This window comes from Colletotrichum fioriniae (assembly GCF_027942845.1).
Source record: "Colletotrichum fioriniae strain IMI 355084 chromosome Unknown scaffold_9, whole genome shotgun sequence".
Taxonomy (NCBI): domain Eukaryota; kingdom Fungi; phylum Ascomycota; class Sordariomycetes; order Glomerellales; family Glomerellaceae; genus Colletotrichum; species Colletotrichum fioriniae.
In genome coordinates, this window is record NW_027076845.1 from 591,711 (window position 1) to 705,712 (window position 114,002).

Below are 114,002 nucleotides of genomic sequence, written 5' to 3' on the forward strand. Positions count from 1 at the left end.
ATCTTCCTCCAGCTACTCAGCCTGGGCGAGCCACTTATCGGATATCCACCATCAATTCACCAAGCTCGTAGACTACATTGCGATGTGACGATCACCATGAGGTTTCTCCAGCAGATCGTGGAGGTGCAAATCCCATGACCACGGCCATATCCATCTCTCAGCCCCCCGGTCACGCGTCTCGCTCGCCAGCGATTTTCATCACCCGGTGAGCAGGGCAAGGCAAGCCGGTAAGGACCGGCACGGCTACGCCACCGTCCACGGCACCTCGTCTGTTCCCAACTACCAGGGACCTGCCCCGGGCAATCCGCGATGGGATAGGAAAAGGAATGTAGAGGAATTTCGACGTCTCCAATTCTTCATCTCGCTCCAGCTACTAGCTATTCTTCGTACGAAGACCATTACTAGTTACTTAGTACCAACAAACCCTTGCTACATTCCAACTCGTTTCTGCGCCGGGTTCTCATGGGCAGTCGTCGACTTTCTCCAGCTTCCAATGGTTACGCCGTGCATTCTTGAAGCCTGGCAGAACCAACACTCGGTCCGTCGATACAATCCAATGTCTCTCTCGAGTCCAGCCATGGCAAGACATTGGCCCATTGGCGAGTTCCTCCCACCCTACAAAGTGCGAACGGATGCTAAGGCGGCCTGCTCCGTAATAGTGCTGGAATAGATGCAGGCCACCCGTCAACCTTTTCCAAGGACGAGCCTCGTTTGTCTTTGCCTCATTTCTTCTTATTCCCTTCCCTCTCGTCTTGCTTCCCGAGTGGGCAAGTTGGGTTTCATTCCTGTTCCTTTTCCTGCTTCCAGCTACCAGTTGAACCATTCTGCCGTCGCACTCTTGTCATTCCTATTCGCCCGTCGTCTTGTCTCCCGAATCCCCACGTCCCAGCAATATGGTCCTCAAGTCCGAGTCCTTCCCGCCCACGCACTCCCCAATTCACGTTTTAGCGCTTAGTTGCTTTATACCTCTTGCCCCCATCACACTGGTGTCCCAGCTCCTGTATGGGAAACAAAGCCGAGGTGCCCACTGAGAAGAAGAAGCTGCAAATACATCAACTTAGCAGGGGATACTTGCCCTTGCATTGATGCTTTGCATATCCGTACTGTACAGACTACAGACTACGCAGTACAGACTGGAAGTCATTGGCGAGGGAGACTCTTGACCGGAAGCACTCCCGGCACTTTGCACACTACGGAGTAGAGAACCTCACATTCACATGGCGTCTGCAGTAGGGGAAAAGCCATGCAAAACTGGCCCGCAGTGTGTGTAGCGTCTCATTGTGATCAGGAAGGGCACGCCCACCTAGCAGAGACGGAACGGGACCCTCTCAAAGAACCGGAACCCAAACCACACACAGACAGAGGAAAGAGAGAGACAGAGGGAGAGGGAGACAGCGAGAAAAGGCTCAAAAAAAGCTCGAGGCTCACGGCTCGTGGCTCAAGTTACTGCTTTTTCCCTGGACACGCTGCACAAAGTAGTCCAGGGTGATCCCTGTCTAGTTCAGTTGCACACATGGGCGCTAGACTTGAAATGATCAAGCCGTGACGGCCTGCTTCTCACAAGGTGGGAGGAGGTACCTGAGCTTGTGCCAAGTGACCGCGGCGGTATGGAGACGTGACCTGGCGGTGTATCTATCTGCTGGCAACCCCGTACTTTTTCAAAGGAGTCATTCGGAATATATCAGAGGTGAAAAAGAGGCAGTGTGCGAGATGGAAATGCGTTGAACGTTGGAGTTCAACGGGGAGGCCCAACACGACGGGTAGGCCGCAAGACCAGAACCAGGACCAAGGAATGGACGTTGGTATTAGGCTCATCCACACCGATCCATCTCAATATGAGGAAAGCGTTGCAGCGAAACGGGACGAAATACATGCGTGCCGGGAGGAGAGGATAACAAGGGCGCGGAGGCACGGATGCACGGGGCCACGAGCACCCTGCGAGTCCCAGATTTCAGTCAAGCTATGCACGAAGTACCTATCCTTACCACCTTAGTGCCCACTCACCACTGCCACATCCACTCACTGCTGTCTGTTGCTGTCTATCGAGGATATGTCACAGTACGAATTAACATATTCGTACAGATACAGACAACCCAACTGACCAGTTCCATGACTGACATAATGAAGCAGGCGGATTGGCGCCACCCGGGTTTGCGACGCCGCCAGCCTCAACAGGAACCCATCCGCCTAACATATTGTTCTCCAGTCTACGGAGCATGTACGGATAAGATACCGAGTCTTCCTCCGACAGCTGGGCAGATTACAGCCATCGCCAACCAACCCTGGACAACATGTCTCCCGCAGCTTCGAGCCGGGGTCTAGATGGGCTTTATTCCGGCCACAGTAACGGGGCCTAGGTATCACGGTTCCAACCTGGTCTTGCAAGTTAGTAGTAAGTATTAACCTGCAGTAGGTATTGAGAAATATGCCGGTTGGCATGATCGGACACCAGGGTCGTCGACGGGAGCCGTTTCGATCTGCCATGTTTGCATGTCGCAGACTCGCAGTTCGCCCTATCACCCTACACTACGGATCGTTCACCGAGTAAGTTGATCTCAGGGTGTAGCAAGTTGATCCGCCTTATCGCCCCTCGCGTCACACATTACTCACTTGCAACAAGGGCAGCCAGATCCCCTATACCATCTCCGTCTTCCTCTCTCTCGTATTTGTGACAAAGGTGACTTGAACACCATGATCGATCGGGGATTCGGCCAGGCTCTGGGAGACCGTGTTGGTCCATGTTGGGTTTCCTCGACGACGGCCCGTACCCTCATTCCTCCTCCATCCGGGGGGGACTCTGGGGTTGGCGCAGGCCGTGCATCTCACTCATCTGAGAGTGTCCCCCAAGGAATTTGAGGAGTGACAACCACACTCACCTCAGAGCAGGCCCCGGATGAAGAGGCTTGACATGGTCAGCGTTTGGTTTTTGGAAGGGGGAAAGTTAAAGGACCCTCAAAGGACAACCATCTGAACTGAGGACCGGCCATTGGATTGGGCCGTTGCGCGCGACGCTTTGCTACGAAACCTTGTGCCAAAAAAAAGGTGCTTCACTCCCTCAGTGCGGCGCGATGAGCACAAGCAAAAGTGTCACACAAAAGTATGAGAGATTGCCTCTCACCACACTGATCAGCGAGTAGTCGCGCAGTATAAGCCCTCGCATTCAGAAATTGTAACATGAATATAAAGTAATCTGCTGCTAGGCTTGGTCGGCTTTGTTTGGTCTTTGGGGACCTTGGATGACTAACTAGCAGTCGGGTATTAGTTGGATCAGAGTCCGTCAGAGGCTCTGAAGACTGAAGCAAGTGGATGTATCTTCATCCCAGTACGAAATACACCGACCGTAAGGTAGAGACGGGATAAGGTAAGGTAAGGTAAGGTGACAAGGGGGCGAAAGAAAGTGTAAAGGCTGCCCGTGGACATCAAGTCAGGGGACCTGTGAATTAATTAGGTTCTTCTAAACCAGCTCCAACCTAAAAATCAAGAGGGGGAAAAAAAACAAGGTGTTGGTTTGGCAGTTTGTGTCCCTGGAGACATCAAACGGACGAGACGATCTGCGATGTGTCTCTCCTTTTCTCCTTTGTGTTTTTTTTTTCTGCCAGTTGTAATCTACCCGCTTTCTAGGTAAGGTTAACTTTTGGCCCCGTCGTGGCGTCGTGGAGAAAATCAAGGTGAGGCTAATTGCTAATTATGAAGGAGGAAAAGAAAAATGAGAATAAGAGAGAGAAAGAGACTTTGTCCGTGGAAGTGGTCAATTTCATTTTTGCCAAGAATCATTTCCAGATACTTTGAACGAGATATATAGACAGCCTCTCTTTAATTGATTACTCTCTGGATTGGGTATTTCCTTCAACCGTGGCGAACCAAGGACACGAAGTTGAGAAATGGTGAGCTTGGTACTACACAGTAAGGTGTAGGTACCTTAGTAGTTGCGGTCTTCTAGGTATCTGCGCATCATCGTACCTCAAGGATTCGTATGTACCTTTTGGTGTTCAAGGTAAGGTACCTTCCTTACCTTGGCCTCGCCTTGCCAGTGCTTGCCTCAGCAGACGGGAATGCCAGCTGGTCGTTGCAGAGGATCTCCAGCTAAATAAAATAAAAAATCCCCAACCCAGACCAGCGGCAGGAAAGGCCCAGGAAAAGTCCCCCCTCCACTCACTCCTCTTTCCCTTCCAATTCATTCGTTTACCCACACCCTCCCCTCTCCCTCCGCCCCTCTCATTGTCCAAGGTAGGTACCTAGGTACCTCAGATCACGCCCCCCTCCCTCCACCCTTCTCTTTCTCGGTCAGGCCCAATCACGATGTGTCTGGATCCCATTCGGTACTTGCCTAACCTTGCCGGTGACTGATACTTGGCGTTATGTTGCTTCTGAATGGATGGGGTGGAATCGTGGGTAAGAAGTCGCGACCGACCTGCCTGAGAGAAGAAGTGTGAAGGTGATCCGCCCAACCCAACTGCCTTTCGTCGAATCGTGCCTGCCACTCCTGAGTCTTGCTTGAGGTGTGCGATCGTGCCGTGCCTGCCTTGTCCTCCAAATGCTCACTCCTCGCCGCCTTCCAATTCTGATTACATCACTCTGGGCTGCGATTTGTGGGCAGTAACGGGCGAGCAACGGCGACAAGTCATGGTTACACAGAGCACGCTGCCACTTTCTCTCGCGCAATCAACGACTGAGGTGGTCTCTCTTTTGTGTGTTTGAGGGGGACGGTTCTGCTTCTTTGCTCTCTTCTTTCCTTTCCTTTTCTGCTCCTTTGGATCGCTTGTCTCCCGGTAGGCGTGGACCACGCTGCCGCCAAGATATCAGTCGTGATACCAGGCTCGGGTCGATGCTCAACCTTGGCTCTCTTTCCCCATCAGACCAGCATCATCACGAGAACAAATTAAGCAGCCTATCCACCTACAACCTGTTATCTCGTTTCTCGGTCGTTTTGACCAAGACGGGAAAAAAAATCGAAATTCTTCTCTCTATTCGAGCTTCCGACTGTCAGACCGTTGAGTAGAAAAAGACCGTGACTGGCTGGACCGCGCGCAATAAGGTTACGTCCCCAGACTCGTCTCGTTCCAGCCGCGTCAAGCTTCACATACTATGGGTGTAGCTCAATCCTCGACTCAACCACCACCACCACCATCAGCTTTCTTTCTGTCTTCCGGATCCGATTCTGGCCCTCGCCCATGACTAAGAAACGGATTCCAACTCGTCACCCTACTCGCAACCACAGCCTCCTGCCTTCGACTGCATAGATAGTGGGCGAGGCCGTTGGCTGGACTGATGGTCTGGCTACGACCAGTACACTCTCACTATCAAGACCGCCACAAGGCTCCCATCCTCACCAATGCACAGTACCAAAAGACTCTATCTAGCCAAGTTTCGGCTACGCAGCTCGAATTATCCGCCGTCGCGGCAGGCGAGATGTCAGCATCACAACTGCAGGGCGGGAAAGGGAACGACAGTCAACGGACCAGCTCCCGGAAGGGGGCCTCTTCTTCTGCCAAACAATCGTCCGGCCATGTCAGAAAAGCAAAGCGTCTCCCGCTGCGCTTGGCTCCTTTTGCGGCCCCTCGACTCCAGACCATCCCCGTCCCTCCCACCTGGGCCATGCCACACTGCTTCTTTTCCAATGTCTCTGCAGCAGCACCCGGTGTAGACGTGTCGCAGACGTGCCGCACCTTGTACCAGCTGGCGGCGCTGCACGCCCAAAACGCACTGCACCGATTGACAGATGCTGCAAGAACCGAAAAGGATAGACAGGCAGACAGACAGCACAAGCAGACAGCTTTCAGGCACCGCGTAGGGACACAGATGCAGATGCAGACACAGACACATCCAGAGAAGGCTTCATCAGATTATGCCAGGTGCCCCACTGTCCGCCGCGTACCTTGGCCGCCAAAATAGCACATCCGTTTCAAGTGTGGACGGCCCAGCATACAACAGACGGGGGGGAGCCTTGACCTGGATCTGTCGGGCCAATCTTTGTTCAACGTGTCTCTGTTTTCGCACCTACTTCTCGCCTCGCCCTTGTTGCTACTCGATTTGATGAGCGAGCCAGACGAGAGTCCTCTTACTTACCGCTTCTTCGTGGGCCACTCAAAACCTCCGGCAGCTTTGAAAGGCCACCGCTCTGTCATCAAAAAGACGACAAGCCATCGCCAGCACCATCACGCTTGTCATTCAATACATGTACGGCCAAGAGCTGTGGCAGAAGGGCAGATTGTCCTCCTGGCTCCCCATGCCGCCAGCCGTCCAACGCCTTCGTCAAGTGGCCGCTCGCCCTACTACCTGATGGCGTGGGTGCTCGAACTAGCGACACTCCCGGGGGGGCCGCCAGATGGAAGAGGCGCAGGCTACTTTGTACTGGCGTGCGCGTGGCTGACATCCAGTCTTGGTCAAGTCGATCGCCTCACTAGCACATCACCCGTCCATTGGCGCTGCATCTTCGGGGTCTTCTCAGCCCAGCAGGGGTCGGCAACACCATCAGCCAGATCCTTGATCCGGTAAACAGCTCCAATGGTTCGAGGCAGCTGGCGTGCGTACCAAAGCTGCGCTGAATCTGGGGGTGTTTTTTTTCCGTTTTTTTTTCCCCTTTCGTGTTCTACGCTTCGATCAGGGCAGTCTTCGAATAGTTCTCATCCTCAGCTGGCACAGTCTGGAGAGATACGAGAGTTATTTCTCGCCCGGTCCAGCTCGGAGGATTGACCGTTGTTCTGAACTTTTGCTGTCGGCGTTCGTGCAGACGTTGAATCGTTGCTTCCTGTTATTGGCCCGTGTCTGCAACGATCACCACCAGGATTCCAAACGGCAGTACAGAGTACTATCCATACTATGGATTGAATCCTGTCGCATCAACCACTTCCTCTGGAACTTCGGCAGAAGATATACTCCTCACAGGTGAAGAATTCTTTCAGATTCATAAGGAACAAAAATTAAGTCGGCAAGGGAACGTGTGCGCGGCCAACCGTCTGTTTCTGGTTCCAAGCCTTACGCCTTGGGCCACCCACCCCGCTTCCCCAGCCAAAGTGGCTGACAGACAGGGTCACGAATATGGAGACACGAGGCAGCACTGTTGTAAGAGCTGCCAAAGAACAGGTAGTAATACATAAAAAACTGCACAGCGAAAGCAGCGAGCTAGCAGCCGACTACACAACGCCGTATCAGCTCGAAATATCCTACCACGCCTGGTTGTCAAGAGAGAGAAAGGCGCACAGTCGAGGCCGTCGTGTTCTATTCAGGACGCTGCGCAGGGATCGCCGCCGGGCTTGATGTTGCCAATCACTCCAGGGCAGAGTATGCAACACACAGAGTTGGCTACGACACCTACATTGCGATGAACGTTAGGTTGTGAGACAATATCCCTCCCTCCATCGATGGAAGGCCATCTAGGAAGAGGCAGACGAAACGAGTTCGAACAAGGTCAACGCAGCACGGTTGTAAAGCAATTACCCTACGTGACTATCAACCTTCTGCCCGCCATTGTGCCTCCACGCGGGAATCCCTGGCGTAGAGCGGCTCGCTCAATCACCTCCGCTTTCTATCCCAGAATACCTTGTTCCCCCTTCTGGTCATGATGGTCTAGATGGCACCGTTGCTATTGTACGCTCGGGGTCGTGGGATTGCCACCGTGCTCTCCTCTACATTTGCATGTGTGTTCCCTCTAGCGACAGGGCCTTTGACATAAGAGACACGTTGGAAAGGACGAAAGCAGAGACTTGGTATGGGCTTAGAGTTTGCATTTTCGTTCCCGCTTGAACGGCACGGGCGAGGGTCATGCAGCCAACGAACTCGAGCACAAACCTATTGCTTCTGTCGCCGCCTCCGATCTTTTCTCTCTTCAAGGTCGAAACGATGCTCTAACTCGGGACCTTGAGGGCAATGTGAAGCGTCCTGTCCCGGTATTGGTACACAGTATGCCTAAGCAGGATTTGGTATGCCAACAGCCCACTTGCCTTGGACGATCTGCGGGTCCCCTCCAAAGTTTCGAATTGCCAGTGCGGGAACTAGCTACGCACAGAAACCAGTTGATATGACGATCAAGAGCACTCATCAACAAGAACGAAACAAAAAAAATAAACAACCAGTCAACACCGATCGACCTCTATGGCCAACATGAGAGGGCTGCTGGTCTCCATCGGAGGACGTGATGCTGTGAGTTTGGACTTTGCCATACCGGGCAGAGAGGCTCGATTGGCAAGGGAATGGCGTCACCAAAGACACCACCCATATCTGACGACACACACCCCCGGCTAAGATCGATGGACATTGGGGTCAATTGTGGCTAGTTGCCATCACATCACCTCATTCAGGCAAGCATACGCATCGCGCACTACATTTGACAGTGGTCGAAAGAGCCGCGAGTCTCTACTCGCGTGCTTACATGGCGACAGCTCGCAAGTTGCAACTGCTAGAAACCATAGACATAGGAAACAGTGTCCAACAAACGGCAGCTCTTTTGATACAGTCGAAGATGTCTGATCGTCGCACTCAAATCGACGACCCGGGAAGGGCAAGGGGGCCAGACCCCCCGCCCTTGTGGTGGGTCGGCACCATGCTCGAGTCCCGGAGCCAGCTCCCCCCTCTCATTGTGTGTGGGTATCCTATGCCATGAGCCTCCATCAAGCATCGCAACAAGAAGCTGGCGCTTGCGTGTGTCAAATATGCCACAACCAAAGCACCGTTAGCAAAAGAATAGCAGGAGAAACCTGTCAGTTTTCCTTCTATCAAGATGGAGCTTTTCACTCGTGTGCTGCACAGGGGACATCGAGGAAGAGAGCATTCATGCCCCTGAGGATCTCACTGAAAGGTGACGGAAGCGTATGCGTGTCGCCGGGACAAGTGTCCACAGCGCGACAAGGCCAACCCCTGGTCAAAGGGACCGACCCAAAGAACGGACAATGATTGGCTTTCAAACTCGGTAGGCGGCACCTACTGGGGCTAGGTGTGTCTCTTCGTCTCATTTGGGGCCCGTCTCTCTTCTCCCTCTCAATCGCCAGTCCTTTTTTCTGCCCAGTAAAGACAGTGGGCTTGAGATTACCACCGGGCCTTGGAGCAAGCCGTTCTTTGGCTCATTCGGGTCGCAGTCCAGCCCGTGGCGAAAAAGAACCACTTGACTGCAAACTGCAAACGGTTGCCAGCTGATAATCGAATGTATATACTGGAGGAGACCGGGTGTGAGGGTCGGATGGGATGTCAGGTCAGCGCATCTTGCATTGGGCGATGCTGCGATATAGGTGTCTCCCATGCCTTTGCGACTGATCCGGATGTTGGGTCAGGCGAAGGGATTGACTGCGACGTGTTTTTCTTCAGGTTCCGATGCTCCTTCCAGAAGGCGTGAAGAATACAGATAAGCGGTAAACATTACCGCGGTACAGATTGAGGCCCTGAGCGCGGCTCTCTCCTCTGCACCAGATTCGCGACATCGACAGGCGTGCCAAAGTGCGATAACCACGGAGTAGTTTGACCGGGTGTTTTGTTCAGCCTCCTTCAAACTCGGAAGGCACAATGTATGGCTGGCTGACGGCCGCTTTTCTGACAAAGGATGGCACTTTTGAGAAAGAAAGAAAAAAAACACGATGGGTATTTCCAGAACCCATACTCCGTTTTCTGTACACCGTACACAGAAGGCCGCCCAGTCTCCAGACAGAGTTGTCTGATGGCCACACATCGTTCGCTGACTGACCACCTGCTCGATACTCTGCCTGATCCAAAGGGACCTGGCATCTGCTCCGTGCAAAAGAAAAGGGCAGCTTGTCAAACCCGGGTCCGCGTTGGTCATGGAGTACCCCTGCTCGTTAGTTTTGACCTTGACAGGGGTCTGGGGCGGGCTGCGGGCAGCAGAGCGCGGTGATGGTCGACCGTCGACGTTACTGCAGGACTTTCGGACCTTTGGACTATGGTAAGGACAGACTGATAGACCAGCCGACTGCAGGTCTCGTGGCTGTGATTTACTCTACGGATAGACTAGGTACACTTGTTCTCTGGACCTTGGATGGGGATCGAAAGCGTCCGCATAACTCTACATGAAGAGGGTACTTACACCAACTTCGCCATACCAACAGAGCTGTCTGGCAGGCAGCAAAGGCTCAGGGGGCCAAGAAGCTGCCTCCGTATTCTCGTTGGCAGCCAAAGAGGCTAGAGATCTTTTTCTTTATTTTGGCGAGATGAGGATTGAACAACCCTGGGAGCCCGCACTCTACAACACATACTGCAATGTGTATCCATACGGATACTAGAGCAGCTCTCATATGGACCTAGTACGCCTGGCTTAGGAATGGAGAGGTGGGGATGAGCACAGACAAGGGCCTGCAGGGCATCCCAAAAGGGGACCACGCCAATGAGCTTGGCTCTCCCGACCGGTACGGAGCTCAGAGTGGCCCAAGTCTTTTTTGCTGATGAGAGCTGTGTGGCAGCGTTGGGAAATGGGAGGAAGTGGAGGGAGGACCGGTGACAAGTTTCACCATGTGCTATGAGCCATCTGGTGTCTAGACGCCTGGCACTGGCAGCCCTCTCTACCTTCCTCTCGTTGCTGGCCGGCTGGCTGTGCTTCTTCTTGAGTGACTGTTTGGCTCTATCGAGACCTCTTTGCTTTTTGTTTGGAGAAACAGCAGCACCACCACCACCAGGAGGCACTGAGACAGATGGAGAGAGCGTGTGAGAGATGGACGGGAAGTATAATGGCTTGTTTGATGGATGTCAACTGTGGGTGTCCCATCATCCCGTCCATGGTCCTGCAAGGCGCTGCTGGAACAGTCCGTCAGTCTGGCAGTCTGGCTGGCTGTGGCTTGAATTCAAGGAAATCCCTGGGATCTGCAGAGCCGGGGGGGTAAGGAGGGAGGGGGGTCCAATTCCGTATCTGTCGTGCTGCAACGCCAGGTATCGACATGGTGCATGGGTTTTACAGTCATCGACTTTGCCGCCACTTTGCACGGGTTCGGGTGCCTTGCCTGACCTTGCCTTGTCCTTCTTCTTCTTCTTTCCCCTTGACCCTGGACTTCGGTGCTTTTTTTTTTCCTTTCCCTCCTCTCCCGTCCTTTCTCTTTCTTTTTTCTGCTTCTTGTTGCTGTATACGGAGTAGCGTGCCTAGGCAGAGGCTCCTGCTGTTCTCCCACTTTCCCCCCTCTATTGCTCACTGCCAGGCCAGGGGCAAGGACCGTGGCCTACAGTGTTGCTATAGCCAGCCTGTGTTTACTAGTGAGGAGGAGACTGACGGGGATCCCCATTGTGGGCAGCGGCCCATTAGGGATTTTTTTTTTTTTCTTTGGTCAACAGTAGGCGGGATAGTGCAGTCTGTCTCCCAGCCGAGCCGAGGTTGGTAACACATTTCGGATGTTGCGATGGAAAGTGTTTATGCTCAAGAATTATGCTTGTGTGTGTGCGTGTGTGTCCGTATGTGTGTAGTGTGTAGGATAGAAAGAAGACGAGGGTGAGAGACCGAGAGCAAGAGAGGGCGCGCGTCAAGTCACACACAGATACCAACATCGACGCACTACGCTCTCCATCGACGACGCATCGATTAATTCGAATGAAATACTTCCCTACACCAACTTACTATCACGGGAGGGTTTTTTTCCTTTTGGTGGCGTATGCAATCATCAAGGAGGTGAAGGTTGCTGACATGACCCGACACGACCGACCCTTTGGCTCTGCCTTGCCTCTCTACCTTAGCCCGGCCGCGCCAGTACATTAGGTAGACTCACCTTGCCTTACATACACTACAGAGTAAGGTACAGACTCACGGGATGGACGGGTAGTACGTTGGTTGGTGCATGTATAGATACATCACGGCAGCGTTAGTTGCAGCCTGTTGGAGATTGCGAGTACGTATCGTTGCTATCACCGGCCTGTGACCGGATCATTCCAAGCAAAATCTTTGGGGGGCTACCACCAACACCACCACCACGCCCACCACCCACCGATCCCCCATCAACTGGACCTAACGCTCAGAAGCCGGTGGTGCACACGCTCCACACTCTACATGCCTACCCAGCTACCTAACGCACCTGGGCTGGGTCCCCCCCCATTCCTTTTCGGCAGGTGAAGCAGAATAATCCCAGCTTTCGGCGCCGGATCAACGTCGGGTTACCTTTTGACGACATGCGACCTGATAGAAGCCCGCCGCCCCCCTCGTGACCTTTCCTGACGACTGAACGATTCCGCGAGACAGAAAGACTGAGAGAGAGAAGTAACGTCTGTGGCATTGTTCTAGTTGCAATTGGACGAACCTCCTAGCTTTTCTTATCTAGCAAACCCTAAATGCTATCGGCCACGACCTTCTTGTGCCGAGCAACTGCCAGATCAATCAGGAACCCCGCCATCGCAGCCGTCACCGTCACCGTCCTTCGACGACCCCTCCAGACCCGAGCTCGATTCTCGACATCTACCAGCACAATGGCTCCTTCCGCTGCCGCTCTCGACTTTGTCGACTTTGTCAACGAATCTCCTACTCGTAAGCACCCATAGACACGTTGTTTGCGACGTAGACGATTTCTTTGTTTTCTACCTCACCCCAGCAGCAGCAGCAGCAGCCAGCTAACTGTGCCCCTCGCCCGCAGCCTACCACGCCTGCGCGACCGCCGCCACCCGCCTCGAAAAGGCCGGCTTCACAAAGATCAAGGAGCGCGACTCGTGGAACTCGGCGCTGCGCCCGGGAGGGAAATACTACCTCACCCGCAATGGCTCGTCCATCGTCGCCTTCGCCATCGGCAAGAAGTGGAAGCCGGGCAACCCCGTCGCCATGATTGGCGCCCACACCGACTCCCCGACCCTGCGCATCAAGCCCGTCTCCAAGAAGAGCAACGTCGGCTTCATGCAGGTCGGCGTCGAGACCTACGGCGGCGGCATCTGGCACAGCTGGTTCGACCGCGACCTCAGCATCGCCGGACGAGTCCTCGTAAAGGACGCCGAGGGCAACTTTGTCCAGAAGCTGATCAAGGTCGACAAGCCGCTGCTGCGCATCCCGACGCTCGCCATCCACCTCGATCGGAGCTCCACCTTTGACCCCAACAAGGAGAACGAGTTGTTTCCCATTGCCGGACTGGCCACGGCGGAGCTGAACAAGGGGAGCGCCAAGCCCGAGACTGCTGCTGCTGAGGGCGACGAAGCCGAGGAGGATTTCAAGCCGCTCAAGGCCATGACGGAGCGTCATCACCCTCATATTCTCGACGTTATTGCCTCCCACGCCGAGGTCGAGCCCGAGGCCGTCATCGACTTCGAGCTCGTCCTCTACGACGTGCAAAAGTCCTGCCTCGGCGGCCTCAACGACGAGTTCATCTTCTCGGCCCGCCTCGACAACCTCAACATGACGTATTGCTCCATCGAGGGCCTCATCGCCTCGGTCCGCACCGCCGATGTTCTCGAAAACGACTCCACCATCCGCCTCGTAACCTGCTTCGACCACGAGGAGATCGGCTCTACCTCGGCCCACGGCGCCAACTCGAACCTCCTCCCCGCGGTCCTGCGCCGCCTCGCCTCCCTCCCGGGCAGCCGCGACACGGCCTCTGACGGGTCCTACGTAGCCGTGTCCTCCCACGACGGCGGGGACTACGAGTCGACGGCCTACGAGCAGACGCTCTCGCGCTCCTTCCTCGTGTCGGCTGACATGGCGCACTCGGTGCACCCCAACTACGCGGGCAAGTACGAGTCCTCGCACCAGCCGGCCATGAACGGCGGCACGGTGATCAAGGTCAATGCCAACCAGCGCTACGCGACCAACTCGCCCGGCATCGTGCTGCTGCAGGAGTGCGCGCGCCTTGCGGGAGTCCCGCTGCAGCTGTTTGTCGTGCGCAACGACTCGCCTTGCGGAAGCACCATCGGTCCTATGCTCAGCGCCAAGCTCGGCGTGAGGACGCTGGATCTGGGCAACCCGCAGTTGAGTATGCACTCTATCCGCGAGACGGGCGGTAGCGCGGACGTGGAGCACGCTATTAAGCTGTTTGAGAGCTTTTATGAGCGGTTTGGGGAGTTGGAGGAGAAGATTCTTGTCGATTGAGCAGCTCGTCAGGGGATGGCAATTGAGGTCTTTTCGGTCATTGATTGACTGGACTTTGACGAGATGGGTGTAGTTTGTAGTCGGTTTGTAGTTGTAGTAGCGAATTGCCCCGGAGTTGTTTGGGTGATTGGAAGGAAATATAAATGTTAATTGAGTAAAGATGACCCCCATCTCACCGGTGCTAGGGACTGTGTTCATTTTCAGAGATTTGAATGTAATAATCTGAGAGATAAATTTGGTTGAGTCTGGCATGTTGCTTTTGGGATGGGTGATTGAGATGAAAAGAGGAAAGAGGTAGCTGGCTGGGTGGCTTGTGGTTCCTTCCATCTTATCTACAGATGGGTTCTCAGATGGGACCCTGACTGTTCTCCTAGCTTTTGACGAGCAGCCTTTATTTATTTTTCTCGTCGACAATCTTCTCCGTGTGGTCTTTCAAGCGTCCTCCTCTCCAAAATCACGACCGACCTTACCCGCCAGACTGAATGCTAGTACACACGTACACATATATATCTGCGGCTGATCCATACCTCGAATACCTCTGATATCTCAACTTCAACCTCCCGCCTGAACCTCAATCCTACCTCATTATCAAACTTCGACTTCAACCTAACGTCGCCTCGAGCTCAGCATACGCTCAACATATGCTCACCCAAACTGTGACTACATCGAATCCGAGCCATCGACTCGAGGTCCTGATTTGAGTTCCAGAACACCAGAGCATCGTCTTTCTTGAAACAAATTTGGAAGGCGTGCCCGTGATTCGAGATTTTACCTACGGCAGCGTTGAAGCTCTCATGATACATTTGGAGTTCTCATGAAAGGTTCGTTGGTTTTTTCCCCGTCTTCCCCTTTCCAGCCCTTCATTCATCTTCAATTTCGTCTTTACCTTCCGAATTTTGAGATCAGGGCATATTTTCCGTTGGCGACTACACTGGAAGATTGTCTTCTTCGCGCTCTGAAGACTTCATTCGCCTCGCCGGTTCATCGGTATCCAACCACCCCGAACCCCTTCGACGCCGGATTTACCGGTCTCAAATATTGCCTCCATTTGGGAATCTGGATTGGTGATTTCCCGTCGCCCTTCTCAAGGCCAACTTCAGGTCTCGGCGTCTTCCTTCTATACACTCTCGCATTCCCCTGAAACTCCCTCTTCACACCTCCCATCAGTTGGTCGAACCTTCCCTCGCTCCAAAATCAATCAAATATCCTTCACAGAGGACTACAAATATCTTCCTCCGCCTCCTGATCCCTTTCCTCCTCACTCTCACCATCACCACTATTTCCTTCCACTACCTGGTACGATATCCCATACACTTCACAGAGGACTACAAATATCTTCCTCTGCCTTCAATCCTCTTTCTCCAATCCTTTCACAAACCACGCCATTCCCTTCCGCTATCTGCTATCAAAACCGTGCCCTTTACTTACCTAGACCATCGCCAAGTCAACCTAGACTGCGAGTTTACTTTCAAGACGCTGACCTCACTCCTATCTCAGACCTTCCGGCTACAAATCAAGCATCTTCTCAGGGAAGAGCGTCTGAATCGATTCCTCCGACCGACACTTCTCTTTCAGTGAGTATCAAACTGGCTCCTATTTTTGAGACTTCTGCCACACCTGCCCTTCAATAGCACCACTCTACGGAATTCGAGATCCTGGCAGGACTGTCCCTCACAATACTGAACTGCTTAATGCGATCGACCAGTTCATAGTTGACTTTGATAGGTCTAGAAGAACAAGCAAAGCTCGAGCGACTCTCCAGTCTGGTGAGTTTCTGCCCCGTACTCGCACTTTCCCCCGTTCCCTCCCTGAGGTTCCACCTTCACCTTCACCTTCACCTTCACCTTCCATATTTCAAGCGCACTCCAAATTCAATCCCGCTTCCCTTCACGTTTACCAACATTTCGTTGATACGGCATCTTTTCTTCTCGGCAAAGACTCCCAGCTCCTTACACATCAGTTTTGCTAAGCATTGCAATCACAGCCGCCAAGAATATCTCTCCTCTCCAACACTTGGCTGACAGAGTCTTAATACGCAGTTCCAGCTTACCCTAAAACACACCTCGCTCACGAGAGCTTGAACAAACCACATTCCAACAGAGCCTGGAACGGCAGCTTCCGAAAGAATATCTCGATCTCGCCTTCCATCGACCGAAGTAGAAACGGAAGAAATATCAGTACCTTTCTTGGCCTACAAACTCTTCTTGTGCACTCGCCTAAAGTCAAGGGACAGCTACGATACTTTCCAAATCGCCATCGTCCTCTCGAAGATGGTCGCCTGCTCCTCCTAATTTGGCACATTCACTCCTACAGTTGACGACCCTTTCAACGGTCCTTTTTGGCTATTCAGAACCGATCTGACGAACCTCACGACACAGCACTCCGCTACCTATCAAAGACGGACATTCGACCTCTGACCTAGACAAAGACGATCGCCTATATACCGTCTCGCCTATAATACCATTCAACGAAGACCCCCATTGAAAAAAATCAGGTATAATCACTCAGTCGCCCTTGTGCTTTGAAGACAATCACTAACAAGCTATGTGAACCAGTCATCGCAGTCAAGATGTGCCAGAAGGTCTTCTATACCTATGCGTGCCAGCACGTTGAGTGCGTCACCTATGACTGCACCAAGAGTCGTGGATCCACAAGATCTGGCTGCATGAAGCGCGAACCATCTGAGCATACCAGTCTCAAGGATCAAATCTGCCACGACTGCAATGAAATAATCAGAAGCATAAGGCAGAATCGCCATGACAATCGCCACGACAGCAGAGGCCGATCGAGACACTGGGAGCACCGAATTCGCCATTACGAGCACCTCATGGACCGTGCTCAAACAATCTTGGATCAGCAGCAGGCTTCCCAGGCTGAACTGAGGCAACAGTCGCAGCAGCCACAGAACCGTCCGGACCAGCAGTCAATCTCACCCAGTGGCAAGACCATTCGCCCTCTGGAATCGAACAAGTTGTCCAACATAAGACGCGACGAAAGCTTTGGCCTTGCCCCCAACACGCTGTACCAGCTCCATGTGGCCCAGGACGCCTGGCTTGCGATTCAGCGCAATCGAGATGACCTTTGAGAGAGGCTTGAGATCTCGACAGGGTGGACGTTACTCTTTACTTTTTTGGAGGGGGCAGAATGGTGCCGCCAGCGCGTTGTGCCAGCAAGGATCATTTGCGCTTTCATTTGGAGATGAGAGAGGCACACCTTGCTCAGCGCACCAAGTGATTTCGAGAGAAGCTACCAGCGAATGCTTCCATTCATAGACCTATAGATAGAATCACCGACTTTTTGGCGGTCACAGCAACACAAGAACACGATGGTTGTTGTTTAATTCTGCTTGAACAAGATGTCCTCAATGTGAAGGTAGACTGAAAGCTGCAGCAACAAAAGACAGCAAAAAGACACGACTGTGACAACAAAGTCGATGAAATGAAGTTGTCCATCTTGGCAGCTCCGAGGAGCTGGTTCTGGAGAAAATATGGGTAGAAATGATCAACGCAGCCAATTAAGAAGAAGCGCAGGGGTCTTTGGATCGGCCAACGAACCTCCCCCGTGCTTCCCCCAGCTGACGGGAGCTGTGAGGTGACAGCTTTAGGTTGCCTGCTCCGTGCTCCAGCTGAGCTTACTTGCACTAAAACACACGTGGGGAGGTTCCATACCAGAATCAGAGCTGAGGCAAACTGACGTTGGCCCCCCCTAAACTAACTCGGCAAGGCCATCTGGCCAACTCTTTTTTTTTCCGCATTCGTTCCGGCGTCATCATTCTCCAACTTCACGGCTTCTCCTCCAGCCTACGTTGCGCAACTGAACTCCAGTCAGCCATGGTTCTTTGACGATTGATACGTGTAATCAGCAAAATCAAATCCTCTTCCCTCACACCTCGGACCCATTCTCCAGTCAATTTGCAGGGAACGTCTCCCCCACCAAGACCGCCATCAGATTCGCCAGCCATGGCTTCCCCCTTCGAGACCGCGAAGCTCACCCTCGACTACCTCCCTTACGCTTGCGAATTCGACCCTCAAGATGCGAATCGGCTTCTCATCGGCGGAGGAGGTGGTGCCAACCGCAGTGGTGTCGCCAACAAGATTGTCTGTCAACCCCCCATCGCTTCTCCCCCCTCCCCAACACTCATCTGCCTTTTCGTGCGACTGACCTTTTGCGCCGCAGACAGTAATCGACACCTCGGCCAAAGAGGAACTGCAAATCAGCGGCGAAGCCGACCTCAGCCGCAATGAGGACAGCGTCATGACACTCGCCGCCGGCCCCAAGAAGGGCAGGACGAGCTACCTCTACGCCGGCATCAACTCGAGCCCCGAAGAGGTCGAAAAGGGCAAGAACGAGCACTTCCGCGCCTTTGGCATCGAGCAGAGCAAAGCGCGCGTCTCGGCCGGGGCCAACGCTCCTAGTGTGAGCCTGGCTGAGCTGTCGCGCACCTCCATCTTTGCCCATAACGAGGTCGACAAGGATGCGTACCAGCGCGTCCTCCGGCTGTCTGCGCCGTATGGCGAGAAGCAGCTCGGTGTCGTGGCGACGGGGTTGGCTAAGCAGTCGCAGATTGCGATTTTTGAGATTGCAGCTGGGAATGCTACCAAGCCCAAGATCCTCGGACAGCTGGATGTCTCCAAGGAGCCCGTGGATGTGGACGTCATTCAGACTGGAGAGGACTCGTACCAGGTCGCGTACTGCGACGAGCGCGAGTTGTTCATCATCAACGTCGTCAAGTCTGAGATTGACGGTCCTCACCACGCCTACGAAATCAAGGAGGACGGTTCCGGTACCTGGCCCAACTTCCGGTCAATCCGGTACTTGTCGAAAGACTTTGTCTTGGCGGGCACCAACATTCCCAAACGTGCTGGTGCAATCCTGTTGGGAATCCGACTGCCGCTCAAGGAGGACGAACCTGGACGCTTGGCGGCGACGGTTAAGCTGCCGAAGGCCGTGAACCAAATCACGACCATTGCCGCGCGGAACTTCACTCCTCCCTCGGCTCCTGGTGCCAAGATTGGCAATGCGCAGTTCCTCGTCGCTGCGGTTGGTCAGGATCGGTCAATATCGCTCTTCACGCTCGAGCATAAGGCGCACTCGAGCATTGACTTGCTTGTCGACTTTGATCTGCTTACGACGTTGAAGGAAGTGCACCCTCTGCAGATCACAAACGTCGCCCTCTCCCACTACGTCCCGCCCAAGACTACCGCCCGCCCTCAGTACATCAAGCTGGCGAGTATCTCGATGAAGAACACCGTCATCGTGCACTCCATCCTTTTGAAGAAGTTCACCGACAGGGACGCTCCCATCCGCAAGGGTGGTCCGCCTCGCCCCCAGCGCTATGCGGTCGCTCTGCAACCCCGCAAGTGGTCCAAGACCTGGCTCGCAGCGACTACGGTTCTCGTCCTCATGTTCGCTATCCTCTTCCAACTCGGTCTCGAAACTATGGGTGCAGTCCAACCTCGCATTCTCCCCGGCGGTGGCTCCGTCGCAAATATGCCCAACGAGTTCCTCACGTCTCTCGTCGGCGACGTCCACGCTCTGCAGGGAGATCCCATCGTCATCCGCGAGGACGTTGTCAGCCCCACGCATATCGAAGAAGACCCTGTCCCCCGGTTTCAGGCCGCCGTGCACGACGAAGAGGTGTACGGTCCCGCCGTGAGCTGGGAGGACCTGGCGCCGCAGCAGAAGAAGCTCTGGAAGGAGAAGCTCTCCAAGGCGGGTCACTGGACGCAGAATATGGGCGAGAGCGTGTTCAAGGGTATCTTGTTTGGGGAGATTGCGGGGGCTGTGGGACGCGCTGTGGGAGGTCAATAAAGGGGTGGTGCCACCCGGGCGTATTTTCTGATTGGGACGAAGGGGGCAATGAGATATATTATAAGACGTGCTTACGGAAATGTCGTTGATAGAACTTGTCCGGGAGGGCATGTACGATTTAATCACGAATTTGTACGATTTATTGGAGAATGATCTTTTAGATGAGAATGTTATTGTGTGACGGTTGATGATTGTTCTTTCAAGGTGCGAGTTGACATGACGGTGGCCTATCTTGTGTCCCTATTCAAGTGTCTTGGTCCCATGACCGTTCGTGGTCTACGATGCCTACCCAATGTTTGGGAGGTCTTGTGGATGACTCTACGGCTAGACATGTGTACGATGGTCTCTCTTGAAGACCGCACAGCTCCATCGTGTCTATGCACGGGTCTGGCTGCTTGTTGAGAGTAGTACTCTCTTAGACGCCAAAGCTGTACCACGCTTCCCTGGGCGTAGGATGAAAAGGAATGAGTCTCCTAACCGTGTTGCGCCACGAGACGGAAGCTCATATTGGGAGTTTGCATTTCATATCAGAGGATGGGAGTTTATTACACAAAGGTCTTTTTTTATACGATTAACATGTGCTGATGGTAGCGCTTTTGCAAACCCAACCTCCTTCACTTGCGTCGACAGAAGGTGATCTCTTGATAACCTTACGAATGGATGGGGTGGGTATGCAAACTACGAAGAGTTCGGCGTAGTGTTTTTAGTTCCCCTTTCAAGCTAACGAGAGAAAAGTATGGGGAGCCGGTTGACATTTACTCTCTCTTTGAGTTTAGTTGCCTAAACTGCCTCGTTTTGTTGGAGTCCCCCACTCCCTGACACCTGGATATAAATAGACGTCTCTGTATGAGAATAAATCATCTCGATGGGCAATCATAGGTGAGAGGAATGGGTGCTCGGCATCGTACCGCTTTCGAATGAAATCGCCAGGTTTTTACGTCAACGAACAGAGATTTCTAGCGGATTTTTTCAGGATGTCATCGAAGCTGCCGGTTTCCATTCAATCCTACATAAACTACGCCCCCGTTTTCTCCTAGTCTTTTGTGCGATTGTATTCCTGGCTGTATACTCCGGGGGGGGGGGGGGAAGGTCAAGCGAGTTCTAAGGTGGAAGGAGTAGTTGAGAGTAGGTCTCTTTTCCTTGGATGGTTACTGCAAAGAAACTAGGCCTCCGGGCCAGTGACGTGGGCATGTGCCTGAGTGCCCCCGTAATGGTATATTCAACCATGGCGAATCATCAGATCTGGCAGGCTGGCTTCTGCTACCACCTCTGGGGAAAGATTTTAACCAATTTACAGGGTGATGTCTTTTAAATACCTATTTCTATTTGGGAAACCCGGCTTACTTCAGACTTTGGTTTCATTAGCAGCACGAACCGAGACCAACGCGAAGTGATGTGCTGCCCAGCCCAGAACAGCTTGTGATATCGAAATTGGTGAAACGATGGGAAGAACACGAGGTAGGAGGCGGGGAGGAGAAATTTCAAAATGAAGGAGACTAAGTTATAGTGGTAGGAAAGAAAGTCGGTCACGGTAAAGAGCGCCGAGCTATTCAGACTGTCTATCTCGATTGACGAACCGAACACGAAATCTGAGCATGACAATAAGAGTCAAGACTTTGTTGGAGTAGCCCCGCTCATAGTCATTCTTTAGCACTCAACCCCCCTGATTGATCATTTGTAAGCTGCCAACAGACCAGTCTATCCTGAGAATAAGGCGCTGGATTCATGCCAGAAAGATGGGGGAATCAAGCCTTCAAACTTGGTTCAGTTTAGAAATACACCCATCATCAATTGTTGAAGAAATATTAGGTGATAAAGTAGTGCAGGTAATACAAGGCAGGACGAGACTGTTTGAAAAGGCAGTACAGCAGCACGTATCAATCAACCTGATTATTGTTGTTATCCTCTCGAGCTCGCTATACTCGACTTTTGACCAGCGAGGCGAGTGTGTAAATAGTATGTTTTCGGATATCCTTGTTGTGACTGTATAATTGGATGCTCTCATACTCGAGTCACTTCATCAAAGCCCGCTGTGTTATACAAGTCGCAGCCTGCCATGATCTGACAGGGAGTGGAAGGCAAACAAGAAGAGTATCTCATCTAGATGGCCAGTGTACTCACCATGGCCTGCGAGGACATAGTCGCCACCTTTTTTCGATTACTTGATACGCGTAAACCAGGGGAGTTTTATTTTATGGGACTGTAGTAGTGTGTGAATGAATAGTTGCCCACAAGCCTTGGGCGTCCTTCATCATCTTCTTGGCATGTTAGCCGTCGCAGCAACCACAGGTCGCTCGTCTAAAGTAATGTAAACTCCCTCGCATCCATACAATAGCTATTCAAAGAGGGCGAAAGAACTAGCAATTCAGTTTTTTATCTCAGTCATAGACCGAGGCAATCGTTGGACCTTGATATCAAGAAGCACACTGTTCACCATCCCCCCCTCCCGGCGTCGGGAGTTAGTATAAGGTGGGTTAGCAATAGCCAGGCGAGGGCAAGAGACAACGCAGGAATTCTCGGGCCGCCGTCGTAGAGCTCTCAAGTCGGGGTCACCCCGGCCACACCGGATTCCAGGGAACGGGAGGTCCCAGTCGGCAGCCGGCGGACCAAGCCGGGCGGGGGAGCAGTGGAGAACCTCGGCAGGTACCGTAGAAGAGAAAAAGGTGGGACTGTGTGTGGACAACCCTTTCCCGAGAACGAGAGGGGGAAGTGCGGAAAAAGGCGACAACGGGAACGGGGGGGCTGATTGATATGAAGTCATCCATCCAGCCATCAAGCCTGCGGACGAGGTGGCCGCCGGTACAACGCCCGGCCGGTTGTTAGATGACGTGACACGGCGGGTGCGGGGTAAATCTGGCCACCAGCAAAAGACTCTCCAGTCTTGCCCGATCGTACCTGGTTCAAGTGGTTCAAGGGTGGGGGTTTCTTTTTTTTCTTTTCCCTTTCTCTGCCGTCTTTCCTGTAGGCTGTCAGGTCAGGTTCCCCCCGCCGCGGTTCCGGGGCTTGCCGGCATTGGGTCGCCTTGCAGGTCATCCAGTTGGTGGACCCCGGGTGCCGAGACTGACTGCGATTTTCGGAGAAAATGCAAGTCGTAAGCTAAGGCAGCCCCGTAGCTTATCGGGGGTTGGAGGAGGAGGGAAGCGCCTGATGCCGTGACTGTATACCTTACTGTACTAGAGAGCTTTGGAGGTGCGGGTTGGGTGTCAAAGGTGTGCCCACCTAGTATCCTTCTTCCCCCTTCCCTCTCCTTGCCTTCACACTTCCCCTCCATTATCCCGAAAAGCAAAAAAAAATCATGTACAAGAATTGGGTAAAAGAAGGAAAAAAAGGGACGGGCCAGAAACAGGCAGTTTTGAACCAGTACATGGCGGGGGACGTGCCCCAGTCAGGATGATGTACCTCTACATCGGACCCCTCGAGAGCAAAAAGGAAGAAGCTGGGAGAACACCAAGAGTCAGTCTACTTGGGCGACCGGGTCCGTGGTTCTCGTCCGAGCAAAGAGGCATAGTGGGAGGATTGGGGAGAGAGAGAAGAAGCAAAAAGAAGATGGAAAACAGCAAGGGAAAGCATCAGCTCGAATTCCTCAACACACCCTCCCCGCTCTTCCTTCACTCCCCTTTCCCCTCTCCTCTCTGTTCTGTACCTACGGTGCCTTGATAACTGGCTGGCCCGCAACTATCCCAGGCCTGAGAGGAGGATACAGAGAGTAAGGCCATGGCTAGTAGGATAATGGTCTACCGGTGGTCCAACACGACCCTCCCCACCAAGAGGCAAGCTAAAACTTGACGCAATCACTTTGCGTTGACGGCCCGACGAGGGCTGCAACGTCGAATCCCGCATCGCGCCGGGTCGGTTCATGCAGCTGCTATGTTCTGCCGCCGCCGCCGCCGCCGCCGCCGCCCAGGGGGTATGTATGTCTGTATTGCTGGACACATCGTATTCTGGGTCCAACCCGGGCTCTGTCTCGTTCATCGCTCTCGTCACTGATGTCTCGCAGGGCCACCTCGGTCTCGCAGATCCCTCATCTTTGCGCAAGCGGCATCGTGAACAACCTCTCCCAATCGCATCTTGCCAAAGTGGCCAGCTGCTTGCCGGCCGCTTCACCCCTCGTTCCCTGGATGTGTGTGAAGGAACGAACTGCCGGTTAATGCTATTTCGTCTGTCCGCCAACTAAGGAAAACTGGTGACAAGGCCAAGGAAAGTAACTAAAAGCAAATACCTGGGGATAGAAGTGTAGGTAGACCGCAGAGAGGGAGATACAAGGCACCAAAACTTAATTAATTGCAAATCATTAACATGAACAGAGTCGCGGCGTCGGCGGCTGACGGCGGGCTTAGCTTTCTCCCTAAAGTCCGTCCGTTCGTCTGGCTTTTCCATTTGCAAGTTGCGAGGGCATGTTAAGGTACGAAGGTACGATACGAACGAGGCGTGTGTGTGCAGCACGGCACGGTGCAACAACACTTGGACGAGGCCAAGGGAAGCAAGTCAAGCCCAAAAAGCTAGGACCGCCTCGATGATGGGCAGAAAAAAGCTTCCAGAACTGCCGTCCAAGTGATGATGGAAGACGGAACCGTGTGGAAGGGAATGGGAAGGAGGACAAGGCACAGAAAGTTTGACCTGAGAGACGGAGACGAGGGGAGGGGATCGTGGGCATATAAAACAGAGTTGGCAGGAAACGAACACATGCGTGACATGGGAAACATGTTGAAGAAAAAAGGATAGATGAAAATGTCAACGTCGCCGGGGACGCAAGACGATGCAGGGGAGATGCTCGGGGATGTAAACTTTGTACAGCCTGTCGTCGGGGAAGATGCGTCTGCTCGTCCACTCTGTCTTTTCTCAGCTCAAGCTGTGATGCCCCATTTAGGTTCCATTGTGTGCGCTCGGAGGAGTGGAGGGAGGGGGCCACTAGCACTTTGATGGCGTTTTTGCCCAGAAAAAGAGAAGGCACCAAGATGCAGCTGCAGCTGAAAAGCCTCTGCCTGAGAGAGAGGCTGAGATACCACAGACGTACATGGCCTCTCCGATTCAGCAAGACACTTGTGCATCGAGGGGGTCTCGATGTGGCAGACCAAACCATCTTGGGAGACCGACGCCGTGCGCTGTGGTTAGCGGGATGCAAGGTGCACGAAAACCCGAGAGAAGCATGCATCTCGCGCATCATTCATCACTCACATACGCAGCTTTCTGCGGCTGGGGGAGGGGGGGGGGCTGTCCGGTATACGTGTCGAGTTGTCGTGATGCCGTGATTCGAGGTGTGTGTAACCGTATGTAAGTAAGTAAATGTGTGATAGATGCAGCGTCAGCACCGGCATCAGCATCAGCTTCAGAAAAACATCAGCATCATCGACATACACACACACACACACCCGAAAGGACGAGTGCCTGCCTTACCTAAAATGCCAGAGTACTACTGTACCGTACCTGCCTGACCTTACGTACATGACGGGGACGCAAGGCAGGTGTCGTTGTCAAACGTGGCTGCCGTGTAGCCCAAGTACGGCAAGAACGGGGACGTGACCCACGGGAAGTGGGGGCCAAAAACCCCCCCAAAGCTGGGAAGGCAGTCAGTCACGTACCTTACCTCACGCACCTCAGCGCCAATGGAAAGTGGAAACGAGGCCCCAATGAAGAAGTCGTTCTTGCCTTGCCCTTCCATTGCTGTGCCGCTGCCCGCGCCCGCGTCCGCCCGCCGTTTCCCCGTAACCCGTTTCCCGTTTCCCGTCTCCCGTCTTCGCAACCACCAACCATCCACCTCACTTCACCCCCCTCCCTCCTTCCTCCACTTACTCCCATAAGCGCCCTTCCTTTCCGTCCGTTTGTTCAGACCCTGAACCGTGTCCGAGCTACCTTACGACCACCACCACCACTACCGCCGTCAGCCCGAGAGCCCGGCTGGCTCACCTCGCCTCGGTACGTACCTCGGCCTCGGTGAGCTCATTGCCTGATTGGGCAAGAAGCTCTTTTGCCTTTTCGTCTACCCGTCCACCGTCCACGCCGTCTGTTATTTTCCTTTTTTCTGTACCACTTTTTCTTCAAGCGCACCAACGGGGGGAAAAGCAGACAGCTTTGATCGATATAGTATACCAGTAGTATCATTGACAAGTTCACTCAACGGCCCCAGCGTCGATCAATCTTGTTGAAAGGAAGAAAAGAAATTCCTAGATGAGGGAGGGGAGAGGAGGAGGAGGAGAGGGGTGTGAGGGGTTTAGTTCAAGAATACAGCCTTAAGTCCAAAAGCTGGGTCTTGGCTGAACCAAGAAAAGCATCTTCTCTCTTGTAATATTCTTCTCAAATGCGCCCCTATGAACGGGAATATTTGTCGGCTAGCGCGATAAATCCCACGAGAAGGGGGGGCCTTTCTGCGTTGGCGCGGACCGAATATGTCTACACTCTCCTTTCGCTGCCGCTCCGAGGGGAAAAAAAAGGGAGGGGGGAGTTTGGTTTGGGGGTTTGCGTGACGTGGCGAGACGACGCTGCCATCGAATCGCTTCTTTGAGACTTCTGTTTTTCCCTAAAGCACCTGTCTATCTATCCATCAGTCTAGGTACCAAGGCGCGCGTGAGACATTGCTGTCCTGTCAAGAACGACGCTGGCACATCGAAAAAAAAAGTGACGACGACGACAGCGGCGCGGGTTTGTAGCCACGGGCGTGGGCCCCTTACCCATCCACCCACCCTCCTTCCCAGTCTTAACAAATCGCGCGCCGTTCATGTGGGATGGATGGATGATGGGATCTGACCTACCGGGTCGATCATAAGCAAGGAGACATACCTACGTGGGGAGAGGTGGCAGAGAAAAGTGCAGAGAAAAAAGTCCATGTTCGAAATGTATTGGATTGGGATGACTCGCATCTGTGGCATAAGCTGACTTTTCTTCCGCCCGGGCACCCGGGGCTGCCAACCCATCCCCTCGTCCTCTCGATCGCCTTTTTGTAGCCTTTTTCGCAAATCATCCAGTAAAAACTACTTGGGATCCTTTCTTCTTTTTCCCCTTGTCCCCCTGATGGTCAAGCTACACACCTTTTCTACTCGCCTCACTTCAAGTTCCCTTTGCGACCACCCCCACCCCCTTACTGCCACCTTCCCTATCCCCCACGCCCATGAGTTTCTTCTCGTCATCGGTGTTCTTACTAAATCGACTTTGTTTATCAGATTCGCAGTGGGGTTTTGTTCTGAATCTTGCGCCAAGCAAGGAAATGATAACACACAATCGATCGTCTATTGTTTGAAAAATCTAGAGATACCAAAAGTCCGGCGTAAAGAGATCTCATAATCATGTACGAGACCGGCCTTCGTCTCAAACACACCGACGCTATCACTGACTGGTCCGGCGTCTACTACATGAATAACAAAGGCAAAAAAAAACAAAAAAAAAACACACACAGTCGGCTGTAACGGTAAACAGCTGATGCTCTATCAAATATCCGCTCTGAAACCCCATCTTGATGAACAAGTCCCAGTCCCTCCGTCCCATTCACGCCATAAAATTTCAAGGCAAAAAACAACAAAAGTGCAAAAAAAACATAAAAACCCAACGCTGTGGAAAAGTTGATTTTGGTCGGACCAAACCTCCCTCGATAGAGGCAAAGGTGGCTTCCTTTCTGTTGTAATGGTGACTTTGACTCTTCTCGTTGACACACAACCCTTCCCTCCTCTCTTCCTTCTTTCTCCTTGATCCCCATGCAGCCAACTCCCATGTTTACAGCCCATAACAAATGTTCTGCGTCGGTCGCCCAACTATGCGATTCTCTGAGAGATAAACCCAAAAAAATAAAATAAACCCAAATCAAACAGTCCCCTTTTGGAAACCCGCCATCTCCTCCCTCCTATTATAATCTGTATCCGTAGTATAGAGCGAACGAGTTCGAACAGTGAAACGAAGTGGGTATAAACTGGGTAGCGAGTGTCGATGTAGAGAAATGCGGTCGGTCGATGAAATTCCAAAAGGCCTAAAAAGAGATAAACACTTTTTCTGTCGTACGCTGTTATAATTCTGTTGTTCTCAGCTCTACCGCGGGCCACCCTCGTGGACATGATGGTGATGCCCGTGGTGACCGGGTGGTGGCGGTCCAGCTGATCTGCTCGCGAATCCCGTCTCGTGAGGAACACGCGTGTAGCTGGGATACAAGGGACCACCGGCAGATACGCCCGGCCCCGATTCCTGGCCAGGATAGGGGCCCTCCATGCCCCGAAGAGGTGGTAGTCGCTCTCCGCCCGGCGCCGTAGACGGGGGTCTCTGCTGCATCATGCCATACGCTGGAGCCTGCATGGGCGGCAGATTTCCAGCTTGAGGGATCGGAGTGCCATACGAAGGCATCGAGAACTCTGGAGGCGGGGCCGAGTCGGTCCTACGCCTACGCGTCGGTCGTTCCACTGAAGACGCCTCGCTCGATGCGTAGCCCTGAGACTGATGAGGCAGCATCGGAGCTTGCGCCATGGGGCTGGTCTCCGCCATAGATCCTCCGCTTCTCGACGACGTTGGGCTCGGAGGTCCATTCGCCATGTCGCTGAGAGGCGTTCGAAGAACCACATCGCGAAGACGGTTGCGCTCGTCCCGGTAAAAAGTCCCTCTCCCGAGTCAACTCCCGCACTCTCGCCTCCAGGTCACGTCCACGCTGCTCCAACTTTTGCAGACTGGCAGTCTGTTCCTGGTCTCTCTCCTTCTTCCTTTGTCTGAAGCGTGCCGAAGCCCCGGCATTCCGTTGGCGCTTCTCATCTGCCTGCTTCGACGCCTGATGTACGTCCACAGGTATGAGAATGCCTCCCTCGTCTCCCGGTAGCCTGACTACCATGCCACCCTCCGCCTTCGTCACATCTGACCGCAGACTTTGGTATAAGGACGTTCCAGCTCCAGGTGTGGACCAAACAGGGACGCCTGGTGACTGTGGCGGGGGATAGTTCTGGCCAGGAGGGAGCATTGGTTGACCATGGAACTCCGTTGGTCTACCATGAGGATCTCGTGCCATAGGGGGCAGTTGAGGCCGGTCGGGGTTGCCAGGTTGCATGTGCCCAACCATGGGCTGGGACATGGAACGCGGCGGCGTTGTGAGCGGACCCATTCCTGCCGAAGGAGGGCCTAGGGAAGGTGGTCCAGAGAAGGGCAGACCGGTTGCTGAACGAAGGGTTTCCTGGGGACCCTCCTCGCCAGGATAAGGGCGCTTCAGTCGCGGCGCATTGGGCGGCAAAAAGGGAGTTTGTTGTGGCTCAGGACCTCGCATACTCGTCTGGCTCACGCTGGCTGCGCGTACTTCTCGAGGACTGAGAATCTGCCTCGGAGCACCCATGGGAGGGAAGGGAAACCCGCTCTTGGGCGAATGTTCCGATGGTGTGTGGCCCAACGGCGTTGTTGTCGGGTGGCCAGCTGGAGTACCGGGCTGAGAACTAGGATGTCCCCGACCTTGGAATGCATATTGGCGATCACTAGACGTGGTATATTGCCCCGGAGGCATGCCATACGGCGAGGTCTGACTGTCAGTTGGCCGAGGCTGTGATGACTCGCCAGTGGAGCTTTCCTGTTGCGCTTCGGACGGGTTGATCAACCCTCGGATGCCCAAGGACCGTGGCGCATGGGAGTGTCTCTCGCCGGCTGCGGAAGGGGTTCTGACAACATCTTGGAACGCTTGACTATCTCGAGATAGAGGACTCTGCTGGGAAGTAAAGGGAGCTCGAGGTGGTGATTGCGTCGTAGAGTGAGGTGCAGGTCCCCTCTGTGACATCGAGACCTTTTCCCCCTTCACTCTCCCGGCCGTTTTGGCCCGAACATTGACCGTTCTGGCCAGTACTCGAAGCCGAGGAGTAGTCCGAATCCGGCCCGGGAGAAGGTTGCTTGGTAGTTTGTGTGTTGTCTTGTCCAAGATACCGGGCAGTCGTATTCAGGCAATCTGTCTGTGCGTTTTCGCCCTCCTTAGCCTCGCGGCTACGTTGGGGTTGATGATGTCCAGAGAATCGGACAACCGCTGAGATCGCCAGGTTGTCGGCTTTGGTGGGACTAACTGGGTCGAAGCCAACAGTCCCAAGGTCTAGATATCACGAATAGGTCAGGAGGTAAGAAAGACTTGTTCAACGGCTACAATGGAAGCCGTCCAGTCAAGTCAATCTTCTGATCAGAGAGCTGGCTAAAGCCCGATGTGGTAGATGCAAGCCTGTCGAGATTGGCGTCGGTGGTCGTAATAATGACCTCTCTATGTGATGGTAGGCTGCTTTGCTTTTATCGACTGTAAGAAAGAGCTCTCCAGATGAGATGCAAGTTTCGGTGTGCAAAGTACTTGGGTGACCGTAAAAGGCCGTGGAGGAGGTTGGAAAGCTGGCTGAAGGTTGGCAGTGCCGATGGTCAGGATTAAATGTGTTGATGGCGTGGGATGAGTGCAGGCTGAACGGGGGCCACTCATGACTCTGGATTCGATCCCGGGCAATGAGTGGCCGAGGAGAACCTCAGGCACTAGGTGATGGCTGGATCGACTCACTGTGAGTAGCCAACGCGTCCTTCTTCCTTGCTACAGCTAGGTCTCTTTCTTGCTGGTCTTTTCAGGAACTCAGGAGTGATCCAACAATTTGACGTGTTCTAAGTCTGTCTGCTTGATAGAAGAGAATCGTTGCAGGACGTGAATCAAGTGAGAGTTGTTGCTAGGCTGGATATTCGAAGCAGCGTAGTGCGGTGAGCCGTGTTCCTCGTGTGAACTGAGTGTTATTTTGATAACCGGGCAGGGTGGGTTGGTGACCAAGGTCGTATTCGATTTAGATGAGCAAGTGTGATCGAAAGGAGTGGTTAGGAGTCTCTTGCAAAGCTGCTATGGTTCCAATGTAACCGCCAGTCATTACACGACAGAGACTATTAGGCAAGGTCGGGAGGAGCCAGGTCTATTTGATTTTTTTTCGAATTGCCCTAGCGTAGTTCTCTTATGGCGGCATAGCCTTCTTATCGACCGAGCCCTGTCAACTTACCGGGGAACCAACGAGCTTAACGTGCATGGGGGTGTACACGGTGGTGGAGGAGAAGGAGGAGAAGAGGAGGATGAACGGCGACATGGATTTGGATACAAGTTGAAGCTGTTGGGTTGTGGACAGCAAATGTGCTGGCCGGGGTACATGGCATGGGATCAAGGGAAACACCAGGGGGGTAGACCCATTCTCGGCGCCATAGGGTGCTCAGACATTGACAGGGCTTAGTCGACCGGTTGCTCTCGTTCGGGTCGAGAGGTAAGTAACGGTACAAGTCCCCTGCTGACATGACGGTACCGACTCTCTCTCTCTCTGTCTCTCTCTCTCTCTTCCTCTCCCTCTGTCTTGCTTGCGTGCCTTGCCTTTGGCTGGGACCTGGACCTAGGGAAGTTTGCCTCTTGTTTTTGCTTCTTGTGACATGCCATGCAGAATTACTTTTTCCAGGAGGGTTAGCCATGCTTAACGCACGGGGCCAAAATGTTCTCGACTGAAGAGCCATTCCGGAACGGCAGCGAGAAACTGGGATGGTGCTTGCTTGTGCTGCCTCGGTCTTCCTAGCAATGACGGGCAGCAGTTAGTGATGCTTCGCAGCTAGCTAGCTTAAGCTAGCTGTCCGTACAAATTCACAATGCTCAGCTCAGGCGGCGTCAACTTTCAAGTACGCGAAGAATGGCTGCTCGGCCGAGACGTACTGGGCAGCTTGTCATGAACCCAAGGGGCCGCGAGATGACGATGCGCTGCGCAACCGTTATTGTGTCGAGGGCAGCTCCGTGACCTGCAAGGATGGTGGCACGTCTGGCACTCCACGATGCTCATTGCGTATCTGGCTCTCTCCCTCTCGCACAGATGTATTCGCATCCGAGGGTGTGTGCAGCTAAGGCACTGGGGTTTGTTGTCAGCAGCAGTCAGATATGTCTGAAAGGAGAAGAGGAATGCTCTTACGCCCCAGGAACGGCTTCCGCTGCATGATGCAAGAATCGGGGAGCTTCCCCTCTCATCACCGCCCTTCTGACCGACTTTGGCAGGCTGAGGGAGAAACGCGGGATGTTGGACCTTTCTCTCATCTCGACCAGTGGAGCGTGGGAGGGAGAAAAAAATACAAATCGGCCGGGATTTCGGGGGTCCCTGCGCGGGTCTCCGGGGGGAAGGGAGAGGAGCGAGAGAAGTCGAACGGGGGAGTGAAGACGACGTCCTTGGACCAGGCTCATGGAAGCTACTTAGACGCTAGGTAACTAGCCGGCTAGCGTGGTTCGTCAAGCATGGCAAGGCACGGAGGAGAGGTAGACGGTAGCGTGCGGTGTCCCGTATCTGTTCAGAGAATAGTGTGGTGGTAGTGTCCAACGTCCAAGTCCATAGATCCCCGTCGAAGACTTTTCGTCCCAAAGTGCCCGCCTGTCCGGTACGAGTAGGATCCAGCGCGGCGTGTTTGGTGCTGAGCAGATCGCCATTTTTGCTGCACATCCACTCGGCTCGGCGTCAGTCTCTTGGGTAACACTCTATACCTATATAATCCGTACAGAGCGGAGCACAGAGCATCCAGGTGATGTATAGTCTCCGTAGGCATTGGAGCACCTGGTCGCATCCAGATCTTGTAAGGTCCCGGACGGTCCGTCGGTTCTGGTTTGCTTCAGTGTGTGCCTAGATGCGCAGCTTATAGCCCCCCGGGATCCAGGTAGTCAGCGAAATCCGCACTCGGTGTGTGGCGGTTTAGCCTTTAGGAAAGTCGATTTACAAGCCTATGGGCTAATATCGAATCGGCAAGCCGGATAGTGAAGAATGGGGGCCAGCTGGGCTAGCGCAACGGCGGGCCATATGGATGTCTATGATTGGAATCCATCTGATCAACGGTGACGTTTGGAATGCCCGTCTGGGGCGGAAATAAAGCTGCACTGATTCGCATGAGTGGCCAAGAAAGGAAGACACGGAAACTTTGAGCCACAACTCTGCGCCATTGTCTCGTGCAGCAAGGGTTCTGGCATCTGTACACCTAACGAGAAGGAGAGCACTCTCGAGCGCGTGATTGTAATACGGAGAGGAAACAGCTGGGCTTGGGGTTCGAGATGAGATACCCAACCCAGATGTTTGTTTGTGTGGGTGTATGTGTGTGCGTGTTCGAGGTGAAGTAGAGGCTGGTCAGTCGATGACTCGTAGTGCAGCACTGCAGGTTCTCCCACCGGCGGGATCCGATGGAACGCATGTCGGTGACGGATACGCGATACTCTAATGTTCCGTTGCTTCACGGCGGTGTCCAGGGTGTATGAAGGTTGGGCTGAAGCGGAAAGAGAGAGAGGTGATCGATACGGAGTACGTATGTACGGTCCATGGCAACCCACGACGATGTCGAGTTATCCAGACGTGACTAAGGCCGCAACTCATTTTGACAGTACGTATACGGAATACTGAGTATTAATTACTGCCGTGACTTGGGTTGGACGACATTACACCGTAAACCACAAGGGGAAAGGACGACGAAACCAGAGCTAGGCAAGATTCAAGAAGAAACAATAGCGGAGCTGGACCAGGAGATGGGTAGCAGCCGGTACGGCAGATGCGGAATGATGTAAGTCGCGGCCCTCTTCTTTTGGGCGTACCGGTACATGCAGCGTGGTTCCCGACCAAGTTCCTCAGCCTAGCGCACCCTGAGGCTTGCGCACCCATCGGCATGTTTCTGCGAGTTGCAGGGGAGACACGAACGGTGCCAGGCACTTGGAGTGCACACTCCATGGGCATGGTGCTCAATTTACTCTAGGCTCTGGTAATCTACACAGTAGTGTGCCAGTAGCTACTCTCAAGTCTGGACGGCTACGGTTCATCGTGACCCAACTCACCTGAATGTCCTGAACAGAAGTGGGCTGCTTTAGACCTCGTCGTCGAGACATGTCTCCCTCCCCCGGACATGTCTCTACCTTATCCGTACAGATACGTCAAAGCATTAGCACACGGTAGCGTAGCGCCCACCGGCAGCACGATGCTACTTCCGAGGCGAGATCCGGCTTGCTGCCGATGGCGACAACCCTCCGGCGCTTTAGAGTTCGGTAGGCAGCGTATCGTTCGGAATCTGGGGCAAGCCGCAACGCGGGAAAGGGGAGGCTGGAGCTTGGAAGAGAAGGGGGTAGAGGGACGAATGGCTTCGACGGTGTGTATCTGGAACCTGCGCGCCAGCCAGACTCTCAGCAGAGTCTAATTGCCAGAAACTCAACTTGTGTATCGTACGGATACTGTATACGCCACCTACTCCCCTTCCATCCCTCCAAGCGAAAAGAAGACTGGATTGACCTCGCTCTCGATTGGATGTCATGCGTTCTTGGACCCTGACCTTCCGACGGCTTGGGCAGACAGGCGACAAACTCCGCTCCTGGGCCGAGCTTTAGGAGGGGAGGGGACGACTCAGGTGGTGTCGACGAGTGTTTGTGTCTTTTCTTGCGCAAGATGGATAATGAGGAGCATGCTAGCCGTGGGTAAGGAAGTCTATTTGATGACGGAATTTCCTTGCGAGGGACCACCAGGCAAACATGCAAGCATCACGACGTAGGGCAAGCTGGGATGAAGGTGGTAATTGGATTTGGGGGCGGAAGGTAAAGGAACGGACGACATTCATCGCTTCATTGTGCAAAGCACGAATCGAATCGAACCAGCCTGGGTGATAGTAATGAGTTAATTGAGACTCAAGACTGAGCCGATGCCTGAGCATGAGCCTGGCTGTTGACTCTTGACAGTCAGTCCAATTCCGCAGCGTTCCTTCATCGTCGATGACAACCAAAATTGGCTTTTCATCTTTTCATTTTGTTTTTTTTCTTTCTCTGCTTCTCTCCCTGTCGTTCTCTGTCTAGTTCCCCTCTCCCCCGCTCATTAATCACATCACTCTCATCTCTTTTTCACCCCGCCCGCTTGTGTTGCAACTACGCAGTAGCTTCCACGTCTCGACTCCTCTCATGTCTTCTCGAAAAGTATTCACACCCACTCTGAGTTTCTCCGAGTATCTGAGCCCTAGACAAAAGAAGCTGTGAGTCTATCGTTGAATGTCTCAAGCTTCACTCATATTGTCTCAAAAAGGCATCCGATGCTTAACTACTCAACTGGCTGCTACCTATTGCCCTACGGTTACTATGAGTCCAACTATCTGAGACGATTCTGAGTTGTTCAACACCACCTTTGATAACCCTTCATTGCAAGACGGCCCAAACCAGTCCAGTCATGCACTGCGTGATGTGACGCGATGCACAGCACAGCACAATAAAGCAAGCAAGCAAACCACATAGCACTTGCACTTGAACCATCTGGATATTGGGCACCCATGGCGTATCCATATTCCTCCTTCTCCCCTGTTCCCTGACACATCACGCCTGCACAACCACAACCATCCTCATCCTGGGGCTTTCCTGGTCCGCGCTTGCTGAAGGTATCCTCAACGGAACCACCCCCTCGCCGTCGTTCTTGTCTGCCTTCCCTCTCCACCGCTGGAGTAGGTTTTCCTGGGTCCTGGGCAGCTGGGCTGGCATGCCTACCGCTTATCCCTGCCCTCCTAGCCCATGCCATCCCAGCTGCACCTTGGACACGTTTTGGCTCCTCATTTTCTCTCGCGGAAGACGGAACCTAGCCCTGGCTTGCTCTAACGTCACCGTCACCGTCTTTTCGAGAAGACGACAAGGACTCGTCAAAGTCGATCTCGTCTCATTCATTCCTCCCGCAGACAGCGGACGAACACAACTCCCAGACGCTATGGATACTTTTTCTCTCCGGTCCACTGCGGCGATCTTGATCCGGAAGGCCCTTCTGTCTCACGCTCTTCGAATTCCGACCTGTCATATTCACATTCTAAGCCGGCTCTACGATTCAAGCACTATGGAAACATACGTCTACGGAGTGCGGTGTATGTCTGTCTATGCAATACACAATGTGTTGAGGAGACCATGACCGCTTTCTTTCTCATGCACCGACAACTCTTCCATGACAGCACAGCAATGCAGTTGGCGCTTGAACGGATACAAACACGCTTCTGCCTCTGCTTCGTTCTCACTTATCCAACTTGTCGTTCACTGCTGCCCGACACGCCCGCAGCGTCTTATTCCCGCCATGTCTCATTGGAACATTGCGCGGACTGCAAGAAGGTGACCAATGGTCCGGCCCCAAGGTTAGTAGTACCTACAGAGTTTCATAGTCACTGGACTTTTGTCTGGATTCTGGAGCTTCTCAAAACAGGGACCTGAGTCGCACATCTCGTGTATCTGCCCCTCTTGAGGTGAATCCCGCAAGCTCCAACAACCTCCCCAACTGACGATTGCATGCTAGCCCTACAGATACAGGCAAATCCATTCCACGGTCGTTCAAGGCGGTCAGTTGACGTGCAAAGTTTAACCCCCATAACATGCAAGCTAGCAGACCGATGGTCTGTTTAGATCCACACTAGGACGCATGCTGCATCCGCTTCGTGGAAACATATTGCGCGCATCACATCGAGTGTCGGGTGGGTTGGATGGATGAACTTCCTGGCACTCCTGGCAGGTTGACCATGGCCAAGGATGCGATGCTCACCACCTTCTCCTGATCCCGCCCGCTGCATCTTAGGATCCTCGTCCAGGCCATGCCGTGCCATGTCATGCAAGCCCTGCCTCCCGGCCTCCTGGAACACCATTCACGCGCGGCCACGGTCGCTGCTTCTGGATCGATGCCGGACAAAAAGCCTCGTTGGGACATGGCAGCGAACACACGCCGCAAGAGCGGGTCACCAGAAGAGATGGCCACATCTTGCGTGCATCTCAGCCCACCATGGACGGGATGCTTCCATTGGTAACGTATCACTGGCGACCTCATCATGGCCAAACAAATCTGCATCGAGTCCGAAGGGGGGGGGAGGGCGCTGATCCAACTTCAGCAGCTGGCTTATTCCGTTGTTCAATGTTGGAGGATGGACGAGACATGCCTAGTTCCAAAGAGGCTACAATCATCGCCTTTGTTACTTTTGGTCCTATCTCTCCCTCGCATTCTTTCTCAGCATTCCATTGTGCATTCATTGTCAAACCTGCCTCCATTGTTTCGTTTGCTTCTTCGCTGCAAAAAGCTTCCCCACACCACTATCGATTTCGATGTAATATTCCCTGCAAGCAACCCTACGAACTGAAATAACCAACCATCCTTGACGGCAAGGCTCCCCCCTCGCATGCTCCCACGCTCCCAAGATGGCCCCAGTGAGCCGACACCGACTATGACCGGCCACCGGGCACAGGCTTCTGCTTCTGCTCCAGCTGCCCGTCACACGGTCACTTGCGGCGGCATGGGAAGCGGAGGGACTATGTAGGTAAGAGGATCCTGGATGGGGGAATTGAGATTCACTGGGAAGACCCTCCATCTCACCCTCCATTTGTTCTCTCTCCACACTCAATGGTCTCCCACCCACGCCTTTTCATGGTGTCTCATTTCTTCTTCGTATTATCGTTTAATTTTCTCTCTGGGGAGGAGCTCATTCTTCACATCGGCTTTTCTTTTTTGGTTTCTTTTGCGAGGCCCACTATCAGGCCTTCTCTTCTGGCAGCCAAGCCAAATGAGCCTCGAGTATTGAGTTCATAGATGGCTAGAAGACAACGAGAGGCTCCAATAGCTTTCGCAGCTGGGCGGTGAAGGTTATTGGTTGTCGTGCAGGCGTTGGTCGGCGCAAGTCAGTCATGATATCACGCCCGCGGTTGCCAACCCTACCAACGCGACAGATGATATCAGATCCTTGGCCCCCAGCGACGCACAGCACCACCCGCGGGACGTGTCGTTGTACGGATACATGCACCATGACCACCTGCATGAGCTGTATGCAAGGCCCCAGAAGGAAGTGCCATCTGCGGCCCAATATGCGGCCCCTGACACCTCTGTCTATCGCCTACGGTAAGGTGTTCAGGGACAGGCCGAGTACAGAGGTACCTTGGTCTCGTTCCAGATGAGACGACACGACACACACACTGAGCTACGAATACCTGACCTACCGCCTACGAATACTTCAGAGGCTTAGACACCAGGATAGACTAGCAGGCCAACGTAGCTGATGAACAAGAGTCCAGCCAGCCCGCGAGAAGAGTACCATGCTGCTTGGTGCGAATCATCGCAAGGAGGGCGGTTGCCTCCCGCCGCCAGCAAACTCACTAACCCGCCTCACCAAATGAGTCTTTCCAAACGAGTGGATAGCCGCAATTATACCACTGTCTTAGCCTTTCCGGGATATTTCGCGCTTCCGCGAAAAACAACGATGCTGTGCTGGTACGCAATCCGGCATGTTCTTTCGGCTCTGCCCTGTCTAATCCCAGCTTCTGGAATCTGGCACGCGATGCACCCCTACCAGTCTACCAGTAACCTAGTCGTGGAACACGGGCGTGTGCGCGCGCGAGATCATCTCGCCAGACGAAATCACGCTCGCGAGGGACCTGGCTTATGCAGACTGAGTGTATGGAGTACATATACTTGGTTTGGGTTACAGAAGTTGCAGCACACGTCTGATGAACGAGGGTTATTGCGACAACGAGACCAGCGCAAACCTGTTCCCGGTCTTACCGCGAGCTACGCGCGCGTATCTTACCGCGAAGCTCCCCGAGCTTTCCGTGACGAGAATGAGTATCGAATGTCCAGAGCCAACCACGACCTGTGTGATGCGTCACACCAGACTTACATCGGTGATTTGGCGACAGCGGCTTCTGTGACTGGAATGAGATCATGGATGAGAGGCAGTGCAGTACATTGCAATATGGAGACTGCGCAGGCGCATATCAGGGCTAAAGAGGAACCATACCCTGTCTCGCCGCAAGATTGGCTTCACACCCCGTTGCGAGGCTCAAATTTGATCAACTTCTGCAATGTCATGTCTCGAGACCGCGGACATGGATATCCCTTCAAAGAGCTTCCAGCCCGCAAAGTGCCAGAGCCAAGGGAAGCAACGTCGAGTCTGGAATAGTGTGCCTCCTTGATTCGAGACGAACGGGCAACGCTCATCTCATCGGACCTTGTTCGCGACATTCACAGGGAGTATGAACTCGAGCGGATGTAACGTCGAACTGGGGACATGGTCATGCTACTTGGAGGCATTCCCCTGGTTTTCAAGCTTTCATTTACACTCGTCGCTTCCGGAGCCGACGCGAAACAAGCACCGTGCTGGGTAAGTAGGTTGCGGCATAATTGCAGACTCTGGGCAAAAAAGAGGGGACAGAGTCTATTGTTATGCCCTTGATAAGATGGCATCACACAGGACGCCTTGACGGATACTACTAATGTACATCACCGATCAAAAGCTCCGTTATTCGGAGTGGATGCGAGGACGGCGATGTGTTTGACGGTTAGCAAATCGATCCAATTGGTACCAAGACAGCTGCCCCCAGCAAACCTCCAAAGTTTATCAGGGCCCGTCTGTTCCAACCAACCCCTTTGAAATAGCTAAGACAGAAGAGTTTGGCGGTCTTTGACGGCGCTACGTTTCGTTCCGTGTTAGTCTTCACAAAGTTTCGACCAATTCGGGGTCCTGGGCTAAAAGAGCCTAAGACTCAGAGAGGGGGCTCCGGCGAATGTGGGAGACGCAATAATATCAATCACGCGCCCAAATTTTAACATTGCGTCGTGGGAAGTTGCGAGATGAACCCCCACCGAAGGGCCGAAGCTCACGGTTGATAATGATGAGACAAGTGAGACATCTGCAGCGACGACAGGAATGGGGAGCATCGTTAACTGCGATGATCAACTGCCGTCAACGCCTGAACCCAGCCGGGCCAGAGCGCATGTAAGGTGGTATATATTGCTTCGGTTGCTGGGCAGATATTACACTGGCATGCTGTTGATAGCCGAAAGCTGCATTCCGCCACCATTCAGAGCTTCCAAGCGGCATGTAAGTGTGTCGCTGGATGCTTCAGAACACGAACAAGTTCGGTGCTCTACAAGACTAACTCCAGAGCCTGGTAGCTCCCCGTCGCTTTGCCAGGTTTAACCCCTTCGTCCAAGCCACCAAGAAGCATGTACGATGGTAGGATTTCGTTCGACATCGACAGGTCACATCTAATAACACACAGCGCGCGTTCAAAAAAAGAGAGGATTGAATGCCTGTTCCCTGCCCGTCTTCACTGTCCGGCCCGTCCCTAGCAATTTGGTTTTCCAAACTAGTCAGCAGCAGCGCACACCCAATAGAACCGAACCGTCCACTCGCGCGAATTGGCGCGGTATCGTTAGTGCTGTGACGGCTCTCTTCTTCTTCTTCTTTTTCTTTGGCTCCCTGGCAGGGCCGCAGACGCACGCACGAAAGAAGGAAGAAGAGATTTGAAAGGTGATACTTTTGGGGTGCGCCGGCGATCGTTGTGGATGTGCTGCCCGGGCCAAAGACGATCGATGCCGTCTCAAATCTCGCCAACTGGCAAATGAGTTGAGGGGACAGCTAGGTACACACGCATCCAATCCTCTATCTCCTCAGTCATTCTTCATTCACCCCCTTAGCAAGCAAGGGGGGGGGGCCAAAAAAGAGAGAAAGAGAATGCTACCCTGACGAAGAAAGTTAGGTATGTGATGGCACAAGGCAGGGCGGGTAGGCACGGCGAAGTAAGGTAAGGTAAGGTAGGGGAGGGGGGGAAGCGGAAGCGGAAAGCGGATAATACGTGATGTGAGGATGGCATGCGTCTTGCAGCTGCAACTAATAAACGGTTGCTTCACACGGGCCGCGGTTCATGCGCCCAACTCTTTCTCTCTCTCAGTCTCAACCGACTTCGACCTCTTCGCGCGCCGTACTCCGTAACCCACCCCCTGGCCCGGCTGGCTGGCTTTGCTGGACAGACCAGACCAACCTCGGAAACGGAAGTCGTCGATAGGTAACGCGAGAGAGAAAGAGAGAGGCACAGACGCGCGTGATGATCAACGACACCGGCTTTTTGACCAGCGGGTGACCCTTCTGCCCGCTTCGTGCAGGTTGCTGCTCGTTATGCAGCAAGCCGTTTGGGGGTGAGAAAAGAGGCAAGGTGCTTGCTTGGGTTTGTTGAAGCCTGCTTGGGGGGGCTGGCTGGCTGGCTGGCTTGGCTGTATGAGTGATGCGCGCCTAATAAGAGCTTCGCCATTTCATTAACATTGGCAACTCCAACGCCAACGTCACTGTCACTGGTGTAGCTTGCGACGACAGGGCGACGGAGCTATTAACCGATACGACTCTGGAGGCATCCGTGACGAGGAACACCCTTCCTCCCACGTTGCTCATCACTCACGGAGCCAGGGCGCCAATCAACCTCACTCCAAGGTCAGGCGATTGTATGGATAAATAGAGTATCTCGACGACAAGACACGCGCAGTTACTGTTTCCGTATGGCTACATATACATGTCATCGATGGTTCTTGGTTACTCCCGCCTGAACCCGCATCTGCACCCGAACGAACAGCTGCACGATTCATGGGAGCGCGAGATCCCTCCCCGTGAACCGTGAACGAGCCCTCGTTACAACCCACCCCTCGTTCGGGAAATTTGCAAGAAAAAGAGACGCTGCTAACCCCCGGGTTGTGGGCGATCATTGATGTCTGATCACCCCCTAAAAAAGCCCTTGATGATGGAACATTTCAATCGGGGGGGCCGCGCTGCATAGCATACTTACCTACATGAACGGATACCCCATGGATAATGGAAACTTGCTGGCCTGGACTGGCCCATGAACTCCTCACCTCAAGGCTCAAGTGCCCTCGCACCTCCAGGGTGCGGTACCACTGTATTCTTACGGAAAACCTGGACGATATCCTAATATTCCCCTCTCAGTTCTTCGTATTATTCAAATATTTCCCGGAGCGGGCGGCCCATCTTTTTTGTTTCCTTCTCTCGCGTTGGTAAACTTCCATTTGTTCCTTCAATCTTCCATGAGCGTGGCGGGTTCGCTTGACAGACGTGACAGATACAAGCTGCTTTGACCTCCTCTGGAGGGGTTCGCAACGGAGCCAAGATGAAGTTAGAGGCTCGTAGCCAAGCCCGAGGAGTTAAAGAAGAAGGGGAAACCATTACGCGCAGGTTTGTTTCGGCACGTGAAGTGAACGGCTTGTTTGCAAACATTTCTTGGGACCAACGTTCGGATGGAAAGAAGAAAACCCCCCCCCCAAAACCGCGAGAGACATTCACTCTACTCGCACAAGTGACGAAACCGCGTTTGGGGGCGCGACCAGACAGGCGGCCCTCGGCTCACTTACTCACCCACAGGCGCACAGTTCACTCACTCAACTTTCGGTCGCGACGGGCCAGGGCCACCCACGGGCGCGCGGAGGATCTGGCACATCTCACTCACCACAAGTTTGTTTCCGCGGCACCGCCGTCCCGGAACATGCATCCAATGCTTCCCCGGGCCCCCGGAACTGGGTGTTGGCGAGGCCTGTAAGCAAACATTTCGTCTTTAATCAACAGCAATCCTTAGCCTTGCTAATCTAACACCGGTCATAACTCTGTTGGTGCAGGGGTTTCTTTTTGCTAATGAATTTCTTTGCCATGGCGCGACTGTTGGTTTTATCATGAAGTTGCCCTGCGTACGAAGTCACAAAACTACGAAAGACGTGACACAAAGTTCCAAGCCAACGAGATCGTCCTCGGCGGGCGACGATCATCCATCCGCAAGCGAATAATCTACAGATACAGGGTTGACAAGCGTCGCTCGCTCCTTGGCTATTTTTTGTTTGTTTGTTTTCTGCCCACTTGGCAATGATGAGTTGCATCAGGAGATTTTCTGCTGAGATCTGCCGGTCAAATTTTCTTTGGAGTTTTATTGAAACATTTCTTACCCTTGTCCGTTTTTTTTTTGCATCTTATTTCTTTTGGCTTCTTTTCTCTCTTTCCGGAAATTTCCTAGGTTACTTTAGGCTTCCATTTGCTTCAACACGGGAGATTCCGTCTCCCATTTTCAGTTTATTGTTGGAGGCCTCGAGATGGGCAAACCTTTCGACCTGGGGTGATTATCCTTTCTTCAGTTCAAGTGGGTGCGTGTGTTGCGTGTGTGTATTTGTGTACGTTGACGGATCTTGTGTTCCTTCTGCAAAACACAAAAAATCGTGGGACTGAGGCTAGGCGGCCCGTCTTCCGCGTATTCACTCGACTATTCGGGAAATGCGAACGCGGTGGCTCCGTGGTTCTTCTTGGGAGTGAGCCAGATGCTTCATCCCGGCGGAAAAGGCCAGATAACAAAATTCCAAGTGGAATGGCCGGATATATCACCAGCGCGATGTCATGATTAAAAGCTGGCTCTTTGCAGAGTTGCTAATGGAGTGACTCCGCTGATGCTGCCGTGACGTCTGCATCTCCTACCTCTCAAGAAAAAGACGCTTTCTTCTCATCCGGGCGGAGCGTCTGCGGAGTGACGAACCGAACCGAGAAAAGACCGTGGTGCTGTCGGGTTTCCTTCGGGTAATTGTTGAGCGAAACGACTCATTTTCGCAGACAGCATTCCCGGGTTTACTATCTGTACAAGGATATAGCTTAAACCTCCTCATCGCGAAATCCCTCACGCTTGAGTCTCCAGTACTATCAAGTATAGGACAGAGTGATAATCTGACCAAAACCCAAAGTCTCTCTACATCGAGTTTTGCGGGGGACACTACGCAAAAGTTCACTCTGTACAACCAAATAGAAAATGGCGCCTCTTCAGACATGGACGGTCGACAAGCCGTACCTCAACATCCACTGCGGCCTAGGCGAAGGACCATACTACGAAAAGGCGACCAACGTCCTCCGCTTCGTCGACATCAAGAAGAAGAGGGTCCACTTTGTCAACCTCGACCAAGGGCCCGAGTCCCTGCGGACGCTGCAGCTCGACGTGCCCGTCGGCGTGACGGCCGACGTCGAGGGGGTCGACCCGGCCGACAAGATCCTGGTCGGCCTCAAGTACGGCATCGCCGTGCTCGACGTCCGGTCGGGCGCGTACGAGTACGTCGCCAAGCTGCACGACCGGCACAATGAGAGGTTGCGGTCCAACGACGGCGCCGTCGACCCGAACGGACGGTTTTGGCTTGGTACCATGACGGATTTCGGACTGGGTGATTTTCAGGTTGAAGGTATGTTACGGATATTCTCTCATTCGGCGGGGTTCGTTTCTCTCTCTCAGTCATCCATGACATGGCATGAACCCTTGTCACTCAAAACTCACGACACCGCATCTCTCACTCACCTCACAGCCCCCCCCCGTCGTCATGACAACACAAACCTCTTCACCGCAAGCGCACTCCCGGAGAACCAACATGCACCAGGGGAAAAAAAAAACCCCCCTTGTAGAAGGAACATGAGCTCACTCATCGGGGTCACCGACCCCCTTCCCCCTTAGGCGCACTGCACCGCTTCGACGGAAAGTCGGGCAACGAGCAAGTCCTCCAGGACATCCTGATCCCCAACTCGGTGGGATGGTCCCCGGACAACAAGACAATGTACTTTACGCACTCCACCGACCGCAAAGTCTACGCGTGGGACTACGCCCCCGCCCCCGCCGCCGCTGCCGACGACGGCGCGCTCTCCAACAAGCGCGTCTTCTACACCCACGACGGCAAGGGCGAGCCCGACGGCTTCCGTGTCGACACGGAGGGCAACCTGTGGCACGCCGTCTACGGCGAGGGTCGCGTGCTCAAGATCTCGCCCCAGGGCCAGCTCCTTGGCGAGGTGCGCGTGCCGACGCTGGCGACGAGCTGCGTGCAGTTCGTCGGGACCGAGCTCTTCATCACGACGGCGCAGCTTGGCGAGGACGAGGGGACGGAGGAGCAGAGGGAGCTTGGGGGGCGCGTTGTTCCGCGTCGATGTTGGCGCCAGGGGTCTGGAGCCGTTTGAGTTTAAGCTCTGATGGGGGGTGGTTTGTTCCCCGGGCCGGGGGAAAGGGATGGATCCGGGCTTCGGATTGAGGGTTCAACATGGGTTCTTGGTAAAGTAGCGCGTATCTTGGTTGTGGTCGTGGTCTTGTTTCACGGGTCCATGGCCGCGATCTTCACAGATGGGGTCTGATGAGCATGGGGGCATGTGTCACGTAGCTGCATCAAATACGGAGCGCGGCCTTCACGATATCCTCACGATGGAACACGAGCTACGATACTTGAGGGGGGCTGGATGAATGGATGGCCGGGGCTTCTGAGTCCGTACTCCAAAGGAAACTAGGTAGGCAAGAGGGTGATAGTGGGATGCGTTGATGACGACAATGAAGCATACGACACCGCTCTTTCTCTCCCGGCCTCCCTCTCTTTGTCGCCGTGCTTACCGCGTCTCGCTATCGATTGCTAAAGAACCATACTACCTTGCTATCGTGACATTTCAATGGCCAGGTTTCTCACGGACGTGGACGACGATAGCTTCATTGGGACTGGAAGCAGAATGCGTTGTTCGGTGACACCGGGTCCGAGGCCTCATCACCCTGTCCAACCTGCGCTTCTTGCGCTTCACGATAATATCTTTTGGCGGTTTGCCTGGGAACGAGCCCTTTGACTCACGTTTGTTGCCAATCGACTTGGTGATATGCACTCCGTATTGTATATAGAACTGCAGCATGCAGCAGGTTCGCCTCACTTTTACACCGTTCAGGTCCATCCATATACGGAGGGTGGGAAGAAGCAGGGGAGATGCAACGGGCTTTTTTTTCTTCTTTTTCTTTTTGCTTTTGGGCACCAATGCTTCTCGCAAAGTCTCAGCTCCTTGCTGCGTTTGCACTGCATGCCTTACTGGTCATACCCCATTGCATTCCATCGTGGGACGTATGACAGCAGAGAGGGAAGAGGTGCAGCTAGTGACGTCCGACATCGCTAGTGTATATGCATAAAGGCAAAGGCCATGTATGTAGCCCGCGGAGGGGGAACAAGGCCCAGCCGAACCCAACGAACCTGACGGTCCTGTGTACGCCCACCACACCCACACCTGTCGTCTGTCGTCGCCTATCTGCTGCATCTGCAACATCGACGTGGCAGGCTGGTCGCGGGTCATGTACACATACATACAAGACTCGTGCGGACCAGGTACCGCCGCCTGGCCGGGTGTTTCCCCCTCTCTTACGCTCTCGCTTTCTCGTAGTCCCGGTTTTCTGAGATCGGAGAATTAAAGTGGCTCCTCAAAGGAACGAACGACCGGGGGGGCTACCGCATCGTGCAGTAGATCGGAGCCCGAGCCGCCATGTCATCCCATTCCCATGCTAGGCTGCCAGGGAAAGGGAAAAATCGAATTGCGGGATTGTATCTCTTGGGTTTAACCTGGGCCTAGTCTAGCCCTTTCAGCCGGCCCCCAGAACCCCTGGTCTCCCGGCGATGAGCCCCGGATCCATGGTTTGCCGCCGCCGCCGCCGTCGTCGCCGTGCCGTGCCACCGCTGGTTTTCCCAGCCCGCTACTTGAGTGCATACATGCGTACCGGGAATAGATCCTTGGGAAAGCCGTTCTGCAACTCCGTCTTGACAAGGCGCAGGCCCGCTTGCTGAAAGAGGGCGCGGAACTTGTCATCCACCCTGTTTTGCGTTTGCCATGCGTCAGTGTCCCGTGTATGTATGTATATGTATATGTATTATGCAGGTGTCTTGCATGCGCCGCAGACTATCCAGTTACGTGGGCCATTGAGAGTAAACTGATGACCGCTACGAAAGGCAAAGTTTCTAACAGCATGACGGTTGGTGGTGGCGGCAGAGGCTGGCGACAATGGACCAGGACAGGAAGTCGGGGAGGACGATGATAGGTTTGAAAGTAAACTCACCTCGTCACACTGCTGTCAACATCGTCAAATAGATCGACACCGCTAGTGCTCAAGTTTTCCTTGACGACGATGAGACCGTCATTGGGGGCAACAACGGCCTTACAACGGCGCATGTAGTCTACAAGCTGGTCGTCGGTGAGATGGCCGAGACACCACTGGTTCCAAATGAGGTCGTAGGCGATGCCATCAAGCGGCTTCCACTCCTCAAGACCAATGTTGAAGACGGATCCCACGCCCGACTTCTCCTGCAGAGCGGCGGTGAACTTCGCAATGGGTTCGACGATGTCAACTTGTTCAGCTACATCGAGGAGGAACCCCTCTGTGATGCGGCCGATGCTGGGGGTTGGGGGTTAGCAAGGGTCTGCATGACACTGGGACTTGAACCGGGGAGACAGGGATGTTGCAGCAAGTATCCGTACACCACGGTGAGAGGTTCCGACATGAGATGCAAAAAGTAAGACAAGGGTTGAAGAAACGGGTCAGGAGAGGCAAATCATTAGCTCGGCCCGCTCGTGCAGTGTTGCGGTTGCGGTGGGTAAGGGTAGGTAGAGAGTGAAAGTGAGACAGATTATGGAGTAAACTCAGCATGAGTAACTGCAGAAGGAGGCAAAGAAAGAGAAAGAAAAAAAAAAAGGGTTGGGAGGCGGTGAGGTGAGATAGCGGTGAGAAACGCCAGGGGGCGTGTACGGATATGAAGTTTGCGAGGTCGAGTCTGAAAATCAAACGCAAGCCATGTCCAATGTACGGGTACACCGGACGGAAGAGAAGAAAGTCGTAAAGAAAAACTCACCCGGCCCCGCCTTCCAGAGCGCGGCTCACCGTCCGCAGACCGCTCTTCGAGCCAATGCCCAGTTTGGCGAGAAAGTTGCGCGAGCCCTGCAGGTCGACCTTGCTGATGTAGGGGAAGCCGCCCAGCATACCGTTCACGTCGGCATCGATGCCCTGCCAGTAGGAACGGCCATCGGCGGCGCTGATCTTGGCGTCTGGCGGCGGTGTGGCTGTCTGTTCTGCTGTTCCTGTTCCTGCTGATGCTGAAGCTGCGGCAGCTTCTTCGTCACCGGCCATTGTGACGCAACGCGGGCAGCGACACGCAACCTCACTTGCTCGTCGTTAGCAGGTGTGTGTGGTAGGTGATGTGTGTGGCTCGTTGGCAGACAGCGTGGTAGTGAAGAAAATGATCGGAGGTTGCTTGGCTGTGTCACATTGTTGAAGAATATGTGCACTGCATCACAGTAGCAATGGTTGACGTGGATGCGAAGATGGAGATGACTCGGGTTTGTGCATTTTTACTGGATTAGAAAGAATGACGTGTGTCTAGATGCATATGGATGGATGCTATTCCATTAATGAGCATATATCACTTAAGCATGGTAAAGAAAGCTCATACCACCTACCTTATGTGAGCTAAGCTGAGATAAGATAAGAGGATACCGATAAGCCGATTAGATTGACACGCCGGCATGGAAGCCTGGGCAGGAAGATAAGGAACCTAGAAAGTCGTCATCAATCACGCGAAAAGAAGCTCTCCAATCTAAGGTTAACCTCACAACTCTATCACGACGGACTGCACCGGGCCCTTCGTTGCCCACTGCGCACAATTAGGTTGCCATGAGAATGCTTGCTGGAATATCTGCACTAGAAGAGTTTCTTTTGCCTTTTGATTTTTATATCCATCTGAACCTCCAGCCAACCTAAGTTAATCTCAGCTCCTGCAGCTGTCAGCCTCTCCCGGAACCCTACGGAGCACCGGCGGAGGAAGCGGAGCATAATCGCACCTCAATATCACGACACGCCAAAATGACGACCCCGTCTGATGGCCCGTTGTTTGCCAAGTCAGCCAGTGCTGTCTGGAGAACTCATTTTCCTTTCAAATTCCGTCTGCATTGTGGCATCGCCTGCGCCCGAACACACACCTTTATGTGAACGACACTTTGCAGGACCGTTCGGCCGTTATGCGCATCAATTTCCAGGCAGCGGGACGTTGGAGCATTCAAAAGGGACGAATTCGAATACATATTCCGGACGGCCTCTGTCTTCTCAATTTCTGGAACCAGTCAGCTGACTGTTCTTTTCCATTCGGAAATATTTGCGACGAAGCGGGAACTGTTTTGCCTGTTAGCCGGCCACCAACAATAAAAGTCGCCGTACTCAGCCACACCAGTCCATGCCGTCCTCGTTCTAAATTGCCTCATGGACGTTGTCAAACTGACTGGCTTCATCAACGGACGAGGTGGTTTTCCTGAAATGGACTCTCGAGTGAAAATAGTTCGTCGTCCCGGTGGGATCGATGGGGTTTCCTGTTGGGATTCGGCTGCGACGATGCTCACCTCGTCTTCCAGAGTCCCCACGACTCCGGCAAAACTTGTCTCTGAAGCGAGCGGCTCATGTCTAAAACTTCCAAAATCGGAACCCGAGGGGCCGCGATGTGGCCTGTGTCTCGAGTTGCAAACGATTATTTCCAAATACCTACCAACTGATCTGCGATGGAACCAGGAATCCGGGGATGCCAAGAGTTGTAACCAATATGCAACCGATATCAGGCGCGAGAAAGATTATGGAACAGAAGATCTGCAGATTCCTTGGAGGATATCGTTTCTTCAACCTCCAGGGCCTTACCCTGAACGCCTCGGCCATGGCCGGTGCCTTTGTCGACCTCTTGACCTGTCGACATTGACATCATGTGATACTCCAAGAAAACACAGCCCAGTCGAGGTTTTGCGTGGTGAGGTCCAGGCTTTTTTTTTTTTTTTTTTTTTTTTTTTGAGGCAAGGGGCCTTTCTGGGCTGAACGCAAAGCCCAGCCGTAACCAGGCACGCCAGGTTTCTCCTACACACTACCACGCTTCTGATACTAGCCCGGGGCCCGAACGTCCAAGATTGGGTCCCCTTTTCTTCCCCGCGGGGGCGGAACCTGCGGATCGCGTGAGGCAGCGAGCCCACGCGACGTTCGATTACCTGTCTAGATCACTGGTTCGGTATTTCGGCAGCCTTGTGGCTGCATCTGCTACTTGAAAGCTGTACGGCTCTTCGGCTTCTAAGCGCCGTGTCAAAAAGCTTGACTGACAACGGTCACCGACGACGGCATACTGCACCCGCGCCGCGTAAGTCTACTCCCTCGCATCGCAGGTTTCCTTGAATTTTTTCTCGGTGAACACGATATCCGGAGCTGAATCAGAGTTCAAGGACAAGGGGCTGTCAGATTTACAGTTCTATGCTTCTTTTTTATTCCGTCACAAGGCCCTAGTCATTTGTCAATTGCGCATATCAGCAGTTCTCGAGAATGTCAAGAAATGTGCGCCATCTCCCCTGGGAAGGCGTTTAATCCGCCAGCCTATCGAATCTCATCGTTTTCGGATTGAGTCGTGGGCAACCATGCAACGAATGGTGTCGAGAAGATGACGAGCATGGTGGGACGAAGCGAAGCGGTTTGAGGCGGTTTGACCTTGCTCGCCTCCCTTGCTGTGTTCTGCAGCACCGGCCCAACCACAGCATCCTTCGAACCACCAAAGGGGATCAGGGGGATTGAACAAAGTTTGCTGCCCTCAAACGTGAAAACGCGACGAGAGAATGGAAAGGGGGGCACGAGCCAGGCAGATCACCCGTGGTCGTGGTTAATCGTGTGGATGTCCCTCCGGATCCCCAATGCTTATTCCTGAGACTGGCCAGGGGTGACCTTTGAGTTCCGAATCAAGCATGAATAACCTTACAAAGTCTGTGGGTGGCCCTGGTTCGCGCTGCATGATACGAAAAGGGTGTGGGACTGAAGACTTCGGACGAGGGAACAGAGTTTCGGTTGCCTCGAGCACCTTACCCTTTCTGAAGGTCTGGATGTAAAGGACTTGGGACGACGATGGACCGAGTCCCGAAACGACTCTCTGCGGTTGGCCTGACTCAACGGCTGTTGCTATTCTCATTGCGATGCAGATGAGGATATCGACAATCGTCTCTTGATCCATGAGTGGTGGCTCAGCGCCCAGCACATTGACATCTGTCCTGCTAGAGTGGTTTCAGGCACCCTCGGTCACAATGTCTCGACATGTTCCGCCTCACGCCACTCGCAGTCGTATTGGGGGCACCTGATTTGGGACGAAAGATGAGTGAGTACATAAAGATCTGACCGGTTCCGCGTCGTTTAGATCTTTTTTGATTTGGTTCGACGGCAGGCCTCACAGTATCAAATTTAATACAGACATTCCCTTGGAAACAGTTACTTCGGTTCAACATTCATCACAGAATCATCTAATATTTCATCAACTTTGGTTCACTTCAGTCCATCAAAATGAAGTTCCTTACATTCGGATTCCTTCTCGCCTCGACGATCGTTAGCGTCAGCAGTGCTCCCGCAGATATCGATAGCAGGGCTGTCAGGTAGGTCCAGGAGCATCACTCGCGTTGTATCGAGCACGCCGACTAATTACAATCTCAGTTATCAAAACAACTATGACCAACACTTGGAGGATCGCGAGGAGCGCAAGGAGGCTCGCGACATTTCCGTCCCCTCGTTCGCCGGCGTCGAGACCACCAGCGGTGTGATCGCCGACATCGAGGTTGAGGAGAACGCCGTCCCCTTGAGGGCCCGCCAGCTTCTCAAGAAGAAGAAGAAGGCGAAGAAGGGCAAGAAGGCTAAGAAGGCCAAGAAGGCGAAGAAGGCCGCGAAGAAGGCAAAGGCCGCGGCCCCCGCAAAGGCCAAGGGCAAGGCCGCAACCCCCGCCGCCGGTGCCGCGAAGAAGAAGGCCGCTACTCCCGCCGCCCCTGCCGCCGGTGGTGCTGCTGCTAAGGGTAAGGGTGCTGCTGCTCCTGCTGCTCCCGCCGCTGGTGCTGCTGCTAAGGGCAAGGGCAACGCTCCCCCGCGGCTGCTCCTCCTGCTGCTGCTCCTCCTGCCGCTGCTCCCAAGGCACCCGCCGCCGCACCTCCCGCCGCTGCCCCCAAGCCTCCTGCTGCCGCGCCCGCCGCCAACCCCACCGGCCGCTGCTCCCAACGGCGCCGCGAAGCCCATCACCCCCGCCCAGCCGGCTGCCGTTGCACCTGCCCCTGTCGCTCCTGCGATTCCCGCAGCCAAGGGCAAGAACAACGGCAACTGAGTTACGTCTCAGTAGCTGGTTGTGGAGGTTGGAGGTTAATGGATAGAGAAAATCAGCACTGGTGCTGGTTGCTTGATTCGGTTCACGAGGTTTACGACAATGCGCAGTTATGGCGATTTCACAGGGCCAAAGAGATGTGGTGACAAAAAGGTTTAGCCGCATAGGACGTGGGCAAACCCCCCTGACGACCCCTCCATCTCAGTGGTGGTCGAGTCCGTGGGCTTTCGTCCTTGACGGCTTCAAAAAGCAGCCTAGGAGCTGTCATTGAGACGTCTGGATGAGTTAGGGGTTTGAGACCGGAGTGCGGAAGTACATACATAGCCACAACGAGCAATCCAAGCGTCAGACGTTTATTCCCATCTTGTTCGTTCTCGTCTTTGTCCTTCCTTTGGTCGCAGTGAGTTGCGACTGGTCAAAGGGGCGCCGCGCTCTCCAAGTGATCTCGGATATGTCGATGCGTATACGTTTGTGAGACGAAATATCTTGGCGCTATGATGTCCGGGGCCTCCTCTTCACCAGGGAATCCCTTTTCATCGTTTCATGGGTTGGACCCATGGAAACATGTTTCACTCTGGTCCCTGCCAACCACCACACCAGCTTTTTCAAACCCACGGACATACAGGTCATGTTATACCCATGTGTACGCTGTGGCCGTCTCAACTTCTTTCCTACTTGCCCCCTTCCCCCCCTCGGTTCGTTACATCTTTACTTACCAGTGTCACCATCTAGAGCCAAGTTTACGAGCAACGGGACCCGATCTCTCCGGCGACCTGATCGACAGATTGAATGCAACCCTCTCTCATGAGGATTCCCGAGTGGCTGAACCAGTACCAGCAGAAGGCTTGGCCCGGCGACTGGTTAATGTACATAGCTCTGCACGATTTTTCGTCCTCCTTTGGCAGCTACTTCGCTATCTGAGTAGGATGGGCTGGATATCTTGTCCAACACTCCCGATTCGAGTCCGAGAGCTCCGGCCGTTCCACCCGGTCGCACCGGACACCGATAACCAATAAAGATCTCATTCCTACGATTCGGGCTTTAGGTCAAATGAAGGTTTCCCTTGTCTGAGTCCACAATCCCCCCGTCCACGAGGACAGTCCACTTTTTTCCTTCCTTTGTTGCGCTTTTCTCTTTTCCCTATCCCCACCGAATTAGCTATCTGCGTCCCCGTTTTCCCGCACGCACACCTAAGAAAATTTCAACGACCTATCCACCATCCAGCCCACAACAACCCACGCATGAAAGGTCCAACAGCAGATTCTGCTTCCGACTCTGCCATGAACGGGCATCCAACCCTTCGACTCCATCAACTCGTTAAACGGCCGGTTGGCCCAATGGCAAGGCGTCTGACTACGATTCCTAAACAAGAACGTGTAATCAGGAGATTCTGGGTTCGACCCCCAGGCTGGTCAATTCTTTTGCCTCTGGGCGTATTCTACCCATCAGTATACTAGCTGGTGATATTTCTTTTGTTTCCCCTTCCATTTTGGCCGAATGTTCCGAGTGTGTGTCTTCTTACACACTCGAACGCCACCTTACTTGGTCAGGTGAGCGGCAACTGAGCTCCGGTTGGGTGGCCGTGTGACATGAAACAAGTCCCGAGTCTGTCGTGGGCAAGAGTACCCGGTCGTACTTTCTTACAACCTGTCCCTTCCTTGAGGGGGATTCATTCATCGCTGGCGGAAGATGAAATTGATTCAATCACTGCGATATATCAATCAACGAACCGTGGGACGTTGAAGAAAAACTCTCTGCCCATGAATGCGAATATTTAGGGATAAGCTTAAGTTGGGTGACAGAACTCAAGCGTGACGCGAACGAGAGGTTTGTTGTAGCGATGCTTTTCGCTACTGAGGTCCCTCGTTCCCTGTATAAGCTCAGGCTTTTGCTCTGCAGTTTGTCACTCTGAGCTTTCTTCAGAGAGAAAGACGTCATGGTCCATGAGTCGTCGTCGGATCACGCGATAGAGTCGTTTTGGGTTTGTGCTTTTGAGTTGTTTTTTTTTGTCGTCACCATGAGCTGCCATCAATAGGAGCTGACTTCATCGAGAATTACTCAACAGCGAGTGAGTGAGTCTCTCGAAATCAAGGTCAATGAGGCATTTCTGAAGGGTTAAGATGGTATGGTCTGCTTTCTCCTACATCGGATAGGACATCAATCGTATCACACATACTTCTAGTCGGAGAGCATTGCAGCCCTCCTGAAGATTTAATAAACCCATGGCTCTCGGGCCATGTCGGAAGACTTCTTTCGCCTCTCCTCTATCAGGGATCCCTCGACGATTCGCAAAAGCTTATTCCCAGCGGGCGTTAAGGCAAAATTCTACTCCCCAAGTCCAGGGTCACACTTGTAATTTGATCTGGCTCAAGTGTCTATTTGTTCAATAACCATGAGCTGCGTTCGAAGCCTTGTAGAACAGATGATCCGTCGTCGAATAGCCTTTCCATTAGCCTAAATGTCAAGTTTCTTGAAGTTCAGTTTTCTCTGCTTTTGCTGCATACTGCCCAGATGTCTCTCAAGATTAGTTGAGCACGTATTGCCTTCAGATCACAAACCCCGGAAGGATCATAGTCCCCTCCCATGCAATTGAGTACGCCCTTCGCCCTTGTAGTAGACAGGAGAAGCTGTTATTCTTCGACATTACCTACCGATATCTCTTCTTGGTATCGTTTGTCACACTCGACATATTGAAAGAACCAACGAGACTGATAAAAACCAATTGATCAATCAAATCCTGTTTACAAAAGCCAACTGGCTTAATTTACACCTCGACGATGAAACAAACACACTGTATGTAATGAGGCGTGATGCACCAAAACACACTGTTGGGTCGCCTCGTTTTGTTCCCACCAGGCTTGGAAGTACATATGCAGTAAGTATGAATGCAATCAAAGACAAACACAAAAAAGAAGATGATAGATAATAAATACATCAGGTGCCGATGAAATCGTTGTTGAACTAATCCAATGCTTTACTCCAGAGCAAAAAGATTGCTCCTGGTGAGGATCGAACTCACGACCTCCGCATTTCTCACATTGATGATGTAATTATAAGAACGGCGCCTTCACCACTTGGCTACAGGGGCTTTCTTAACTTTTGAGGAAAATTGACTCATGTACCTTCTCTTGGCCCCCGGAGCTCGGTCCGGCACCACGCGACGGTGCGGCGCAGCAACTTCCCATACATCCACATACACAAAGCACAATCCGTAAAAGCACCCGATGCAACTCCGATTTTAACCACAAAGAGCGCTGTCCTCGAATTCGTCGATATGCTCTGTTCCAACGCGGCGATGTGCACTGTTAGTGCAGTACATTGCTGCACTGCACCACCTCTATCAGAGACTTTGATTGGGTGATGTGGTCTGTGGTGGGGTCCGGATTACAGGTTGCTGGTGAGGGGGAGAACGGTGATCGGAGATCGGGAGTTAGAACCTTTCTAGTGCTCTCCAGTCGTTCCGCCCTCTGTTTTCGAAAGGATACAAACTATACCCATTACACCAGGCTCAAGTGCTCCAGGATGTACAAGACGAGTTGGGCGCGAGACAACTGTCAGAATTCGGAGTGGATGCATGTACCCGGATGGATACTCGCTCAGAGCCTCTCCCTTCACGGCGATTATTTGCCTTTTCTTCTGAGAATGTCTTCCATTACACCAATGAATTCTGACTGCTACACAAATGTCAAGGCGCAAACAAATGGAAAGGTAGATATGAGGCACCTTGGCCCTTCAATGCTGCTACCGTAGCCGCGAGCGCCGTCCCGGCAGGTGGGGCGTCCGGGGCCCGGAGGACGCTAAGCATTACCGAAGGCGAGCGATCCCGCTGACTCTGCCCGGGATATTAGCACGTCCCCGATGGGGCTTCTTAGGATAGGAAACCCAAACCTATGATCTTTCTCCCGTCTTTCCAATTGGAGGCCGAGTCAATGGATGTTGTCTCAAACTTTACACGCATTTGAGTAATTCCCCCGTCTTTAGTATTGTCGGCGAGTTTCTGTCTCCAGATTGCTTCTTCTATCTATATCCTGCTCTGCCTCGTCGTACCTGTGTGGCACAAAGACTTCCAACCAGCTTCCTTCGACCCCGAGATCTTATTTTAATCAGCAGCGGACTAGATGATCTTGATGATCTTGATGATCCAGGCCCAAATCATCGCCCCAGTTCAGGACGTAGATTGGACCGAATGAGAGCGGCTTCAAGAGATCTCAGGCATAAGGCGACAGAGTAACGGCAGATTGTGGAATGGAGTCTTTCATTTGTATTAGCAAATAACCAGGACAATTCTTGAGAGGCAATAGATCCAGAATTCCATCATGCCAGACATCAGCCAGACAAAAACTGGAAACATGAGAACCCAGCAATAGGAATGCTTACAAACATCGAGATGCGTGAGTTGAGCCTTTGCATGGTTCAGACACGACACCGCAAATGATTGAGCGTTCGACTTATCAGAGATCGCCTGTAGTTACATCCTAAGTCTAGCTGTTTTGCCGTACGTTCTACCAGAAATACCACCTCGGATCCAGTCTTCGTCCGCGTACTCCGAATCAGACGAAAGTAGACGAGGAAATGGTTAAAAGTGGTGTATTACCCCAAAAATGAAGTCCGTGTTTGGACCACAAATTGCAGAGAAGGATTGAAGTTTGAACATGTCGTCTCTAGGAATCGCCCACTAGACCTTCCAAACACACCAACTTAAGCTTTTCATATACACAAGGCAATACAACATGAAGCAAGAAACAAGGAAAGGCTACCAAGATCGAGAGTAAAAGGGGGCAGGTGGAGATGAAGAAAAGTCAAAGTGCCTACTGGAAGCATAAGCCAGTCTAGCAATGTGGCCGATTGCCTTGCTCGAAATCACTTTCACCTCGCCCACTCCAATCTCACACACTCCAGTCTCACCCACTTCATCCTCACTACCTCACATCTTGTACCCACCTTTTCACGTTTATCAACAGCCTCACTTCATACCTCAGCACGTGACTTGGGATCATTAAGACTAATCGTGTATATTCCGAATCACCTCTTCCCAAGAGATGCTGGCCATTATTCATTCTTGTAGAAAAGTTCAACCTCTGACTGCGTTCACTAGCCCTAACTTGCTCATCGCTCCTTCCTCAAAAGAGATTGACAGACTCACGGCAGGTTCGACCTTTCCCCCCACTCTCCCCTAAGCAGCCTCTTTTTTCCTCTCGACAACTTTCCCCCAAAGCGGTCCATGAACTTTTCCTCACGCTTACCACCCGCTCATCTCATCACTTACCAAGCAGTATCGTCAAAAGAAGCCACTGACTTCACGTCTTGGCCTCTGAATCAGGTATATCTTCTCACTCATACAAGCCAGTGAAGAGCCGCACATATAATTCAGCATCAGGCCTACAAAAGCATCTCATTGTTCATGACCTAGCTTGAGCACTGTTCCTTGACAGCCTTTGCTCATTTACATAGAGCAGACTCGCCTACTCTTTCACAAGCACAACATCAGCAGCAGACAAAGCAGTCACAATGGATCACTTCGCCGAAGAGGAGAAGTTTGTCGATCTCGTCGACTTCAAAAAGAAGATAGTCAATCGCATTCCCGCGACCGTCTCGGACACTTACCGCAGCACACTCATCAAGACCATCGATTATTTCATCGACACCCCCGACCCTGTCAACTGCACTCTCTTTTGGAAGGTCAACGCGGAATATGTCTCCAATGTTGAGCCTCCCTCGCACTTCGTTATTGCACTCTGTCTCGCCTCGGACTCGCTTGCTCTAGAGGGTCAAGCTCTTGAGTTCCAGAAGGACTTCTACGCCAAAAACCCTGATGTGGCTCACCACTTGAATGAGTGGACTGTTCAAGGCCTCATCAATCATCACAACAAGAAAATCCTCTCTGGGGACATCACTGGCGATTATGTCCACAACATTGACGGCACCCCTTGGAACCCCGAGGCTATTGTCGTCAGCCACCCTATCCACAAGCGACCAGCCTCTGCCGTTGAGGATATGGTGCCTGGTCCATCGCCCAAGAGAGGATACTTGGCTCAGGAGGCGACCACCTCGCTCCCCTTCTTCGAGAACAAGGACACTCCCCGTCTCAACTTCCTCGCCAAGGCACAAGAGGTCCCCAAGGACTTGCGCCCCGTCCTCCCTCTCATGCCCGAAGTCCCCAGAAGCCCGTCTATCGGCGATATCATGGAACTTCCTCTTCCAGATCGCCCTATCTCGCCCAATATCTTCCTCAACCCTATCCCGGGCATGAAGCGGGATGAGGAGCGCCTCGACAACGGCTCTCTCTTCAATAACCCGGCCAGGTTCCCTAATGCGCCAATCTCAGGTATGACTGAAGACAACGAGCACCTTGGCAACGTCTCTCTCTATGGCAACCCAGCCAACTTCCCTATTGCGAACTACCACGATCCGTTCAGCCCTGCTCGCGAGCCGTCCACCTTCCTCGCCAATGATGACTATGGCTACGGCAACTATGGCATGGCTCCAACCGGCTACAACCCCGGCGGCCCTCCTGGCTTCTCCAACAACCAGGAGACTCCCTTACCTGTCGGCCCGTCTGGTGGTCCCTCCGACAACGACAACAACCCTGCCGCCTATACCGCCCCTGAGGCTCCTATGGCCATCTACAGTACTCCCTCCGCCGCCAACCTGCCAACCGATGCTCCCATTCTCGCGCCCCAGGCTGTGGCTCAGGATTCCGCTGTCCATGGAAACGCTGATCAGGCTTCTGCTGTTCAGGACTCCGCTGCTCAAGCTTCCGCTGGCCCTCATGCCCCTCCCATCAACCCCTGGATCGCAGCCGAGCAGGCCTCCGCCTCGCGCATCGCCCGCCTCACCACCCTCATCGCCCAGAAGCAAGCCGAGGCCCAGGACAAGATGAAGCACGCCGACGCCCTCCGTACCGAGCACGCCGCCCTGGTCAGCCCCTTCCCCCTCATCACTGACGCGTCCCGCGGTGCCTACGTCACCTCCGCCGAAGGCGACGCCCTCCGCAAGTTCGTCATGGAGGCCCACGACTTTGAGGTCCGTGCCCAAAAGTTCTACAGCGAGGCCATATCGGCCATGTTTGAGGCCTCGCGCCTCGAAAAGGAGCGCTACGAGGAGAGTCTCGATGCCGGCAACAAGCGCGTCGAGCGCATGCAGACGCTGGTCTACAAGATGGCTGGCTTCGCTCGAGATGCGCAGGGCTTGGCGCTTGGTGCCCAGCCAGGCCAGGTGCCTCGACTTCCGGGTGGGGTCAAGGACGTTGGAGATATCGTCAGTCGGATGGCGCAGCTGAAGCAGGCGTCGGAGTACCTGGTTCAGCAGATTCATCTTGTTGAGAAGGATTTTCGGCAGTACCGGGAGTATCGCCAGTTCATGCGACAGATGCAGTAGTCCGTACGTGCTTTACCAGGGTACCCTTATGAGCTACAGGATGGAATCGGGTTTGAGGAGTTTGCTATGATTCATTGAACCGGGACACATTGGTTGCTACTTCTTTGCTGACTTGCCGCATTTCTCATACAAACTGCATCAACGAGGAACGGCAATGGGAGATGGCGAGGATTTCGGCCTTCAGGAGTTCACCAGAGGTTTTTGGGTGATGGAACCCTTAATATACCCCCCTAAGCTTTGGCTTCTTTGGCTTGTTTGTAACTTAGATACCCATCAGGAAATGCCCGAGGATCTCGGAGGAATGAGCAAGGAGGAACGCTCAAAAGGATAATGGCTTTAATTTGGGCTTACGAGAATATGGGCAACGAGATACGCATTGAGACCAATAAAACCATCAATCAAACTAGACTGGACCACAAAAGATGAGTGACACCAAGGATAAAGAGGATCACGGATCACCATGAGTGTGAGTCCAAAGGATGATCAATGTCGCCGGAAAAATACAATGAGGCAAGGCAAGGAGAAACTTAAGGTGATGGTCGATTTGCCATTCTGTATTATGTTATAACAAGTGATGGTAGGTAGTAAGTACCTCAAGGTGAGTAGTATCGATCGCTCTATCAATATCGATGGTGTAAGTCCCAGTAACCCTCAACGCCTCTTTGATGAAAAAAATCCAAGTAAATGAGAGACCATGTTTAAAAAAACAAAAGCCAGAAACCAAAATAAATAATTCCAACTTTTGAATATCTCCCCTCACTCGTTTGACGCTTCGCTCCCCATTGTATTATGCATTACAAACATTGTTTAGGCACAACTGCTACTCCAAATCGTCTGGCAACCCACCGCGGCATAACAAACCGGGTTCGTGACGAGCACAAGCTTACTGCTAGCACACACATTGAACGCCGTACAGCAGAAACCGTCGCCGCACTTTGCGTTGGCAGCCGAACCGCAGGCCGCACCGGCGGTGGTGACCGTCTTGACGGTGGATGCTGCCGCGGATGTGGCTGCAGATGCTGCGGCGGTAGTACCGGACCCGGAAGAAGTATCTGTGAAAATTAACCTAATTAGCCAAAAACAAACTCGTATTAGCAAGGTCATATAAGCAAAAAGTTGTAATTTTTTACTCACCACAGGTACCATATCCAGACTGGCATCCCGTGCCGCAGAAAGCAGACGTGCTACCGCAGTATCCGTACGCCGAACAGCAGTTACCAAACGTCGAGCCGGCGCAGGTCGACCCGCCGTTCGTAGAACCGCAGTTACCGTTGAGCGAGACGGCGACGTTGACGCCCGTGCCGGAACACTTGCCAAAGCCGGACTGGCAGCCCGTGTCGCAGTGGGCGGTGGTGTTACCGCAGTAGTTGTAGGGGGAGCAGCAGTCGCCAAAATTGGAGCCAAGGCAGTTGTACCCGTTTGTGCCGGCGCATTCGCCGTTTGTCGAGATCTTTGTGTTTGTCGCGGCGGCGGCGTTGGCGGTCGTGCTGCCGCTTGCGACGACGGAGGAGGCGCGGGTTGCTGCGGAAGAGGAGCCTGCAGCGGCAGCGCCTGAGCTTGAGGCAGCTGTCGTGCCGTTGCAAGAGCCGTAGCCCGCTTGGCAGCCGGTGCCGCAGTGGGCGTCGGTGGTACCGCAGTAGTTGTAGACGGAGCAGCAGGTGCCGAATGTGCTTCCCGTGCAGGACTTGCCCGCGGCGGCGCCGCATGAGCCGTCGGTGGAGACGAGGGAGGTGCTGGGGAGGACGGCGGAGGCAGAGGACGTGCCGCTGGCGGAGGCTGAGCCGGAACCGGAGCTGCTGGCGGCACCAGAGGAGCTGGCGCCACTGGCAGAGGAGCTGCCGGAAGCTGACGATGTGCCGTTGCAGGTACCAAAGGCGGATTGGCAGCCTGTTCCGCAGTGAGCGGCGGTGCTGCCGCAGTAGTTGTAGACGGAGCAGCAGTTGCCGAAAGTCGAGCCGAAGCACTGCTTTCCGCTGGCGGCACCGCAGTCGCCGCCGGTGGAAACGGGGAGCGTCGAGGTGGACGAGGCGGCGGAGCTGGAGGCGGATGCTGTGCCGGTGCCTGAGGAGGACGCTGTGCCGGTACCTGAGGAGGAGCCTGAGGACGAGCGAGTGTTAGACGACGACGACGACGATGATGATGATCCGCTGCGGGTGGACGACCCGGAGCTGGAAGTGCCGGTGCGGGAGGAGGTGCTGGTGCGGGATGAGCTGCCGCTGCTGCTGGTACCGGTGCGGGAGCTGGAGCTCGACGTGCCGGTGCGAGAAGAGCTGCTGGTGCTGGTGCTGGTGCTGTTGCGGGTGGACGAGGAAGAAGAGGTCCTACCTGATGAGGTGCCAATGCTCGAAGAAGAAGTAATGTTGGATGCTGAGCTTCCGCAGGTGCCGTACTTGGACTGGCAGCTCGTGCCGCAGTAGACGGAGCTGGAACCGCACCATCCGGCGCCGGAGCAGCAGTTTCCGTAGGCGGAGCCTTGGCAGGTGAAGCCGACGGCAGAACCGCACTGGCCGTTGGTGGAAACGGCGGTCGAGGTGGAGGTCGCGGACGAGGTGAGGGTAGACGACGAGGACGTCTTGGTCGAGCTGGACGAGGAGCTGGAGGTGCTGGAGCAGACCTTTGAGCTGACGGGGGTGATCTGGAAGTTGTAGGCCGGCACAGCGCCGCGGTACCAGTTCTCTGGGGGGTCGCCGAGGCAGGTACCGACGGTGACGGCGTTCCAGCCGTTGGCTACGACGGAGTCGAGAATGTGGTTCGTCAAGGTCGTGGCGATGTACTGGTGGATGTCGTGCTCGATGTGCAGGTAGCTGCCGTTGCAAGGCGTGCGGGCCAGCATGGCTTGGTCCCAAAGGTTCACGCTGAACTGGATCTGGTCGGCCTGCGTGTGGAGGTAGCCCTGGGTGTCGAGATCGAAGTAGGTGATGTGGTAGCCCAGGTCGGCCATCTGTCCTTGGCACTCGGCTCCGCAGATGGAGTAAGGCGGGCGCATGTAGGTAGGGAAGAAACCGAGAATGTCCATGAAGGCAATCTCGTTGTAGACCATCTGGTTCTTGCGCTGGGCGAGCGTCATCTGATCCAAGTTCTCGTGGGACCACGTGTGGCTGGCAACCTGGTGACCATCGGCAATCATTCGCTGGAGGCGGTCAGAATAAGCTTTAACAAAGAGGCATAACTGAGACGCTTACTGTGATGACATCGCGGTAGTTGACATTGATCATGCCCTTGCCGATATTGTTGCCCGTGATGAACCAAGTAGCGACGGCACCGTGAGCCTTGAAGGCATCCAACATAGCAGCGGTGTAGATGTAAGGACCGTCATCATATGTGATGGCGACATCACCCTGGTTGACGCAGGCGTAGATGCCAACACCACCATAGGGAATGTTGCCATTCTTTGGTCTTGCATAGTCCGAAGTATCCGGGCCGTTAGGCTTCTCATTACCATCGCATGCGGGACCATAGTTGATCTGGCAATCGGGGGACGCGCAGTAATCCTCAGTCTGACCACACCATCTAGTTGCACTGTTAGACAAGAACCGTTGACAGTGGATTCAGTTGCAACATACCCAGAAGCTGAACAGCAGTATCCATCGGCACATCTACCATATGTTCCTCCACACTGCGAGTTGTCTCCCAACGGGATTGATGACGTCTGGCGAGGGCTGAGTTTCACGCGGTCTGCGCGTGGCTTGTTGGCTACCGTCGGCGGGTTCCAGGGCTCGAAAGCATTCCGTCTCTGTCTCAGCTCGTCCACATCGCGAAGACGAGGCAACACCATGTTGGGGTGAGGAACTTCATCCTCGTCATGAGCATGAGCTGCTTGTAGCCCTGCAAGAGTGGCTAATACAACAGGAGTCCAACGCATGATGACTCGTGTCGTTACTAAAATGAACGAAAAAAAGATATTACCAACAGACCCGGTGATTAGGTTGATGTAAGTAGTAGTATTCGACTACTCCAAAGGATTGTCTTCAAGGAAACAAACAAACTCGAAGAAAACAACCTAAGAGATGAAAGAGTGCTCTTAGGCTTTCTTTATTAGGATACTGAAGCACCTTGATAGAGGGATACCGAAAAAGAACAACATCATGAAGAAACCCGTGCGGTCCCCAGTGTTATATACAGGGGAGACGAGAGACCGGGGGAGGCGTTCATGTTTGATGTCGCAGTAGAAAACGGCAGCAGTGACATTCTCCATGAGAGACTTCTCCCATAGCCAGATTTGGCGATGGCCGCAAAAAGACACACACCAACACCACTTACACGCCCGCGCCCCACACCCCTCCCCCATCCCCATCCGACTGGGAGGACCGAGCAATACCACAATGGAAATTGGAGGATCGAGGGGACTAGCTTGGGAGCAGGTCTACCGGGTACGGGAAAGTTAGCGTGGCGTCGAAGGGACCCTCCCCTCCAAGCTCGCGCCGTCCGGGACGGGTAGAAAGAGAACCACATCATGGATTCAATGGAATCGGTAAGAATGGGAGAAAGAAGGAGAGAGAGAACGACAATGACGCGCGCTTGTTACTCGATTCACTCCGAAAACCGTCCCACACATTCTTTTTTGGCCTACCTATCCAGAAGGGTCCATCTGGCGCCATGATGGAGTCTGCCAGCCCCCGGTTCGCGGCCGATAAAAAAGATTTGACGGGCAAGATTGTTAGGGTGAGACCATGCCGAAGACAGTGAGAGGGGAAAAAAAAAAAACCGACAAGAAGGACAAACGGATAGAGGTCATGATCGAACCGATGTAGGTACGGATAAACGAGAGAAGCGAGATGGGCAGAAAGGCGAAGGCGAGACTCACAGTCATCACACACCACGAGAGCAACGCGGTCAAGGCGGGGCTAGTAGGCGGAACAAGCCACCGGTTGCGACTTTGACGGACCGTCGAGCAGATGTGGGACGCCGTAGCAACGCCAAGTGGCTTGACGGAGACGCAACGACGGGAATACCTGCACCTCTCTCTCATGCATGGGCTTCGAGAGAGTGTGTGATGGTCCGATGGACCATGGAAAGAATGCCACGCTGCGGGCAAACATCGTTGGACCACAGATCCGAGGAGGCGAAGCACCATAACCCAACCCAGATCTCGCCGGGCAAAAAAAGAAAGTCAGCCAGGACCGGTACGGATAAGAACAGAGACAAGCCCTGCCGCTCCTGGGAAAGCCGGGGTGGCGCTCTTTTTTCGCTTCAGAGGACCGATCTCGTGTATCTGCTTGTTGTATGCGAGTGGTAAACGGAATCGCAAAAAAAAAAAGAAGTAAGACAGTACCCGTTCCAATCCCACCCCCATTCCATCCCATGAGTTCAGGGTCGAGAACGTCCACACACGCTGTGGGAAAGGACGTGGGCTAGCCGGGGGCTCTAGTTCGAAGACGGCCTCGGTGCCTGGCAGTAGCGTCTTCGGACGAACTGGCCAAGAGACTGGGTTCTCGCTCTCGCAAGATCGGAGAGAAAAAATAGAAAGTTGGACGGATGCGGACGGGCAGGACGGGTTCCCGGCCGATCACATCTTTCATTCCTCCACGCTGAGCCTCTTTCTCTCTCTCCCCCTCACCCTCCACTCTCTTCTTTCTCTCCTAGCGTAAGGTAGTACCTATCTACTCTTTCGGTCTCTGCGAATGGTAGGCAAGCCTACGCTCGTAAAACCCTTGGCTTCTCCGAGGAGACGAGGAGAGAGAGAGGGTGAGAGCACTGCAACGTGGGGAAACCTAGACCCTTGGCATTGCTGCACCACCGCAGGTGAGCCCGTCCCCCTGACACACGGCCATCTTTGGTAACTTCTTGGCCAGGCTTTTGCCAGGTTTTGGTGGAGTTTTCTCCTTGTAATCTAGGATCTAGCCCATCTGCCCCAAAGTATGTCCCATTATGTGGTTCAAGCTCCTTTCACTGACAGTCTGACCTCGAGGCCATGTGCTCTTGGCATTGACAGCTCCCCCCCTAAGTACATTAGTAGCTACAAGAATGGGCGTGTTAGTACCTAATGCAGAGCACGGAAGCATGGAAGCATAGAATGCAAGAGTACTAAGCCATGTAGCTCAGGTCAAGAACAGACGCAAGACGATCCGGCAGCTTGGTATCACAAGCAAAGCTTTGACAATCATGGACAATCGTAGATGAAGAAACTTTGAACGTCAACTGAACTCTGCGCCGCCGCACGCAAGCGAACAAAGCCTTGCAGATGCAGTATGTAGGAAGATCAAATCAAATCGTGCACATCCCCGCCATAGGACATCGTCACTGGGTCAGATCGATCCGAACCCGAAAGTTTGCTTCCAAGTTAGTCCCCAGAATCGGGAAGCAGCCGTGCCAGCCGAGCCTAAGTGAACCATGGGCGTGGCACTGGGTAAGGTAGGATAGTCATCGGCTGGTGCGTTTGTGTAACATATCACGGAGACACTACTACTCGGATCGTGTGATGGTCCACTCGCAAGCAGATTTGTTGTGCTAATGAAATATCATTTGATTGCTGTCTGTTGCCCAACAGCATTCCACATCAGCTTCCTGATCTGCGCTGACTGACGTGCCGACATTCCGGCTGCGACTTTGTTGGATAAGGTTGGGCTGTTCATAACTCCAGTACGCCCCGACGCCACACCCCTCCCTCTCCGGAATTGGTATACCTCTCAAATCCATTATCGGACCATTCGTTGTTCTTACAAGCGACGTCGCTGGAAAAGGCGAGTAGGTCTTCTCCACATGGCTGTTTGCGGTATTCTCGGTCATCGCCAAACGCCACAACCCTACGATACAGGCTGTCCTCTGTCAATCAGGCCATAGACTTTGCCTTCATCTCGCTCTTCGCCACAACAGCTTGAACGCCGTCTTCTCAGCGTTGTTTGTTATCGTACCGAACTAGATGCTCAACGTCCTCAAACTATGAGGCTCGGCACGCCGAGAGCCGAGAGTTAATTGTCAGTTCAGGTTGCCGAGACCCGTTAGGGACCCGGACACGCTTTTGGTGGTGTACACCAGTCTGCTCATCGGTTGACCATCAGACTTAGGCGTTCTGAGCCTTCTCGGCAGCCTTTGCCTGCGCCGCAGCAGCCATCGCCTTGGCCTTTGCGTCGGCATCATCGGCATTTGCTGAGCTGGACCCTGAGGCGCCACTGCCGCCAGCACCATAGTCGAGCTTGAGCATGTCGTCTTCGCTGAGGAGCTCATCGATATCTGCCTTGGTGACTCCTGAACCCTGTTCAGCTTTCTTGCGCTCTTCTTCCGCTTGTCTTTGCTTCTCTTCTTCGCCTTCCTTTTTCCGGCGCTCTTCCTCTTCTTCCTGCTTCTTGGCAGCTTCTTCGGCTTGCTTCTTGGCCTCTTCAGCGGCTTTTTCTTTCTCTTCGTCCGTTGGGCCGATGCTGCCTTCTTTGTTGTCGCCCTCGCAGCGCTCGCGCTCCAACTTCATATCCATGATCAAGCTGAGCTCAGGGCAGTAGTCGAAAATCTTCTTCCGTTGCGTGGGATTCTTCCACACCTTGTCGGAGATTCCCTGGCCGCCATCCTTAACGTGGTAACCCATGGGCTTTTCCATGTAGACGTCTTCCACTGCTAGAACACCCTTTCTGCCGTGAGCTACCTTTTCGCCCTGCATGACCCAAAGTCTCTTCCCGTACCATTCGTCTTCGGCTTCAGTGTCATTGTATCTTTCCTGGAATTGCAACACTCTCTTGATGGACGACACTCGTCGGAGAGAGAGTCCACCATTGCCGGAAAAGCGATCATCAGGGGTCCTGTGAACGAGGTTAGCAAGGGATGAGGGCCGCGAGGGAGGCCATTCGAGGGGGGCCTACTTGGGTGCGCCAGCCCAACTCCAGTCGAGCCACTCGTTGAGACTAGTCGGTGAGTTGGAGCAGAGGATGCTGTCGGATTCGAACTTTAGAATCCATTCCACGCCGGGGAGAAATTCTTCGTAAAAGCGAATATCGGTCAACAGGCGAAAGACGTGTTCTTTGGTGTCAATCTCCCAGGGCTCAGGGAGGACCATCAAGTCGAGCTTTCCGATAACCTGCTGGTGCTTGATGCCGTAGCTTCGGGCGACGCTGACAACGCTCTTGTTGGAGCCGATGAATAGGAATCTCCAATCGGGAGGCACCACCGAGGTCATGTGCAACAGCTGGGGTACGAGATGCGGAATAGGGCGCGGCTCGATGATCAATGCTATTTTGGATGCATTGTAGTTGGATCTCGGGTCTTTGCTCAGGTCGGGTTTCCAGTCAACCTTGATCTTAGGCATCTTCTGACGAGCCTCGTCCAATCTCGACTTGAACTCGGCCTTGATCATAGGCTTGTAGCTCGGCAGGAGATGAGCAAACCACCATCTGCAAACGTGGTCAGCATGTCATTCCCCAGTGAAGCTTCAGGTGAGGTTGCGACGGGAAAGACGAACGTGATGGCGAGCGACGCAACTAGCAAAAGTCGGGTCTTGGTGATGGCGAAGACGCCGGAAGAACCGTTCGTGGCACCCATGTCGCTGAACTGTGAACGTCCAGGAACGGCGCAGCAAGAGCAGGGCGCAAACGAGAGAATGGGACGGCGTCAGGGACGGTGTCGCAGTGATGGATTAAGATCGGTTGTAAAAACAAAAATCGAGGCAATCGGAAGCTGGGAATTCGGAAATTCTCTGACTTGACTGGAAGTTGCTGATTAGAGGCGCGTCATGTCGACCACGTGTTGAAACCGCCGAGACTGTATGCCAATATGGACTTGGTTTCGTGTGTTGTGGACGTTGTGGACAGGCGGAACTCTTGGTAGTGATTCAGCTTTCCAAGGGCGTTGGCGAGGAATTCTCAGGGACTCGAGACTCGGCCGGTGCGGTTGGTCTTGGAGTTGATGTGCAGTGCAGTGCAGTGCAGTAAGCAGCAGCAGGAAGAGACAAGTGTCTTTCGTAATCCAAGGGAGAGAAGAGAGGCTGCGAGGGAAAAAACGAAAAACGAAATACAAGGGGTTCCGCGGGCCGCTCGATAGTCCAGAGATAGAGAGGACGGCGAAGTTTGTTAGATGACGAATCGTGTCTGCAGGCTTGCGGAACGGCGGTCACTGGTGGCAGTGGGTGGTGGTTCGCTACTATGTAGAGTAAGAGTCGAATGTCACCGAAATCCCACTCGTTCTGCTAGGTGCAGGGTCCTGGAATGGATGCCGGGAAAGAGGGGGGAAACCTGGCTTCATTCAACCGATCCCAATGTCGATAGACGGTCAACCGCCCGCTGGAAGCAGAAGCTGGAGCCAAAAAGTGAGAGAGTTAGAGAGACGCTTGGCGGAAGATGTGGGAGGAAGTGGGGCCTTGCCTTCCATTTAGTGTAGGTACCTAGACTGAGGTGATAGAATTCGACGGGAGGTCAAGCCTGAGGTCCAAGTTACCTTGCCGCAGTCTGTAAGGCAAGCGTGGTGCGTGGTAAGGTGGTAGGTAGCCCAAGAACTGGAACGGCACCCAAGTGAAAGTCCCACGCTGGAACATCCAGCACATGGGCGCAGGGAGACGACGGAGGGTAAGGTGCATTGCGAGTGACGGGTAGGTACTCAGATGTACCTTCTTCTACACGTCAACATCCACTTTCCCATTTCCTTCTTCTTTTGGCGCAGTCGGACGTGGTGGCATGCAGCCAGTGGAGGCAGGGAAGGGTTCCTCCCGCTAGCCCCACATTGCCCGGGTTCCTCCCTTCCATTCGAACTGGAAGTCTGAAGATTACCTTACCTTACTGTGGTAAGGTAGGTACCAGATGAGAAGTCACGAAGGTCAACCACACATTCTGGGAGACCTGAGACTGCACAGTTCCTTTCCTTTCTTTCTCACTGGCAACTGCAAGCTGCCATTCGGTCTCGTCTTCCGGCCGAGATGATCGTTGTCTCGAACACGACAAGGTTCAAAGTGCATTACAATTTACCGCCATCAACCCAACATCTACGCAATAGGCATCAAACTCGACTGCATCCATCCCAGCATTGGCTCTCTCTCCTACCATCGAGGAGAGCTTCATCTCGTGTTGCACCTGTTCGCCAATCCTACCACCTATCGCCCAAACTCGTGCAGTGCTAGGAACCATCATTACTCGACTACATACCTAACCAGCTAACCTTCATCTTTTGGCGCACGGCTCTCTGACAACTCCAGATGACGTACAAACGACTGCCCGTCAGCGACAAGATCATTTCCGAGCGCGCTGTCAGTCTTTCATTACTTGCGAAGAACGGACCTACTGCCGCCCAGCCCTGCGTTGACGAGCAGATTGCGCTGGTGTATTATTTCCGCGCTACCGAGAAAAAGAACACCGTGGTCAGCACTCAGAAGTCAAGGCGACATTTCTTCTTCTCGGAAGAAGTGAACCTCTTTTCTAATGAGTCGCCTCGTCCAAGACTCATCTGCGCCCGCCCCGCTCGTCGCGTTCCTCGCGTGCGACATTAAGAATGCGACCGCACAAGACAACTGTGTCAGGTGGAATTTGAAAGTTGAACCTTGAAAAACGAAGCCTATTTTATTCTCTTTGCTCCCTGCTTTGACGAGGCAAGCCCCAAGTCCAAGTAAGCCCTGAGGATGCTCAGCAGGGACCATGGACCGAACCTTGCATTGGGCTGTGCCGCTACAGACTTGGGATGTTCGGGAAAGCTTCCATGTTTTGTCGGCAATAGGCAATCATACGGGTACTGCTTACAGGCTGACAAGGGCATCGTACATGCATGCGTGCGGCGAAGCAGCGGAAAGCAGCACAATCGCTCGCTTATCCACAACCTCTCGTCTGAGTCGTCTCTAGTCTCTCACAGAATGTCACTGGTCTCTGTCCGATTGTCGTGCATGTGAGGAACATGTTGACTGTGGCGGGTTAAGCTGACTGCCGCCATTACTAATTCGTCACGGCGCATCCGTACGAGCACTGTACGCCGTTCCAACTTTCAACATGCTTTCGTCGCAGCAAAGTTTAAGTGGAAGTCAGTCGTCGTTTCGATGCTTTTCGAAAACTTGAGACATGGGGCTTGCGCAGTCTCCCTTGTGCGCCCTTACATAATAATCTCCGTGGCAAGAAGTTGGGATTAAATCGACGTTGGACGGTTGAACTCGAAGAAAAGACCATCACGGTATCACCACTTGGTGTAAGGCTCCCCTATTGCGAGTGTTCCCTTTCTCATGAACTGGTTGCTCACTAGCGAACTGCCTGCCTGGGTGCTACGGTATTACAACGTACCGACTACCGTCCCATTGGGCGCCTTGGGTCCAACCCTGGTCTTTAATGCAGCCGGATTATGGGTGTCACGGCCGGCGATACCGAGAGACCGGCTCGAGGTGGTGATTGTTGGTTGCGCTGCACGAAATAGCTGGGCATGGTACCCCCTAGGTTGGGGTCGCTTTGTTTGGGGATGGGGAACTCTTGGCTGGGATGAGGCTGTAAATATCCTCGAGCTCGGTTCTTGAATCAGGGCATCCGTAATGTCATGGGACGAAAGTGCCCGTGTGTGCTGATTTCCTCTTGAGTATGGAGTACAGACTGACAGTACACAGTATAGCCGCCTCCTTCTCATGGGAGAAAGTAGACGCTGACCTGCGACTTACTGTGGCGCTTCGTATCCAAGTATCGTGCTCGCTATTACATGCAGGTCAAAATGGGAGGGACGATGGTGGCGTGACGTTCCGTGTCCGTCCCTCCAGACTGCTTTTTGGGATGGAGAAAAGAGGGATGTATCGGTATATGCGTACTCATGGATGAGCGAGCGCCTGATGGTGTGGCCTGGAGACAGATAGATAGACTGGACGATCAGGCTCGGTGATTGCCTGCCAGGATTGCCAGTCACCATCGCCATCGCTATCGCACCCGACCATCGAATCGAACGTGCCCGCTGAAGGAGAGAAAGGAAGAGGTACTTGCAGGTACATGCCCGATACTCGACCCAAATTAGACACTGCAACAGTGGCTGGCTGCATTGCGCGGTTTGACAAGGGCTGGGCTACGGACGGCGACGTGGGCAGCAAGGGAAGCCGGCAAGATTCATCGACGCGGCCACCGCGGGGGGCTCCAATGTTGCTTTTGGAGACGCTGGCCCCAAAGTAGCCCACTAGAACATCTCATTGGCTTCCCTTTGCTTGAAACTTCCACGACCCAGGGCCTGGCCTGTTGATTGGAATCCGCTGCCACATCTCTCCCAAATGTCTCCAGTTTCTCGCGCTGGTCTTTTCTCCCGTCCGGCCCCGGGCTGGCGTGGACACCTGCCAAGGAAAGGGGGGGAAAGGGTCCGGAGGAGTGGAGGGAAAGTGAATGAGCATGGAAGCAGCAGGCTACCTTACACTAGAGTCTGCACTAGAGCAGCAAGCAGCCCTCGCCCTGGGAATTGGAAGCAGCAGGCAAGGGGCGTCCTGTCTTTTCATCAGATAATTCCATCCGTCCCTCGTTGTGTCCTTGGTCGCTGTCGAGGGAGGAACTGCCACACACCATATCACTATCCGTACCTTCCTCAGGGTATTGGTGGATGTGCAAATCGTACCTTCCCAGAGTTTCCCATCACTCCCTCCCTTCACCCACTTTGTCCTTTTCTTGTTTCCTCTCTTCCTCCTCTCCTGTTCACTTCTGAACTTCAAATCTTCTGTTCAACACAAGCACCGAATTCACCATTCGGGCTACGACCAGTCGACCGCGCGAGTAGCTCGTCTATTCGACAAGAGTCAGCTGTTGTCGTCGTCGTCGTCACCAGCCGCAGGACCGGACATGCCTTAATTCCCCTGCAACGCTACCGACGCATCCACGCCATCGACACTTGCGTAATCTCTGTGGACCGGACGGATCTGCGACTCGCGAGTACGCCCGCTCTCGAAGCCGCTCCAGGCTTGAGTAGCTTCTGTGACTTGAAATCTCCCTGAAATCGCTTTTTCGCTATTACCACTCTCTGCCTCCATCTTCACGCCCACCCAGGCCTTTTCTGCCAATTTTTGGCCTTCTCGTCCTAACCATGGCCTCGCTACCAAGGCCTGCTGTCAGCGGCGAGAAGACCATGACAGACGTCTGGCAGCACTCCAAGGCCCTGCTCCTCTCGGTTTGGGCCTTGACGAGCCGCCGCATGAGAGTCTTTGGCGCTTTCGTCCTCTTCCTGTAAGTCAAGAACCCCAGAAACTCCAGTTTGACTCCTTCGTGTTGTTGGCGAGTACTGATCGTCTCGTGTTAGTGGTTTCTCGATATGGCTGTCGCTGCCCACTCTCAAGACGATGACCGTGCCGCAAATCTCCCTTGAATACGCACATTCACCCTATAACCACTCCAAAGTCGCTCTTCTCGTCGAGAACCGCGCCAATCCGATTCTCGCGCCATTGATGCTGCACTTCATCTCTGTCGTGCCTCCCGACTGGCGCTTTCGCTTCATGGGCTCTGTTGAGTCCGTCAAGTCCATCAACTCGTCCGTTGCGATTCGTGAGCAAGTCGCCGCCGGCAAGCTCGACCTGACATACATTCCCTCCAACATGAGCACGGCTGGTCAGGAGATGATTAGTCGGTTCTTGACCAACCTGTGGCTGTACGAGACCGTCCTGCAGCCTGCCGAGTGGCTCCTCGTATTCCAGACCGACAGCATCCTCTGCGCCAACAGTAAGCAGAACATCAATGACTACCTCGAGTATGATTGGATTGGAGCCCCGTGGAACCCTGGCGGCAGATGGGGTGGCAACGGTGGCCTCTCCATCCGTCGTGTCAGCGCCATGATCGATATCCTCCGAAACCAGAAACGTGTTGACGGATCTGAACCTGAGGACGTTTGGCTCGCTGAGCGCCTTGCTCACCGACCTGGAAGCAAGGTCGCCAACGGCACTGTATCATTGACGTTCAGCGGCGAGATGCACTCGGGCGAAGGCACAAAAATTAACAAAGGAGGAGCGAATGCGACACTCGAGGCTGCAGCGGAGGGTGAACTCGTCTCAGGCATCGACGACTACCGTGAGGGCTTTTACGAGCCAATGGGCTATCACACCGGTGGTAGTGGTATCTGGCTTCACAGCGCCATCTGGGGTACTCCAGCTCTACGGAGACACATTTGGGACTACTGTCCCGAGGTTAAGCTCACGCTAGCTATGGACGCAGCCAAATACGTCCCCGGCAATTGCAAGGCCAAGTGGAAGAGAGGTCTTGATGGTGTTGAGGAGCTTGAGACGGAAAGCGGTGACGGAGAGAACGAAGAAGGCGCAACGGATTCACAATACCCATTTGGCTCAGAGACCATTGATGGAAAGGAGTACCCGAACTTGCCCCCTAGCCTGATGGCATGGTGATAGCTGTCCAGCTGTCAAGAAACCCTCTCCTCGCATCATCAATGCATCGCGATGGATCTGGGACGACATAACGGCACCGCCGTAAAGTTTGTTACATTACAGGAACTTGGTAGCATAGGATTTGGCTTGGCGTTTGGAGGTCATCTTGGTCCTGCAGGGAAATGGAACCAGATAACTCAAGAAATGAGTCATGTAAGGCATAGGTCATTAACTTTGAACGACCGTTGAGACAATTGCAACCGTGCGGTAGACAAGTGAATTCCGAAGTGTGCCGCCTGCCGGAGCATAGTTGCGTTAATTATCGATACTCTCTGCTTCCTAGGCGTCAAGTCTGTCAAATGACCCCCACGTCTGAAGCTTTTGTGGAAGACACTCTACTTGAATTATGAGCGGCGCAGTTTCAAACCTTCTTTTGAGGTACGATCCCTGCAGGATGCGACTGCTCACTGTAATTAGACGATCGCGGGCTTTTGCAGATATATATAAATGGAGAGACGAGTCAAAAGACGGATCATTGCAGATATATACTGGGGTCATAATTAGGTTGAAGTTTTGAAACTGTCGAATGCGAATATGTTCAGTCATGATCAGCTGATTACATTATCTCGAGTCTGCCTCGGGGGCGGTGAGATGCCTACTTACCTACACTGTGCCCCCCGGCCCTCTATTTTGTTCCTTTTCTTTTTTTCGTCTACCGCAAGCTTTTATGAGTTCGCATGTGTGTAAAACTCAAGCTTTGACCTTCAACTTTTTTTTTCCCCAGGGCTGCAGAGAAAGTGGCGGCAAAGGCGCGGGAGAGAAGGAAGGGAAAGTTGCAAACATACACACATAGAGAGAGAGGGGGGGCATTCCATAGGCTTACAGATTGGGGGGGGAGAGTTCGCAATGGCACGGCCCGCATACCGGTCCTGCAAGCCCAGCCAGAAGACGCCTCTGGAATGCCATGTGAGGAAGGTATGCACGGGAGTATTGAGGAACAAAACCGACTTTTTGCTTTTTGCTGTCTTTGTTCTGTTTGCTTGAATGAGGCATTACTTCTGCTGTTCCACCATCTAGGAATGCAGTGGAAGAAAAGAGTCTGGGGTCCTCGTTTTTTGGTTTCAAACACCAATACAGTGTGATATGTCAAGATAGGAAAAGATATCTGACGCGCCTAGTTGACGCAGTGAAGAGCTGTATTAGTTGAGAGCTCGAGTAAGATGATTCGTGACAAATTAGTAAAGGTGTCATGAGGATATCGACTCTGCTTGTGGGAACGTTGACAATAGCTGTCGAATTTGACTCGACGACAGCAAGAACCCAAGCCAACGGCAAACAAAAGACCCAGGTGAGGATAGAGACGTAGTTATATAATTATTACTTAGAGCACGTAACCCCCGCTTCCGAGACACTGCCACTCGCGCACGCCAGTGCTCTCCTCCAGCTCGACGCACCACCACAGTACCTCCTTCGCCTTGTCCACCTGCCCGCTCTCCTCGTGAGCCCGGGCCAGCGCGAACCAGGCCTCTGCATTATTCCACGCGCTGCCGAGCTTCGTCAGGGAAGAGAGGAGACCGTACGCGCGGTCGCGTGCGGCGAGGCGGTCAATGGTCGGCACCGAGGTCGCTTTGTACGGCGCGGGCAGCTTGTCGTCCGAGTCGGACCTCTCCACGGACTTGACCGACGATGCCGTCGTCGCGGATTGGTGAGCGCCCGTCTTGCTAGCGGTGCCTACGCCCGACGCGCCGGAGCCTAGGCCCAGTGGTTCTGACGGGAGACCGTGCTGGGGGACAGCAATCTTGGGGAGATTCGGTGGTGCCAGTGAAAGGCTGGAGACGTTCTCCGGCACACTGAGTGTGGGGATGGCCGGCGGCGGCAGGACTTTCTCGCTGTAGATGTCGAGCAAAATATCGGACAGGCCGACGATGGCTGCTGGGTGGTCGGGATAATGGGTGAGTGCCATCTCAAAGTCTGACCGGGCCAAGTAGGGTGCGCCCTTTGCCAAAGAGAGATAGCCGAGCTATACAAGTTGTTAGTTGAGTAAATTTGCGCATATTCATGTACACAACTCACCTCCGCCCATACGTCTCCAAGCAGCTCATCGACGCCCTTCTTCTCGGCCCAACTGTTGCCTCTCATTGACAGAGAGCCCGTAGGATCCTTGGCCACTTCAGCCTCGAGTATTCCTACAAGCTTCTGCGCTTCTGAGATGGCTCCCTTGCTGTCCTCAAACATGTTGGCTCGCCGGTAGAATCCCGCAATCATCAACCACACCTTGACTAGCAGCACAGCTCTTTGCCTCCGCTCCATGTCCTGGGGGAAGTGAATCAGCGGCAACGGGTTTGATATGGTGTATGTACCACTGGCAGAGATTTCGGAGAAATTTGTTGATCGTGATTTCTGGGAGGTGTAGGACTCCAAGTGATGAAGTGAACGTCCTCGTGAAACAGAAGATGCCATTGAAGCCTGACGGTTGCCTGTGAGAGGGAAGAACTCGGATTGCTGCAGTTCGTCGGCTGGGGTGAAGAATACCTCTCCGTCAACCACCGTCGGTCCGTGTGGATTGGTGCCTGCGCTACTGACACTTGCTGTCCTCTTGCGGCCGCTGCTGCTGTCTCGCTTGCGCAAACTGTGTCTTTTGCCTGATTCACTTCTCGATCGGCGTGTCAGACTGGAAAGACGCCGCGTTCGCGTCTCTGTTGGTGATCCGTTCTCTTGTGTGACTTGTATTGTCGGGGCTGCAATGCTGGCTTGCGTTTGTGAGGTTTGGGGGCGGGAAGGCGTGACTGTTTTCTCCGTTTCGGCTATACTGGGTTGACGCGTTCGAGTAGAGCCGAAGAAACTTCCCTTTATACTTCTTAGCGTGCCAGCTGAGCTCTTTGGCACCTGCATCGTGTCAACAGCCTTGGGCGGTTGCAAAGTTGGCTTGGCCTCGAGGTTTCCGAAGAGCCGTGTGAAGAGAGACAGTAGCTCAGGGCAGGCGTTAACGGCGATGTCTGGTCCCTCAAGCAACTCAATGATGGCGATTTGTGTCATCTTGGCCTCGAGGACACTCTCCTTTTCGGTGTCGTCCATGTCGTCCACTACTCCCTTCCGTTCATTCGCAATCTTTTCGTCCTGAGCTTCGGCCTCGTTAAGGTGTTCGCTCTTGAAGTGGATATCCTGTCTTCCGAACAGGACTGAAGGATCGCCAAACTGCTCAAAAGCTCCATCGCAAGCCTTGGCTGCCATGTTGTAATCCTGTCTTGCGCTCAACAAGAGTGCCAAAAGATGCCATAGCGGAATCAAGGAACGCTCCTGCCAGTACGTGCCGTGGTATAGATCTTGCTCTTCGTCGGCAGACTTGTTGGAGATGAGTGCTGTCTTGACAATGTCAATCGCCGGAGTCAAATCTCGACGCTCAGCGAGTAACAGCCCAAGAGCAAAAAGACTGCGGACATCCCGAGTGCGACCGAGTTCCGGAGACAAGGATTTCCTTAGGCATCTTATCGCCTTTGTCTGGATCTCGGTTCGAGATGCTGCGTCGTACGTGGTTCTCGACCACTGGGCTTGGGAAAGGCCAATCGCCTGCCAAGACAAGGCAATCAGGTGAGGCCGGATCTTGGGATGAAGGGTAGTCGCTTCGTCCTCTTCCGGAACAGTGTTCTCGCTTTCAATGCCGTTTCTCAGCTGCGGTAGCCTCGATAACCAGTCCTCTAGCTCATTGCCAATAACACGGGCTTTATCGATGGCTTCTCTTCCACCATAGCGGCAAAGCGCCAAAATGCATTGTGACATGGTTTCGAGAACAGTGCCGTCATCGTCGAGGTTGGACTCCAAGTGGCCGGTTTTATCCACCCTGGCCTTGCCGTGTCTGACAAGATCGAGGTACGAGTCAAAGGCCTTGAAAGCCAGGTCGAACTCCGCCACCGCTAGGTGAACGGTGAAGAGACATCGTAGGATTGCCGTTGAGTGGTACGTCTTGGTCGCTGCGGCATATAGAGTGTCAAGGACGCCTCTGCTGAGGCTCTCGCGACCACCCTGGCCTAGGTCCTTCTCGGCCCAACCGCGACCACAAAGAATGGACCAATTCCTGACAACAGCCTTGATGAAGGATTCGACTTCTTCTCTAGTCTCGTCGGCGCGGGGGAAGCTGGTTTCGCTGATGAGCAGCGCCTCGTAAGCAGCCTCGGTCTTCTTCAGCTCGACCCTCAGCTGGTTTCGCGTGGACGAAGCCTCGTTTGTGATTTTACCGAGGAATCCTGTCGGGAATGGGATATCAAGCTCGAGGATAGTTGACAACGCCAAATAGTACTCCAGCCACACCTGTCGTCTCGGCACCGAGCCCCTATACCCATATCCTCCCGTGACCGGCCCTGTCATCGACTCCCAGTACCTAGCCCACGATCGGAAACAGGCGATCGAGTTAGGGTCTGCGAGTGACCTCTCGTTCGAGCGGAGCGCATCGCTTTGAAGCACACAGTACTCGGTCAGGAATAGTTCAGACCAGACTTTGAATTGCTTGTGAGCGGTTCGGGGGCTCGAAGCCATGGATACGGATGGCAGTACGGAATCGAAAACGGAGAGAGCCTCGGCTGTCTTTTGGGTACGAGCAAGGCAGTTCGCCTTGATGACGGCGGCCTTCAAAGCGCTGATGCTGGTCCATTCCGACTTGTCGGCGGTACCCAGCTCCTCCTCAATGTTCTGAGGCAGCTTGGCCGCTGCCTGGTCGACCTCTCCAACTACCCAATGCAACAGTCCGGCGCAGACTTGAGCCTGAAATCTGTCTTCTGGGTGACTTGTTTCCCCATCTATGGCGGCCTGGAGCTTTGACTGAACGTTGGCGGCATCGAGATCCTTGGCGGAAACAGAGGTGGAAGGTCGTCCGGCACCAGAGGGGTCGGTGGCTTTGGCGACGGCGCATTCCGTCTCGGCGGCCAAGGTCAGACCTAGAAAGGACTCGGTGTCAGTAACGAGGGTATCGCGGCGTTTGCGTGCTTGTTTCGAGGCAACGGACAGGCTCGGTCAGGCGCATGTTTCCTGATTTTGCGGACGAACTCGGGGACGGCGCTCCAATTGCCCTCGCACCGGGCGTCGTCGAGAGCCTTAATGTAGTGGGCGGCCTTATTCGGATCGGGCTATGAAGAGGGAAGAAGAAACATTCGGTCAGCTCCAAGGTCTCGACGTCATTTGGGGTCAAAGCCAGGGGAGGTCTCGACAGCAGCGCCTGGAGACCAGGAGAAGGGACAAGGAAGCACTCACAGCCATTTCGCGATACTGAAGCCTGTGCCAGTGATGGGACAGAAGTGCAAACCAATCCTACTAGCAGCGCATTTGAGCACGCAGCATTGTTTTGTTGAAGATATCCTAGGGGGGAAGGGTGGGTTGGCGATGTTCGGTACCCAAGAATGGCTTAATTAGGAGAAGGCACGTTGCGTAAGTGATTGGAGCGACGCGATGGACACGCCCGCTTGTTTGGCAGTGCGACTACCACCAAAGCCCCAGGAAATCAAGGTACTGGTGCTGCACTGCGTCCATTGAGCGGCAGAAAAGTGCTGGCTGCAGCACAAGCTTGTGAACAGGAGAGCAGGACAGAGCACCAAATCCCACCAAGACCAGCACAATCAGGTCCCTTGATTGACATTTGAGGAGCACGGGCCAGTCGGCCACCGGGCGGTGTCCAGGCCCTGCCACTCCTGCCAGGATGGCATCTGAAGATTGGACTCGACCGCCTTGCAGGGGTGTGACGGTGGATCGAGTACAGCCAATCAAACTCAACATTGCTCGTTGCTGGACAGGATACAACCGATACGTACCTTCACTTACAGGAAAAAAGTTTCATACAGCATCAACGGCAGGTGAATTCTTGGGCTGTGATCCGAGAAATTGCCAGTTCCCTCTCATCACGGTACCTCAATCACAAAGGAGGGCTTCCAATCGGTTTCTCATCTTATATCATCCAGCCAGAATCGCACTGGAAAATGTCTCTTTCTCTTCCCCCGGATCTCAAGGTCCTATGTCGCAAGTTGACATCCACACCACCGGCTCAACTACCTCACTCAATTCCGGCCTTCATCAACCACGTCCTTCGTTGCAAAGATGTCTTATCTGCGCCCCATGATCCTAAAGCCTCGTCCGAGGTATCAAGTCTGGTTCATAAGCTGAGGACCATCATCACGACTTTGCTCAATGGCAAGAGTGCCATGGGCCGCTTCACCGGCGCAACTCTCGTCAAGGCTGTTGTTGATGTTGGCGGTTGGGAGTGTCTCAAGGAGTCTGGCAACTGGGTTCGAGGGCTTTTGGGAATGCTTCAGGTGGGAAATTTTCCGATATCTCTCCCCCGACATGGTTGCTGACACTGCATTGAAGAAGAACGACCCATTCCCGGTCAAGGAGATTGCCATTGTCACTCTCGTGCGCATATACAGTCTCATCAACAGCTACCAAACTCTCACAAGAGAAATTGCCACACCTACGATTCCAACCTTTTTCAACGCATGTCTTCAGATGGTCAAGCTCCCGATCCCAGGCCAGCGTCTCAAGACGCCGCTCGCTGTCGTTGAGACTGTCCTGGACGCCTTTTCCGCCATGATTCCCCTGTACCCGACCACCTGCCGCCCCTTCAACGGCCAGATCAGGACGGCCATCAAGCCCTACTTGGCGCCTACCTCTTCCGATGGAGCTACGATTCCCCAGTCTCTCCGCCGGGCAAGCAGACATCTGGCCATCTCTCTCCCCCTCACCACGGCAGGCAAGACGGGACCTAGCGATGACTGGGTCAAGCTTGTCGACGAGCTGCGCAAGGACTTTCACTTTACCGCTGACCAGGTCTTCCGTGCCGTGCAGGAATCATGGGAAGCCTCGGCGCCATACACCCGATCCAAGGTGGACTTTGATATTCCGCCACAGGGTTTGGAGACGGGAGATCAGCTCCCCAACTGGACCGGAATCTCTGCTGGCCGCGACAGGCTCGTTGGCTTGCTCCAATACATGGCAGACGCCCTCCGCTACTCGACCAAGACTCCCGTCACAATTCCGATTGCGGCTCTCATGGATATGGTCTCGCGTGTATCATTGATCAGCCGCAACTCCAAGTCTCAAGCATGGGACCAGGCGCTCGAGACACAGCCTGCCGTCGGCAGGGAGGAAAAGGAGGAGCTGTGGGCTTCGATGCCCGACATCCACGTCGCCGCTCTGGAATTGCTCTTGATCCTGGTGCAAAGGCTGGAGCACAACGCGCTTTCCACCATTCCAGAGATACACGACAACATGATTCTCGTCTTCCGCTCCGGCATCGACATCCCCGCCGTCCGCGCCGCAACATACAGGCTCCTCGACGAGACACTCCCCATTGCCGGCCCCGGCCTGCAAAAGCTCACCGTCGAGACCCTCGGCATCGTCTCCCTCGCCTGCTGCAGAGACATCCAGCAAGAATCAGGCCATATCCAAAAAGCAAAGCCAGCAACCAACAATAAGACCGCAGCCGACACCAAGAAGAACACCATCGCCGCCAACGCAGACCTCTTCCTTCCCACGCAAGCCAACACTGCAGACGCTACCACCTCGTCCTCAAAACAAACCCTCATCGCAAAGGACCACATAGCCGCCGCCGACGCCCTCCTCGCCAGCCTCTTGTCCCACCTGCCCCAACAGCACTTCAAGCCGGGCCTCCGCGGCCTCCTCGACCAGACCGCCATCCTGTCGCGCAACAAGTCCGCCATGCTCGCCAGCGTCCTGAACCCGTACACCAACCAGGGCGGCGCCATATTCCCCAGCATCCTGCCGTACCTCGTGCAGCAGTACCCCCGCGACCAGGGCGTCGAGATCCTCCGCTCCAACATCCGCGCGTCCCCCGCGCAACCTCCCGCGGACGCGCTCGAGGGCATCACCGCCACGCTCGAGGAGCTCGAGGCCGAGGAGGAGGCCAAGGACGCCGAGGACGAAGAAATTCTCGCCGAGATCCAGGTCGCGGGCGACGCCCAGGACGCAGAGATGAAGGATGCCACCACCACCGCCAACACCATTGTCGTTGCGGGTGACGAGGACGGCGACATCGTCACGTCCAACAAGACTGAGGTCGTCAACCCCTTCGCCGTCACCTCGGCGCAGAAGCGCAAACTCCAAGACGAGGGAGTGGGCGCGGCGAGCCCGCCCAAGAGACAGAGCGTGGAAAGGAAGGAGGTGGAAAAGACGATTGTGGCGGCGGCGCCGGAACCAGTCGCCGCCAAGCCGGCCGAGGAAGCGGATGACGACAGCGACGATGAAAGCGTGCACCTCAACATGGACCTTGACGATGATGAAGAGGAGGAGGAGGAGGAGGAGGATGACGAGTGAGAGAGAGAGGACAAGAAAACAAGAGGCAAGGTAAAGGATTCATATAGTTGCCAATTTAGATGGACATAATACCCCCCGTGGCCCACTGGAGACGAGAGAGTCCCCAAGTGAATGGAGCAAAAAGTTTGAGTGATCTGGGTAATTTTTTTTTTTTTTTTTCTCTCTCTTGTGATTTGCTATAGTAGAGACCAATCGACGTTTTGCAAGTCGAGGCCCGATATTTTGTACATGATACTGTTTGTGAAAAGGTCCAGTATCCAAGGCCGTTGCGGCCGACTTATTCTGTTAAGTCTTTTCGTATGAAGTGTATGTTTGGCCCAATCCACCCCGTGACTAGCCCAGAGGGATGTTTGCAATCCCCCCCCCTTTCTTTCGAAACGCCGCCGTATGAAGGATATTTGCCTCCTTCCCCTGGTCGTCGCGATCGCGACGGCAACCCATTTTTCGCAACTGTGAAAATTAGGACCAAAGAGTCCAACTGAAGAAAAAGAAAGATCCATGCCCCAAGCTCCCCAGCTTAATCCCGCAACCAAGCTCTCCGCTTCTCCTCCTTCCGCGCCCGCCTCTTCTCCTTGAACTGCTTGAGCTCAGTCTTGCTAGGCTTCTTGCCGCTCCGCTCGGCCTTGAGACTCCTTCCGTTGTGCGAGTTGGCCGCGGCGTCGACATCGAAAAAGGCATTCATCTGTCGCCGGCTCTTGGCCTCATCTGTGTGGCGGTCGGGGCCGTCGTCCAGCGTCTGGAACTGGCCGGTGAAGCGATTGAACTGCGCCATGGCGCCGTACTCGCCGCCGTTGATCGCAGAGGCAGACGCCTGAGTTGTTTCGTCGTCGTCGGCTGCGCTACCCTTTGCGTACCACGCGTTCGGGTCGTAGTCGCCGTGGATGGCTGGGTTGTAGCCGCCGGCCGGGGGGGCGTCGTTCTTCGGGAGGGGAGGAGGGCCTGAGAGTGTCGCGGTCGCGGAGGCGGTCGTGCCTGGTGCTCCTGGTGCTACGGCTGCTGCTGGTGTTACGCCGCCGGCGGTGGGTACGCGAGGGTTGTCCCATTGCGACGCGCCCGTGATGCGGTTGTAGAAGTAGTATGCCTGAGCTGTCGGATCCCACTGGAAGTCCCAGCCATCGTCTTGTGTTGCTGGAGGAGCTCCGGCGGGTAAGGGCGGCGCCTCGTTGGGGAGGGGTGGCGCATCGGTGGAAGAAGTAGGATTATCGTCGTGAGCGTCGGCAGGAGCGGGAGAGCCAATTGAGCTGGCCTCGCCGGACTCTGGGGAGCTCGAGTCTTGTTTCGAGTTGTCGTCGTTATCGCCCTTGGGTGAATTCGATTTTGAGTCGTTCTCGATCTCAGTGGGCTCTTGCTTGAGGTCGGAGGCATCATCGGCCGGTGTGCTTTGTTCCGGCTCAGCCTTGCGCGGGAAGGCGGATTGGGGAGAGTCTGACGCCATGGTTTCAAAGTCGGAATGCAGGGTTTAATGAAGTGGTGTGAGTCGGGTAGGTTGTCTTGTCGCGTGTGCGTGTGCGGGTGGGTGATTTGAGAGTGATTGTCACCGGGTAATAATAGTGTGTCGGCCCAGCAGGAGCTTCATCTCTTGAACGGGAAGAATGGCGATTTTGAACCACGCTTTAGGTGGAGTTGAAAGAGCAAAGAAAGAGAAAGCTGGAAAAGGTACGGTTGGAGTCGCAAGTTTGACTGTGCTCGGAAGAGAACAGTGCAGTGCAGGTGTCCCACCTGAAATTTGGTAGAGACAAGGAAGATGCAAAATGACGGCACGGCGATTTGACAGACAGGTGAGTGGGCGGGAAGGTGACCTGCGCCGGGGTATCCGTGGTCACACTGTGTGTGCTAGACTGCTAGTGGTCAAGGCAGGCTGACTAAGTTGAATCACTGTGTGGAGTGGGGGTTTGTTTGCTTCTTCAAGCGGAAGCCCCCGCCCAGAATGGAAGCGTTCGGTTCCTGCCAGGATGGAAAAGAACATGTACGGATAGTAAACAGTACGTACCGAGTTGATCACCACCTACCGTCACGGTCACGGCATAGTACTGCGGAACGCTGTGAAGTAGGTACTGCGTGACTGACACTGCACTAAGGAGGAGTATGTCCAAAGATTGAGGACTGCAAGTGCTGCAAGTACTGGCGCAATTGGATCGAAAAAAGACGGGAAGTGGCCGCTGCGGCGGTGCGGCAGGGCGGCAGGGCCAGCAGCACGTTGAAATATCCCCAGTTAAATAGGCCCTTCCAGACCTTCTCACTGGACGGCAGGTTGAACAACGGAGGCAGATCCGGACCACGATTCGGTTTGATTACCCTAGCTTGCCGGAGGAGAAGGAAGAAGAAGAAGAGGACGAGGTAGTTTGCGAAATACATGACTCTGCATTTTCGTGGGCTCTAGTTTACTCTATTCTCTCTTTCTCGCCGTCGCCTTTTTCTCTTCCCTCCCTCTGGCGGCCCCCCTCCCTCTCCCCATCTATCCCACCTGACCCGTTACGTTGTTTTCTCTTCCCTTCTTCCCAAAAAGAGAGCGAGAGAGAGAGAGAGAGAGAGAGAGAGAGGTCTCTGCAACTTGGCCAACCTGTCTCAGCTCCTTTCGAATACCTGCATACCGTCCATCTCACCGCATTGGTTGCCAGCCAGCCTTCCACACCCTCATCACACTATTCCAGCCGACATCCACAACCCTCACTGGGCACCGCATCGACCTGTTGTTGGAACCGGGAGCCAATGTCGACGTCTTCCGCAAGCCATCGTCTTCACGTGTTGCCTTTCTCTCCCCATTGGGACGATTGTTTGTTCTTCTCTGCCTGCCGTTCAACAGCTTCTCGATCGGTTATTATGCTGTCTCTGCCTCTCGTCTGTATGCCAAATACCCCTCACTTTTCTTTCGTCGCGAGCGGTCAGTCTCGTTATACGACCCTGGACGAAACAGTCATCCCATGACATCCCTCTACCTACAGCACACACGACATCTACGACGATATCTCTTCACCAAATCTCAACTTCAAGTCTACCTAGGTAGCTTCTCGTGGCACCAATCCGGCCGCACTAGCTGCGAGGCCGTTGGCTGTCATGTCTGACCAGGCCAAGCCCCAGCCGTTGCGGCCTCTGCTCCCGGCACCAAAAGCCTCGCAGCCTGCTCCTCCTCCTCCTCCTCCTCCTCCAGCACGCTTCCTTCCAACTCAATCATCAGTCAAGAAGCGTCTACCAAGTACCAAGGTTGCTTGTAACGCTTGTCGGTCCAAGAAAAAAGCAGTAAGCATAACTCTCTTATCTTGCTACTATGGCAGGTCCTCTTGACTCAGTCTATGCGCTGACATCCTGACTCAAGTGTGACGGCAAACGCCCTTCGTGTAAGGCGTGTACAGAGCTGAAGACACAATGTGTCTATATCAGCGCTAATGAGACGGAGACAGCCGCTATGGCTTTAAAAAGGGAAAATCAAATGCTCCGAGAAATGTTGAGCCAGCTCACGGCAATGCCGGATGATGTTGCCCATCAGACATTGAAGAAGCTCAAGTTCGCCGTCGACCCTTACGCTGCTCTTCGCGCGATAAGGCCGTCGGGGCCAAGGGATGCCCGGGAGATCCTGCCTCATATCTCGTCCAATGTCGAGTTTGAACTCACGCGACGCCATCCCATCTTGTATCCTCAGACTCGGAGATTAGGTCGTCTCGAGATGCCCGAGGATGTCGACTCTAGGCCTTCCAAAGTCGCTCGGGTTGAGGACGCATCCGAAGAGGGTTCAATTCTCGAGGACCGTCGAGCACCGGAATACCCAACTGTGGCTGAAATCCTGGAAGATGATTCCTCTACAGCCTCTCCACGGCCTTCTCGAGCATTCGACTCGGCCTTCTTTGTTCCACCAATGGGCCCTATTCCTCCGCCGACGCCGCGCATTCGCAACGAGCCTCGTCTGAAAGATTTGAACATTGCCTTTTGGACCGTAGTGCCCATCAGTAATCAGGATGCGGCAGAAGTCATCTCTCTATATCTGGAAACGGATCATCCGATATTAGGCTTGTTTGATGCTGATCTGTTCTTGAACGACTTGGTCAACGGTGAAGTTCGGTACTGTTCCTCACTGCTCGTCAATGCTCTGCTTGCTTTCGCTTGTGTCAGTTGTCCCCTATTCCTCCTCTTGAGAATAATGTCATTGATTGTTTTGACCAGCAAGCGTATGCGGCAAAGCAACCTGAAGCGTCTCGGTGGAGTCAAGAGCTGGAAGACGAGTCGAATAAGCTCTGGCATGCGCAAAACGATGATACCTTGCCTACCATTGCAGCTTTGACCTTCTTGATCCAGTCCAGCGGCTGTAATGGTAATGGTGAACTCAATGTTAAGTTCGTCAAAGATACAGTAGCTATGGCGAAGCGTCTGAGGCTCTTTGGGTGCCCCGATGCATATACCTTTGTGGACCTAAATCGTCTCTCGGAACCACAGGCCAGGGCAACAGCTCAAGTTGCCTGGGGGGTTTTCAATACTCTGAGGTAAGGCCATTCCAAAGAGTCGTTCACCATAAGTGAGCATAGCTGACGAAGAGCGCAGTATGACGGCCCAGTTCTGTTTACCAGCGACTACTGAATACCCTCCGACTCTTCCCATTCCAGGCAAAGCTAGACTAGGGAAACCAGCACTCGGATCTAAGCACGAACGTAGCAGCAGCGCAAATAGCACGGCGCCCTCATCAGACTCGGATGCTCGTTCCCAGTCTCGCAATCGCACCAAGAGAGGGCGATCTCCCGCGATATCAGACACGTTCGCCGCCTTTTGCGAACTATGGGTCATTTCTTCTCAAATCACTTGGGTTTATCAGCATGATACCAGCCCGGGCCATTCATCCCAAGCTTTTGCACTGGAGAAGTATAGCAAACTACTGTCATGGGCAGATAATTTGTCTGAAAGTATGGAACGTGGCGAGCACAGCCCATCTCATGTGCTTACCTGCCAGTAAGTTTACCATTTCTTGGCCCCGTCAGTGTACGGCGTGCGAATTAACATCCGTCATAGCATGTGGTTCCACGGGACTGTGCTCTACCTCTTTAGGCCGTTCATCCCAAGCGACAAACAGCATGGCTTCAAATTCTGGTCACCGTCAGCCGACCAGATACCTGCCTTTTTTGCGGCATCCGTCGAGCAGCTCAAAGACCTCGTCGAGGTGTACGCGTTGTACCCGGAATCGACGTACAGCATCTTTGGACACACCGCTCTCATCCATGTAGCCAACGCCGTAGCTAGCGACATAACGAATCCAGAGTGGCGACCCTACTTTCTCAGCTGCATCCGCGCCTACCAGGCCTTATACAGCTCTTTTACCGTTGCCGAAGTGATTGCTGGTGGTCTCCTTTCCATGGTTGTCAGGAAGGGGGGCATGGACATGACGGAAGCCCTAGGACTGCTGGAGGACCTCAGATCTCGCAAGGGACCCAAGGCGGGCGGCCGGGCGACTGGCATGTTTGTGACTGATCTCGACCTCGCCGTGACGGACCGCGAGGCGGCGAGGGTTGATCGCTTGATTGAGAACTTTGAAGAGATGACCATCTTGGATGAGTTTACTCAAGGTGTCATCTGAGGTCTGGGATGAGGGCTTCCCTTGCTACCATTTTCCTCGCCAGTTGATGCACATACAGTGGGAGGTCTTTTGGGGAAACGGCCGGCTCTGTTTGATGATTTGAAGTTTCATGACGCACATGCTGTAATGAGGAGGGGCCATTAAGACTATAATTTGCCCCACGCGGTGGATGTAATTAATATGCAATACACAAGCGGTCACAACTGGTAAAGGGCAGATCATTTTCTAATGGCGCTTTTGCTCGACACTGTCGCTTCTTATGAATACACTGGACCATGTTGAACATGTTAGCCTCGGAAACTTGATTAAGACTAGCCGTGTCTTGTGATGAGCATTTGAGATCTGAGAGGATTTAGAGTCACCGAGTCTAGTACTTAGCGGCCACATGCCTGAGATCTAGACACGGCATCTACCGCGATAGGAACTCAGAATGAGCTCGAGGGTGCAGTTCAGCCCTGTACTTCGCAGTCCGCGGGTAGATGTGACCGGGGTAAACGAGAAACAGCATTTGATAGGGCGATGCTCAATGTTGTGTGGGACGCCTTCACATGTTCCCAATTAGGTAATACAAGTCCAAGGTATCCGTAGTCTGCCTTACAGGAAACAAGATCCTCGAGGTTGTTTTCGCACTGACCTCACGGGGTAAGAAAGCAGAGCGCTAGTTCCTTTCATTTCATGTTTCCATCCTCCCCCTTCCGATACAACATCGGCCCTACGTTAGCTGCGAAGAAACATCGTATTCCACAAACCATCCGACCACCACTCGGCCCGCCAACGCAACGTCCCAGGGCAAATGAGCGGGCTACCTACCCAACCAGTAGGCTTCCTTTGGTTTGGGGGGCTTGGTTTTCTTTATGGCCACAAATAGCACACACACACACACACACAAGCTCGACGCATGACCGTGGCCGCCGCCGTGGTGCCATCGCCGTCTACCCGCTTACCTAGAAGTCAAGGTAGAGCGGTCACGGCCATCTCCTCCAACCAACGACGCTAACGACACAGAAACCAAGAGCGAATCGATGGCCGCCGCATCCGGACTGGCTGGGGTGTCATTACCCAACCCAAGACTCCCCGTTTTGGGTCAAGTTTCTTTTCAGATCATCACCGTCACCTAGCCTTCCCGCTCAGTCCCTGACGAGGGATCATCTTCTTCAAGTTTATCCTCGTGCCTATTGTACTGGGGAGGCCGCCCCCGATGATACCTAGGTGCCTACGGAGACTCTGTGCTACCACAAACCTGCGCCGCCGTCGCAGTCCCTGCAGATGATGGACTCGAACTTTCCCAGGACGTTTCCCCCCCAAATCTTTGGCGGTCTTGGCTTATGTTACCCAGTGGCGCCGCTAGCATCGCCAGGAGAACCCGTCGCCGTTTCCGTGAAGGATCGGTCGCTTTGCTTTTACCTTTGACAATTTGAATTAGGTTCTGATTCACGTTACCTATCCCTTGCCATCTCACTCCACCTTTTAGAATCCTCGATCCGGGGGCTGCCATCTCTCGGGTGAGGCGAGGGCCTGGCCATCTAGTGGCTGGATAAGGCATCCGGAAGGGAAAAAGAAGCACTTGCGCGCGCACGATTCCGTCTCACATTCCGGTGCACCGTGGCAGGGGACAACCTCCAAGGCGACGTCGCCTTTGAATACGGCCCACGGGGTGAAGACAACCACTCGGACGATTTTGTCGATCACTCTTTAATAAACTCGTCCCATGTCCCGTCTCTCTCTGCTTCTGCCTCCCCAGACTCTCGATTGCATTCCTGACAGAGCCGCATCCCCAACCGCCAAGCCACACACGGACAAGCAGCAGCAGCAGCAGCGGAATCATGTCTTTCAGACGGGCACCTCTCGTGAGCCTCGCTCTCACGCTGTTGCCGTTGGTTGTGGCCGATGACCACCCCTATGTTGCCGATTCAGTATGCGACTGCTACTTGACCAACACATCAGAAAGCTACTTCAGCAACCACTTGTTTTTCGACTTCCGCAACCTCGGTCAATACGCCGGGGTCCCAGATGCCCTCACGGACTGGGATGCGAGTGCCAACGCAAACACGACATCCGACTACTTCAACTCGGACGCATGGAACGCGATATGGGGTATCCAGAACTGGAACAACACAGACCGCAAGGGGAAAGACGGCAACGACGCCACGGTCAACATGGTCAACTCGCCAAACAACATTTACATTGAGAAGAACAATGACAAAGGACGCCACCTCGGACACGTTCATGAGCATGCGCACCGTCCGCTTCGAAGACTTCCAGTCCTCGGCCGAGATGGAGTCCGTCTCCATGGGCTACCACTTCGTCTCGGTCCGCATGCTCGCCCGCACCCTCGGCGACCCGGGCGCCTGCACGGCGCTCTTCACCTACCGCGAGGCCGACAAGTACGCCAACGTGCAGGAGGCTGACATTGAGGTGCTCACCAAGGACCCGGACGACCGCATCCAGTACACCAACCAGCCGTCGTTCGACTCGAGCGGCAACACCATCGATAAGTCGACGCAGAACGGCACCATGCCCAAGGGCACCTCGTGGCGCGACTGGGCCGTCCACCGCCTGGACTGGGACGCCAAGGACAGCACCTGGCTCGTCGACGGGTCCGAGGTGTCGAGCATTTCCTTTCAAGTGCCCCGCGACCCCAGCCGCGTCATGCTCAACTCGTGGAGCGACGGCGGGTCGTGGTCTGGCGTCATGGAGGTCGGGCACTCGGCCGTCATGCAGATCCAGTGGATCGAGATGGTTTTCAACTCCACGAAATCGTCTTCGAAGCGCGACGTCCTCGATAACAGCTACCACCAAGCCGGTCTCGGTCCTAGGGGTCAGCTGGATCGCCGCCGCGGCGAGGGCAAGTGCCAGATCGTGTGCAGTATCGATTCGTCAAACACGATTGGCGCAGCGGTGATGCTGCACAACGGTACGGCGCCTGGGCAGCTTCTGGGCCAGTCGAGCGCCATGGCTTTCTGGGTGCCTGTGGCCTTGATGTCGGCTATGTTTTACCAGCTGTGGGCGTGATTGTGATTTCACAGTCGAGACGAGACGGGAGTGTTTGCATCTGATTTAGGCCAGCATAGCAACGGGGTTCAAATATTGGGATTTGCTTATTTAGTATTACACAATGAAATGCATTTTCACGCTTGTTAGGGCGGCTCATGATTACCTTGAATCCCTCAACACACTGTGCCATGTGCTCAGGGACCAGAGTTAGTCAGTCAGGAGCTTTGGGTTGGAGTGGTCGGATCAAGCATTCAGAGCTCGACCTGTAAACCAGCACCGACGCGCGCCGCGACGTGCCTTGTACAGTGGGACACCCCCAGCACCCATGCGCCATGCCATGCCACCCATAGGCAGGGCCGGATGCCACATGCCTCGGTCCCAATTGGATGTGGGACAATTGGGATGGACCCTTGGCTGCAGCTCAACCTCCCTCAACAATCTTTCCCAATAAGCATTGCATCTGCAAAACCACCCATCTCGCCAGCCAACATCACCACCGGGTACCTGAACAAAAAAACAATCGAAGCTCCCCTCGCATCACGCAAACCCCTGGAAATCACTACACGAAGCTCGAATCGCAGAATAAACACAATGGCCGACGCAGCAACAGCAGCAGCGGCGAAGCTGCCGCAACGGCGACAATCCTCCCCCCTCAAGAACGGCTACCTCATCGCCTACAACTTCGTCTCCGCCGTCGCCTGGGCCACCGTCCTCGGCCGCACCGTCGCGCTCTTTGCGCTCCGCGGGCCGCATTTCGTTCATCTCGGTGTGGGCGACTGGACGCGGTGGACGCAGACTATGGCTGCCATGGAGGTTCTGCACGCTTTGCTCGGTTCGTTGGAACTTTCCTACACCTCCCATTCGTCTACTCTCCCCCCCATTCTACACAAACCCGACGAGAGAGAGAGTAGCAGAGGAAAAAAACATTGAATAATAGCTAACAAACCATGTCCAACAGGCGTCGTCCGCGCTCCCGTTTTCACGACCGTAATGCAAGTCCTATCCCGCTTCGTCCTCGTCTGGGGCGTCGTCTACCCGTTCCCCTACCTCGCCCGCAGCCCCTGGTACTCGTCTATGCTGCTCGCCTGGAGCGTCACCGAGGTGATCCGCTACTCGTACTTTGCGCTCACCCCTCAGCGGGTTCCAGCCCAAGTTCTTGACGTGGCTGCGCTATAACACGTTCTTCGTGCTGTATCCCATCGGCATCACGAGCGAGTGCGTGCTGATTTACTACGCTGCGACGCCGGCAAGGCAGTTTGGGGAGTTGGTGCCGTGGATTTCGTATGCTATTCTTGCTGTTTATGTTCCTGGTATGTTTCCCCCCTTCCGTTTTATGTCTGTGATCGCGAGGAAGGAGTGCTGACGAATGGGAAATAGGATCGTATATTCTCTACACGTACATGATGAAGCAGAGGAGCAAGGTTATGCGCAACTTGAAGGCCGAGGAGGCGGGCCGCTCCAAGACGCAGTAATTTCTTCGACTCGAGAAGAGAAGGGGGTGAAATCCAAAATTTAGGTGGGGTATAAGGACTATATAATGGTCGGGGGTATGGTATGGTTATAGACAAAAAAGAGAAAAAGAGGATGGGCGTCTACAAAAATGTGCGTCCCTGCTCCAGCAACCGTAATTATATAGAAAAAAGGAAACACCATAGTCTAAGATCTCAAGCGGTGGCGCTCTCTCCCGCCTCCTTTATAGCGAGTTTGTCTTCCTCGCTAGACTCGTACCACTCGTTTCGCGTCCACTGGGCGATAAGAGTTGCCGCGTCTTCCTTGAGTTTGTCGTACCCCGGGTTCATCTTTGGTTCGAACATGTCTAGCCTTCCAGTCAGCAAAAACCACGACTTACGTCCACAACCTTGGGCAACTCGTGGTTCTGCAAAAAGGGGGTCTACTCACTCATATGCGCCTGCGTCTCCTCCGTAGCGACATCATTCACAGCCTGCTTCCACGTCCCACCATTATCCCGCTTCGGCAGATTACAAAACGTCCGGTCCCGGCCCAGAACCGTGCCGACGACGCTGACCTCCTTGGAACCCGCTGCTTTGCCGAGGCGGGTGTACAAATTCGCGAAGCCGACGTCGAGCTCGGAGTTGAGCTTGACCATGTACTGCACCCGTTTCTGCAGCTCCGCGCCCTTTGCGAGGCAGCCGACGAACTCGAGGTGCGACGTCGCCCACGTCAGGCCCTGGGTGATGTGTTCGCGGTTGTAGTACGCCGCTCCCGCGCTCGCTGCCACGGCGGCGGCGGAGCCTGCTACCATTGCGATTTTGCCCCATCCCCATCCACCGCCTTGCTGTGAGGAGTTTGCCGGAGGAGCAGGTAGTGCAGCGACGGGGGCTTTATTCCTAGATGGCGAAGAAGTAGCTTGCTTCGCGCCCCAGAGCGCGGTGCCGAGGCCGCTGAGCTGCGTCATGGCGGCGTTGGCGGTGTTGTAGTGGCCCTCTGCGCCGTGGGCGACGACGCCGGGGGAGATTCCCAGGTACGGCGTGTCGAAGGCGATGACGCCCTGGATGTAGGGGAACATGAGGCTGTTGAAGGTCGCGGTGGACGAGTCCGCCGCCTTTTCGACGCCGTCTTCCGAGTAGATTGGCTTTTCCGAGGTGAGGCCTATTACGGTCTCGGCGGCGACGATGCCGCCCATGGAGTGGCCTGCTAGAACGACGCGGACGGAGGGGTCTACTGTTGGTGAGGGGGTGTTGTTTGCGACTTCGAGGTCGATTACTTTTTCGAGGAGCCTGGGACATGTGTCAGTGATGACCTGGTTGATGGTCGGCTGTGATGGGAATGGAGGATTACCAGTCGCGGAAGCGACTCACGCAGTCTCCTAGGTCGCCGCGCGTCTCATATTTGGGATACACGAGGACGTTTACGTTGATCTTTGGGAGGAGGGCGGCGAGGTCTGCGCGGAGCTGTGCTGTGAAGCCTTCCTTGTCGCCAAAGGTGTCGTCACCTCCCTGTGTCGGGTCGTTAGGGATCGTAAACCGTTAGAATGAGCATGAAATTACGTACCTTGAATCCGTGAATGAAAACTATGAGTAATGTCTTCTTCATCTTGCCTTTCTGTTCTAAGTAACATGAGTGAGAATGAGAGTTGTGAACAGCTATGCGATGTCGTTGATGAAGCTTGGAGCTTGGAGCTTGACGTCTGTATACAGTGTTGGGACAGTGCGCATCAACGCGGTACCTGGAGGTTGCCCCGCCTTGCCACCCCACCATGTGACAGCATCCCTCCCTCTATCCTTCCCTCAAGATACCTCGTGCCTCCCTTGGGGGAAAAGCAACCCGTGGAGGTCGACTGGTTTACACTGAGCTATCCACAAAACCACCAGCCACGACGACGGGGATTCAGACAAACATCTCGAGCAATAAATTTGAACCAGAAATCAAAGGTCAGCCCCCCTCCACCCCTCTGATATATTAATAGGTATTTCCCATATCGGATGGCCCTACTTAACACACTCATCTCGTCTACTACTTGTAGTTCCTATCTTGAAGATGGCGAGGTTATAAGCCAGGAACCAAATATTACCAACTTTTTTGCTTAATATTCTGATCTGAACCCATCGCCTGTCACGCTGGGCCTGCTCATTGATTTGCCAATATGCAGGCAACCAGGCGTGTCCGCCGCAGTTACTAAGGCTGAGCGAGGTGCATGATCTCACGCGGGGTTTGTGTGACTTTGGGTCACCAGCAGTCGTACTTACGCCGTAGCCACTCTCTGTCGAAACACAAACATCTACCAACTTGTAAATCACTGTCAACACGTACATTTTTGACAACATGCGACTCTTGAACGTCGAAACGAGAAAGCTACAAGAATTCGTCGTCAATATACCAAGATATGCGATATTGTCACACACCTGGGGCGACGACGAGGTCACCTTCCAAGACCTCGACCGTCCTGACCACACCAACAAACGAGGCTACGTCAAGATCGACGGCACCTGCTGCCTGGCGGCCCGAGATGGCATCAAGTGGGTGTGGGTTGATACTTGCTGCATCGACAAGACGAGCAGTACAGAACTCTCCGAGGCTATCAACTCCATGTACCAGTGGTACAATGAATCCTCTACCTGCTATGCCTATCTCGAAGACGTCCAGCAAGGCGATGATCCGAGCAGCTTCGACAGCCAATTTTGCGACAGTCGGTGGTTCACTAGAGGCTGGACGTTGCAGGAGCTTCTCGCCCCCAAAACAGTCGAGTTCTTTGATGCTGCGTGGAAGAATCTTGGCACTCGCTCTTCACTAGCGCCCAAGATCGAGTCCATCACCAGTATACCGACCGATTTCCTCGAAAGAAATGAAGAATACCCCGCTATCCACTCCGCAAAGATCGCCATGCGGATGTCGTGGGCTGCTCGGCGGCAGACAACGAGAGTAGAGGATATAGCATACTCTCTTCTCGGGATATTTGATGTTAACATGCCACTGCTCTATGGCGAGGGGGAAAGGGCTTTTGAGAGGCTGCAGATCGAGATTATGAAGCAGTCTTCCGACGATTCAATACTCGCATGGGCAAGGAAGGGCAAGGCGGGAATATCTCTCGAAAGGGCACGTATCGAGCTTATGGAAAGAAATGATATGATGCAGTTTACCGACAATTCGACACTCGTATTGACAAGCGAGAGCGAGGGGGAAGGGGCTTTGGAGAGTCCGCAGACCGAGATGATGGGGCAGTCTTCGGACGATTCGATACCATCATGGACATGGAAGTACGAGGGCAAGCCAGAGCCGGACAAAAACCTTGACAGTCCATTTGGCATCTTTTGGGACAAAGGGTTGTTGGCCCAGTGCCCCGATGACTTTGCCTGGTGGACCTCAACCCAGGCTATAGATTTCTATGAAAAAAGCAACTTTAGCACTAATATGACAACCCGCGGTCTGCATGTCACTCTTCCTGTCCTCAAAGGCCGGGGGAAATGCTCCTACGGTGTGCTCAACTGCATATTGGACAACAGTCTCGACCAGATTCTTGCGGTTAGACTATATCATACCAATGTCGCCGACGAATATGAACGGGAAACGGATGGTCTCGTCACTTTATCCTGGCAAGTTGCGAAGAAATGTCAGCAAATGACTTTTTGCCTTCTAAACTCTGATCAGCAGCGTCTGCCTGATGTACCATCTCTTTGGAACGACTGGGGGTCGACAGTCATCCGAATCCAAGGCCCAGACGATTGGGCCACACGCTTAGTGAGAGTGAAGCCAAAGGAGTTTTACCAGAGGGAAAGGAGTTTGGTAGTTGTGAGAGACATTCACAGTGTGCACTGGCCACGAATTCTCCTTCACTACAAGAAAATCCCGATGGATGACGAACAAGACGACGGCAGTGATGGGGATGGATTTGTCGTTGTCTTGGAAAAGAGGACTTCGCTTAGAGCCTTCTTCTCTTTCGAGCTAGAACCTCCACCGTTTGTCTGCTACACCATACCCATGCGAAAAAAAGAGGAACTGGAGCACCTTGTACCAGACAACCTGGACGAACGAACTGTCTGGAACTTTCTACACAATGAAAGTCGCAACTTGACAGAACTCAGGAACGGTTTCTCACTGAAAGCTAGCGCCCCTCAGGCTAAGATTGAACGAGAAAAGTTTCTCGACCGGGAGCGATTTCTCGTCAATGTTTCTTACACCCAGTCGTTGGCCCAAAATGCCAGGTCAGTTGCCAAATTCATCACGCATATGTACCCGGTAATGGAGTCACCAGTTGTTCAGACGTTGCGCTGCCAAAACCCCTTGCTATTCGCAAGCGATTTCTTACTCAATGTGATACCCATTATCGCCTGGGGGCTGAATCGCAAAAGACGCACGACCTCCATCAGCTGGAAGAAAACCGCGACGGCTGAAAGCCTACTGCTCCTCTCCGGCCTCCTTCGCCACAGAGCCAACCTCATACTGGCACCCTTATGGTGGATCAAAAGGCCGCAAGAGGCTGACTTTTATTGTCAAACAGTGTTCATGCCCTTTGCCTTATTATTTCCCTTTGCAATGTACACATTGTTCCCTCGCTTCGGCAAGGAGGCTAAAGTCAACCCGCTGGTCGAGGTTTCGTGCTCAATGGCGGCTATCATACTAGTAAGGGTTGGACAAAAGGTCTTGGAGAACTCGGAACTGGATTGTCCAACAGACGATGCGACAGACGGTGCGACAGACGATATGACAGACGATACGACAGACGATGCGACAGACGATGCGACAGACGATGCGACAGACAAAGGGAAACTTTGATGACGGAGAGACAGTCATGTCGCATATTCGGGCTTCATCTCGAGTTACCCCATGCTGTTTCTTTGGTTCGTGTGAAATGGATCTGTTGCAATGCCGAGTAGTTCAACGATACTTATTTTTGATCATTCCATCTATCCCAAATCTAGTCACAAACCCATTTTGCCCAAATAGTGCCGTCTTTGTACCCAATCTGATAAAATTCACCCCGTAAAATGATTGGAGCCAGTAAAGACAGTATGCTCATGTCGAGTATGTTCCAGGTCAGGTGTAGAGCATGGCCTCTGAATTTCGGCCCGAAGAGACCAAGACTCCCCTTCCCGAAATGAAATTGTAGGAAGTCTCTGGCGGGATGCGATGCTTCAAAAGCCAAGCAATTAAGTTCAATTCGCTTCTGAACATTCACTACAAATTTTGATGGCCGTTTTCAACAATGCGCACTAGTAAGTGGCCGTCAGCCTCTGCACGAGATACTGCCCGCTGTTGATACCGTCGTATTTCTTCTCCGCTTCCGTTGCGTACGTCCCAGGGATAGCCTCGATATGACTCTTGAAATTGGGGTTGCAAAAGTACCTATTCATCATCGTCAGCACGTCAAAAGCTTTGAAAACAGACACCACGGCCAACACGGCCACTCACGCAATGCTGTAACGGGGAGGATACTCCTCCCCGTCCTCCGGCTTCCGCGGTGGCTCTACGACGCGGTGAATCGTGCTCTTGATAGTATCATTGCTCCACCGCGCAAGCAAATCCCCAGCATTCACAACAACCGTCCCAGGAATAGGCGTAGCGTCCACGAACCGCCCATTCGGGCTCCGCACTTGCAGACCTCCGCGATCATCCTGGAACAGCAGCGTAATCGACCCGTAGTCACTGTGCTCTCCAGCGCGCACCTGACCCGGGTTCACCTTGAAGACGTTGGGGTCGACGGAAGGGTAATGCAGCAGACGCAGCGTGTTATCCCCGACGTCGGTATACCCGTCAAAGAACCGCTCATCCTCCAACCCCATGCCCACCGCGATGGCGCGCATCACCTCGACGTGCAGCGCCTTGCACTGCCCAAAGAACTCGAGCATCTGCGTCTTGAAACCGGCCACGCGCTCGCCGTCCCGCTCGACGGGCCACTGGTTCGGGTGGTCCGGCTCGCCGTCGCGGCCAATCTCAAACGACTCCTTGAGATCCGGGTTCCCCGCGCGCACCTTTTCGATTTCCTCGTTGGTAGTGAGGTTGCTGACCTTCTCGCGGCCGGGCGCGGAGTAACCGCGGTTGGCCTGCGGGGTGGTCCAGCCGAGGCCTTGCTTGACGGCGTCGGTCTGGGAGAAGAAGTCTGCTGATTTGGCGAACGTGGCGGCGCGGAGGTCTTGGCTGATGGGGACGTTTTGGAGGTAGATGAAGCCTGCGTTTTGAAAGCCGTCAAGGACTTGTTTTGCTGTTTCCTTGCGCTTGGCGGCGTCGCCGTTGAGGAAGGCCGAGAAGTCGATGAGCTTGATGTTTGGTGTCAATTGGTGATGCTTGAGGCGACTGTGATGGTATGTCACTGATGTCACTCACGGGGATGAAAAGACCCTCCTTGTCTACTGCTGTAGCTGCCATGATGATCTTGCTGATGCTTTTCACTGATTTAAGAGGTGATGAATGAGAGATCCGAGGTGGACGTTTCAGTTGAGAAATGGGAGAAATGGGAGCATCACATGTATCAAGGTGAGTTGTAATCTCGAGTAAGAAGTCACGATAAGGTTCGTTACTAGAATCCGTGCGGTACAGATTCCGAGCGACTTATATCTATCCGTCGATACGGTAGGTTGAGTAAGTACCTTGTCGCGGGCGACTGGCGGCGGCCCAGCCAACCAGAAGCCGAGCATTAACATCGTAAGTTAACAGCCAACCACCGGCGCCGTCTAATCAGTTCCGGACGGGGCCAGGCGTTGCCCCTTGTTGATCCCCGGCCAGGACGGGGCATTACGGGGAGAGATTCAAGAGAGAACTCTTTAACAAGACCGGCTGGGTCCGCGGGTGCACGAGTGGGAAGTTCATCGGAGAGCTCCTACACGTTATACTTATGTGTAAGCAATACCTCAGTGTCTCACACTGGAGAGAGAGGGGGGAGAAGGAAAGTCTGACGATAAGAGGCTGGTGGTGCGTTAAAGGCCGGCGCGCGGAAAGACGATTGGAGATAACGGCGGGGTAAAGTAGAAAGATAATCGACAAGGGAAGGATTGCCTACCTTACTTACCTTTGGAGACGCCCGCGTGTGGGGTTTTGTGAGGTATGCGGTGCATTGAGGCGCTTGCATATGAGGGGAACATGGATTGGAGGGGGAACCAGGCGTTGCGGGTCATGGCGACCTCATCACCTTCCTGGAAAGACGTAGTTTGTCGGGTAACTGGTACTTGTCTTTTTAAAAAGGAAGACGAGGGGCAACACAGCTTTGCTTGCTCCTGGGAAAGCTTCCAACTTGAAAACAGACCACAACAATAACGGGATTGGCTTCTTTTCTTGTCCCTGGATTGCAGAAGAGATAAGCCGATATCTCTCACCATCTCAGCTACAAGTGAGCCTCTTCATCTTGTAAGTCGACCCAGCATCGTGACATTGAAACCTCAAAGCTGAACCACTGGTTAACGACAAGTAGACTTACTAATAAGACTGACTGAAATTCGGGTCATCTCAGCACCACCTCCGAGTCAAGACGAAAGACAGTAAAGGGACGTCGTCTGCTCGTCCGATTTCACAATGGCCTCATCAACAGCCATGACGGTGGTGGACGTCCACACCCACATGTACCCCCCGTCGTACGTCAAGATCCTCGAATCCAGAACCACCATTCCCGTCGTGCGCAGCTTCCCGCAAACACCAGACCCACGCCTCATCCTCCTGGCCTCGGAGGAACAGGCCCTGGATGAGGCCACCAAGGATCTTTCAGCGAAGCCTCCCGGCCGGCCGCTCACCTCCCACTACGCCTCGCTCGACCAAAAGGTCCACTTCATGGACACGCACAAGATTAACATCTCGGTCATCTCCTTGGCGAACCCATGGCTTGACTTCATCGATGCCTCCGAGTCCGGCGCTATGGCTAAGGGCGTCAACGAGGAGTTCGACGGCATGTGCGCCGCGCACCCAGGCCGCCTCTTCTTCTTTGCTGCTCTGCCCCTGACGGCATCACTCGAGACCATCCTGGAGGCCATCAACCACGTCAAGGCGCTCAAGTACTGCCGCGGCATCATCCTCGGCACCTCTGGGCTGGGCAAAGGCCTTGACGACCCGGACCTGCTGCCCATCTTCAAGGCCATCGCCGCCGCCCGCCTGACCATCTTCCTACACCCGCACTACGGGCTGCCCAACGACGTCTGGGGCCCCAGGGCAAGCAACGAGTACGGTCACGTTCTTCCCCTGGCCCTGGGTTTCCCAATGGAGACCACCATCGCCGTGGCGCGCATGTACCTGGCTGGCGTCTTCGACGACGTGCCCGAGCTGCGGATGCTCCTGGCGCACAGCGGTGGCACGTTGCCCTTCCTGGCCGGGCGCATCGAGAGCTGCATCATGCACGACGGGCAGCTGGTGCGCGAAGGCAAGGTCGGCAAGGGCCGCCGGACGATTTGGAGCGTGCTCAAGGAGCAAATCTACCTCGATGCCGTCATTTACTCAGAGGTCGGGCTGAAGGCGGCCATCGATGCCAGTGGAGCGGATAGACTCATGTTTGGTACCGACCATCCCTTCTTCCCGCCATTGACCTCTGATGAGCAGGGAGAGTGGGAGAGTGTGAGCATGAATGCCGATGCCGTTGCTGTTGCGGTGGGTGAGGGAAGCGAGCAGGCCAAGGCCATCATGGGCGGCAATGCGGTCGAGATTTTGAGGCTGAAGGTGGACTGAAAAGGTAGCTTTGAAGTAAAAAGAAAAGAAAATAGGAACTCATGAAAGTCAATCGCATTTCTAAGTGATATGAAAGTGAGCGAATCTCACATGAGAATTGGCTTGAGTGGATGGGCGAAGCTGACCGCTTTCCTAGATGGGACAATCCTGGTGGAACTCGATTACACCGCCTGCCATATTTCATCCCATATACTACTTTCTGCTGGCAATTCCTGAAAATATGGCAATTGAGCCCCGCGATGTAGCTTCATGCAGCATTTCATCCTCACACACTCAGGCTCATCAATTCATCCAAGTTCTACCTCTTTTTACTCGAGAAATCGGTTTGATCCTTGTTACGCGTCAAATCAGATGACAATGGCGGCCGAAGTCCGCCGCTCCAACGGCACGCGCCTCGATGCGTCCCTCGGCATCACTGAGCGCATCGCGTCGAGCATGGTCGCTTGGACTGGAGACATGCGCAAGAGGTGAGTTCCCTCCCCCAGCCGCTTCATGATACTTCTTCATTAACACAACTACTCAGATATACCGACTTTCAAGTCTACGAAATCAACAAAGATGGTTCCGTCCTCCATCTCACAGAAACACGCCTTCCCCCGCCGCCAAAGGAGAACACGCCGCCTCCACCAGCACCTCCTGCACCTGCTGCTCCTGTAGTGGAAGAGAAGAAGGAAGAAGAGCCGAAGCCAGAAGAGCCATCACAAGATGGAGAAGCCGCTGAGAAGCCCGCCGCTGTAATCCCCGAAGTCCCCGCCGAGGACATCGCGCTCCTCGCCTCCCTCACAAACGACGACTTCGCCAACCAGCTCGTGGCCATCTACAAGACGATATCCGCCGACAAGACGGCAAAAACCGAGCCCGTCACGTCCCCCGTCATGGACGACAAGGACAAGCGTTCCCAGCTCCACCAAAATGTCCGCCGCATCTTCAACTCCACCATCGACACCACCACCGATCCCACGGGCGCTATCGTCGCTCGAGTCCCGCCCCCTCGCGGCAAGGGTAAGGGCGTTCGCGGTGGCCGCGACAACAACCGCGAAAACAATAAGCAGAAGAAGAAGCAGCCCAAGGCCGTGGCCCCCGGCGAGGGCGAGTACCTCCACTTCACCCTCTACAAGGAGAACCGCGACACCATGGACGCCCTGCACCAAATCTCCAAGGCCCTCCGCATCAAACCTCAGGCCATCGGCACGGCAGGCACAAAAGACCGCCGCGCCGCCACCACGCAACGCTGCTCCGTCCGCGGCCAGCGCGCAGACGCCCTCCTCCGCGCCCGCCTCTTCGGCGTCACCGTCGGCGACTACCGCTATGCACATGCTCCCATCCACCTCGGCGCCCACAGGGGCAACGAGTTCGTCATCGCCCTCAAGGACTGCCTCGTCGCCGGCAACCCCGACCTGCCCCCCGCCGACCGCTCCTCCCAGATCCGCGCCTCCGTCGAGGCCGCCATGGCGAGCATGCACAACCCGGGCTGGATAAACTACTTTGGCCACCAGCGCTTCGGCACCCATGCCATCGGCACCCACGAGGTAGGCCGCTTCCTCCTGCAGGGCGACTTTGAAGCCGCCGTCAACGCGATTCTCTACTACGATGAGGCCATTGCCCAGCGCGCCCTCGCAGGCGAAGTACCGGATCAAGGCCACGCCCGCGACGAGCTGAACCGCCACCGCGCCTGCAAGGTCTTCCGCGACGGCGGCTCCGCAGAGGAAGCCCTCTCCCACCTGCCCCGCCGTTTCTCCGCTGAGGCAAGCCTCATCCGCCATCTCGGCCGGACCACCGCCCCGTCCCGACGAGACTTCAACGGCGCCCTCACGAGCATCACCCGGGGGCTGCGCAACATGTACCTCCACGCCTACCAGTCCTACGTCTGGAACCACGCCGCAAGCCACCGCTGGCGCCTCTACGGCAAGAACGTAGTCGAAGGCGACCTCGTCCTCGACACTTCTTCTGCCGACGCGGACGTAGACAACGAAGGGGGAGACGACGACGCAGACTCCTCCGCTGCCCCAGCCCGCGCCCTCACCGCCGAAGAAGCCGCCTCCGGAACCTACACCATCCACGACATCGTCCTCCCGTCCCCAGGCCACGCCATCGCGTACCCGACCAACGCAATCGGCGAGTTCTACACCACCTTTATGCGCGACAACGGCGGCCTCGACCCGCACGACATGCTCCGCCGCCACCGCGAATTCAGCCTGCCGGGAGCGTACCGCAAGGTCGTCGTGCGCTTCCTCTCGGAGCCCAGCTTCGAGGTCCGCGCGTACGAGGATGGCGAGGAGCAGATGCACCCCACCGACATGGACCGTATTCGCGCAGCAGCAGCGGCAGCAGCTGGGCGTGGTGGGAATGGGAAGAAGCGGGCTCGTCAGGAGGATGAGAAGGCCGAGGAACAGCAGGATGCTCCGAAAAAGGTCAAGACCGAGGCCGAGACCGGCACGGAGGAGAAGACGGATGAGCCGATGCAAGACGCGCCGACGCAGCCCGAAGAACCCAAGCAAGAGCCGGTGCAGCAAGCGGAGACCACCACCGACGACTCGAACGGTAACCCGTCGTCGTCGTCCCCAGAAAAGACAAAGACAGCCGTCGTGGTCACCTTCCAGCTCCCCAAGAGCGCCTACGCCACCGTCGCGCTGCGGGAGCTGATGGGCGTCGACGAGTCCGAAGTCGCTGCGGCTCCTTCGGCTGCCCCTGCCCCTGCTGCTGTCGTTCCTGTTGCTGTCGTCACTGAGACTGCCGCTGCCACCGAGACTGCCGAGGTCCCAGAGACTTCCGAGACTACAAATGCGGCATGATGAAATAAATCACAAAAAGAACACATCCACAAGAAGAACAGACAAAAAAATACAAAGGAATCACCGGCTCAAAAGGTGATATACTTGGCATGCAAATGGTTGTAGACTAGATACCCCCTCGGAGAGATTCATTGAATCAAGCATATATATGTACAATGCCACCTGAGAGCCAAATCCTTCTCTTACCAACACACCTCAGCCTGATGACCTCTGGCCATGAAGAAAAGTGTAAACTCCAATCAGCATTGGCAGAATAGTTTTTGTTTGTATTGCTCTAAACCGAACAGGCAATCGCTTGGATACATAACAATGCCTACAGTCTTCGCTGAATACCCGACCCGCTGCCGTCGATTGTCCAGGTACATGCCTGCCTCCGCTACATATATCCAGAAAGTAAATCTGTCCCCCTAAAGGCGTAACATCGGCAATCCTGTGCCCGTATGCCCGTCGCTTATTAAATCATGAAAAATGGCCTCCTTCTTCCGCTTGCTTCATCGCTATAGAGTTGTCTCCCTTTGAACTTGGTTCTTTGTTCATGTTTCGCTTGTGGTGTGTTTGGTGCTTTCCTCGGTGGCTGGCCCAGGTGATCATGATCCTCCCGCCAAGGCAACAATACACTTTTTACTGCTTTGTGGTTGACGTGTCGCTGTGTTTTCGCCGTATGGAACAATGTTACTGTCGTCACGGCATTGTGGCCATCAGCCAATCATTGCTTGGTATCCCAGCCCCAAACTTGAGCCAGGTATTTGGCCATGTTGACACGCTTCGCGCGCATTTCCACCATCCACGGGTGCTCGAGCATCCGCCATGGGCTCGCTCGCCTTGTGGGTTCCTTCTCAAGGCTTTGGCTGGTCAGCACATGATCTCATACTTTACACTCGTCCAAGCCTTCGTCACTTACCAGCACTCGATGAAATACTTGAAGTTGTCACTCCAGAAGATGTTGGCATCCGGCTCGTCCTTGAGCTTTGGTATCGGTTGCCGCACAATGTAGGTGAGTAGGTCGATCAATCCGGCTCGTGGCTGCATTTCTGTGCCATCGGCGGGGAAGGGGAATCGATGTTGGGCCACTTCCAGCAGAGTTACGCCGGTGGACCACACATCAGAGGTGATGGTGTAGGATTGACCGGTGATGCGCTCGGGGGCCATGTAGTAGCTGGTGCCGATGAAGGTGTTGGCTTCACCCTTAGTCCCAAAGTCTCCTGAGACACCAAAATCGCACAGCTTGACATCGCCATTCCTGCAGAGCAGAATGTTGGATGGCTTGATGTCTCGATGGATAATACGCATGCCGTGCAAGTAAGTTAGTCCCCGCAGAACGCCCTCGGAAATCTTGCCCAGAACTTTCTCGCCCGTCCGGCCACCGAGCTTCTTAACCTCCTTGTAAATACTGTCCAGGGAACCACCTTCGCAAAACTCCATGGCGATTGAGATCGTTCCCGTAGTCGAGTCCTCAAAGGCGCCATAGTAACGGCAGATATGCTCTGACGCGCACTCTTTGTTGAAACCCAACTCTCGCACAATCTGCTTCTTAACGTCGGGGTCGGGATTTGTGGTAATAACCTGGGCATGTTAGTCTCCAATTTTTGCGTTGTGGGAAATGAAGCGTTCGCACCTTGAGGGCGAATGTGGTCTTTCCACCCTTCAATTTGGCTTTTGTAACGGCTCCGCCGGCACCCTCGCCGAGACTGCCGAGCTCCTCGATCCGATTCTCCATACTCGCGACCCTCCACGACTCGGAGTCGAGCTCCTCCACATCCAGCGTCCTGCCCCGCTCTAATGACAGCTTGTCAAAAGCTTCTAGACCCTGCAAACTGCCGTCCCGTTCCATACCGACACCGCCTTCGCTCCGCTCAGAGTAGATCGAGCCCACGGCGGATGATGGGTCGGGGGTTCCTTGGGGCCGCGCAAAGCCATATTGTGAGGCAAAGGACAGTGCCGAGTACTGAGAACCAGCTGATGTAGGGTTGCTAGCTCGACCATCCAGAGGGCCGAAGCTTCCAGATCTGGAGTGTGCCGCACTGCTTTCGCTACCGCCGCTTGCAGATTGTCCTACGCCTCCCACGCGAGGTGGTTGCTCATACGGTGTTGACTGGCTGCCCATGGGTGTAGCCAGGTGAAGTGTCGGGAGAGGTGGTCGTGAGTTTACGGGTTGAGGTGCTTGTCCGCCGACGGGTTTCGCATTTGGTGATGGGGGGATGGCGAGACCGAGTCTAGGTGTTCGGGCACCTCCGCCTCGGCCGCCGGGTATGGCAGGGCGAAGGAGAGGAACTGGCGAGTTCATCATGGGGACGGAACCGGGCGTGGACAGAGGAGAGGGAACACTGGGCGGTGCCTGCGTGGAACGATCAGTACGGTTCGCGATGGATGCTGTCTCGAGAGCACATCATGCGAGCACGCTTACCTGGTGAGGAGGCTCCATGGTCTGAGGTTGTGTGGGATTCTGATCGGCCATGACAGCGAGAGCAAGTTGGGCAGACCTAAACGGTGCAGTTGAAGCTGGACAGAGTTGTACCCCAGACGTAGGATGCCACAAAGTCGCAAAAAAAAAAAGGGCCGAAGCCATGCCAGACTACTTGACGAGGTAGATCGAGGTGTGACGACTGCGGCACTGGGCACAGGTAGAAAAACAGAAACTAGCGTGGTCGAATAGTTTCGTCGGAGGAGCTGACGTAGCGTAGATGGAGTTGAAGAGCGACCGCCGTCGAGCGTCTGATCCTCTGGTTCGAGGCTGAGTAAATAATAAGACTATCGGGGCGTTTTGTTGAAGAACAGAAGGCTTGGAAGCGAGAGACTGGAAAGTAAAACGTTGGCGGATAGCTTTCCCCGCAGGACTCAGGAGATGGATATTGAGGTGGGAGGGAGTAGTAGTTTTGGGGTGCGCGAGTGGCGTCTCGGTATTCAAAGGTAAGATGAGCAGAGGCGATATTGGTCGAGGTGGTGGTTCCTGGTCTGTATCGAAACCGGGGGACGGAAGAATGAGGTTTCCTGCTGTATTCCTCGGGATGAAGGGACCGGCTTTGAGGTTGAGCGGACCGGAGAGAGGGGGGAGCAATGCAAGAGCAAACGACAACGACACAGTGGCGACGGGCGAGCCCAAAGACCTTGGTTCCTTTTGAGAAAGACGACAGGAAAGTGAGTGAATGGAGTGGGATTCAAGTGGGCAAAAAAGGCGGGGAGCGGCGGGACGGGGACGAGCTTGGGCGCTAATTCCAAGGCCAAGTTCCAATGGAAAACGGGGAGGGGGCTCTGGGTAAACTGGGGGCCTTTTCAGGGCCTGATGAATGAATGCACTTGGGTGACTGCCCTGAGGGAAGGTGGAGGTAAGGGCAAGGTATTGAGATGGGGGGGAGGTACAAGGCCCACGTAATGGAATAAATGTATCTTTTCGAGATGGCGCACTCGGCTTGTGCTGCGAACTGCGGGACAGCTACACAAAGTAGCCGGGATTGAGCCTTCCCTATGGTGTACCTTTTCGATACCGTAAACCACCTCACCTCCTGGTAGCGAATCTACCCTCCTACCTAACGTTGGTAAGTAAGTAGGTACTCCGTACAGCTCGCCTTACTAAGGTACCTCAGGTAAGTACTGCCCGCCTTACACTCTTGCATCCGTCTTGCCTCATCTTGCACCTACACGAACGACAGAACTGCACCGACAACGACAGAAAAAAATCAATCAGCACATCATTCGAAGCTGCGCCGAAAACCAAAGTGCGCTCGGTCGCTTCTTTTAAACCCTTCCAGCGTCTTGGGGCAGAAAAACGCGCCACATTACGGGAGTCCCTTGCGTCGTCTGAGGTTCTGGCCCTCCCCAGTTGGGTATTTTCTAGCATGAGAATCGGCCCTGGGGTCTGGACTCTGGACTTCTAGACTCTGAATCGGGTTGGAGACGACAATGGTCTCCGTTTGTACGCCTCTACCGATACTACTTACTGAGGCTGTTCAGTCCACTGCACAAAAGTTAGTCACCGTCAACTCGCCTCTGTACGCCTATGTTTATCCGCATAATCCTCGAATAAGGACTGTTCGGCGGAGGACAAAGCTCAGTGCCGCTGTTCCGAATCGACCGTTGCAAGGCACCCGTCATCAGGACGCGTGTTTGACCAAGAATCAAGAAATGTATACACCTCGTCACCGCCCAACACAAACAACACCGACACAGTACATCACCTTCAAACAGTCAGTCTCTCCAGCGCAAAGCACGGTGTGATGAGTGGGCTCCCAACCGTCACCACAGAGAGCAGCTCTGCCCACTCGGATCGCCCATCTACTGGCGCTGCACAATGGACAATGGGCAGACGCCGGACCAGTTACACACAGCCGTACGGCGACGAAGTTTGAGAGGGCGTCCAGAGCCATGGGGGGGCATGAGAGATGAGACAGGGGTCGCGCTGTCGTTGGTGGTGTGTCGTCCATGTCTTGGGCTGCCATTCGATGCCCTGCCCTGCAATCGCTTCGTGCGGGTTGCTCCCCCTCTTGGCCCCTCCCCGGCCAAGCACCAAGCATCTCTTCGTGCCATCGTGGGCATGCCGTACGCCGCACGTCGCACCGTCGCACGCACCAACCTGGGCCCTGCACTGATTTCCGACCGTCTTCTGCATGAGCTCGAGATGCACAATCCGGGAGACGTCCCCGATGCAACCTGACTCTTCTGTCCTTCCAGGGCGATGGACTGACTTGACTGATGGGTGGGACGCAATTATTTGACGAATTTGAGAAACTGTCGGGCCCTACGGAGTATCCATTGCTCTACTGGCTCTCTCTCCGCGGGATTGGCCGTTGCTTTTCTCTCTAGGTATCCGGCAAATCCCCGGTTGACCGTGAATTCTGGCCTCGGGCCAATAGCTGGCGGGAATAATGAGCCAACGACACTCATCCCGTCACATTCACATCCTCACACCATCCCCGCGGTGTCCCCTACATGACTGCAGGATCAAAGAACAGATTAATGCGGGCTGTCGGCACCCAATCTCCATCCGTCCAATTCCTACCATGTCCCAAGACTCAAGAGGTCGGGTGTGTCGATGAAACTCGCATAAGCCATTTGACAGCGCCGTTTTGGCTGAAGTATGGGGGGCTTTTCCGGCGGCAGCATCTGAAGGAGAGAAGAAGAAGAAACGGGGCCAGCACACGGAGCTCTTTTCGGCACATGCTGTTGAATGTGGCTCCTGTATACGGCACACGTTGACACGGCTCATCTGCCGCGGCTTCCAAATCTTTTGCCATTACGACCCAACAGTGTCGGCATCGCAATCCGTTTGAGCAATTCTAGTCAGCTGATTGCAGACCCAGGCGTCGAAATGGTGGTTGCAGACATGCCGTTCTTATTGCTGTGCCTCTTCCACCGGCGATGCGGCACGAATAGGATGGTTCCCCGATGAGGGGAAAAGCGTTTGCAGAACAAGCAGCACGCACGACCAATGGGTTTCGAATCACGGGAAGAGTTCTGTTCGGGTATTGCATTTTTCTCACCATCCTACCTCCTGGCCGGTCCGACGACGGTGATGAGCCGACAGGCGGTTAAGATGATGACTGTGGTGTTTGACGGGCCACGGATTCGAGGCCTCACCGCATTACCCGCATCGCTGGACCTGGACCCTGATCAGACGAAGGCCCGGTTTTTCAAGGCCCTGCCCCAAAACACCTACGTGGTGTATCGTAGTTGCATCGTCTTGGTCGGGGGATTTCCGATGCCCACTTTGCCAGCCTGGAACGCATGCGGCGTGCCTGACTAGTCGCACCTCTGAAGTACCCGACAGAAGAGTGAGGCAAGATGGAAGCAGAACTTAAAGGCAGGCTCACTGCGTAAGTTCTGCTGACGTTGTCCGGCTATGACTATTCGTCTGTCAAATCCGGGCTATTGGGTCCCAGCTGCGAGGTTAAGTCAGAGCCAGCAGTATGTCAGACGGGCACGTCCGAGAGGGAGAAATCCAAATAATCCGAGCCCATCGTGTTGAGTTGAGTGATTGGTATGACTGGTCTGTATGCCTCTGACAGTCAGGAATTGACATCCGGCTTCGACTTGGCTTTTCAATCCCTCAGTGATTTCTGTGAGCGTTCTAGGCATCCAGGACCCATCAGAACCGGATTAATCATCTGACAGACCATAAAGCAAACACGGAGAAAGCAACGCGAGGCCAGTGTCTGCTAATCCTACTCATGCACCAGCATCTGCATTCGTTCCAGGAACAGATCCCTGGATCCCGCCAAGGGGCTCAAGGCGGAAACTGCGTCTATGCTGGCCACATCCCTGGGCGGGAAGCAACGTTATGCTGTCATCAGCCTCAGCCCTGAAAGTTTCCGGGCTTCTGTGGTGGCTCGTCTGCATCGAGCATGGTCTCTGGCCAGGCACTCCAACATCAGCTCGACTCATCTTGGAAAGGCAATGGATTTATGCTTTCTTTCCCTCTGCCCGACGCACAGATGATCGAGTCGGAGGGTGAAAGTTGTCGTTGCCTACGGATGAAATATGCAGTCAAGAGATGGCAGATGAGTGAAGTTTGACCGTGTCCAGTCCACGTAGTTTGGATTCTCATACTTACACCCTTCCATAAAATTCAGGCTCGCAGACTCACCGTCCGCCGCCCCCGTCGATTACCTCTATATTCGACAAATTCATCTGGTATCATCACCAAGGCCTGTGTTGTAGCGGAGAAAGTTGACGTACTTGAACGAATAACTCCGCACACATAGGTTCCGGGTTCGAGTCCCGTCTTGTTCTTGTAAAGATCCTTGCATCGTTAGACCTGAGGCTGGTAAGAGTCTCCTCGGATCTCTCGTAAGCTCCCTATCATAGGGAGCTGAGCTCTTATTTTTCTCGCTGCATGATGAATGATACCTCAACTTTAAAGGCTTAAATACGTATTCTCGCTTACTGCCCTCTTACTGGCCAATTTGCCCCGTCACTCGCGCCGTCTGAGTCCCCGGTCACTCACTACCTAAAGGTCACTCACTAAGGTACTGCAGCAGCGTAGCTCCGTTTCTCTAGGCGCGCGTCTACCGTTTCAATGCGGGACCCTGGCACTGACCGCCTTCCGTTCCAATTGGCCTGCCCCACGCCAGACCCTCTGGACCATTCACCCCACCTGCCCGCCGCGCCGAAGCTTTCGCATTTTGCAGCCAAAAACTTTTTGGACCCTTGCCCGAAAATTCTCAGACGTCGGTGCAGCTGCTCCAGTCGAGCCCATCACCATTACAAACTTTATGCTACCAGGCTCGGGTCCACGATCAAATCGCGTCACAACCGGCATAAAGCAGAACAAAGATTGATACCACTCAATGCCGTCCTCTGCAACCCCCAGACGATCGGGCCGTGCGGCCGCCGATGAGGTGCCGGCATCCTCTCCCGCCAACTCTTCCGGCTCCGAGTCCGAATCCGATTACCTCGACAGTCCCGCCTCGCGCAAGAGACGGAGGACCGACCCCACTGCCGAGCCCGATCTTGAAGACATGGAGAACGATGATGAAGAGGAGGAAGAGGAGCTAAAGGCTGTCGTGTCTACCATCCAAGCCCCCTCAAGATTCAAGCGCGCGGCGGCCGCCGCCCCTGTCGACCAAGCTCCCCAGACCTCACGCCCAGCAGCGCCATCGCAAAACGCAATCACTGCGCCAACAGACCCCAACACCACCTTCTCCGCCATCAACGTGCGGCCATGGCTTGTACAGTCCCTGGCCAACATGGCAATCAAGAGACCGACGGGCATTCAGAAGGGCTGCATACCAGAGATCCTAAAGGGGCGGGACTGTATTGGCGGAAGCAGGACGGGTTCCGGTAAAACGGTCGCCTTCGCCGTGCCCATCCTCCAGAAATGGGCCGAGGATCCTACCGCCATCTTCGGCGTCGTCCTGACGCCCACCCGCGAGCTCGCCCTGCAGATATTCGAGCAATTCAAGGCCATCTCCTCCCCGCAGAGCCTCAAAATCGTCCTCGTCACCGGCGGCTCCGACATGCGGTCCCAAGCGATCGCCCTCGCGCAACGACCTCACGTAGTCATCGCCACGCCGGGCCGTCTGGCCGACCACATCCGCACCTCGGGCGAGGACACCATCTGCGGCCTCCGCCGCGTCAAATATGTCGTCCTCGACGAGGCCGACCGCCTCCTCGATGGCTCCGGGCCGGGCAGCATGATCCCCGACGTAGAAGAGTGCCTCTCCGTCCTCCCGCCGTCCTCGAAGCGCCAGACCTTGTTGTTCACCGCCACAATCACCCCCGAAGTCCGCGCCCTCAAAGACATGCCCCTGAAACCGGGCAAGCAGCCCGTCTTCGTCTGCGAGGTCGACACCCAGGCCCTCGCCATCCCCGCCACGCTCTCGCAGATGCACCTCCAGGTGCCCGTCACCCACCGCGAGCACTACCTGCACACCTTCCTCTTGACGGACGGCAACGAGGAGAAATCCGTCATCATCTTTTGCAACCGCACAAAGACGGCGGATTACCTGCACCACCTGCTGCGCATGCTCGACCACCGCGTCACCTCGTTGCACTCTGCGCTCCCGCAGCGCCAGCGCGTCGACAACTTGGGTCGCTTCCGCGCCGCGGCGGCGCGCATCCTCGTCGCGACGGACGTTGCGTCTAGAGGCTTGGATATCCCCGAGGTCGGGCTCGTCGTCAACTACGACATCCCGCGGAACCCGGACGATTATATCCACAGGGTGGGTCGTACAGCGCGTGCGGGACGTAAAGGTGAGGCGGTGACGTTTGTCGGGCAGAGGGACGTTGAGCTCGTGTTGGCGATTGAGGCGCGTGTGGGTAGGGAGATGGAGGCGTGGAAGGAGGAAGGGGTGAATCTGGAGACGAGGGTGCTGCGGGACGCGCTCAAGATTGTGAGCGAGAAGAAGAGGGAGGCGTTGTTGGAGCTCGAGGAGGGGAGGGAAGTTGGTGGCAAGAGGAAGAGGACGAAGCAGAAGCTCAATGCGTGAGAGCTTGTGGAAGGGTATCAGGAAAAGTTGATTGCTGTTTGGAATGGAAATTTGCATACTGGCGTAGGTTTGATTTTGTGCGGGATAGACAAAATAATACCCAATAGACAAAAGTCTACAAGAGGTTATGACCTAGATGGCCTCTGAGAGGGTGATGTTCTATTATTCACAGCTTGGCTTCTTTGAGTGGAGTCAGTTCCCATGTACTCCAGCGCGATGAACGGCGGCCTCCTTGCGAACATGACAGCTCAAGAGCAATACATTTCAAGCAGTTTAAAGTGATACCGGGCCCAACCCGGGATACGTTTATTTCAGAAAGCTTGAGATAAACAGTGCTAGCCACCAGCTCCATGGCTCATCGACTCAAGGGACCAGCAGTATTAAAGGGGAGCAATTGAGCCTCGTCACCTTCCGCTCACGCTCACTCCCCACGAGCCCCAGATCAGTTGACTCGGCAACCATTGTCCGACAATGCTCAATGGTCTCTTGTTGTATTGCCTTTAGTAATAAAGCTTAGTTGGTGTTAAACATCTACATAGGAGAACAACTAAAGTGATACCTATTCTGCATCGTCGTTCACGCTGCCGTTCGTTCGTATTCGTGAGAGCTAATTGAGAAAGCGCGAGATAGCAGGATGGACGTAGTTAATATATCTTACGTCGTCGTTTGTGCTCCCATTCGTATTCGTGAGAACCAAGTGAAGGGGCGTGAGGGGGCGGGATGAACGTGGACTGCTTTGTTATATGTGCGGATGTGTCTACCCCTCTGGTCTAGATTTGCTTTGGGCACCTGTTGAGATCACTCAGGCTCGATCTTCTCGGAGGGACTTAGGGCATATAAACCAACAAGGTTAAAGATGCGGCGAGCCGTGCTTGACGTAGGAGAATGTGTGTTGCTTGCTGGCTTTTATATGCGTAGGGTACATCTCTGTAGTAATGTTTGATTCTCACCAGGCCAAGCTCAGTAGCAAGGGTCAGCTCCATCGATATGTATGCCGAAGTCTACTGAATATGATCTTTTAGAGAAAGGAAAAGTCTCTGTGTGAACTCATGCACGAAAGCACTCACTCTACATGTGAGAAAGAGGACAACGGAGCAGATGAGAGGCTTAACAAAGCAGGTTACTCATGGACTATTTCATCTCAAGATTGTGCAAAGAGTTGTGTCATGTCGAAGTGGGAAGCGAAGCCAAAGCGGATCCTGATGGGCAAGATATTTGCATCAACATTCCTCACATCGACACAACCAGGACATCTCCACCGCTCGCTTACAGCTTGATAGCTGCCATATACCTGGCTACATCAAGCAATTTGTCCCCACATGAACGAACGTATCAGACATACTACATTTGAAAGCTCTTAGTATAGATTTATAACCGCAAGGCGAGATCTCTGATTGCTACTGCTGGTCTTGTATGTTTACTTACGTACAGGGCCCTGAGTCATTGCATTGTGAACCCCCGGAAGCATGGCTGTAAAATGCCGACTATAGTCCATCAACAAGGAGGGAAATTATGCTTCATCTTTATCAGCCATTTCTACGTATACACGTTAATCAGTCGCCCATCACACTTTTATTTCAGATGAGAAGTCTTGCTCAATGGCTGATATCGACACACAACATTCTTTGCCTCTATCACTGTGGAGATAGGGCTTCCTAACATGGGACGGAGTTTTAAAGCCGCGGGGGCTCTGAAGTAGTTTACTATGGACGTGATAGGTGTGTTACATAGAGGACACATCCTACACTTAAAGAAATAAAATATAGGATGTATTAACCACGTTTATCCCGCGTACCCCTTACACTCTTACTTCGTAGTCATTAATACGAATAGGCGTAGAAGTGGCGATACGGTATGAATAAAGTGAGAATTATAACCTTATACTCTAATCGTTTTCTATATAGGGTTTCTCAAGATTAACCGAGCCTTATCACGAGAGGCAAGCCAATAAGGCTATCAAACATTGTCGGACATCTACTTCTATACCAGCTGAGCTGAGAACATGTAAACGTGCAGCGGAGGCTCGATCGTTTTTCATTCAATACTGGTCATTTTGACGTGGTGAAAAAGGGCTGATGGCTAGCTGTTTGATATCTCAAAAAACACATGACTTCTCCTATCCCCATGTCTCATAAGGATGGTCTTTGACGAGATAATCATTTCCGGCATTGCACATTACCCAGCTTTTGAGACATGAATCTATCCCGAGTTTGGTAGTGCCTTGTGCTCATGGAACGTATTTCTTGCCACAAGGCACCAATAATCACTTTCAATGC

The 114,002-nt window shown here is 54.0% G+C and overlaps 25 protein-coding genes and 2 non-coding genes across 27 annotated transcripts; 17 read left to right on the forward strand and 10 right to left on the reverse strand.

Annotated features, from left to right (window-relative positions):
- Positions 1-12,378: 12,378 nt before the first annotated feature.
- N0V96_007629 (uncharacterized protein) lies at positions 12,379-13,978 on the forward strand (the record flags this gene model as incomplete). The annotated part of the gene is made up of 2 exons (XM_053194518.2): positions 12,379-12,436; positions 12,543-13,978. 2 exons carry the CDS (start codon positions 12,379-12,381, stop codon positions 13,976-13,978), a joined length of 1,494 nt encoding a protein of 497 aa, XP_053048014.2.
- A 2,569-nt stretch (positions 13,979-16,547) lies between these two features.
- N0V96_007630 (uncharacterized protein) lies at positions 16,548-17,063 on the forward strand (the record flags this gene model as incomplete). The annotated part of the gene is made up of 1 exon (XM_053194519.1): positions 16,548-17,063. One exon carries the CDS (start codon positions 16,548-16,550, stop codon positions 17,061-17,063), a length of 516 nt encoding a protein of 171 aa, XP_053048015.1.
- An 874-nt stretch (positions 17,064-17,937) lies between these two features.
- N0V96_007631 (uncharacterized protein) lies at positions 17,938-19,789 on the forward strand (the record flags this gene model as incomplete). Its single annotated transcript, XM_053194520.2, has 2 exons — positions 17,938-18,075; positions 18,155-19,789. The coding sequence occupies 2 exons, from the start codon at positions 17,938-17,940 to the stop codon at positions 19,787-19,789; spliced, it is 1,773 nt and encodes a 590-aa protein (XP_053048016.2).
- Positions 19,790-28,145: 8,356 nt separating this feature from the next.
- N0V96_007632 (uncharacterized protein) lies at positions 28,146-29,075 on the reverse strand (the record flags this gene model as incomplete). Its single annotated transcript, XM_065758088.1, has 2 exons — positions 28,146-29,029; positions 29,072-29,075. 2 exons carry the CDS (start codon positions 29,073-29,075, stop codon positions 28,146-28,148), a joined length of 888 nt encoding a protein of 295 aa, XP_065613230.1.
- Positions 29,076-43,319: 14,244 nt separating this feature from the next.
- CGR1_2 (rRNA-processing protein cgr1) lies at positions 43,320-44,500 on the forward strand (the record flags this gene model as incomplete). Its single annotated transcript, XM_053194522.2, has 2 exons — positions 43,320-43,740; positions 44,007-44,500. 2 exons carry the CDS (start codon positions 43,320-43,322, stop codon positions 44,498-44,500), a joined length of 915 nt encoding a protein of 304 aa, XP_053048018.2.
- A 1,531-nt stretch (positions 44,501-46,031) lies between these two features.
- On the reverse strand, positions 46,032-47,456 carry N0V96_007634 (uncharacterized protein; the record flags this gene model as incomplete). The annotated part of the gene is made up of 3 exons (XM_053194523.1): positions 46,032-46,149; positions 46,392-46,727; positions 47,182-47,456. 3 exons carry the CDS (start codon positions 47,454-47,456, stop codon positions 46,032-46,034), a joined length of 729 nt encoding a protein of 242 aa, XP_053048019.1.
- A 3,213-nt stretch (positions 47,457-50,669) lies between these two features.
- Positions 50,670-51,471, forward strand: N0V96_007635 (uncharacterized protein; the record flags this gene model as incomplete). The annotated part of the gene is made up of 2 exons (XM_053194524.2): positions 50,670-50,758; positions 50,817-51,471. 2 exons carry the CDS (start codon positions 50,670-50,672, stop codon positions 51,469-51,471), a joined length of 744 nt encoding a protein of 247 aa, XP_053048020.2.
- A 1,320-nt stretch (positions 51,472-52,791) lies between these two features.
- On the forward strand, positions 52,792-52,883 carry N0V96_007636. Its single transcript has one exon. It is a non-coding gene; the product is annotated as a tRNA-Arg (tRNA).
- A 1,579-nt stretch (positions 52,884-54,462) lies between these two features.
- On the reverse strand, positions 54,463-54,556 carry N0V96_007637. The gene has a single exon. It is a non-coding gene; the product is annotated as a tRNA-Ile (tRNA).
- A 2,420-nt stretch (positions 54,557-56,976) lies between these two features.
- Positions 56,977-58,845, forward strand: N0V96_007638 (uncharacterized protein; the record flags this gene model as incomplete). Its single annotated transcript, XM_053194525.2, has 1 exon — positions 56,977-58,845. The coding sequence occupies one exon, from the start codon at positions 56,977-56,979 to the stop codon at positions 58,843-58,845; it is 1,869 nt and encodes a 622-aa protein (XP_053048021.1).
- Positions 58,846-59,665: 820 nt separating this feature from the next.
- N0V96_007639 (uncharacterized protein) lies at positions 59,666-62,620 on the reverse strand (the record flags this gene model as incomplete). Its single annotated transcript, XM_053194526.2, has 5 exons — positions 59,666-59,679; positions 59,742-59,897; positions 59,980-61,975; positions 62,028-62,355; positions 62,409-62,620. The coding sequence occupies 5 exons, from the start codon at positions 62,618-62,620 to the stop codon at positions 59,666-59,668; spliced, it is 2,706 nt and encodes a 901-aa protein (XP_053048022.2).
- A 3,225-nt stretch (positions 62,621-65,845) lies between these two features.
- Positions 65,846-67,308, reverse strand: N0V96_007640 (uncharacterized protein; the record flags this gene model as incomplete). The annotated part of the gene is made up of 3 exons (XM_053194527.1): positions 65,846-66,572; positions 66,633-67,160; positions 67,229-67,308. The coding sequence occupies 3 exons, from the start codon at positions 67,306-67,308 to the stop codon at positions 65,846-65,848; spliced, it is 1,335 nt and encodes a 444-aa protein (XP_053048023.1).
- A 4,461-nt stretch (positions 67,309-71,769) lies between these two features.
- Positions 71,770-73,075, forward strand: N0V96_007641 (uncharacterized protein; the record flags this gene model as incomplete). Its single annotated transcript, XM_053194528.1, has 2 exons — positions 71,770-71,909; positions 71,983-73,075. The coding sequence occupies 2 exons, from the start codon at positions 71,770-71,772 to the stop codon at positions 73,073-73,075; spliced, it is 1,233 nt and encodes a 410-aa protein (XP_053048024.1).
- A 1,360-nt stretch (positions 73,076-74,435) lies between these two features.
- Positions 74,436-78,301, reverse strand: N0V96_007642 (uncharacterized protein; the record flags this gene model as incomplete). The annotated part of the gene is made up of 4 exons (XM_053194529.1): positions 74,436-75,074; positions 75,128-77,982; positions 78,051-78,171; positions 78,296-78,301. 4 exons carry the CDS (start codon positions 78,299-78,301, stop codon positions 74,436-74,438), a joined length of 3,621 nt encoding a protein of 1,206 aa, XP_053048025.1.
- Positions 78,302-79,014: 713 nt separating this feature from the next.
- Positions 79,015-81,367, forward strand: N0V96_007643 (uncharacterized protein; the record flags this gene model as incomplete). Its single annotated transcript, XM_065758089.1, has 2 exons — positions 79,015-79,347; positions 79,403-81,367. The coding sequence occupies 2 exons, from the start codon at positions 79,015-79,017 to the stop codon at positions 81,365-81,367; spliced, it is 2,298 nt and encodes a 765-aa protein (XP_065613231.1).
- A 517-nt stretch (positions 81,368-81,884) lies between these two features.
- N0V96_007644 (uncharacterized protein) lies at positions 81,885-82,802 on the reverse strand (the record flags this gene model as incomplete). Its single annotated transcript, XM_053194531.1, has 1 exon — positions 81,885-82,802. The coding sequence occupies one exon, from the start codon at positions 82,800-82,802 to the stop codon at positions 81,885-81,887; it is 918 nt and encodes a 305-aa protein (XP_053048027.1).
- Positions 82,803-84,794: 1,992 nt separating this feature from the next.
- Positions 84,795-85,640, forward strand: N0V96_007645 (uncharacterized protein; the record flags this gene model as incomplete). The annotated part of the gene is made up of 1 exon (XM_065758090.1): positions 84,795-85,640. One exon carries the CDS (start codon positions 84,795-84,797, stop codon positions 85,638-85,640), a length of 846 nt encoding a protein of 281 aa, XP_065613232.1.
- A 488-nt stretch (positions 85,641-86,128) lies between these two features.
- N0V96_007646 (uncharacterized protein) lies at positions 86,129-86,921 on the forward strand (the record flags this gene model as incomplete). The annotated part of the gene is made up of 2 exons (XM_065758091.1): positions 86,129-86,132; positions 86,329-86,921. The coding sequence occupies 2 exons, from the start codon at positions 86,129-86,131 to the stop codon at positions 86,919-86,921; spliced, it is 597 nt and encodes a 198-aa protein (XP_065613233.1).
- A 1,823-nt stretch (positions 86,922-88,744) lies between these two features.
- Positions 88,745-89,933, forward strand: N0V96_007647 (uncharacterized protein; the record flags this gene model as incomplete). The annotated part of the gene is made up of 2 exons (XM_065758092.1): positions 88,745-89,080; positions 89,127-89,933. 2 exons carry the CDS (start codon positions 88,745-88,747, stop codon positions 89,931-89,933), a joined length of 1,143 nt encoding a protein of 380 aa, XP_065613234.1.
- A 573-nt stretch (positions 89,934-90,506) lies between these two features.
- On the forward strand, positions 90,507-91,387 carry N0V96_007648 (uncharacterized protein; the record flags this gene model as incomplete). Its single annotated transcript, XM_065758093.1, has 4 exons — positions 90,507-90,747; positions 90,874-90,979; positions 91,053-91,225; positions 91,293-91,387. 4 exons carry the CDS (start codon positions 90,507-90,509, stop codon positions 91,385-91,387), a joined length of 615 nt encoding a protein of 204 aa, XP_065613235.1.
- Positions 91,388-91,579: 192 nt separating this feature from the next.
- N0V96_007649 (uncharacterized protein) lies at positions 91,580-92,969 on the reverse strand (the record flags this gene model as incomplete). Its single annotated transcript, XM_053194535.1, has 4 exons — positions 91,580-91,731; positions 91,815-92,653; positions 92,715-92,872; positions 92,928-92,969. 4 exons carry the CDS (start codon positions 92,967-92,969, stop codon positions 91,580-91,582), a joined length of 1,191 nt encoding a protein of 396 aa, XP_053048031.1.
- A 729-nt stretch (positions 92,970-93,698) lies between these two features.
- On the forward strand, positions 93,699-95,112 carry N0V96_007650 (uncharacterized protein; the record flags this gene model as incomplete). Its single annotated transcript, XM_065758094.1, has 2 exons — positions 93,699-94,729; positions 95,022-95,112. The coding sequence occupies 2 exons, from the start codon at positions 93,699-93,701 to the stop codon at positions 95,110-95,112; spliced, it is 1,122 nt and encodes a 373-aa protein (XP_065613236.1).
- Positions 95,113-96,583: 1,471 nt separating this feature from the next.
- N0V96_007651 (uncharacterized protein) lies at positions 96,584-97,736 on the reverse strand (the record flags this gene model as incomplete). The annotated part of the gene is made up of 3 exons (XM_053194537.2): positions 96,584-96,716; positions 96,783-97,627; positions 97,695-97,736. 3 exons carry the CDS (start codon positions 97,734-97,736, stop codon positions 96,584-96,586), a joined length of 1,020 nt encoding a protein of 339 aa, XP_053048033.2.
- Positions 97,737-98,876: 1,140 nt separating this feature from the next.
- Positions 98,877-100,013, forward strand: N0V96_007652 (uncharacterized protein; the record flags this gene model as incomplete). The annotated part of the gene is made up of 1 exon (XM_053194538.1): positions 98,877-100,013. The coding sequence occupies one exon, from the start codon at positions 98,877-98,879 to the stop codon at positions 100,011-100,013; it is 1,137 nt and encodes a 378-aa protein (XP_053048034.1).
- A 357-nt stretch (positions 100,014-100,370) lies between these two features.
- On the forward strand, positions 100,371-102,805 carry PUS7 (multisubstrate pseudouridine synthase 7; the record flags this gene model as incomplete). The annotated part of the gene is made up of 2 exons (XM_053194539.2): positions 100,371-100,480; positions 100,537-102,805. The coding sequence occupies 2 exons, from the start codon at positions 100,371-100,373 to the stop codon at positions 102,803-102,805; spliced, it is 2,379 nt and encodes a 792-aa protein (XP_053048035.2).
- Positions 102,806-103,702: 897 nt separating this feature from the next.
- On the reverse strand, positions 103,703-104,909 carry MKK1 (Protein kinase C signaling pathway involved MAPKK protein; the record flags this gene model as incomplete). The annotated part of the gene is made up of 2 exons (XM_053194540.2): positions 103,703-104,368; positions 104,421-104,909. 2 exons carry the CDS (start codon positions 104,907-104,909, stop codon positions 103,703-103,705), a joined length of 1,155 nt encoding a protein of 384 aa, XP_053048036.2.
- A 5,176-nt stretch (positions 104,910-110,085) lies between these two features.
- On the forward strand, positions 110,086-111,726 carry DBP8 (putative RNA helicase; the record flags this gene model as incomplete). The annotated part of the gene is made up of 1 exon (XM_053194541.2): positions 110,086-111,726. The coding sequence occupies one exon, from the start codon at positions 110,086-110,088 to the stop codon at positions 111,724-111,726; it is 1,641 nt and encodes a 546-aa protein (XP_053048037.2).
- Positions 111,727-114,002: the final 2,276 nt, after the last annotated feature.